General features: G+C 43.4%; 7 protein-coding genes and 1 long non-coding RNA gene across 11 annotated transcripts; 4 read left to right on the top strand and 4 right to left on the bottom strand.

The window, feature by feature from the left end:
- The first annotated feature begins 10,301 nt into the window (after nt 1–10,301).
- Nucleotides 10,302–20,921, top strand: LOC139564357 (serine-rich adhesin for platelets-like). The gene is made up of 6 exons (XM_071383828.1): nt 10,302–10,436; nt 10,616–10,698; nt 11,188–11,425; nt 12,456–12,637; nt 16,673–16,939; nt 17,237–20,921. Exons 2-6 carry the CDS (start codon nt 10,642–10,644, stop codon nt 20,288–20,290), a joined length of 3,798 nt encoding a protein of 1,265 aa, XP_071239929.1. The 5' UTR covers nt 10,302–10,436; nt 10,616–10,641; the 3' UTR covers nt 20,291–20,921.
- On the bottom strand, nt 20,730–22,975 carry LOC139564358 (ras-related and estrogen-regulated growth inhibitor-like protein). Its single transcript, XM_071383829.1, has 4 exons — nt 22,798–22,975; nt 22,464–22,517; nt 22,291–22,367; nt 20,730–22,175 (listed from the first exon to the last, which is right to left on the bottom strand). The coding sequence occupies exons 1-4, from the start codon at nt 22,910–22,912 to the stop codon at nt 21,759–21,761; spliced, it is 663 nt and encodes a 220-aa protein (XP_071239930.1). The 5' UTR covers nt 22,913–22,975; the 3' UTR covers nt 20,730–21,758.
- Nucleotides 22,976–24,840: 1,865 nt separating this feature from the next.
- Nucleotides 24,841–40,631, bottom strand: LOC139564052 (E3 ubiquitin-protein ligase TRIM33-like). 3 transcript variants are annotated; one of them, XM_071383265.1, is made up of 15 exons: nt 40,343–40,631; nt 40,040–40,229; nt 39,066–39,181; nt 38,798–38,933; nt 38,316–38,436; nt 37,956–38,072; nt 31,613–31,727; nt 31,353–31,499; nt 29,316–29,427; nt 26,807–28,416; nt 26,470–26,669; nt 26,235–26,337; nt 25,666–25,734; nt 25,361–25,495; nt 24,841–25,216 (listed from the first exon to the last, which is right to left on the bottom strand). In XM_071383265.1, exons 2-15 carry the CDS (start codon nt 40,227–40,229, stop codon nt 24,938–24,940), a joined length of 3,450 nt encoding a protein of 1,149 aa, XP_071239366.1. In that variant the 5' UTR covers nt 40,343–40,631; the 3' UTR covers nt 24,841–24,937. The 3 variants fall into 3 exon arrangements, with proteins under 3 accessions (XP_071239366.1, XP_071239367.1, XP_071239368.1); XM_071383266.1 differs by lacking the exon at nt 39,066–39,181 and having other exon boundaries at nt 40,343–40,628; XM_071383267.1 differs by lacking the exons at nt 40,040–40,229; nt 40,343–40,631 and having other exon boundaries at nt 39,050–39,183.
- A 649-nt stretch (nt 40,632–41,280) lies between these two features.
- s100v1 (S100 calcium binding protein V1) lies at nt 41,281–45,702 on the bottom strand. Of its 2 annotated transcripts, none has more exons than XM_071383269.1 (3): nt 45,490–45,702; nt 42,804–42,935; nt 41,281–41,872 (listed from the first exon to the last, which is right to left on the bottom strand). In XM_071383269.1, the coding sequence occupies exons 1-3, from the start codon at nt 45,697–45,699 to the stop codon at nt 41,702–41,704; spliced, it is 513 nt and encodes a 170-aa protein (XP_071239370.1). In that variant the 5' UTR covers nt 45,700–45,702; the 3' UTR covers nt 41,281–41,701. The 2 variants fall into 2 exon arrangements, with proteins under 2 accessions (XP_071239370.1, XP_071239371.1); XM_071383270.1 differs by having other exon boundaries at nt 45,473–45,594.
- A 528-nt stretch (nt 45,703–46,230) lies between these two features.
- Nucleotides 46,231–64,326, bottom strand: dcst2 (DC-STAMP domain containing 2). Its single transcript, XM_071383268.1, has 15 exons — nt 64,061–64,326; nt 62,159–62,329; nt 61,820–61,921; nt 61,490–61,684; nt 58,466–58,531; nt 58,071–58,284; nt 57,702–57,859; nt 57,287–57,451; nt 56,582–56,749; nt 51,670–51,770; nt 48,273–48,403; nt 47,927–48,054; nt 47,301–47,394; nt 46,787–47,017; nt 46,231–46,670 (listed from the first exon to the last, which is right to left on the bottom strand). Exons 1-15 carry the CDS (start codon nt 64,203–64,205, stop codon nt 46,355–46,357), a joined length of 2,385 nt encoding a protein of 794 aa, XP_071239369.1. The 5' UTR covers nt 64,206–64,326; the 3' UTR covers nt 46,231–46,354.
- A 765-nt stretch (nt 64,327–65,091) lies between these two features.
- On the top strand, nt 65,092–74,251 carry dcst1 (DC-STAMP domain containing 1). Its single transcript, XM_071383264.1, has 14 exons — nt 65,092–65,162; nt 65,263–65,391; nt 65,519–65,658; nt 66,060–66,231; nt 66,350–66,493; nt 66,592–66,713; nt 67,084–67,238; nt 67,606–67,705; nt 68,757–68,852; nt 69,059–69,185; nt 69,271–69,387; nt 69,780–69,922; nt 73,273–73,383; nt 73,901–74,251. Exons 1-14 carry the CDS (start codon nt 65,120–65,122, stop codon nt 74,138–74,140), a joined length of 1,839 nt encoding a protein of 612 aa, XP_071239365.1. The 5' UTR covers nt 65,092–65,119; the 3' UTR covers nt 74,141–74,251.
- Nucleotides 74,252–74,692: 441 nt separating this feature from the next.
- LOC139564281 (disintegrin and metalloproteinase domain-containing protein 15-like) lies at nt 74,693–105,060 on the top strand. Its single transcript, XM_071383674.1, has 22 exons — nt 74,693–75,458; nt 76,908–77,011; nt 82,624–82,700; nt 82,950–83,028; nt 83,160–83,236; nt 84,173–84,389; nt 84,531–84,596; nt 84,748–84,819; nt 86,010–86,179; nt 86,336–86,420; nt 86,542–86,690; nt 86,916–87,093; nt 87,706–87,798; nt 88,166–88,361; nt 88,780–88,888; nt 89,046–89,241; nt 89,400–89,477; nt 89,605–89,716; nt 89,909–90,068; nt 91,135–91,249; nt 100,857–101,014; nt 101,173–105,060. Exons 1-22 carry the CDS (start codon nt 75,182–75,184, stop codon nt 101,237–101,239), a joined length of 2,835 nt encoding a protein of 944 aa, XP_071239775.1. The 5' UTR covers nt 74,693–75,181; the 3' UTR covers nt 101,240–105,060.
- Nucleotides 105,061–109,858: 4,798 nt separating this feature from the next.
- Nucleotides 109,859–121,017, top strand: LOC139564421 (uncharacterized). The gene is made up of 2 exons (XR_011672737.1): nt 109,859–110,055; nt 116,052–121,017. It is a non-coding gene; the product is annotated as an uncharacterized lncRNA (long non-coding RNA).
- The last annotated feature ends 2,197 nt before the right edge of the window (nt 121,018–123,214 follow it).

Here is a 123,214-nt window from a genome sequence, read left to right as displayed (position 1 = left end):
GGCAGATACTTACACCCATCCACCATCCCCGTCGACAACACGCTAGCAAAACGGAAACCTACTTGAAGGTAACAGCGCTCACTGTTGCCCCTAGTGGCAGGTTTCCACGTCATCTCCTGATGCCCTCAGACATGGATGGACGTCGAACACTGACTTGTATCACGGGTGACCTGGCTGGAAATATAGCACGTATGTCAATAACTCTTCTGTCTGTGTGTGTGTGTGTGTGTGCGTGCGTGCGTGCATGCATGCATGAATGGGAGTGTGAGGGATGGTGAATATGAATATGTGTAGGAGGGTGGGCGGGAGAGAATGGGTGTGTGGATGCATAGAGTGAGTATATGTTGTGTGAGAATGGATTACTTTGTAGATGGATAGATGGGTGTGAGTGTCTCTGAGAGGAAGGGAGTGTGTGAAAGATGGGAGGTTGGGACAAGCTTGGCTTGGTTGAGTAAGGATGGGAGGTAGGGACAAGCTTAGCTTGGGTGGGCAAGAGTGGGCAAAGATGGAAGGTTGGGACAAGCTTGGCTTGGGTGGGGTAAAGGTGGAAACTGGGAGGGAGAGGGATACATTTGCATTGGGAGAGAGGGAAGGAAGGAAGGATTTATCTACACTGCAATATATTTGTATTTATTTTTGTGACTTGAAAACCTGCTGTAAAATGAATACGAGTTTTGGACAGATTGAAGAGGATGTCAAGTCATTTTTTTTTTTTTAATGTTTTTATTTAATATTTATTTAACTAGGCAAGTCAGTTCAAGACAAATTCTTATTTACAATGACGGCCTACCCCGGCCAAACCTGGACGACGCTAGGCCAATTATTTGTATTCCTTGTTTGCCTTTATAGCTTAGATTCAATGGTGGTTATTGGTTATTTGGTGGAGATTGGGACGGGGAGGCTAGGAGGGCATCAGATACTTCTTTGAAGTATGTGTGGTGCCGCCCTCCACTCATCTCACTTCGGTCTCTTGGTGGACCCACTCTCCCCAAGTAGAGCCCACCAGCCACTATACATTAATTGAATTCACAAGGTATTACAAACTGAACTAAGGACTTAAGTGGCAGTCTTTCTCCAATGTATTTACAATGACATACAGTTGAAGTCGGAAGTTTACATACACTTAAGTTGGAGTCATTAAAACTAGTTTTTCAACCACTCCACAAATGTCTTGTTAACAAACTATAGTTTTGGCAAGTCGGTTAGGACATCTACTTTGTGCATGACACAAGTAATTTTTCCAACAATTGCTTACAGACAGATTATTTCACTTATTATTTCACTTATAATTTACTGTATCACAAATCCAGTGGGTCAGAAGTTTACATACACTATGTTGACTGTGCCTTTAAACAGCTTGGGAAATTCCAGAAAATTATGTCATGGCTTTAGGAGCTTCTGATAGGCTAATTGACATCATTTGAGTCAATTGGAGGTGTACCTGTGGATGTATTTCAAGGCCTACCTTCAGACTCAGACTCTTTGCTTGACATCATGGGAAAATCAAAAGAAATCAGCCAAGACCGCAGAAAAAGAATTGTAGACCTCCACAAGTCTGGTTGATCCTTGGGAGCAATTTCCAAATGCCTGAAGGTATCACGTTCATCTGGACAAACAATAGTACGCAAGTATAAACACCATGGGACCACACAGCCGTCATACCGCTCAGAAAGGAGACGTGTTCTGGACCTTGTGAAGATGCTGGAGGAAACAGGTACAAAAGTATCTATTCCACAGTCAAACGAGTCCTATATCGACATAACCTGAAAGGCTGCTCAGCAAGGAAGAAACCACTGCTCCAAAAGCACCATAAAAAGCCAGACTACGGTTTGCAACTGCACATGGGGACAAAGATCGTACTTTTTGGAGAAATGTCCTCTGGTCTGATGAAACAAAAATAGAACTGTTTGGCCATAATGACCATCGTTATTGTTTGGAGGAAAAAGGGGAAGGCTTGCAAGCCAAATAACACCATCCCTCCCAACCGTGAAGCACGGAGATGGCAGCATCATGTTGTGGCGGTGCTTTGCTACAGGAGGGACTGGTGCACTTCACAAAATAGATGCCAACATGAGGAATGAAAATGATGTGGATTTATTGAAGCAACATCTCAAGACATCAGTCAGGAAGTTAAAGCTTGGTCGCAAATGGGTCTTCAAAATGGACAACGACCCCAAGCATACTTCCAAAGTTGTGGCAAAATGGCTTAAGGACAACAAAGTCAAGGTATTGGAGTGGCCATCACAAAGCCCTGACCTCAATCCTATAGAACATTTGTTGGCAGAACTGAAAAAGAATGTGCGAGCAAGGAGGCCTACAAACTGACTCAGCTGTCAGAAGGAATGGGCCAAAATTCACCCAACTTATTGTGGGAAGCTTGTGGAAGGCTACCCAAAATGTTTGACCCAAGTTAAACAATTTAAAGGTAATGCTACCAAATACTAATTGACTGTATGTGAACTTCTGACCCACTGGGAATGTGATGAAAGAAATAAAAAGCTGAAATAAGTCATTCTCTCTACTATTATTCTGACATTTCACATTCTTAAAATAAAGTGGTGATCCTAACTGACCTAAGACAAGGAATTTTTACTAGGATTAAATGTCAGGAATTGTGAAACTGAGTTAAAATGTATTTGGCTAAGGTGTATGTAAACTTCTGACTTCAACTGTACATTTGAGATGAGTAATGCAAAATATGTAAACATTAAGTGACTAAGATACGGTAGAATAGTATAGAGTACAGTATATACATATGAGAGGAGTAATGCAAGATATATAAACATTATTAAGTGACTAATAAACCATAGAATAGTATAAAATACAGTATATCAAATCAAATCAAATGTATTTATATAGCTCTTCTTACATCAGCTGATATCTCAAAGTGCTGTACAGAAACCCAGCCTAAAACCCCAAACAGCAAGCAATGCAGGTGTAGAAGCACGGTGGCTAGGAAAAACTCCCTAGAAAGGCCAAAACCTAGGAAGAAACCTGGGTGGCCAGTCCTCTTCTGGCTGTGCTGGGTGGAGATTATAACAGAACATGGCCAAGATGTTCAAATGTTCATAAATGACCAGCATGGTCAAATAATAATAATCACAGTAGTTGTCGAGGGTGCAATAAGTCAGCACCTCAGGAGTAAATGTCAGTTGTTTTTTCATAGCCGATCATTAAGAGTATCTCTGCCGCTCTTGCTGTCTCTAGAGAGTTGAAAACAGCAGGTCTGGGACAGGTAGCACGTCCGGTGAACAGGTCAGGGTTCCATAGCCGCAGGCAGAACAGTTGAAACTGGAGTAGCAGCACGGCCAGGTGGACTGGGGACAGCAAGGAGTCATCATGCCAGGTAGTCCTGAGGCATGGTCCTAGGCCTTAGGTCCTCCGAGAGAGAGAAAGAAAGAAAGAGAGAATTAGAGAGAGCATACTTAAATTCACACAGGACACCGGATAAGACAGGAGAAATACTCCAGATAACAGACTGACCCTAGTATATACATATGAGATGAGTAATGCCAGATATGTAACCATTATTAAAGTGACTAGTGTTCCATTCCTTAATTTATGGCTCCCGATATCGGGACCAATATGACAACAGCCAGTCCAAGTGCAGGGCGCCAAATTCAAAAACCAGAAATCTCATAATTAAAATTCCTCAAACATACATGTGTCTTATAAGTCGCTCTGGATAAGAGCATCTGCTAAATGACTTAAATGTAAATGTAAATGTAAATATCATTTTAAAGGTAATCTTGTTGTTAATCCCACCAAAGTGTCCGATTTCAAATAGGCTTTTCAGCGAAGCACTACAAACGATTATGTTAGGTCACCACAAAACTAAAAATAATCACAGCCATTTTTCCCAGCTAATGATAGCTTCACAAAAACCATAATAGAGATAAAATGAATCACTAACCTTCGATTATTTTCATCAGATGACACTCATAGGACTTCATGTTACACAATACATGCGTGTTTTGTTTGATTCAATTCATATTTATATCAAAAAATCTGAGTTTACATTGAGGCTACAAGATTCACTAAATGCAAAAACATCAAGTGACTTTGCATAGCCCATCGTTTCAACATGAATACTCATCATAAATATAGACGATAATACAAGTTATACACATTGAATTATAGATATACCTCTCCTTAATGCAACCGCTATGTTAGATTTTAAAAAAACTTTAAGGAAAAATAATTGCACGCTATAATCTGTGTCGGCGCTCAAATTAGCATATCACAGCAGCAAAGATAGCGTCACTATAAACAATAAAATACATTATAAATATTTCATTACCTTTGTTGGTCTCGATCAGAAAGCACAGCAGGAATCCCAGGTCCACAATAAATGTTTGTTTTGTTTGAAAAAATCCGTTATTTATGTCCAATTGTTAGCGCGTTTGATAAACATGTCCAAACGCTAATTCTGGTCAGCTTCATATCGGACAAAAACTTCAAAATGTGATATTACCGGTCGAAGAAACATTTCAAACTAAGTACTGAATCAATCATTAGGATGTTTTTAACATATAGCTTCAATAAAGTTCCAACCGGAGTATTCCTTCTTGTCTGCGTGAGCCATGGAACTCAGTGACTTGCATGAGGAAGTAGGATGATAAGCGCATGGCTGCTTGATGGACACCTGACTGATTCTGCTCTCATTCTCTCCCACAACACCATAGAAGTCTCATTGGAATTTCTATTGATTGCTGACATCTAGTGGAACCCTTAGGCAGTGCAACCTCAGTCATACGTCAATTGGACTTCTTTAGGGACTCTGGTGAATACAGACAATCTCAGATTTCTGATTTCCTGTTTTGATTTCAACTCAGGATTTTGCCTGCCAATATGAGTTCTGTTAATCTCAGAGAAATAATTCAAACAGTTTTAGAAACTTTGGAGTGTTTTTTATCCAATATTAATAATAATATGCAAATATTAGTAACTATGACTAAGGAGCAGGCTGTTTGAAATGGGCACCTTTCATCCAAGCTACTCAATACTGCCCCTGCAGCCATAAGGACACCGGATAAGACACTATATCTCATAGTATATACATATGAGATGAGTAATGCCGGATATGTAACCATTATTAAAGTGACTAGTGTTCCATTCCTTAAAGTGGCCAGTGATTTCTAATCTATGCCCATAGGCAGCAGCCTCTAATGTGCCAGTGATGGCTGTTTAACAGTCTGATGGCCTTGAGATAGAAGCTGTTTTTCAGTCTCTCGGTCCCAGCTTTGATGCACCTGTACTGAGCTTGCCTTCTGGATGTTAGCGGGGTGAACAGGCAGTGGCTCGGGTGATGGATGTCCTTGATGATCTTTTTGGTCTTCCTGTGACGTCGGGTGTTATAGGTGTCCTGGAGGGCGGGTAGTTTGCCCCCAGTAATGCGTTGTGCAGACTGCACCACCCTCTGGAGAGCCTTGCGGTTGCGGGCGGTGCAGTTGCCGTACCAGGCGGTGATACAGCCCGACAGGATGCTTTCAGTTGTGCTTTCAATTGTTTTCATCTGTAAAGGTTTGTGAGGGTTTTAGGTGACAAGCCAAATTTATTTAGCCTCCTGAGGTTGAAGAGGCTCTGTTGTGCCTTCTTCACCACACTGTCTGTGTGGTCCATTTCAGTTTGTCCGTGATGTGTACGCCAAGGAACTTGAAGCTTTCCACCTTCTCCACTGCGGTCCCGTCGATGTAGATAGGGGGTTGCATCCTCTGCTTTTTGCTGAAGTCCACGATCATCTCCTTTGTTTTGTTGACTTTGAGTGAGAGGTTGTTTTCCAGGCACCACACTCCCAGAGCCCTCACCTCCTCCCTGTAGGCTGTCCCGTCATCGTTGGTAATCAAGCCTACTACTGTTGTGTCGTCTGCAAACTTGATGATTAAGTTGGAGGTGTGCTTGGCCACGCAGTCATTGGTGAACAGGGAGTACAGGAGGGGGCTGAGCACGCACCCTTGTGGGGCCCCAGTGTTGAGGATCAGCGGAGTGGAGGTGATGTTTCCTACCTTCACCACATGGGGGCGGCCCGTCAGGAAGTCCAGGACCCAGTTTCACAGGGCGGGGTTCAGACCCAGGGCCTCAAGCTTAATGATGAGCTTGGAGGGTACTAAGGTGTTGAATGCTGAGCGATTGCATCGTCTGGGGATCTATTGGGGTGGTAAGCAAATTGAAGTGGGTCTAGGGTGGCAGGTAAGGTAGAGGTGATATGATCCTTGACTAGTCTCTCAAAGAACGTCATGATGACAGTGGTGAGTGCTATGGGAAGATAGTCTGGGCCGGCAGCTTTGCGAGGGTTAACACGTTTAAATGTTTTACTCACGTTGGCTATGGAGAAGGAGAGCCCACAGTCCTTGGTAGTGGGCCGCGTCGGGCGGGCACAGTCTTACCCTCAAAGCGTGCGAAGAATAAACTTAATGATGGTGTTGGAGTCGTGCCTGGCCGTGCAGTCATGAGTGAACAGGGAGTACAAAAGTGGACTGTGCAGGCATCCCTGAGGGATCAACGTGGCGGATGTGTTGTTACCTACCCTTACCACCTATGTTTAGTCCCAGGGTCCTTAGCTTAGTGATGAGCTTTGAAGGCACTATGGTGTTGAACGCTGAGTTGTAGTCAATGAATAGCATTCTCACATAGGTGTTCCTTTAGTCCAGGTGTGAAAGGGCAGTGTGGACTGCAATAGAGATGGCATCATCTCTGAATCTGTTGGGGCGGTATGCAAATTGGAGTGGGTCTAGGGTTTCTGGGATTATGGTGTTGATGTGAGCCATGACCAGCCTTTCAAAGCACTTCATGGCTGCAGACGTGAGTGTTACGGGTCGGTAGTAATTTAGGCAGGTTACCTTAGTGTTCTTAGGCATAGGGACTATGGTGGTCTGCTTGAAACATGTTGGTATTACAGACTCAGATAGGGAGAGGTTGAAAATGTCAGTGAAGACACTTGCCAGTTGGTCAGCGCATGCTCGGAGTACACGTCCTGGTAATCCGTCTGGCCCTGCGGCCTTGTGAATGTTGACCTGTTTAAAGGTCTTACTCACATCGGCTGCGGAGAACGATATCACACAGTTGTCGGGAACAGCTGATGTTCTCATGCATGTTTCAGTGTTACTTGCCTCGAAGCGAGCATATAAGTAATTTAGCTTGTCTGGTAGACTCGTGTCAATGAGCAGCTCTCGGCTGTGCTTCCCTTTGTAGTCTGTAATAGTTTGCAAGCCCTGCCACATCTGACGAGTGTCGGAGCCGGTGTAGTACAATACAATTCAAGTTTGTATTGGAAATTTGACTGTTTGATGGTTTGTTGGAGGGCATAACGGGATTTATTATAAGCTTCCGGGTTAGAGTACCGCTCCTTGAAAGCGGCAGCTCTACCCTTTAGCTCAGTGTGGATGTTGCCTGTAATCCATGGTTCTGGTATGTACGTACAGTCACTGTGGGGACGATGTCATCTATGCACTTATTGATGAAACCAGTGACTGATGTGGTGTACTCCTCAATGCCATCAGAATAATCCCGGAACAAATTCCAGTCTGTGCTAGCAAAACAGTCCTGTAGCTTAGCATCTGCTTCATCTAACCACTTTGTTATTGACAGAGCGCTGCTGCTTCCTGCTTTAATTTTTGCTTGTAATCAGGAATCATGAGGATAGAATTATGGTCAAGATTTGCCATGGAGTCATCTGACAAATTCAGCAGGGTTTCTGGGAACTTCCACTATACAGATATCCATTCATGTCAAGTGTATTCAACTCCTTGGAAAATGAAATGATCCAAATTTCAGATTTGGCTTGAAATAAGAGAAAGTGTATTATGTGAATAACTTTTGCCTTAAGCTAGCATCTTGCCCTCTAAACTAAGAATCAACCTTCAACTGTGATAGGATTCTTTTATTAGAAAGAAAACATGAAAATGTTCTTGAATGTGGGAATGAAGTTCAATAAAGATGCCTCCTTTGCTCTATAATAGATGAGACTGGGGAAAATTGCAGTAACAGTGTTGAAAATAAAACAAGTTTTACCACAGTAGGCCTTCTTTGTTCAGGTCAAGTAGTTAGGCCTAATCAAATCAAATCCATTTTTTTTTGTCACATGCGCCGAATACAACAGGTACCTTACCCATAAAATGCTTACTTACGAGCCCTTAACCAACAATGCAGAGTATTTCAAAAGTAAGTAAGAAAAACTTGTTAAATAAACTAAAGGAAAAATAGTAACACAATAAAAATAACAATAACAAGGCTATGTACAAGAGGTACTGGTACCGAGTAAATGTGCAGGGTTACGGTGTAATTGAGGTAATTAAGGTAATATGTACATGTAGGTAGGGGTGAAGTTACTATGCATAGATAATAAACAGAGAGTAGCAGCAGCGTGAGTGAAGAGTGTGAAGGAATGTGTGTGTGTGTGTGTGTGTGTGTGTGTGTGTGTGTGTGTGTGTGTGTGTGTGTGCGTGCGTGCGTGCGTGCGTGCGTGCGTGCGTGCGTGCGTGCGTGCGTGCGTGTGTGTGTGTGTTGCGTCATTATGCATGTGTGTGTGTGTGTGTCTTGTGTTGTGTGTATTTGTTGGAGTGTCAGTGTAGAATGTGTGGGTGTGTGGTTATGTGTGGGTGTGTGGTTAGAGTCCAGTGAGTGTACATCAATCCTGTGCAAGAGGACAAAATCCTGTATCATTGCAACAAATAATAATAGATAAGGATAAAACAAGGGGGTCAATGCACATAGTCAGGGTAGCCATTTGATGAATAATATCCCCTACTTCAACATTACGTTTCTAGTACAGTTTTTGAAGGGCTAAGTAGTAGACCTAGGCTTTAATTTAGACTTAGCGCTCAGGCTTTAGAATCCTGTTCAGCCATCTTGGAATACCTGATGTTCAAAAGCTGACCCTTCTACCTCCAGAGGGAGTTTTCAGCTGTTATCGTGACTGTTGTAGACATTCCACCACAGAACAAGAAGAATAACAAGATGGCACTTAACAAACTGTACAAGGCTATAAACAAGCAACAACAAAAAAATACATCCAGAGGCTGCTTTTGTGGTGGAGTAAAGCCTAATGCATGAAATATCAATGCAGAAGCAACGTATCTGTCAATTTGCTATGCTCCTCTAATTGCTGAGAGCAAAACTGTGATTCGCAGTTCGATCACATGCGCATCCTTTCCAAATTGCAAAGATGTCATAACCTGCGCACTTCAGCAGTGATACTTATTTGGTGCTAAACGGCTCTGAAAGCTCGGGAGTTGATAGGCCGAATTGAAAGTTGTGCAAGCCAGACCTGCAATAAAACTTGGAGAAGAGTTTGTTAAATTTCATTTTATACTTCAAATCTTTAAAACTACACTTTTCTGAGGTAAGAATGTTATTCCATCATTTTTATCAGCCTTCAAGAAATGTTTCCTTATTTGCCTAGGCGAGGCTACCTAGTTGGTCAATCTTGAGGCAGATGGAGTCATTAGCCTGGGCTACAACAAGGTGTTAGTGGTAGCCTATGTTGGCATATAGTTTTTATATATATCATTGACAGTAATTCTATCCAAAGCTCTGCTTACTTGATCTTATTCCAAGCATATAATTGTCTTGTCTTTCAATATTTTCCTTTAAATTTGATAGTCTGAGCGGAACTGCTTTCTGTGTTTATGTTTCTGGTCAATGCCACTAGGCTGTGGCTTAATATTGGATCATACTTAAACCTTGATGTAAGGATGGATGACCTCTGGTTTATGTAAATATTTATTGAGTTCCTTATTGTTGCTTAAATTAATTACAGAATGGTTTGAAATTGTTTCTTCATTACAGCACTTCTGAACAGTTCATTCCCTTGCATGACTCCCATTGTTCACTGTCATCCTCCTTGGGTATGGTCAGCGCCCACTGAAGGGATAACTAGATTTCCATGCTAGGAGCATAGAACAGCTGTTATCATTGTGGCACCCTAGCAGCTGACATTACCATGTAAGCAGGATGTTAGATTCAAGATAAGGAAGTCATTATGAAACAGATGTGGGAAAGAGCGCTTGGGGTATTCTGCTTTGCCCCCTGTGTCCCTATGAGGTGTTTGCCTGACAATCACTAAGGTAATTCACTCTTTCTGCATATTCTGTTTTACAGGATTGGTGAAAAAGACATGTCGTACACAAATAATCATCACCTTGAGGTGAGCTGGAAAATATATAAAAACAATAACCAGGAGTTAAACGTTTGATTCCAAGGGAGTAAATTGTTCTCTTGGCTCTCCTCCTTTCTCCAGGCCAACGTCGTGCAACGGGTGGCTAGTCTGCCTCTCTTCGACTCCGCCCTGAAATCTGTTGTTTCAGTTTACACGGCCGTAAAGGGCCGTTACCCGCTCCTGGGTGTGGTGGGGGGCGTGGCTGAGATTGGGGTGCGTAATGTGTCCCAGGTTGCCATTCTCCGTGCCACCCCTCTCCTACTTAGTCTGGAGCCCCAGAGTGAGTCCACTGAATACTGAAAACTCTACTGATTTATTCTACCCTATTGCCTTATAACTCTCATCTGCCATCAAATATAACATGTCAAATGTAAATAACTTTAACATGGATGCCATCGCTGCCACCAAATAGCTTTTGGTTCTCATCCCTCACCATTGCTTCCCTCCTCCATATTGCAGTTGAGGTCGTCAATAACTATGCTTGTATGGGCTTGGACCAGCTGGAAAATAACTTTCCCGTCCTGCACCAGTCTACAGAGGAGGTGGGTGTCTCCTCTCTCTGTGTCTGTTCTGCCTGGCCCCATGGGTGATGATGCAGTGTGTGAGCCTGACTGACTGGTCTGTTATAGTAGACACATTCTGATTGTTCGAGCATTAATGGACCTTTCACACCACTTTATAGTCTATTAGATGCATTACCAGAGTTTCAATAGTTGACATTGACATTAAGTTCGCATGGTGTTAGACTATGTGGAAGGATACTGCTACTGACCATTAATCATGTTGGATGGATTCCATTTATAATATCCTACTATTGCTCTGACTGATTATTTCTCCCTTTTTCTAAATTCCAAACTGCCTCTCTCCCTTTCTTTCTGCCTTATCATCTACAACTATTCTACCACTCCCACCTCCCCCTTTTTCTTCACTCGCTATCTTTCATTTCTTTCCTTATCTTAACACCATGCTACTTCTTATCACCCTATTCCCTACAACCCTCCTCTCCTCCACCCCCCCCATCCCCCCCACAGGTATTGGGTAGCCTGAAGGATGCCTTTTTCCTGACCCTGGATGATGTGCAGCTGCGTGTGAATGATGAGCTGGACGGGATGCAGGGGCGCTGGGACAAGCTGACCGATGCCACCTGGTACTATCTCCTGGCTCTGCAGGAGTCACAGCTGGGTCAGATGGCCACCTCGGGCCTGGACGACATCCTCACACGCTCAGAGGAGGCCATGGCCAAGTACATGCCCCTGACGGGTACACTGCGTGAGTTTGGGTGGAGGGTAGTGGAGGGGCTAGTGCACTTTACACAGTCTTTGCCGAATGGTGGATTGGGAGGCTATCTTTCCGCTGAAGTGTATTCATGAATGCTTTATGAGGTCTTTGGTCTAAAGTCAGGTTACAGTATACAGTGTACACCACAATCTGCATGGTCATCCTATTGCTGCTTTCTGAACTTTACCACAGGGGGGCGGTAATACTCTTCAAGTGTTTGATAATGTCCCTACTAATTTGCTTTGAGGCTGTTCTAATACACAATGATATCCATAATAACAGATTTGAGAATAAAATGTATTTTCAAATATTTATATTATTTTGTTTTGTAAATATTTTAATCATAGGAAAAATATAATAAATAACTCATTAAAATAGAGTAGAATTGATATCCTGCTGTCTGTAAAGGAGATCAAATCAACATGAAAACCAGATTGATGTGATGCACTGTTGTCTTGGTAACATTGCAGTACATTATCAAATCATACTGACTCATATCCTCACTTGAAATATAAAGTGTGCTTGGAAATTCAATTTTCTTTCATCATTCATTAACTTGTAAACAATCAAGCATGTTTTTAGATGATGGTGTGTAATTGTAGAGTGCGTAGACTGTGTTGATCAGACAGTGTGTCACGCTGATGACGCTCTGTGTGTGTGGGAAGAGGTGTTTGGAAGGGGTGATAGGAGTTGTGATGTCTGTGTGAAAGAAATGACACATAGCCTACCGTGCAAATACAACCAACTACTAGTAACCCACTGGGCACAGACGTCAATTCAACATCTACTCCACATTCGTCATTTCATTGAAATGACGTGTAAACAACGTTGATTCAACCAGTGTGTGCCCGGTGGGAAGTACTAACACCTCGCTCTGTCTATATGGCTATGTCCAGTCAGCTTCGAATATTGGACACTACAGTTACGAGGGCAAGTTTTGGCAACAAAGACACATCTACATCTTGCTGTTGAGTTGACCACGCCATATTTGTCTTTTGACTTGCCTCTGTGTGTTCCCCAGGCCTAGAGTGGGAGAGGAGGACACAGCAGTATGAGGATGAAGATGGGGAGGATGAGCCTGGGTTGTGGACGCGGTTCCGAGGCCTCCTGCTCTGTCTGAGCCTGCAGCTGTACCACCGCCTGCTGAAGCTCAGAAACAGGCTGGAGCAGGCCATGGGGATGCTACAGGACGCTACCGACAGGGTGAGAATCACCTAGAACCCTCTCTATGGCTGTGTCCCTAAAACAAACCTTTGTCTGCTTTCGTCCCCTGTCGTCTCAACTACAGGCCTCTTGCTTTACACTTATCATGTCCTAGTCCAGGTCAATCTGCTTTCTCCTCTTCGTCCTTTCTCACACTCTCCACTCTCATTCATCTGAACCACCCATCCTTAGCCACCCTCCGTGTGTCTCACTCTCCTGTGTTCTTTTACATCTTTCTTTTCCTTCTCGTTTTTCTCCACACACCCATCTGTTCCTCATATCTGTCAGACCTCTCATCCATCATGATAAACTACACCGCCTCCTCCTTACTCAATCAGGGTACAGCACAAAATAAACAAGGTATTAAAGACATTTAGATGTACCGTTAAAATAGTCTAACATTCAGACAATATAATCATTTATACTAAAAGTGTAATAATGATAATAACAAGGTAATAATAAAATAACAAAACAACAGAATAACTTTAAATGGATGAATTAAACAGAACATTTTCAGGCAGCAGCTCAGCTGCTCTTTGTTGACCTCTGTAATCACTTGATGCTAGGTCCCTCGGGAGGCTGTCTAGCCATCACAACATCCTCTGCTGTCTCTGTCTGCCTTTTTTGGGTTCGGGGGAAATAGAAGCAGGCTACGTGCCGAGAGACATGGTCAGTGCTCTCTGTGAAGGCTCTAGGGCACTCCCTGCATTTCCTGTCTACATGGGCAGAGGGCTGGGGCTCAGTATTACCCTTACCCAGGCACAGAGTTCTGAGCACATAGAACCATCATTAAGATGTACCAGACTCAAATCTCCTGGGGCTATAGCAGACTCTATGGCTTAGGACAGAAGGAAGGGACAGAGAGATTATGAGACAAGTGACAAGGCAAGTCAGTTAAGAAAAAATTCCTATGTACAATGACAGCCTACAAGGGAACAGTGGGTTATCTGCCTTGTTCATTGGGAGAAAGACAGATTTTTACCTTGTCAGCTCAGGGATTCGATCCAGAAACCTTTCGGTTACTGGCCCAACGCTCTAACCACTAAGCTACCTCCTGTCCCAAGAATGGTCCCTGTGGGATTTGGCCTACGTGAGGTTTTGAGCCTACCACTGCCCCTGCAGCACACGCTCAGACAGACAAACGCTCAGACAGACAAACACACAGAGCGATGAGGAGATCCGAGGGCTGGGGGCAAGACTTTGATGGACCGATAAGACACAGACTGTAAACATACACAGCTCTCTGAAAGCAAGAGTTGTGGAAACTAACAAAAAACAGTATGGTGGCATGTTTAGAAATGAATTCATTGTGAGGCTTGTTGGTTTATGAAGCTCAAACTGGGTTTAGGTCAGTTGAAATTGGGGGATATTTTCAATAACAGGGTCACTATATGGGTCACCTCAAGGCTTTTAGGAAAGAGGATGAACATTGAGAAGAATAACTACTAGAATTTCAATGGATTGTTTTATAATACATTCATTTTTAGGTTTACGGTTCTCTGAACTCAAATTGGGTTTATAGTGAAGCTGCCAAAGTAGTTACTGAATAGAAAAATATAATAACAGTAACACTAGGAACTGTTGAATGAACTTTCATAGAGAGATTATATTTTTGTTCCTTTCTTTCTCTTTTTTACAGCACATTGTAATAAACCACATCAAATTTGTAAGGATTAGAATTTTACAGTTTAGTAAAGTGTCAAAGCAATTTGAAATAACAAAAACAACCTTACAACTATAGGGTTTCCAGCAGTTTCTTTGCTTGAACCTCTTGTAATGTGCTGTGAAGGAACAACCTGAGTCCCCATTTTCCCCAGAATTTGGTTCAGGGGTAATTGGTGCTAAATGACCCTAACTGCTGCTGCAGGCTGCTGGCTGGGGAGAGAGGAGAATAGGCTGGTGCTGAAAGCCCACCAATGAGGGTCGGCCTCATCAGACAAACACCCTCATTAATGCTCCTGCACACTCTCCCATAGAGACTGAGGCACTGGGACAGAAACATGTGTGTGTGGTGTCCTCAGATGTCCTACATCGATGAAACTTGGCAGCGGGTACCATGCTGCATTGTTACATTTGCCCTGAGTCTGTCCCCAGGCTACTTTGGGCCAGTTTCCTGCCCCATCACCAGAATCCTTGGTTTGGTTTCACACAGCAGGAACAGAAGGGGATAGCGTGTCACTTAGCTGACCCAAATACCTCTTCCACCTCTTTTTGTCTCCCCCACCAAAACTGTGGGACTTTTGGCCTAGTTCTAGAGACTTGGTAAAACGTGTTTGCCTATCTGGAGCTGTTGAGCCACACTACAAGCTCACATGTAAAAGCCTGGAGGATGGTGTGATTTGATCTGCTTCTAAACTCAGCTAAAAAAGAAACGTCCTCTCACTGTCAACTTATTTTCAGCAAACTTAACATGTGTATGAACATAACAAGATTCAACAACTGAGACATAAACTGAACAAGTTCCACAGACATGTGACTAACAGAAATGGAATAATGTGTCTCTGAACAAAGGGGGGTCAAAATCAAAATTAACAGCATTAAGTACTGCAGTGCATCTCCTCCTCATGGACTGCACCAGATTTGCCAGTTCTTGCTGTGAGATGTTACCCCACTCTTCCACCAAGGCACCTGCAAGTCCTCAGGCAAGTTCCCGGATCTTGAGATCCGGGCTCTTCGCTGGCCGTGGCAGAACACTGACATTCCTGTCTTGCAGGAAATCACACAGAACAAGCAGTATGGCTGGTGGCATTGTCATGCTGGAGGGCCATGTCAGGATGGGCCTGCAGGAAGGGTACCACATGAGGAGGATGTCTTCCCTGTAATGCACAGCGTTGAGATTGCTTGCAATGACAACAAGCTCAGTCCGATGATGCTGTGAAACACCGCCCCAGACCATGACGGACCCTCAACCTCCAAATCAATCCCGCTCCAGAGTACAGGCCTCGGTGTAACACTCATTCCTTCGGCGATAAACGCGAATCCGACCATGTGTTTGTGCCCATAGGCGCGGTTGTTGCCGGTGATGTCTGGTGAGGACCTACCTTACAACAGGCCTACAAGCCCTCGGTCCAGCCTCTCTCAGCCTAATGCGGACAGTCTGAGCACTGATGGAGGGATTGTACATTCCTGGTGTAACTCGGAAAGTTGTTGTTGCCATCCTGTACCTGTCCCGCAGGTGTGATGTTCGGATGTACCAATCCTGTGCAGGTGTTGTCACACGTGGTCTGCCACTGCGAGGATGATCAGCTGCCCGTCCTGTCTTCCTGTAGCGCTGTCTTGGGTGTCTCACAGTACGGACATTGCAATTTATTGCCCTGGCCACATCTGCAGTCCTCATGCCTCCTTGCAGCATGCCTAAGCCACGTTCATGCAGATGAGCAGGGACTCTGGGCATCTTTCTTTTGGTGTTTTTCAGAATCAGTAGAAAGGCCTCTTTAGTGTCCTAAGTTTTCATAACTGTGACCTTAAATGCCTACCGTCTGTAAGCTGTTAGTGTCTTAACGACCGTTCCACAGGTGCATGTTCATTAATGGTTATGGTTCATTGAACAAGCATGGGAAACAGTGTTTAAACCCTTTACAATGAAGATCTGTGAAGATATTTGGATTTTTACGAATTATCTTTGAAAGACAGGGTCCAGAAAAAGGGACGTTTTGCTGAGTTTAGTTCCATATTACTGCTGCGGGTAAACAAGATACGCTGCCAGGCATTTTTCCGCGCCCACATCGAGCAAAGTGATGGGATATGTCGGATCTTATAATACAGAAGAGAACAGACGTATAAAGAATGAGGCATTTGTGGTCATATTCAAGTGTCCTCCAGGTCAGATGACATCCTCTTTGCAGTGGATGGACATTGGTTGTTTTTTATGGGTTAATGAATAGTTCTTCAGTAGCTGTCAGTTTGTCATGTTTGTTTTTTCAACTTCACAAATAGTGGCGAGAAATTGCTTTAAAGGGTCCTTCAACAATTTCCCCAAAGACTGATTCAATTCATGTAAGTCTTCAGCTAAGTGCCTTATCGTTGTATCATCAGATGGGCCTGAGCAGGCTGCTGGAGGTGGTGGGGTCTGTGCTCCAGATGCTGCAGCTGTTCTACGTGTCCCAGGTGTTGCGTCTGGAGGCCATGAGGAGGCTGGTCCTGGACCAGCTGAAGGCCCAGGTCCGGGTCCTGGCTGAACTGGGACCCATCAATCAGCTGCTGGGACTGCCTGCTCAGGTGCAGCTTGTGGTGGCCGACCTGCAGGAGCTGGGCAAGATCCTACTGCAGCTGCTGGTCAACAGCACCCCTCTCTACAACATGGTGAGCATTCTAGATTTTAGTTGCACCCTTCCTTACTAGGTTATTTAACCTTCCTCATTGTATCATCTCCCCTCGTCTAATCTCTCTTTTATTTGCCCTTACATGTCTCTCTGTATGTATATTCCCCACAGTCTTAATCCCCTGTGTACCCCCACCTTTTATCTCGGTCGCTTTCTCTCTCTCTCTCTCTCTTTCTCTGTCTCTCTGTCTCTCTTTCTTTCTCTGTCTCTCTTTCTCTCTCTGTTTCTCTTTCTTTCTCTGTCTCTCTTTCTCTCTCTATCTCTGTCTCTGTCTCAGCTCCAGCAGCCAAGTGATCAGGATGTGGAGGACTTCCTCAACCAGCAGGAATCCATGTCCTCTGACACCACTCACCGCAGTTCTGCCAGTAGCCTCTTTCTCAAGGCCATGGACGGCCGCCCACACAAACGCAAGAGCTCGTATACCCTCTCCCAAACGGGCTCAACCAGTGCCCCCAGTCCAGCCTCAGCCAAATCGCCCAACGGCAGCTGTGGCAGCCAGAAGCAGGATGACCAGACTCTCTCTCTGGAGCTCAAGAACCTGGATCTCCCTTCCACCATCGCTGTGTGTTGTCGCTCTTCAGTACGCAGGGGCTCATCCAGCGGCATCAATCCCCCAGACCCCAGCCCAGACCCCAGCCCAGTCCCCAGCCCAGCCCCGGCCAACCCAGCCAACGACGATGACCAGTCTCTCTCTCGCCAGGGCAGCCAGAAGCCTGATGACCAGCCTCTTTCTCGCCAGGGCAGCCAGAAGCCTGACGACCAGCCTCTCTCTCGCCGGGGCAGCCAAAAGCAGGAAGACCAGCCTCTCTTTGTGGAGCTGGACAGCACTGTGTGTCGCCGCTCCTCAGCCATCGAGTTCCTCTTAGCCCCCATCATTCAGTACCTGAGCCCTGGGCAACTGTCAGATGAGACTGTTATACCTGAGGTGGAGACCACCAAGTTCCATCCAGACACAAGAGACGAGAGCCTACCCAGACACAAGAGCCTGTCTGCCCGCTCCCAAAGAAGCTCATCAAGTGCTGGCATCCCGGATGACCAGTCTCTCTCTCGCCGGGGCAGCCAGAAGCAGGACGACCAACCTCTCTCTCTGGAGCTGGACCCCCTAGAGCTTCCTTCTACCAGCATCGTGTGTCGCCCCTCCTCGGCTGCCGAGGTCCTCGTAGGTTCTGTCCTCCAGTACATTAACTCTGAGCCATCCTCAGACGAGCCCGTTGTACCCGAGGTGGAGACCACCGAGAACCACATTAAAGCCAGAGACGAGAGCCTACCCAGACGCAAGAGCCTGTCTTCCAGCTCCCACTGGAGCTTGTCCAGTGCCGTTGCACCTGTGGTGGAGACCACTGAGGACCTGAGCCCTGAGCAAGGCTCAGATGAGGCCATTACACTTGAGGTGGGCATTGAGTACTACTCAGACACAAGAGACATGAGCCCACCCAGACGCAAGAGCCTGTCTGCCCGGTCCCGTCGGAGCTCGTACAGGGCTGTTGCACCCGAGGTGGAGACATCTGAGGGCCTGAGACCTGAGGAAGTCTCAGATGAGGTCATTGCACTTGAGGTGGAGAGCACTGAGTACTACTCAGATGCAAGAGACGTGAGCCCTTCCAGACACAAGAGCCTGTCTGCTGGCTCCAACAGAAGCTCATCAAGTGCTGGTAACCCGGGATACCAGTCTCTCTCTCGCCGGGGCAGCCAGAAGCAGGACGACCAACCTCTCTCTCTGGAGCTGGACCCCCTGGAGCTCCCTTCTACAAGCACCGTGCGTCGCCCCTCCTCGGCTGCCGAGGTCCTCCTAGGTTCCATCCTCCAGTACCTGAGCTCTGAGCCACCCTCAGACGAGTCCATTATACCCGAGGTGGAGACCACCGAGAACCACACAGAAACCAGAGACGAGAGCCCACCCAGACACAAGAGCCTATCTGCCCACTCCCGCAAAACCTCATCAAGTGCTGGCAACTCGGATGACCAGCCTCTTTCTCGCCGGGGCAACCAGAAGCCAGATGACCAGCCTCTCTCTCTGGAGCTGGACCCCCTAGAGCTTCTTTCTACCAGCACCGTGCGTCGCTCCTCCTCTGCTGCTGAGGTCCTTCTAGGTTCCATCCTCCAGTACATTAGCTCTGAGCCACCCTTAGAGGAGCCTGTTGTACCCGAGGTGGACAACACCGAGAACACAGAAGTCAGAGACGAGAGCCCACCCAGATGCAAGAGCCTGTCTGTCCAATCCCGCAGAAGCTCATCAAGGGCTGGCAACCCATCCAACGTCCGCCAGGACAGCCAGATGAGGAATGACCAGCCTCTCTCTGTGGAGTTCGACATCCTGGACATCTCTTCTACCAGTGCTTTGCGCTGCCGATCCTTAGCTGCCGAGGTCCTCCTTGGCCCCATCCTCCAGTACCTGAGCTCTGAGCCAACCTCAGACGAGACCATTATACCCAAGGTGGAGACCACCGAGAACCAAACAGAAGCCAGAGACAGGAGCCCACCAAGACGCAAGAGCCTATCTGCTCGCTCCCGCTGGAGCTCGTACAGTGCCGTTGCACCCGAGGTGGAGACCACTGAGGACCAGAGTCCTGAGAAAGTCTCAGATGAGGCCATTGCACTCGAGGGGGAGAGCACTGAGTACTACTCAGATGCAAGAGACGTGAGCCCATTCAGACGCAACAGCCTGTCTGCTGGCTCCCACAGAAGCTCATCAAGTGCTGGTAACCCGGGATACCAGTCTCTCTCTCGCCGGGGCAGCCAGAAGCAGGACGACCAACCTCTCTCTCTGGAGCTGGACCCCCTGGAGCTCCCTTCTACAAGCACCGTGCGTCGCCCCTCCTCGGCTGCCGAGGTCCTCCTAGGTTCCATCCTCCAGTACCTGAGCTCTGAACCATCCTCAGACGAGACCGTAATACCCGAGGTGGAGACCACAGAGAAGAATGCACAGTTAAGAGATGAGAGCACACCCAGACGCCAGAGCTTGTCTCCCCGCTTCCGCAGGAGCTCGTCCAATGCTGTTGTGCCTGAGGTGGAGACCACTGAGTATTATTCTGACGAAGGAGACGGCAGCCCATTCAGATGCAAAAGCCTGTCAATCCGCTCCCACAGGAGCTCATCCAGTGGAGGCAACGCCCCAGCCCCCCGGCTAACCCCGGACAACACACACAATGGCCTCCAGGGCAGCCAGATGCAGGACAACCTGGAGGAGTTGGACACCAGCGCCGTGCGTCGCCGCTCCTGGGCTGTCGAGGTCCTCCTAGACCCCATTCTGCAGTACCTGAACCCTGGGCACTCAGAAAAGGCCGATATAGAAGAGGCCGAAATACCCGCGGTGGAGGCCACAGAGCACTAAGAAGTCACCAGTGTCCTAGAAATGGGCCCCCTTTGAAGGCCCAGGTGTAAGACTTATTAGTTGATTTTAGTTTGTGGGTACACATAAGAGGACCATAGTTCAGCAGACATAATCTGTGATAAATCCATTGTAATACAAAATGTGTCAATGTATGTGACTGAAAGATTCAGGCGCTCTACTTCATGTACAGACGCCAACCCAAATTTGTTTTGGTTTCCTAACTGAGCATCATGTGACATTATACACCTTGTACCCCATTATATATTAGACTTAACTATTCTTATATGACGTGCTAACTTGATGTCATATTCTGTTTTCTGTTTCCCAAAGTAGCCGTGAGAAACAAAGCTTGTCATGATTAAAGGTAAAGTCTGGATTGATTGGCCTAAATATGGATGATGAAAGGAAGTTGAATGTGTTGAGGAATGAGCATCGAATAGACAGTAGAAAATGTGTCTTTATTACAATGTCATAACATTTAATATTTCAGAACATATAATACATGACACGTTTAGATTGTCCGACAGTATACATCAACATAACATTGGTTGTATTCAAGAAATAAATAACATTTGTATTGCTGATGTGAAATGTATTGAGGTTATGAAGAGTGAAATAAAGTGTAATTTCCCCATCTACAGTACAGTATTCAGCTCATACATGTACTTTCCCAGATTAACCCATTCCGGTTTCATGCATTGTATAAACATTAAAATTACAACATATAACTTTTCCCCAAGATTTATTACACAGAAATGAAATACTTTTATCCACATTTTAATATATTCATTTATTTATTTACAATTCTCAAACAAACGTGTGCACAGCACATATAAGCATCAAGTCTGCTAGAACTTGTAACATAGAATTACTAAGTTTAACGTTCGTTTTCAGATAAAGTATAATACTGAAATGTAATTGTTTGCTGTTTTGCATTGCTGATTATACACACATCAAGCCTTCAACATTTTACAAACTTCGAGTGTACATTGTCACTGAAAATAAATTCCCTAACAATTGGCAATGGGTAGGACTTCCAACAGATCAACAGTATTGTCAGATGTCAGCTACTCCAGATTCCTGCTCATGCTTCACATTGAATACCTATTGAGTGAAGGATGGAAGCGCACATGATTTCTCATACAGTTTATCTACAGTACTGTATACCTACTTTTCAACTTCAAAAAGTAGAATAGATTATTGATTGATTGCTTCCATCTGCAATTCAAACTTTTGTGTAACTCTACAAGATAACCAATTTCTCCTTTCTGAAAACCGTCCCAATGAAGTTCCCTATCAAAACCTGTTGAAGTTGTTAGAACGAACCTGCTGTTGGACTACAACCTGCCATAGACCATTTTTCCCAATTGCGCCTCCAAGTCTGCATTGGCCAACCGCGTAGCATACCTACGACATGTTCTGACTATCCAAATCCCATTGCGCATAATGTAGACTATCCTGTGGTAGATTACTCTGCACGTTTCTTCCCGAATACAGCTGACATGCTTCTCACTATACTTTTAATACCCGCGGCACCTTTCCGCAGAGCTCTCGACTCTTTGATAAGATCTATCAGTCCATGGAACACCAGCAAAACACCGTGGTATGTTTCAGCTGCGGATATCTCGAAAAATACGCAGTCTTCCGAGAGAGCAAGGAGTCGGCCCTCCTCACTTGAGACTGTCCGTCGGTGCTGCAAATCGCGTTTGTTTCCAACAATGATGATGGGCGCTGTTGCAGACATCTTCCTACTGGCATGGCGGATGCGCTGCACTTGTTGACGCACTACCTCGAAGCTGGAGCGGTCGCATATGCTGTATACCAGTATCACGCCGTCTGCCCATTGAAGCTGTTTCTCACTTATCGACTCAGTTATTGCACTGTCCTAAAAACATAAAAACATGACATATGAGTGGTCACTATGGCTAGATGACAAACATTTGCCAATGGCAAATGCGTAATGATGAATGGCGACATTTGGGTAGTCCAAGAGTGTTTACCTGTGGGTAGAGCGAGTCCCATATGTTGAAGGATATTTCCCTCCCGTCAACTGTGTCAATGTGACTGTAAATTGATTCTGACGGAGAAATATATGAATTAAATCAAAAACATCATAATGTATTAAATAGTCAGCATTACGCACAATATGTATGTACTCATTTGGCAGGCTTACCTATATCACCGTACTCGCCAATAAATCTTCTGGTAATAAATCGGACGGTGAGCGCTGGAAAATACAAAAAGTTGTGTACAGTTTAATCAAAATATATTTTAATGGCTTGTACAAACTTTGAGTGTAGATTGTCACTGAAAATAAATTCCCTAATACGCAATTGGTAGGTAGGCCTTCCGTCAGATCAGATACTACAGATTCCTGCTCATGCTTCACATTGAATGCCCGTTGAGTGAAGGATGGCAAAGCACATGATAACTCGTTAACTGTTGAAAATACCTGTGTGAACATTGCAAGGTGCATATTAAAAACAAAGACAAAAACACATTCTTACCTGATTTCCCTACATTTTCAGCCCCAAGTAATAAGATATTAGCTTCCACTTTTTGCTGAGTTCCCTCAATTGTCTTGCTGCAGTGATGCGAGTTAGGTTTGACCTGGACAACCATTTGGAATGGATTATGCTTCAAAAAGCTCTTTTAATTACCCTGTTTTGATGTAGGGTACTGTACAGTGACAAGTATATATATACAGTTTGCAAGAGCTGGAGAATAGGTGGAGCCATTTATGAACCAATGAGAAGATAGCCTGTTTAAGTGGGCTGGGTCACAACTCAGCCCACTTAATTTGATAGGGCTGTTATGTGATCATGATGGCTAGTTTTCTTGTGATAATTGAAATAAATGTTTCAGGTTGGTTTAAATCTTACATTCAATATTTTTCATTACTTTGATCTATTGGTAAATCCCCTCTACACAAACCTACTGAAAATATGAACATGTCAGAGAAATGTAAATCACTAACCAAATCATTTTATAAACATTTTGATAATTTTAGACTGCTTTAACTCTGGGAGGGCAAATGTGTGCACTGCACACACCATTGACAGTTAGTACAAACCCTGGGGAATCAGTGATTTTAATTGATCAGTTAAGGGAAAATCAAAAACCATCAAGAATGCAGCCCTCGAGGACAGCCAGAAGTTGTTCACCCCTGATCAGTGTGCTTTTACTCTGGCGCCATCTGGTGGCGTTGTATCAGCATCGCCAAGACCACTGGTTTAATCTTTGGCTGCCTTATGCTCATGCAGTGCACCTTTCATCTAGGCCAATTTAAGTACGTTCGAAACACAGGCATACATAGAATATTTTATATGAACTCAGCAAAAAAAGAAACGTCCCTTTTTCAGGACCCTGCCTTTCAAAGATAATTTGTAAAAATCCAAATAACTTCACAGATCTTCATTGTAAAGGGTTTAAACAGTTTCCCATGCTTGTTCAATGAACCATAAACAATTAATGAACATGCACCTGTGGAACGGTCGTTAAGACACTAACAGCTTACAGACGGTAGGCAATTAAGGTCACAGTTATGAAAACTTAGGACACTAAAGAGGCCTTTCTACTGACTGAAAAACACAAAAATAAAGATTCCCAGGGTCCCTGCTCATCTGCGTGAACGTGCCTTAGGCATGCTGCAAGGAGGCATGAGGACTGCAGATGTGGCCTGGGCAATAAATCGCAATGTCCGTACTGCGAGACGCCTAAGACAGCGCGGATAGCTGATCGTCCTCGCAGTGGCAGACCACGTGTAACACCTGCACAGGATTGGTACATCCGAACATCACACTGGCGGAACAGGTACAGGCTGCCAACAAAATCTGCCCGAGTTACACCAGGAACGCACAATCCCTCCATCAGTGCTCAGACTGTCCGCAATAGGCTGAGAGAGGCTGGACAGAGGGCTTGTAGGCCTGTTGTAAGGTAGGTCCTCACCAGACATCACCGGCAACAACGTCGCCTATGGGCACAAACCCACCGTCGCTGGATCAGACAGGACTGGCAAAAAGTGCTCTTCACTGACGAGTCTCGGTTTTGTCCCACCAGGGGTGATGGTCAGATTTACGTTTATCGTCGAAGGAATGAGCGTTACACCGAGGCCTGTACTCTGGAGCGGGACCAATTTGGAGGTGGAGGGTCCGTCATGGTCTGGGGCGGTGTGTCACAGCATCATCGGACTGAGCTTGTTGTCATTGCAGGCAATCACAACGCTGTGCATTACAGGGAAGACATCCTCCTCCCCACACCAGATACTGACTGTTACTTTTGATTTTGACCACCCTCTTTGTTCAGGGACTCATTATTCAATTTGTTAGTCACATGTCTGTGGAACTGGTTCAGTTTATGTCTCAGTTGTTGAATCTTGTTATGTTCATGCAAATATTTACACATGTTAAGTTTGCTGAAAATAAACGCAGTTGATAGTGAGAGGACGTTTCTTTTTCTGCTGAGTTTACTAGCGTACAGTACAAAGGCTACAGTAATGCATAGTATATTGCATAGTTTTTACAAATGTGAAAAAACAAAGTCAAACACAATCCCTTTTGTATTTAATTTAATGAAACAAAGTACAATATCAGTTGTATATAATTGACTAACATAGCATTTCTGAGTCTCCACTTCAATGGCCATTATTCAGTCTGCATCCTTTTTCATTTTTTTCACATTAGTTTCATTTTCATCTGTTTCAACTCTGACCTGGGAGTGATGTTTCTTAGCTTTTGGCACTTTGGTCATATTCAGCATCTCCCTCATCCTCTTCAGAGACTCTGCAGCTGTTGGTTCCTCAGGTTCCCCCGTCTCAGTCCAGCTGCTGTTAGGGTGGCTGAGGAGGGAGGGGTGGAGAGCTGTCCCAAACACTTCCCCTAACTTCCTCTGAAAGCTGCCCCGTAGCTTGACAACCAACTCCTGGTCCTTTGAGATAATAAAAAATACACATTCAATGTAATTTGCCTGGTATTTTTGTCTGTAAATTCTCAGGTAATTTGGTAGTTTAGCAAATGCTTTCAGTAGTGATTTTTTTACTATATAATGATAACTTTTAGAAGATGTGACAACCTTTGAGTTCATCAACATGGCTTCGAAAAGGACCCAGACGTCAGAGACAAATTCGGAGGGGGTACGGTAAGGGGGTGATCGATGTTGTAGCAGCCTTCCATGTATGGAGTCAAGACATATTGAATCTGAGGGGGGCTGAAGAGACAAAAGTATGAGAGCTCTCATTATAAATGTGCTAAATAATAGCAACAGATAAGATTATTTACAAATATCACTAATGCCATTGAGTTACAATAAGCCATTTTGGTCAGGACAGAGTAATCATAAATAAATAACATGTTTTTAATATATATTTTCATACACACCTCAGCCGTGCTGTAAAGGATGTTTCTGTCATTCTCACACCTTAGAAAAAGTAGGAGATGCTCACATTTCTGTTAGCAAAGAAAATAACAAGATCTGGTTAATGCCAGCATTGAATCTAAGACGTTACAGGTCCAAAAGGTCAATTTAAATGCTATCCGTGTCACGATCGTCGATAGGAACGGACCAAGGCGCAGCGTGAGTTGAGTTCCACATACTTTATTACACCGTAAAACTACAAAAAACAATAAACATAACACCAACGTGAAAGCCGTAGTGCTCAAAACACTAACACAAACAATATCCCACAACGCAGGTGGGAACAAAGGACAACTTAAGTATGATCCCCAATCAGAGACAAAGATAATCAGCTGCCTCTAATTGGGAACCATACAAAATACACCAACATAGAAATAACAATACTAGAACACCCCCTAGTCACGCCCTGACCTAAAACACCATAGAGAACCCCGAGGGCTCTCTATGGTCCTCGGGGTTCTCTATGGTCAGGGCGTGACAATCCGACTCAGCAGGAGGATCCGAATTCAAATACACAATGGGTGAATCTTACCCGCTGGTCTGCTAGGCTGAGGCACATAGTCCTGTGCCTGTCATCACTGTAGGGGTCTGTGGTGTCAGCCAGGTCCTGACAAAGTGAACACTTCCACTCCTCCCTACCAGAGGGGGAAACAGACAGCACACAGCTTTAACACAAGGAACTCAGACTAGAGTATTCCATCAATATCAACTCCACCAAACTGGAACTTTACACAGAAACTACTACTTTAAATCTTTAGGGAGATTACCAGAAGGAAGGACCAATGGGTGGGATATGACAATCTTGGTGGTAGCCCCTCCCACACTCTACACAGAATAGCGAACCGCCAACAGTATGACAGGCCGCACAGGTCACATACTGGAGCAGTGGGGGACTCTCTGGGGAGGACAGGGCCTTAGTCCAGAGGAGGCTGTCTGACTCTGGTGGTGTGATGTCATCGCCATGGGACTGCAACAACAGCAGAGGGGATAGATCATCATCACTATCTTACTAAGCTAAAAAGGACAATGTAAAGTGCTTTATCACTAACCTTAACCCAGACTTTAAATCAGGAAAAAAAACATGTAGCGCAGCAACGTGCTTACCTGGTGGTCTTCTGCAATCTCGTGCAGAATAATCTCATCTTTGCTGGCCCCTTGGACAAGCAGGAACTGAGGAAGAGCGCATCCAGGAGTGGGGGTGGAGATGGGTAGCCGAAAAATCAAGACCCTGGGCTGCCAGGACCTTGAGTTGTTAACATTGTTGCCATTGGTCAAGCTCGGTGGCTGGGTGGTGTTGGGTTGCCTGGTTGGCATTTCAGTGGCCACCACCGAACCTGTCCTGGTGGGGAGTGGAGAGGGACCCTCCACCGAACCTGTCCTGGTGGGGAGTGGAGAGGGACCCTCCACCGAACCTGTCCTGGTGGGGAGTGGAGAGGGACCCTCCAGTAGCACTCTAATGCGTGTTGGCAGCTCAGTTCTCCAGTTATTCACACGTCGATGAAGTGACCTGATAGCCTTAGCATCCTCATGTTGTTGGTCATAAGCTATCTTTTTATTGTTGTGGGGGGCAGAATGGGTCCTACCCACAGAATAGGGTTTACTGTTAGGGTCCGTGTCAGTTTCTTCTTTGCGGTGGTGGGTGTGGGTTAAGACACTGTAAGAGAGATGATTAGAGGTCCTCTCAGTAGACAAAGTCCCTGTGAACTGCAGATCTGAAGAAGTACTGTCCGAGCAGGCAGCTGCCTTTCTATCATCCCAGGCTGACGGGACCTCCAACTCCATAGCACTGTCTGCCTCTGGGTCAGTCTCCAACTCAGTGACAGTAGAGGTGGGCTCGTTCTCCCTGGCCTGAGAGTTTGGGTCAGGGTCTGCCAGACCAGTAGGAGGCAGGCTTCTATCACAGGGGGAGTCTGCTAGGGCTTTCACCGGGAGGACAGGGATGGGGTTTACAGAGGGAGGCTGATGGAGGATCCACAGTAGCTGCGATTTTGGAAAGTTCATTTTCTGATGCTGAGCTACGGCTGCAGGAGAGGAGGAGCCAGAAGGTGGGTGGCAGATCTCTCCGGGTGAGTATGAGTGGAACGTCCAGGACTTTCCATCCTTACCTCTCCGAGATCGTCCAGGTCCAGGTGGAGGAGTTGCTTTGAACATACCATAAAGTCTAGGTGTGGCCTCAATCAGTGGTTGGAGAGATGGGGAGGTTGGAGGCTGAACAGGGGATAGCTGGGCATGGTTTGTGGGGACCAACGGTGACTGGACATGAAGTGAAGGGACAAGTGATGGCTGGGCAGGGTTTGTGGGGACCAACGGTGACTGGACATGAAGTGCAGGGACAAGTGATGGCTGGGCAGGATTTGATGGAAGACAGAATGGTGGATTATGTATATTCAGGGAGGGGTGAGATGGGGCTAGTGTAGATGGGCAGGGCTGGGGTGTCACAGGATGGCTTGAAGGGGTGTGGACAGGCAGGGAGCGATAAGGAGGAGGCTCACGGGAGGTGGAGGGCTGACTGTGGGGGTTGGATGAGGCAGTGTAAGAGGGGCGTGGGGGCTGGAAGACAGGGTTATGTGGAGGGGGAACAGAATGGATGGACATGTTAGGAGCACAGGAAGAGGTCTGGTCAGAGGGAGCATTGGGTCTTTCTTGGTTTTCCAGGGGTTTGTCTTGACTAACATGTGATTGGGCAAAGGGAACAATATCGCCCAAAAGTTTACCTGGAAAAAAGGAAGAAAAAAAATAATACTATTCTAGGAGCAATGATATAAATGAGATGGTCAAGACCAGGCGGTCTCAAGCTTGTGTCCTGGGGTCCACATTCCCAATGACAAAATTCCGTGGGTTGATTTTGGCATGTTATTTTAACAACACTAAATGGGCAATACTGGACCACCACATCGTTATGTGGCAATCAATGCTAAAACCTTTTTTTCTTGATTTAATCTAAGAATTTTGTTAAGATCCAAGCCAGCACAGTGTAGGGGAAGGGTACCAAAGACCCTCCCCATTATTGATTAAGGGGACCTTAAGACTCATATGCTTGCTACAGGCCTTATAATAGCAGGTCTCACTATTATACTGTTGCTATGTGTCTGAACTCTGCCACTATACTTTGCATAAGCTATCTATATTAGTCATTGTGGTTAAGACCTAGCTGTTGCAAGAACGTGCCTGCAGGCTAGGCGAGAGACCGGAACTAGGTAAAGAGTTGAGAAGTAAACACTGTCTAGGTTGGCCACTTTGATCTCGTGCGACAGTGGAAAATGCTGATGATACTTATAATTTAGAGAAGCTACTGTTCTAGGTATTTGCATTAAGGTAACCTCAACTCATTGGACATATACATTGACGAAGGTGATCACACCACCAGGGAGTGATAACAGGTATATAATCAGTTGCGCCCTTTGCTTGGTCGCAGAACTTACTCTCAGACATACATGCTGTGTTTCCATTGTTAACTTCTGTCTGCTATTGCATTAATAAAGGTTTGATTGATTTACTTAAAGAAGATATTGTCTGACTGCTGATTTCACCAATAAGCCAATGATTGACAAGGAACAAGGAACCTACCCTGACAACAGCCTACATGAATAGGAGATTGAGTATCTTGACTTACCAAAGCAAGCTATTTGTTTCTTGAAGTCATCAGTAATCACCAGCTGTAACTTAAGCATGGTCCCCGGGGGCTCAGTACTCTGAGTCAAGAGATGCTGTAACTGGGATCCAATCTGTGGAGTGAGAGGAGCATGTGTGGATAGGGTTGCGCATGTGTGTTGATGTGGTAATGTTTGTGACGCAGGATTGGGGACGATTTGTAATTTCTGAATTGAATTCAATTTCGAACAATAAATTTGAATTGAATTTGAATTGGCCACACTCCACAGAAAGCAACATTTGAATTGAATTTGAATTGAAGGAAGTAACATTTAATTCAAACTATAGGTCGGCGATTATGATTTTTCAACGCCAATACAGATAATTGGAGGACCAAAAAATGCAGATACTGGTTAAATCGGCCGATTTTTAAATAATTATTTGTAAAAATGACAATTACAACAATACTGAATGAACACTTTTATTTTAACTTAATATAATACATAAATAAAATCAATTTAGTCTCAAATAAATAATGAAACATGTTCAATTTGGTTTAAATAATGCAAAAACACAGTGTTGGAGAAGAAAGTAAAAGTGCAATATGTGCCATGTAAAAAAGCTAACATTTAAGTTCCTTGCTCAGAACATGAGAACATACGAAAGCTGCTGGTTCCTTTTAAAATTTTAGGTTGTAGTTATTATAGAAATTCCAGGACTGTTTCTCTCTATACCATTTGTATTTCATATACCTTTGACTATTGGATGTTCTTATAGGCACTATAGTATTGCCAGCCTAATCTCGGGAGTTGATAGGCTTGAAGTGATAAACAGCGCTGTGTTTCAAGCATTGTGAAAAACTGCTGGCAAACGCAGTAAAGTGCTGTTTGAATGAATGCTTACGAGCCTGCTGCTGCCTACCACCGCTTAGTCAGACTGCTCTATCAAATATCAAATCATAGACTTAATTATAATATAATAAACACACAGAAATACGAGACTTAGGTCATTAATATGGTCAAATCCGGAAACTATCATTTCGAAAACAAAACGTTTATTCTTTCAGTGAAATATTCCGTATTTTATCAAACGGGTGGTAACCCTAAGTCTAAATATTGCTGTTACATTGCACAGCCTTCAATGTTATATCATAATTATGTAAAATTCTGGCAAATTAATTATGGTCTTTGTTAGGAGGAAATGGTCTTCACACAGTTGCGCTTTTGTTAAATCACCCATTTGGCGAAGTAGGCTGTGATTCAAATGATAAATTAATAGGCAGCGCATTGACTATATGCAATGCAGGACAAGCTAGTTAAACTAGTAATATCATCAACCATGTTGAAATCGGTCCTAATTAAAATCGGCCATGCCGGTTAATCGGTCGACCTCTAATTCAAACCAATTGAACTAAGACATGAAAGTATCATTCATTTGACAAATATTTTATCAAAAATGATATGCCACTTATTAATGCAAAGAATACACACATACCATTTCAAATATTAGTTTGATTATAACTCAAAGATGTAATTTTCTTTGTCATGAGATGTTAGATTATTCCCTTACATACTGGAGTTTTTGACCTAATGCATTCTGGGAAATGTATTCTGATATCTAAAAACATTAAGGGAATGATGAATTATTATAGAAAACCCACAACAGGATCTTAAAATATTTCCAGACCACTGTAATTATTTTAAATGGTTTTAGGAGAATGACTTTTAAAAATGAAAATGTTCAACCTTATGCTACATGGTATTGGTAACCATAAACATTTCTATGGTGATTGGTAAAAAAAAAAAAAGCCATTTGAATTTCATTGAATTCAATTCTACTTCCTTTCATTCAAATTCAATTCAAATTCTGCCTCATGTGGGGTGTGGCCAATTCAAGTTAAATTCCAATTCAATAATTTAAATTAAAGAGAAATTCGCAACTCAATTCACAATGACGTTTCTTTGGGGAAGATGGGGGATAAGGCACTCTCATATAAGCCAAAAGAAAAACAAAGAAATGTGTGAGTAGCTTTGTACAGGCAGAACAAGTGGGTTCGTACCTGCCCTTTGCAGGAGAGCAGGGCAAAGAAGTCCTCCACATTCAGGGCTTTCTCAGCAAAGTCAGCAACATAGTCCTGTCTCTGCCCCAGTTTGTTTAGTGCACTCCGTCTCGTCTCGATCCCTGCCACCTCGGCATTACACATAGTCTGGGTGGACATGAGCAAGTATTTTATCGACTCAAACTGAGAGCAAAATTACATGAACACACACACTTTCTTTAGCTTTCATGGATTGTGTTAGTCTTGGATAGCTGAAATACCTCTATGTTGCTGTAGAGCGACGTGGCTCTCGATTTCAAGAGTTGAACAGTGGCAAAAAGCATTCTCTTCAGACTCTCCCTCAGCTTTGACTTTAGTTGTGTTATGTCTAGCAATCTGCGAGTGGGAGAGAACATATGGGTATTTCCACAAAATGAATGCCTTTTGTGTTCCTTTTATATACAGTACCAGTCAAAAGTTTGGACACACCTACTCATTCAAGGGTTTTTCTTTACTTGTACTATTTTCTACATTGTAGAATAATAGTGAAGACATCAAAACTATGAAATAACACATATGGAATTACATAGTAACCAAAAATGTGTTAAACAAGTCAAAATATATTTTATATTTGAGATTCTTCAAAGTAGCCACCCTTTGCCTTGATGACAGCTTTGCACACTCTTGGCATTCTCTCAACCAGCTTCATGAGGTAGTCACCTGGAATGCATTTCAATTAAAAGGTGTGCCTTTTTAAAAGTTAATTTGTGGAATTTCTTTCCTTATTAATGCGTTTGAGCCAATCAGTTGTGTTGTCACAAGGTAGGGGTGGTATACAGAAGATTGCCCTATTTGATGAAAGACCAAGTCAAAATTATGTCAAGAAGAGCTCAAATAAGTCAAGAGAAACAACAGTCAACCATTATATTAAGACATGAAGGTCAGTCAACCCAGAAAATGTCAAGAACTTTTAAAGTATCTTCAAGTGCAGTTGCAAAAACCATCAAGCACTATGATGAAACTGGCTCTCATGAGGACCACCACAGGAAAGGAAGACCCAGAGTTACCTCTGCTGCAGAAGATAAGTTCCTTAGAGTTACCAGCCTCAGAAATGTTAGCCCAAATAAATGCTTCACAGAGTTCAAGTAAGAGACACATCTCAACATACAACTGTTCAGAGGAGACTGCGTGAATCAGGCCTTCAAGGTCGAATTGCTGCAAAGAAACCACTACTAAAGGACACCAATAATAAGAAGACACTTGCTTGGGCCAAGAAACACAACCAATGGGCATTAGACCGGTGGAAATTTGTCCTTTGGTCTGATGAGTCCAAATTTGAGATTTTTGGTTCCAACCGCCGTGTCTTTGTGAAACGCAGAGTAGGTAAACGGATGATCTCTGCATGTGTGGTTCCCAACGGGGAGCATGGAGGAGGAGTGATAGTGTGGTGGTGACACTGTCAGTGATTTATTTAGAATAAAAGGTACACTTAACCAGCATGGCTACCACAGCATATACGCCATCCCATCTGGTTTGTGCTTAGTGGGACTATCATTTGTTTTTCAACAGGACAATGACCCAACACACCTCCAGGTTGTGTAAAGGCGATTTGACCAAGGAGAATAATGGAGTGCTGCCTCAGATGACCTGGCCTCCACAATCACCCGACCTCAATCCAATTGAGATGGTTTGGGATGAGTTGGCCCGCAGAGTGAAGGAAAAGCAGCCAACAAGTGCTCAGCATATGTGGGAACTCCTTCAAGACTGTTGGAAAAGCATTTCAGGTGAAACTGGTTGAGAGAATGCCAAGAGTTTGCAAAGCTGTCATCAGGGCAAAGGGTGGCTACTTTGAGGAATCTAAATATAAAATATATTTTGATTTGTTTAACACTTTTTTGGTTACTACATGATTCCATATGTGTTATTTCATAGTTTTGATTTTGTCACGCCCTGGCCTTAGTATTCTTTGTTTTCTTAAGTATTTTGGTTAGGTCAGGGTGTGACATGGGGAATGTATGTGGTTTTTGTTGTGTCTAGGGTGGATGTAAGGTTTAGGGGGTTTATTAGAGTAGTTGGGTTTATGTTTAGTATAGTTGTCTAGCTGTGTCTATGGTTGTGTGTATGTTTCTAGGTATGTCTATGGTTGAGTGTATGTTTCTAGGGTTGTCTATGGTTGCCTGAGTGGTTCTCAATCAGAGACAGATGTCGTTCATTTGTCTCTGATTGGGAGCCATATTTTAGGCAGCCATAGGCATCAGGTTTTTGTTGGGTCATTGTCTAGTTCTGTTCTATGTCTAGGTCTGTGTCAAGGTTGCATGTTTGCATTTTGTCGGTTAGAGCTTCACGGTTATCTATTTGTTGTTTTTGCTTCGTTGGTTATCTTCTAAATAAAGAGAAGAGGTATTTTTACACGCTGCGCCTTGGTCCTCTCTCTCTCCCATGGACAATCGTGACAGAATGACCCAACCAAGAAGGACCAAGCAGCGTGAAAGGAGGGAACCAGAGCCAAGTGTGCTAATACTGGAGGTGAGCAATGGAAATAATACAGAGACTGTTAAGGACTTATTGAGGAGTTTGGAGGAGAGTGAAAGGAGGAAGCTGCTGTGTTGGTGCGTGAGGCACGACATCCACCCGACAGAGCGTGTGCGGGAGGTGATGTTACCTGAGTCAGTTCTCCATGCTCGTCCTGAGTTGCGTGCTAACCGTCTGGGAATGACAGTCCCACGAACCAGGTCTCCTGTGTGCCTCCCTAGTCCTGCACCTCCTGTAGTACCTTTCCGCTCCAGCCCGGTACCACCAGTTCCAGCACCACGCACTAGGCCTAAGGTGCTTATCCAGGGTCCAGTATGCCCTGTTCCTTCTCCCCGCACTAGCCTTGAGATGCGTGTCTCCAGCCCGGTACCACCAGTGCCGGCACCACGCACTAGGCCTAATGTGCTTATCCAGGGTCCAGTATGCCCTGTTTCATCTCCCCGCACTAGCCTTCAGGTGCGTGTCCCCAGCCCGGTACCTCCGGTTCCGGCACCACGCACCAGGCCTATAGTGCGTCTCAGCCGGCCAGAGCTGCCAGTCTGCCCCGAGCTGCCAGTCTGCCCCGAGCCGTCAGAGCTGCCAGTCTGCCCCGAGCCGTCAGAGCTGCCAGTCTGCCCCGAGCCGTCAGAGCTGCCAGTCTGCCCCGAGCCGTCAGAGCTGCCAGTCTGCCCCGAGCCGTCAGAGCTGCCAGTCTGCCCCGAGCCGTCAGAGCTGCCAGTCTGCCCCGAGCCGTCAGAGCTGCCAGTCTGCCCAGTGCCGTCAGAGCTGCCAGTCTGCCCCGAGCCGTCAGAGCTGCCAGTCTGCCCCGAGCCGTCAGAGCTGCCAGTCTGCCCCGAGCCGTCAGAGCTGCCAGTCTGCCCAGTGCCGTCAGAGCTGCCCGTCTGCCCAGTGCCGTCTGAGCTGCCCGTCTGCCCAGTGCCGTCTGAGTCATCCGTCTGCCCAGTGCCGTCTGAGTCATCCGTCTGCCCAGTGCCGTCTGAGTCATCCGTCTGCCCAGTGCCGTCTGAGTCATCCGTCTGCCCAGTGCCGTCTGAGTCATCCGTCTGCCCAGTGCCGTCTGAGTCATCCGTCTGCCCAGTGCCGTCTGAGTCATCCGTCTGCCCAGCGCCGTCAGAGCGGCCCGTCTGCCCAGCGCCGTCAGAGCGGCCCGTCTGCCAAGCGCCGTCAGAGCGGCCCGTCTGCCAAGCGCCGTCAGAGCGGCCCGTCTGCCAAGCGCCGTCAGAGCGGCCCGTCTGCCAAGCGCCGTCAGAGCGGCCCGTCTGCCAAGCGCCGTCAGAGCGGCCCGTCTGCCAAGCGCCGTCAGAGCGGCCCGTCTGCCAAGCGCCGTCAGAGCGGCCCGTCTGCCAAGCGCCGTCAGAGCGGCCCGTCTGCCAAGCGCCGTCAGAGCGGCCCGTCTGCCAAGCACCGTCAGAGCGGTCCGTCTGCCAAGCACCGTCAGAGCGGCCCGTCTGCCAAGCACCGTCAGAGCGGCCCGTCTGCCAAGCACCGTCAGAGCGGTCTGTCTGCCAAGCACCGCATCAGCCAGAGCCTTCCGCCAGACCGCATCAGCCAGAGCCTTCCGCCAGACCGCATCAGCCAGAGCCTTCCGCCAGACCGCATCAGCCAGAGCCTTCCGCCAGACCGCATCAGCCAGAGCCTTCCGCCAGACCGCATCAGCCAGAGCCTTCCGCCAGACCGGATCAGCCAGAGCCTTCCGCCAGACCGGATCAGCCAGAGCCTTCCGCCAGACCAGATCAGCCAGAGCCTTCCGCCAGACCGGATCAGCCAGAGCCTTCCGCCAGACCGGATCAGCCAGAGCCTTCCGCCAGACCGGATCAGCCAGATCCGTCATCCAGCCAGGATCCGTCATCCAGCCAGGATCCGCCAGCCAGCCAGGATCCGCCATCCAGTCCGGAGCTGCCCCTTATCCTGGTGCTGCCCCTTATCCTGGTGCTGCCCCTTAGTCCGGTGCTGCCCCTTAGTCCGGTGCTGCCCCTTATCCTGGTGCTGCCCCTTAGTCCGGTGGGGTTAATTTGGAGGGTGGCCATTTGGAGGAGGCTACGAAGGCGGGTAGAGACTATGGTGGGGTGGGGACCACGACCAGCGCCGGAGCCGCCGCCGTGGACGGAAGCCCACCCAGACCCTCCCCTAGACTTTGTGCTGGTGCGCCCGGAGTTCGCACCTTAAGGGGGGGGTTATGTCACGCCCTGGCCTTAGTATTCTTTGTTTTCTTAAGTATTTTGGTTAGGTCAGGGTGTGACATGGGGAATGTATGTGGTTTTTGTTGTGTCTAGGGTGGATGTAAGGTTTAGGGGGTTTATTAGAGTAGTTGGGTTTATGTTTAGTATAGTTGTCTAGCTGTGTCTATGGTTGTGTGTATGTTTCTAGGTATGTCTATGGTTGAGTGTATGTTTCTAGGGTTGTCTATGGTTGCCTGAGTGGTTCTCAATCAGAGACAGATGTCGTTCATTTGTCTCTGATTGGGAGCCATATTTTAGGCAGCCATAGGCATCAGGTTTTTGTTGGGTCATTGTCTAGTTCTGTTCTATGTCTAGGTCTGTGTCAAGGTTGCATGTTTGCATTTTGTCGGTTAGAGCTTCACGGTTATCTATTTGTTGTTTTTGCTTCGTTGGTTATCTTCTAAATAAAGAGAAGAGGTATTTTTACACGCTGCGCCTTGGTCCTCTCTCTCTCCCATGGACAATCGTGACAGATTTCTTCACTATTATTCTACAATGTATAAAAGTGTAAAAATAAAGAAAAACCTTGAATGAGTAGGTGTGTCCAAACGTTTGACTGGTACTGTAAGTAGAACTTGTGCACCAAAAACCTGTTATATTAAATGAAGTGCCCTTTAATATAGACCACAAGTAGAATTAAATAAATCATATTTTCATTATGAATAAAGACTTGCTAAAGTACCAAAATTCTGCATTTTGACATGCCCCTCCGTGAACCCTCTGTGAATTCTAGGAAGAGTTTAACCTATTTAACTCCAACATTTCTCAACGTTCTCACCATCATTGTAAAGACCTAGTTATTTTGTTGCCTTGACAAAGTCATTTCTGAAGATTATTATTTATTTCATGTCATTAGAGATTAATTTACGTCTGTCCCTCCTTTTAAGGTCATCCATGTTACTGTACTCTCATTTTAATATGGAGAAACAATTCCTTTTGAAATCTTTTTTTAAAAGAAACATTGAACATTTAATTGTCAAATTATAGTGTAAACGCAGGTGAGCTGGTTCTACTATTTTTGGCCATTTTCTGGTGTTTTGTGATAGAAAACTGAGTGGGACGAGCATAACACGTCAACCTGTTACCCATGGATAGACAGGCCAGAAATGTTTTAATTTCAACAACAAAAAATTAAGCTTGCATTCAATCGCCCCTCCCTGTTGCACACAACAGGCTTCCATTCCCCCGTCACAATTGGATTTATGATGAAATCGTCAACCCTGTTACAGTCAACCGTTATTTATTTGAAACTTAATAGGCACTTACTATAGTCATATTCCTTTATTTAATCTCTTGAGTTGGGAAAACTTGTTTTTTATGAAGTTGAACATAAACTGTTTATGACTGAACAGTAAAATTAGGTGAAATCAAACTTTTTTTGATCAAGTTACACTTCTCAAAAGGCACCGAATTGGTGGAACGTCCCATGTAATAAAATGTCTAGTGGATCATCCACATCAAAGTTTGTCTAATTCAAGCTACATTTCATTACATCTATTGTCTAGATTCCGCTAAAAACATTGCCTCAATACAAAATATGTGGGTAGGATATAGCACTTTTATCTAGGTATTGAAGGTAAACCCTAACCCTAAACAACCATATAATTGAATAGACCTGCACAGATACTCTATCTTAGCTGTATTTGCTTACACTGACAGCTTCAATATGCAGCTGCAGTCTTTAGAAACGAACCAAAAACATCCTACTATATTCAGCTAAAAGTTTCTGTTCCAACTAAGATGCAGAGGACGCAGTTGTAAAGAATACAGCAGATAGAAGATTTACTCCTGTGACATGAAGTTCATGCCCTGTGACAAGAAACTCCTGTTCCAATACTGTACTTTCATTCCAGTGTAATTGACTAGTTATTACCTGCCGTCCATGTCCAGGAGGCTCTGCTTCACTGCAACTCTCTGCTGCCTCACTCTCTGCACCAGGGACTGAAGCTGATCTTTCTGGCTGGCCATCGCCTCATGGAGGAACTGGAAACTGCATGGGAATGGAAGAGGAGACTCAGGAGAACAGGAGAAGAGACTTCGGCCCTGTTCAAATGCTTAAAGAATCCATCTTGTCCTCCTCTCTTCCTTGAAGTAATCACGTGACTTTACCTTATTTTTTACCTATCGAATTGTGTTTTAGCGATTACTCCAAGGTAGGTAAGGATGCTTCTTCTACAGTATTTGAACTTTCCATGATATTGTGACTGTATTTACAATATGCAAGGAAACTTACCTGTGGTTCCTGTGATCCATTAGCTGGCAGTCTCGACAGGTCAGCTGATCGCAGGTCAAACAGAAGAGCTTGATTGGCTCATGTTTGTGTGTGGGACAAAACACTGTGGGAGCGGAGACTCCTGCAGGGGAATAGAAAAATATGATACATTCTAGTATATGAACATGCTATTTCAGTGTCCTGGTATTATCAAAAAGTGTTTGATGGCTGTGTCTGGCTCAGTCGATCTCTAAGTCAATGTTTGGGAGGCCCATGCTTTTTTGGTGTGTGTGTGTGTGCGTATGTGCGTGTGTAGTGACCAGATAATAAAATATAACTTGAATATTACAAGGTGTTTGCATAAGATGGTATGATGTTTGAAAAAATATTTGAGCAGAAAAGATGTCTGTGGATAATTTAATCAAATTCTACATGAGTAGAAGTCTCTGAAAAGAATAGCCATAGTGCTCAATAACATGGTATTGAGGGTATGTAGGGCAGACCTGTTGGGGGTTGGAGCCGGATAGTGTGGTCCTTCGTGACCTTCACTCTTCTGTGTGCAGATACACACTCCGAACACAGCGCCTCTCCACACTCCACACACCAGCCACTCGCCACGAACCCCTCACAACAGGTACACTGCAGTCACAGACGTGATGATGGAATACACAGAATTTATAAAGGCATCCACAGGCTATGGGAACAGCACTATCTTTGACTGAGTTAATATTATTGATGGAGTTATTCATATTAACCTCCAAAGTGTCTCACCTGGACATTACCAGTCCAGAGATCGTTGGAAGAGTTCTTAATAAAGAGATTATCTTTGACTTCCAGAATAGTAAATGGCATGTCACAGGACGGACATGCTGGAGAGATAGAGAGATCTGGAGAGAGAGAGAAATAGACTATTGTTGTAATGTTGTAACGTTTCCCTTCTCAATGTTTTGTGTCTAAAACACTGATTGTCTTGTGGGAGTCTCTGAAGTCTTTGGCCTCTCCCCTAGATAATGATACTGTGACTTTGGAATTATAAGGTTCTATCTGCCAAAAGTCTAGTTATGAGATATTGAGCATTCTCATATGTGGATCTGGGTTGCGTAAAAAGTTTCTGATACAGAATCATAAGATTCATTTAATTTCAAAAGAAAAGTAAAGCCATTTAATCGTTAAATAAAGAGTATCCCCTCCATCCTCCAAACCACAAAATGACAAATACACCATGGAGAACTAGCAGCATGGCTAAAGCTTAGCTCTGGATGAGTAAACTGATATATTTGTCTGGTCTTCGATGCCCAGAGCAAGCAAACTACTTACTAGTTATCCATGGAATCTGGTAAGTTTGTATTATCAGTGAAATTCTCCTTCAATATCTATATAGAACAAGATAAAAACAGGGATGCCTCTCCAATGGGCCTTTAACATGCTCCAAGGTACCTGTATTTAATTATTTTTGCCATAAAGAGCAGAAGTGGTGGCCAGGCATTATTCAACAAAAGTGCTGAAAAAAATCGAAATAAATGCAAAAAAGCGTCAGAACCCATGATATGAATAATCAAGGACATGGAACTATTGGTTTAATCAAAATGTATAGTTTTGAGATTGGGAGAGTCCCAGAGCAACTCTAACTAGCTATGTGAATAACTCATTTTTGACCAAAATGTCAGATAGAACAGTCCTTATTCCAAAAGCTCGATACAGTAAATTCACCAAACCCAGTTGTGTTCAACAAAAGTGCTTCGTACCTTTCTGCAACCCTGGATTGACTGGGGGCAGGCATGCTTGACAAATAGAGTGCAAACAGGGAAGAAGTTGGGGATATCGCTCATGGTTTAAAGTCAACCCACAGAGGACACAATTTCCATAGGTTCCCGATTCATTTACTACGTTCGGCCCAAACGGAAAGCCACCGCCGTTTTGCCCGCCATGGTACATCTGTGGGGAAGAGTCATTCCGGGATAAATATTTTTTTATGAGAAAAACGAGCCTTGCATTACTATTAATAATCTTAATAATCATCATGTATGCATATTTAAGGCGAAACGTACCTCTATTGATGATCGTTCGCACGCAAATGAGAATAAAAACCGTTTAACTGTTTTTGCATTTACCTTGCGCAGGTTCTAAACCAGCGAAAGGCTACTCCGGATATTCTTTCAGACTGAAAAAAAATATGGAACGGAAGACGTTTGAGCATAGTCAAAGATAGTCCAGCTAGCCAGAAACTGCTTCTCCCGATCACGACGGTTGCAGTAGGCGAGGTCCATGGCGACGTTGGCTAGCTAACCTCATGCGCAGAAACACGTAATCTGGTCTAACCGTGGTCTTTCGCCAAACTGCGCATGTGCAGGCACTGGTTCCACATACATTTGTTTTTGACGAAAATGTGACAGTTGGACACTTTCACGAGGTTGGAGTTATAACATTTTCAACTACTTAAGACATTAGCTCGAATTTAGGTGTGCCTTTAGATTTCGAGAAAATTAACAGCTAAGGAAGAATGTTTTACTTCTCTCATTGGACTTCGAAGTTGCATCAGACAGTGCAAGCGACTGCCGACTGACAGATTTACAAATCACCTTCCATCATAAATAACTACTCTTTATTATTTGTAGATCAGTCAATTTACCCATGATACGTTACAGTTTTGATCCTATTGAGCAAGGCCATTGCCTTCTCGAACCCAAAGTCCAGGCCTAGTCTGCTTGGTCTGTTTAGCAAGCGTTCCTTGAAGTCTCGCAATGTTGCACCTCTGTGTTTAGAAACTCTCTGGTTCAATGTTGTTTTGAGCGAGACATTGCCGCATAACCACAGATCTAGGATCAGATTACTCTACCTCGAATTCTCACATTATCTCTAGGAATGACATATTATCAGATCCAGAGTCAGTAGGTGGAGTCAAGCTAGTGTTGGTAGCTTCCATGATATAAACCTAGCCTACAGCCTATACTTATGATAGGAAAAAAAGCATGAATAACACAAAACATGTAACAAAATTAAAAGTGTTATTCAACAAGTAATACAATTATCATGAACATAACATGCATACTATGTTTCATTTCTAGTCATTTTAGCATTTGACATGTTGGTTTTATGTAAATAATGACAACATAAATAGCATGCTATTATCCATAAGAACTGACATAACAATGCAGTTGAAATAATAATGTTGGGTAATTGCAGATGGAATAGAAGACTATAAAATAAACCTTTCATTTAACCATCCAATAGGCCTACAACTTTATTAACCCCCTCTACGGCAGACACATAACAACCAGGTGTGAACAGCCAGGGAGGAGTTAGCGAGTTAGAATACTAGGATGGGGTGGTTGGGAGGGGCCCAGGTTAAAGTGTGATTTTCTGGGTGGTGTAAACTGTTCCCTTAAGTGGTAGGTTTCCCAAGCTCCTCACTGTAGAATGCAGTTACACTTGATTGTCTTCTCCTGGCTCCTCTGTCCGTATTGAATGGTGGCCAGTGTCTGGACTAAGTTCCAAAAGTTCTCAAAGGAGACCCCCCTTCCATCCTTCACTCCAATCTGCTGCAGCAGCTGGCTCAAGCCTTGTTCATCTCCTGCTGTCTATTAGAAAGATAAGAGTTATAAAGTACAAAAGTTATGGGTGGAGTTAGAAAGTTGGCTGTCAGAAGTATTACAATATAAATGTACTTTTAATCCGTCTGGCTGCATATTTCAAGACACGATACTTTTCTCGTCAATCATCTTGAAAAAATGTACACTTAAACTGTAAATCAACCAATCCTTTGTCGTTAACACAATGTTGAAAGTTTGTGGGTGACAGAGAAACAAAATGGTACAGTTTGAGGCCATGTGGCAGAGAGTGATGCGGGCGCTGGAGATCGGGGTGTGAGCATGTGGGTCTGAGCAGGTGTGATGTAGTTGATGTTTGTGTGATGTTGTCATTTGTATGTGTATGTTATGTTTTTAAAAATTATATATTGGAGAAAAAAAAGTGTTGAAAAATATAACATCAACATAATTTATGGTCCATATTTAAAGAGAGCCATCAAAACAGCTCTTATTGAACCCTACCCCACCCCATCAATTCACCCTCCATGAATCAGTAATGGCTAGATAGATGTTAGCGTGTTGAACTACAGTTGAACTACAGTAGGTGGAGCCACAACCTAATTCCAATCCTCTCAGATCCACAAGGGGGAGGCAACACACAGCCAGATGGGAGAGATTAGACTGTTTAGGGATCATTTTGGGATTGCACTTCTATTTGTTCACAGAGGTTGCCATGGAAGGGAAGAATCTATCATGCAAAATGAGGGACCTCTCCCTGGCCCAATACTTCAAATGCATTCTTCCTTCATCCTTTCCTTGGGATAGAAATGTATATAACATGGCTGGACAGGTTTAAGCCAGGTTTAAACTACACAGATTTCCTGAATTTACTGATGTCAGATCAGTGATTACCGCAAGGAAGGAAGGAACAAATTGGAAATATTGGAACAGAGTCATACTTTACTGTGTGGGTTCATATTACCTTGTCAAGGGTGGGTAGCTGTGTGGAGACCAGGGTCTGGAACTCCTCTGTGGTTAGTGTGGGGGCATTGTTGGCTGCAGCACCATGGAACTGACTTACCAGGGCGTTCAACGCCAACTCCAGATCTGAGTACTTGTGGTGTGTGAGAGAGAATAACACATAAAGATTAAGAGCAGATTTGAAGGGAGTATCCACTTTTTTAATAGTGTATGACAAATAAATTGTACTATGCATAACACAACATAATCATGAGTGTAAGTTACTCATTTGCAATCACATTATGATCCGTATCCTGCATAGTGCACACCTGGTAGTAAAAAATATATGCGTCACGCACACTACTGTTAGGCTAATGTTTACCCAAGAACAATACCACAATGTGTTAAGCCTCAGGGCTAGTCATGAACATTGTTTAAGGCTTGTCGCTTGACACACCCTTATGATAAACTGACATGTACTTTTGAAGCATTTGAATGGAATTCCCCAGTTGTAATTAATGAAACCGCTATTACACAGCAGACAGATTGTGACATTTCCTAATTTATTTGACATTTCAGCAAATGTTGATTTACCTGCCACAATATCTGCATCATCATGGGAAAAAAATAATTGCAGAATCTCAGATTCAGAACGAATTGCTACAATTCCAAAATTAAATTGAGGGTGGATTGTATAGGATTCTGAAGTGTTTAACTTGTTAACATATACACTGAGTGTACAAAACATTAGGAACACGTGCACTTTCCATGAGACTGGCCAGGTGACAGCTATGGTCCGTTATTGATGTCACCTGTTAAAACATCTTAAGGATCGGACCCATTTTTCAATTTTCGCCTAAAATGACATACCCAAATCTAACTCCCTGTAGCGCAGGACCTGAAGCAAGGATATGCATATTCTTGATACCATTTGAAAGAAAACATTTTGACGTTTGTGGAAATGTGAAATTAATTTCGGAGAATATAACACATTAGATCTGGTCAAAGATAATACAAAAAAATATGTTATTTTTAAATTACATTTTATTGTCTTTGAAATGCAAGAGAAAAGCCACAATGTATAATTCCAGTTTAGGCGCAATTTAGATTTTGGCCACTAGATGGCAGCAGTGTATTTGCAAAGTTTTTGACTGATCCAATGAACCATTTAATTGATGTAAAAAATGTTGTATCAAGTATGCCCAAATGTGCCTAATTGGTTTATTAATACATAGGTGTGCACCCTCCTCAAACAATAGCATGGTATTATTTCACTGTAATAGCTAATGTAAATTGGACAGCGCAGTTAGATTAACAAGAATTTAACCTTTCTGCCCATATCTGATATGTCTATGTCCTGGGAAATGTTCTTGTTACCTACAACCTCATGCTAATCACATTAGCACACGTTAGCTCAACCGTCCGGGGGGGGGGGGGGGGGGGGAGACACACACCTATCCTGTAGAGGTTTTAAATCTACTTTAATTAGTGTATATGAAGGGGAGGAGACAGGTTAAACAAGGATTTTAAAGCCTTGAGACATTGATTGTGTATGTGTGCCATTTAGAGGGTGAACAGGCAATTAAAAATATTTAAGTGCCTTTGAACAGGGTATGTAGTAGGTGCCAGGCGTACAGGTTTGAGTGTGCCAAGAACTACAATGCTGCTGGGTTTTTCACACTCAACAGTTTCCCGTGTGCATCAAGAATGATCCACCAAACAAAAGGACATCCAGCGAACTTGACATAACTGTGACACAACTGTGGGAAGAATTGGAGTCAGCATCCCTGTGGAACGCTTTCGACAGTGTATAGCCCATGCCCCGATGAATTGAGGCTGTTCTGAGGGCAAAAGGGATGCTCCTAATGTTTTGTACACTTAGTGTGTATTTCAGCAGCATTTTATTAAACTAATGATTGACTGACTGATTCATTCATTCTCTAATTTAACCCCGTCAGTCTGCAATGGCAGCTCTCACAGATTTACCTTCTGGGTGTTGGCCAAAGCTGCAGAACGTTACTCCTTTTCATCTCGGGTAGCCTTTTGCCATACATTGCATATCCATGCGCTGAATTTTGGGCTCATTAAATCCCACTGTACTGCACCTATTCTATGTGTGAGGCTTCTACTTTTACTATCAATGGTGGCTGGAAACCAATTTTCAATGCAAGAAATTCAGATATTATTCAAATAGCCAAGCAAAATGATAGACGTTCCTCCTTAACAAAAAAGCGTATCGAAACTGTGCATGCAATGGATTCCATTCCAACGTTTCCGTGGGAAGGGATGCGTGAACCTGATTGATTCCCCGTGCTTTCTATTACTCTGCGCGGACAGTCGAGGCACAGGGCATTCAACTGCTCCAAAATAACGGGCACCCAGATTGCGCATTCCGTGTACAAATGAAATCCACAAGGCCAGTGAGCATAATGTAGGCTAATGATATACTCTGGTTAAATCCCAAAATTGGTTTCGATTTGTTGCGCTCTAACATGTTAGTACTTTATCGTACATCATGCGCTGATGTCAGGAGAATATAACACAATAAAGTCCTATAGGTGAGAGCCGGCGCCCTAGTTTATAACTTGATGACAGTCTCCTGTGCGTTTGAATCACAAATTATGGATATCAAAATAATAAACAGATAATTAATTACTTAAATATTATTAATGGCAAGAAAATAACTCTTACAAGGTGATATATCATACCTTCGTCGCCATTGAGTCCGTTTTGGTCTGTCCAGTCAAGAGGAAACGGACTAAACTTTTCTTGTCAGCGTTCCATTGCCATCCTGGCTGGAATCTCGTATCCTCCCACAAAAAAAAACTGGATTCCACCCCCGCATCAGACAAGGAATGGGGAGGAGAAACACCGAAATTTAACACTGGGCCTGTATAACGAACTGAGGGTGGAAACATGAGACGTGTGTGTGTGTGTTGTTATTCAGTTTACTTATTTGTTGTACTTTTTAATTCCAACTTTGTGGGCGTTTACAACTCCATTTACAAAGTCATAGTGTCCTTATCTGTTTCCAACTTTCCACAGAGACATACAAATATGAATATCACAAAACAGTCTTTGACTAACATTATAAAATGTAAATCTTAAATAATGTATCTATTCTCTTAAAATGGTCCTAAAATGGTCAATCCACAATCCATGACATCAGCTTGTACTATTCATCCTTCAAAAAAACTATTTACGGTCATTGACCCTATAGCATCTAAGGTTATCATCAGTTTGATTATAAATGAAGCACTGGAGTGCAGGTGATTCATGCAGTGCATTCCACTGGCACTAAAGCATAAATGGTGGGAATTTAACCAAAACCAAAGCTCATTTACATTCTAGATTTGGAGAACACTTCAAATGCATCTACTAGTTCACTATGAAGTTCCCCTATTTTTAATCGCACTTACATATGGAAAATAAATGGGCTAATGCTTTGATAACATGGACATTTTTTATTTTAATACTAAATGAAATTGAAATCATTTAGAAAGTAATTTGCTCATCCCTATTAGCATCTGTAGCCTCTTTGTCACAGACTGCAGTGTTCTGAGCTGAGCCCAATTAGTTCCTTCTGAATGTCAGTGGAGCTGGTTGGTTAAGGTGGTCATCCCTGAGAAAGTTGCGGTTGTGGTCAAGGCTGTGGACTGTGACCGTTCTCAGGGATCCATACGGAGAGTGGTCAATCCGGCCAGAGGTGACAGAGTGAAACGAGGCGTCACTGTCTGAAGTGTCACTCTCGCACCCTTGGGTCTCCAGCCCCCCGCTCACACAGATGGCCGAGAGGGACAATGTTGGGTTGGGGTTGTGGTTATAGTCATCGTCACTAGGCTCAGGGTGGTCCTGTTCTGAGTAGTCTTGGTAAGTCATATCTGGCTCACTGGGGATGACAGGCAGAGATAATGAATGCTCAATTAAATGTCAGATCATGTTAATTCTGATGGTAATGACAGTAGTGATCATAATCATAAATATGAAGCGTCACATCTCCATTACCTGTGTTCAGAGTCACTGGGTGGACTGATATGACCACTACTGTCCCCACTGTCTCCTTCCACCAGCCCTATACTGCTGTAGGCTCCACGCTGCACCCTGCTCTCTGAGGGCCGCCGCCGGGTTGCCATGGAGATCCTTCTCTTCATCAGTCTCCTGGTGCCCCTGTGGGTGATGTGGGGGGAAGTTAGGGCGGCGGTCCACAGGCCCAGCTGCTCATCATCACTGGAGTCTCTGGAACATACAGGTTATACCACACAACTGCTATTCTGTATGACTAGGGGGCACATTCTAGTTCATTAATTCATTTTTATTCCACATTAGTTATATGTTTAGTTACTATGTGACAAATGGTTTCTAGTGACAAAATGCAATTGGGGCAAGTGAGTAATTTACTGTATCTTAAGTGTAGCCAAACAAAGTGTAACATGATAGTTAGGTGGTCAGCTAGAGTCTAACAGGTTTAACAGTCTAACAGGTGGTCATCATGAGTAATGTGCCCCTGTGGAAGACTCACAGCTCTTCCTCACAGTCCTCCTGAAAGGTCAGGGGTCCCATGCAAACTGCACACACCTGGCCCATACTCTGGAAGCACTGCTTACAGTATACCCCTGTGTAATGTTAAAACAGCAGATGGGTTAGAGTGCAACAAACCACAGTGGAGCAGTTGAATGGAACACAAAAGTCAGATTGCCAAGGGGAACATAAAACTCATCAAGACCAAGGGCAATGTCACAAAATAATATCAAAGATATGGCTCGCAAATCTGGGTTAACATTCTGAAACAACAAGTAATCCCTAAGCGGTTTCAAAGAGTTTTGAAAGGGGTTTTGAGAAACACTCCTCGTGGTGCTTCACCAAAGGTGTTAGCTGATTTCTTATCCTTCTAGGGTGAGTCAACAGTTTAACAGGGTCAACTCCCTCACTGTACACACAGTAAGGTCAAACTCCATTTCATTTTACAAGGAAAAAGGAAAGATTTTATGACACTCAAAGAAAAGCGGTACATGAAAGGCAGGTAACATTTATGAGTTTGTAGAGTTTTTAAAGGAAACAGATCTACTTTTCAGGGGGGTCCTATAAACAAAAACAAAAATCCCCAAACAAAGACAACCTTAAAAGTTCTGAGTTCGGCTGCTGTACCTTTACACTGAGGGGTGATGCATGTGACCATGCTGGGGTCGCTCTGTCCCTCTCCTCCCCTTCCACAGGCCATGCAAGAGACAGAGGACACCCCCAGAATTTCAGCCAGGTAGGACCCACCTGGGAGGCTAGATTAAAGAACACATCATTAGCTGTAATAACATTAGTGATGTGTCAAAGTTATCTGTACACACATCCACTATAAATATGTGTAATGTGTTACAGTCCTGGACTACTCTTGATTTGCATGGGCAAAGAAAATGCACTAGTTAAAATACTAATATGGTGAAAAATGCAAAATGGCTTCAAGAATGGGAGATTTAGGTGAAATTGACATTCATTTTACCAGGTTGTGAGTGTCTGGAGGAATCTGGTCCCCTCTCTGTCTGCCCTGCTCCTGGCTACAGACCTCAGCAGGGCTTTACCTAGAGACGTACGCTGGCTCTGGATCCTCCTGTGGAGGAGCTGCACCCGCTCCTGCCCCACAGAGGAACGAGAAACACCATTACCTGCTCTATGTTATGTTAAAAGTGTCTGGATCTGGAAAAGGTGCTGGACAAATAGAATTCATCTGCAGCCTGGCCCAGTTGATAATCTATATAATTTCCTGATCATGCTTGTCAATCTCAGAGAGGAAATTAGACTGTCACCAGGGCAAGACAATAAATACCCATCGGCTGACAATAGACACAAATACAGGTAATTGCCAAAATAAAGGAAACACTTGAGTAAATGAGGGATACAAAGTATTTTGAAAGCAGGTGCTTCCACACAGGTGTGGTTCCTGAATTAATTAAGCAATTAATGTCCCATCATGCTTAGGGTCATGTATAAAAATGCCCAGTTGCCCATTATTTTGGCTACCATGGCTAGAAGAAGAGTTCTCAGTGACTTTGAAAGAGAGGTCTCAAAGCAGTATAGGGTGTTTAAAGGGTGTGTGTGTCTCAGTCACCAGATCTCAATTCTCAATCCAATTGAACACTTATCAGAGATTCTGTAGTAGCGCATGTTTACGGCGCCCTGTTTACAACGTGACGTATTTCATTACACCGTGCGTCATCTTCACGGAGTCTTGCCTCGCTACGGAACCGACAAGTGTATTGTTTGCAATGCAAGATGGAGGAGAGCCTGTCTCTCGTCAGAGATTGCATTTATTTAGTGAGATTACAAAATGTGACCTTTTCATTCAAGACAGGATAAATATATTGTTACAGCTGATAATAAAACATGTTTTGTTACTTTTTCCTCAACTTGTTTCTATAACTTTATAGCAAGTCAAGCTAGATTGCACTGCAGAACAGCTAGCTAAAAGCTAGTGCTAGGTTGACGATACCATTGTAGCTAGCGACCTCCACCTAATAATTATCAAAAACAAACGTTCTTACCATCACAATGAACTTAAAAAAGGGAGGCAACAGTTAACAGCCTATGTGTATTATTTAACATTACTATTAAATTAGTATTCACTTATAGGAAGTTGCTAGCTATCCCATAAAACCATTACCGAAAACAACATTATCTTCTGTGGTCTGGCAACTTCCTGTTCTTCGACGGACTCTGGCTGGACTGAAGATGACGCAAAATTTGAAAATTGTCAAAGTATGCAAACATTTCAAAGTGTGCGTTGTCCGTCCTGCAATGGAGCCTTCAACCGCAAGGGGGCATTGCATTTGCACTCCGTTGTGGACGTCTCCATTGAAATGCATGACATCCGGCGCAACGTAACGGAGTGCTTATGGGTAATGTGAACGAGGCTTAAAGACAGCGTTTCCCACCACCATTAATCTTAGGGATAGGCATTCCGCTAGTGGTACACCAGTCGACAACATCTGGAGAAATTGGAGGGCGTTTAATTCAAATAAATAATCGTAATATTAAACATTCATGAACTTACAAGTATCTAATATCATTTAAAAGCGTAAATTCTTGTTAATCTAATTCTTGTTAATCTAACTAAATCGTTGTCCGATTTACAATAGGCTTTACAGCGAAAGCATACCATGCGATTGTCTGAGGATGGCACCACACAACATATTTTTCAACCAGCACAGGCTTCATAAAATCACAAATAGCGATGAAATAAATCACTTACTTTTGAAGATCTTTCTCTGTTTGCAATCCCAAGGGTCCCAGCTACAACATGAATGGTCGTTTCGTTAGATAAAATCCTTCTTTATATCCCAAAAAGTCTGTTTAGTTGGCGCCTTCAATTTCAGTAATCCACTCGTTCAACATGCAGACAAAGGAGTCCAAAAAGCTATCGCTAAACTTCGTCTAAACAAGTCAAACGACATTTCTATTTAATCCTCAGGTGCTCTAAAATGTAAATAAACTATAATATTTCCTACGGAAAGTAGCATGTTCAATAGGAAAGTAAAATTAGTAAGCGCTCGCCCTCTTCCTCACGCGCCGAAAAGACTGATATTGTTCTGGTGCGCTCTTCACCAAAACTCCAAATTCTTGCTAGTTTTTCAAAAAACAAGCCTGAAACCTTGAATAATGACTGTTGACATCTACTGGAAGCCATAAGAATTGCAATCTGGGAGCCGGAATTACATAGGATCCATAGCTTCCATTGTAAGAGCCTGGGACCTAAAAAAAAATCTGGTTGGTTTTTCTTCGGATTTTTGCTTGCCATATCAATTCTGTTATAGTCTCGGATATTATTTTAACAGTTTTTGAAACTTCAAAGTGTTTTCTATCCAATGCTACCAATTATATGCATATCCTGGCTTCTGGACCTGAGTAACAGGCAGTTTACTTTGGGCACGCCCGTCAGGCGGAAATTCAGGAAACTAGACCCTATCGCTAAGAAGTTTTAACAAAACCCCAAATTATGGAATTTCTCATGGAAGAATGTTGTCGCATCCCTCCAAAAGATAGAGTTCCAGACACTTGTAGAATCTATGCCAAGGTGCATTGAAGCTGTTCTGGTGGCCTCGCGCTCTATTAAGACACTTTATGTTGGTGTTTCCTTTATTTTGGCAGTTACCTGTAGATCGAGTTGTGTGCACACAGACTAAGTTACGTTACGCAGACCCGGTGTCGATGCTCAACATTCTGTACATGGTTTCAATTCCATCTGATCCAACAGTCTAGTATAAAATGTAGTGACACTAAACCTGAAGCTGCTGGCAAAGTGTATGAACACTGGCATTAGAATGATGCAACACCTTCCCTGTCACACCAGTTTGTAATAGATCATGGCTGAGTGTGATGCTAACCGTGCCACTACTAGTATACAAACAATGACAAAGACCGCCACTATATAAGACCAGCATTCAATTTCTGTCTGTTCTTTTGTCCTGAAATCAAGATAAGCACATCTGTATTGCAGTGCAGTGCTGACCTGCCTGTTCCCCTGAAGTCTTGGCATTGTTTCAATTCTATGCATGGTTCACATTCCTCTTAGACTCCCAGACCAGCAGACTACTGCAGAACAAGTTCTATTGTGCCTGCCCAAAAACCACAACCTGAAGTGGCTATTGTGAACAAATCTATCTGTGGATCTTTTTATTTCAGTGTAGTTTTTATGTAACTGACAGCCCCTAACTCGCCAGTGTTTGCAGATCTAAAGAAAATGGATAGATGGAAGAAACAGCTAAGTCCACTGGAAAGGTATCCATCTATTACTACACCTACCTGGTTCCCTCAGATCAGCAAACACAAAAGTGGTAAGGACTAGAGGAGGGGGTTTGGGACTGGACAGATAAGGAGAGAGGTGTGACTGAGTAATAACGTACCCGTTCTCGTTTCGGGTGGTACCTGGCACACACGAGCCTCCTTAACCGCTTGACGTAGCTTCCAGCGAACACAATGAACAAGGAGAGTCCATAGAGGAATCCTGTGATAAGAGAGGAAGCAAAGCGAACAGGTTATTTTGGCCACTGGGTGTCAGTGTCTTAGCAAAAATATATATTTCCTTTCACAACAATTGTCCATTACAGAGACCCTGTAGAATTTACTCCATATCCCTAGGCCAAGAGCTAGATATAGATAACTGCCAAAATAAAGGAAACACCAACATAAAGCCTCTTAATAGGGAGTTGGGCCACCACGAGCCAGAACAGCTTCAATGCACCTTGGCATAGATTGTTGTGTCTGGAGCTCTATCGGAGGGATGAGACACCATTCTTCCACGAGAAATTCCATCATTTGGTGTTTTATTGATAATAGAAAACGCGTTCTCAGGCACCGCTCCAGAATCACTTCCATGAGGGTTCAATTGGGTTGAGATCTTGTGACCACTATCGCCCTGTGGATGGGAGCATTGTCATCCTATGGGATCATAGCCATGGTAGCAAAAATAATGGCCAAAATAATTTTATACATGACCCTAAGCATGATGGGATGTTAATTACTTAACATTAATTGCTTAAGCATCTGCTTTCAATATACTTTGTATCCCCCATTTACTCAAGCGTTTCCATTATTTTGGCAGTTAATGTTAGGGGCAAGTTCTACCAGATATTTTAAGGTTAAAAGTCCCCCCAAAATATATTTACTGAACAAAAATATAAACGCAACATGTAAAGTGTTTGTGCCGTGTTTCATGAGCTGAAATAAAAGATCCCAGATATTTTCCATATGCACCAAAAAATTATTTCTCTCACATTTTATGCACACATTTGTTTAAATCCCTGTTAGTGAGCATTTCTCCTTTGCCAAGATAATCCATCCACCTGACAGGTGTGGCATGTCAAGAAGCTGATTAAACAGCATGATCATTACACAGGTGCATCTTGTGCTGGGCACAATAAAAGGCCACTCTAAGATGTGCAGTTTTGTCACACAACACAATGCCATAGATGTCTCAAGTTTTGAGGGAGCATACAATTGAAATGCTGACTGCTGGAATGTTTCCCAGAGCTGTTGCCAGATAATTGAATGTTAATTTCTCTACCATAAGCCGCCTCCAACGTCGTTTTAGAGAATTTGGCAGTACATCCAACCGGCCTCACAACCGCAAACCACGTGTAACAACGCCAGTCCACGACCTCCACATCCGGCTTCTTCACCTGCGGGATTTTCTGAGATCAGTCACCCGGAGAGCTGATGATACTGAGGAGTATTTTTGCCTATAATATAGCCCTTTTGTGGGGAAAAACTCATTTTGATTGGCTGGGCCTGGATCCCCATTGGGTGGGCCTGGCTCCGAAGTAGGTGGGCCTATGCCCTCCCAGGCCCACCCATGGCTGCACCCCTGCCCAGTCATGTGAAATCCATAGATTAGGGCCTAATACATTTATTTCAATTGACTGATTTACTTATATGAACTGTAACTCAGTAAAATGGTAGTTGACTATATTGCCACTCCTACTTGCCATCTCTTCAATCTAAGCCTACGGGAAAGTGTGCCCTCAGGCCTGGAGGGAAGCAAAATTCATTCCACTACCTAAGAATAGCAAAGCACCTTTTACTGATTCAAACAGCCAACCAATCCTGCTACTGACCCTTAGTAAACCTTTGGAAAAAAATAGTGTTTGACCAGATACAATGCTTTTTCACAGTAAACAAATTAACAACTGACTTTCAGCACGCTTATAGGGAAGGGCACTCAACATGTACGGCACTGACACAAATGGCTGATGATTGGCTGAAAGAAATTGATAATAAGAAGATTGTGGGAGCTGTTTTGTTAGACTTCAGTGCAGCTTTAGACATTATCGATCATAGTCTGCTGCAAAAACACATGTTTTATGAGTTTACATCCTCTGCCATATTGTGGATTGAGAGTTACATACCTAACAGAACGCAGAGGGTGTTCTTTAATGGATGCTTCTCTAACTTAAACCAATCAATCAATAAAATGCATTTATAAAGCCCTTCTTACATCAGCTGATGTCACAAAGTGCTGTACAGAAACCCAGCCTAAAACCCCAAACAACAAGCAATGCAGGTGTAGAAGCACGGTGGCTAGGAAAACCTCCTTAGAAAGGCCAGAACCTAGGAAGAAACCAAGAGAGGAACCAGGCTATGAGGGGTGGCCAGTCCTCTTCTGACTGTGCCGGATGGAGATTATAACAGAACAAGGCCAAGATGTTCAAATGTTCATAGATGACCAGCAGGGTCAAATAATAATAATCACAGTGGTTGTCGAGGGTGCAACAGGTCAGCACCTCGGTAGTAAATGTCAGTTGGCTTTTCATAGCCGATGATTCAGAGTATCTCTAACTCTCCTGCTGTCTCTAGAGAGTTGAAAACAGCAGGCCTGGTTGAATACCAAGTAGATTTAGGCATACACCAAGGTAGCTGTGTTGGCCCCTTACTTTTTATATTTTTACTAATGACCTACCACTAGCCCTAATAAAGTCAGTGCATCCATGTACGCTGTTGACTCAACATTATACACGTCAACTACCACAGCAAGTGAAATCACTGCAACTTATAAAGATCTGAAGTCAGTTTTAGAATTGGTGGCTAGTAATAAGCTAATCCTAAATATATCAAAACCTAAAAGCATTGTACTTGGAACAAATAATTTGCCAAAACAGTGGTTCCCAAACTAGAGGTCGCCTGATATGAAAATGGGGTTGCGGGAGAATTTCCAAAATCCCCTCAAAATCTAAATATATACCTTTATATATAAATTATTCAAATCTAAAATCTAAAATGAAACCAGAGAGCGCTCTTAGATCATGGGAAAAGGCCGCACTTGACCGGTGCACTTGAATCATTCCCATGGTGAATGGCTAGGAGAGACTTTGATATTACCGGCTGCAATTGATATGGTGAAAACAATGTGTTGGGAGGCAGAGGCACAGAAACTCACTTCAATACCTTTGTCAGATAACACTGTTAAACAAAGAATGTATGCTATTGCTAGCAATCAAGAGGAAACTGACTGAATGACTCAAACTTCCAAGCTTATCCTCTCCAAATGGACGTCAGCTGTTAGGGCCGAGATGCCTATGCATTAACTTTTGTTTGCTATACATGTAGGGGGATGCTATTTACAAGGACATATTGTTCTGTCTCACGATTCCCAAGTATGAAACGACATATGGGATGTTGAGTGTGCTGCGTGGCTATATTGACGACGAACAGATTCCATATGGGATCGAATGGTGGACTTTTACACAGATATAGCTCCATCTATCACGGGACAGCGGGCAGGCCTCTGCACTCTAGTTATGAATGTGTCTCCCTTTGCAATATGGACGCATTGTATGATACACCGAGAGCAACTGGTGGCAAAAGAGCTGAGCATAGAACTCGAGATATACTGCAGCAGGTAACATAAATGGTTAACTACATCAAACCACATCCACTGAGCCCACGCCTGTTCGCAAAACTATGTGGAGATATGTGATCAGAGCATGGCAATGTTTCACATCGAGGCTTGGTGGTTATAAAGGGGGAGTGTTGGGGGAAAAAATGTGCATTGAGAGAGGAACTGTTGTCATTCACAATGGATATAAAAACAAAAAAAACAGACTTGATTGACTTTCTGTGTAATGAAAAGAAAATAACAGAAAACAGCATCATCAGTAAGTGTCCCACACAAGTGATAACTGCTCACCTCCAATGCTTGGATGAGCACTTTGGGACGGACCTACATCCCAATGCATTTGAATGTGATCCTGGCTCAGTTCACATGCCGGTAAGTGAAATTGAACAGCTGACATAGCTGTCATGTGACCAAATACTGCAGACAATGCATTCACGGGTCACTACGGAGAAGTTTTGGTTCTTGACTCAAAGGCAATACCCTGCTGTCTCCCTCTGAGCATTAATGCCACGTTCAAAACAACTGGGAACTCAGAAATCTCTGACTTCCGTGCGCTCAAGGCAACTGGGAACTCGGAAAGAAATTAGCTCAGACTGGGAAAAATAGTTTTGAACGGTCATCCAACTCAGAATTCCAACTAAGGAACTCAGGCCTCTTTCTAGACCTCTGACTTTCTGTCCTGAAGATCACTGTCGTCATGATTTTAACTTGTATTTTTCAGAGTTCCCAGTTGTCTTGAAAGCACCATAAAACTCATGGTAGGCTACCCTTCGCCAGTTTATATCTGTGTGAAGCTGGATTCAGTGCTCTCTTCTGCATTAAAACCAAATATCGATCCAGGTCGACCACGCCCCCTGACTTTGAGAAGCTCCGATGCAACATGAATCAAGCACACCCATCTCATTAGTGGTGGTGAGATAAGGGACATTATGTCAGACTAATTTGCAACTGACTGCTCTACATTAAAAGTATGTGATGGTGAGTTGAGAAGACAATCAGAAAAACTGTTAGAATGTTTTTAATTTCACTGCCTTAGCCCCCCCCCACAAAAAGTAAACATTGGCTGTAAATTGTATACATTTTTTCACATGGCTTGGGGTCACCAGAATTGTCAGGTTTGGGAACCCCTGCGCTAAACCCTAAACCTAATCTAAATCTTTTAATGAACAATTGAGCAAGTTGAGGAGACTAAACTGCTTGGTCTAACCCTAGATTGTAAACTGAAATGGTCAAAACATATTGATGCAACGATGGGGAGATGTCTGATAAAGCTCTGCTCTGATTTCGGACATCATTATCAACAAAACAAGTCCTACAGGCCCTAGTTTTATCACACCTGGACTACTGCCCAGTCATATGGTCAAGTGCCTTGGTAGCAGCTGGGGATCCTAGTAAATACTAAATAATACTAGTCTAGGTGTTACCTATGAGCATATATCCTGAGTGGTCTGGCTCTGAAGGCTCCATCAGACACTTCTTGCTGAGAACAGTGATGTTGCCCTTCTGTAGAATGGCGAAGGCAGCCACTATGTCCTTGAAGATGTCCGAGGCATAGCCTGTGCCATTTACTTCCACCGCCACTACGATGGGTGCTAGAGAGAGCAGAAAGAGAGAACAATGTCTTGGATGATGTTGTTCGTTCCAAATATGGTTTGATATACAATTTCATTAGAATAATCTGTACTATAGTATTTCATTGGAAACTGATGTCCAGTTTAATTCCTTGATTGTACTAAATAGAATGGAGTAAAGTGATGTTCAGGACAAGTCTCAGGTTTCAGGCAAGGTTACTCATCACACCAAACAACCACTTTCTCTCATAAAATAAACTGTTCATTATGTCTAAAAAAACTAAGTCCAAAATATCAGCCCAAACAAAATGTGTACAAATAAAATAGCTTAAGACTTGGTTTGTTTGCAGTGTTTCTGGTTTCATTCAGGTAAACATCATTTTTGGAAGCAATAACGAATGCAGACATTATACCTCTCGTCTATTTCTGTTTTTAACCATGCACCTGTGAGTACACTGATGGGTGGGGTGGCTAGTAAGATTTCCAATGTATTTATTACAGTAAATAACGTTGAACTGAACATCATCTATTTATTTCCCTGGAGCCAGACTGTCTCACCTCTGGCTACGATGTCCCCCTGGGCTTGGTGGTGCACCAGGTCAAACATCCAGAAGACCACCAGGTCCAGCGCCACCACCAGGCATCCCATGGCTATGTGCCTGAGAATGGACACTGCGCTGAGGGCAGCCGTCTGCCGCTCCCTGGCCGTCAGGTACACTGAGACTAGAGGACAGAAATGGGAAAGGGGAGGTTAGGTGGGTGTTTTCACTGCCATGACATCAATGTTACACTGACTTTCTCTTTCACCTTTCTAGACATTTATGTTGTTGTTGTTCTCTCTCATTTTCTAACTTCTCTATATCCTTTCGCTTCATACCTTTTCTCTCAACACCCACACTGCTTCCTCCCTACAATCCATTTATCTTATCTTCTCCTCTTTCCTGTGCATTCCCTCTCTTCCTGCTCCACTCACATGGTCTGATGTAGGTGCGGGCCTCTCTCTGGCTGAGCGGTAGGACAGGGTTTTTTCCCTCACTAGCCAATCTCTGGTCGAGCTCCTCAAACTGCTCTGTGATGTAAGTGTTGTCAAAGTCATCCTGGTGCAGGTACTTGTGTTTGTACAGGACAGCCCTTTAAAACACACACACACACACACACACAAACACAGTATAGAGCAGGGTTTCCCAAAATCGGTCCTGGGGTCCCCCCGGATGCAAGTTTTGTTTATTGGACTATACAGCTGAGGGGGCCCCAGGACCAGAGGGGGGAAACCCTGGTATAGAGTATACCGCTCCTTGTCAAACTTTGTTTGCATGACCCATATGAATGAATATAGACTCACTGTAGGTACATTAGCAGCAGAAGGAAGAGGCCTATGTAGGCTACTAGCCCCATCACTTCCTGGAAACGTCCCAGCTCCACCGACACTTCCTCCATCATATCCTGTGACACCTGCTGCAGCGACTGACTGCTGTTCACATTCATGTCAAAGTGCATAGAGGCCGATATGTTGAACTCAAACTCCTTCTTCATCTTCTCGAAAGCTGCTATGGTTGCTAGAAGAGAGCAAAGAGACATGCACCAGAATGTGCCACTGTGCATTTGTGACTGTTTAGAATGGCCATCAAAAAGGAGTTACAGTAGAATGATGGTATTAAAGAATGTTCTACCTTTGAATAGAGAAGTAGTTGAAACTATTATGAGGGCAATGTTTTTGTACCTCTGCACTTTACTTACGGGCAGCAATCTTTGTCTTCATGTGGCCAACAATGTAAGAAGGGATGATGCAAAACAGCTGACCAACTGAAATGAGAGGAATGTATTGAGAATTACTGTCCTCATACCTACAATGACATAACCTCTAGCTAATTTACGTGACAAATGCATCTCTGCATCACAGGCTCTATTCATTGTCTCATAAAACCATTGTGAACGGTCATTAAAAGTAAACCCAAGTGTCATGTCAGGTTTATAAGACAGCACTATATAGGATTTATGACCCATAGTTTAGAAAGTGAAATGCCACCATTCACTTTATGCTGAGAGCAGCATTCTAGATCTCCCAAGGGCCAGGAAGTGTGTTTTATCTTTTCTTTCTCTTCCTCCTATCTCTGGCCCTCGGGTCATGTTTGGATTAAAAAGTCACCAGTGCCCCGGCTGGCTCCTGGCTGGCCCGAGAGCAGCGGTGGATATGAAACAATAATTCATGTGAAAAGAAAACATGGGAGGCAGATGGATAGAGGGGGGAGGCAGAAGGACGGAGGGGGGAGGCAGATGGATGGAGGGGGAGGCAGAGGGACGAAGGGTGACTCACGGCTGCGCTCCTCCTGGGAAATGTGAGAGGAAACCTGAGAGCGGCGTGGGGCTGGAGGGTTTTGACAAGGCCTTGGCCCCTAAGTTACCCTGCCCTCCTAGGCTAAAGAATAACACAGCGCACCGCAGAGCTGCTAGAGAGGAGGGCTGTGCTGTACCTCTACACTGATGTCAACCTCACAACAATGGGTGATGTAACGGGCTTCCTCCTTCTCCTCATCCGAAGAGGAGTAGCAGGGATTTGACCAAAATGCAGCGGGTTGTGAATACATATTGATTTAATAGACAAAACGGAAAAACACGACAAACACTTGAATAATTACAAAACAAATAAACGAATGTAGACAGACCTGGACACGAACTTACATACAACGTGAAGAACGCATGAACCAGGAAAACAGACTACATAAAACGAACGAACTAACTAACAAAAACCGGAACAGTCCCGTGTGGCGTAACATACTGACACAGGAGACAACCACCCACGACAAACAATGTGAAACAACCTCCCTATGTATGTCTCTCAATCAGAGGAAAACGAAAACACCTGCCTCTGATTGAGAGCCATACAAGGTCAATTAAACCTGACACTTAACATAGAACAAACACAGACTGCCCACCCAGCTCACGTCCTGACCCACTAAACACAACAATACAAAAGGAAAACAAGGTCAGGAACGTGACAGGTGATCTATTTTTCCATGAGCTAACATATTTATAGTCAGCACTTTTTCACCGAAATCAAAAAAAAAAAAACAGGCTTGGGTGCGAAAAAAGGGAACATTTTAACTGAGTTTCAAAAGATTTTAAACCACTGACAACCCAGCTAGCACATAATGTTCTGAGAACCTTAATATATTGCTTAGAGCTTGGTGAGAGCGTGGTTATCCTATGGTTATTTTGCATACAACCTTCCCATAACATTTCCTATAGGTTTCTTCATGGTTCTACTTAAAGTAATGTTCTCAAATTGTTCAGAGAACGTTAAGAAACAATGTTCTTCTGTGGTAATTTTAGCATATGGTTTTCTACAGGTTTCCTCATGGTTCTATTTAAAGTCATGTTCTCCAAATGTTCAGAGAACATTAAGAAACAACGTTCCTCTATGTGAATTCAAGAACTTCAGCATAATGTTTTCTGCAGGTTTCCTCATGGTTCTATTTAAAATAATTTTCTCAGAATGTTCAGAGAATGTTAGGAAACAAAGTTCTTCTGTGGCAATTCCAGAACTTCAGCATAATGTTTTTTGCAGGTTTCCTCATGGTTCTATTTAAACATTAAGAACATTCTCAGGACATTAAGAAAACTTTCCATAAAAACTACAAGAAAACATTAACGTTTAAAGAACATAAACATTCCATTCTCAGCAACAACAAAACTCTCTCTATCCTCTATCTTGTTCAGTGTTTTCAGGTGTGTTGGCCACACCTGATCTTAATGAGTGCTCGTTTCCTTTAAAATAGGGTCTGTTTGAATTGACAGAAATTAACAGCTTTGCATTAGTTAAAAAACCTGGCATGCTAGTTCCATCCTCGTGACGCAGTGGACTAATTCCATGAATAGAGAGCAGAAGATCATAGGTTTGAATCTCACTGACACCATGCCACAATAAAAATCAAATGTGCTTGCATGATTAATGCCTAAGCAAATTAATTTCCATGTGTCCTATCTATGCATGGAGTTCAAAACAGTAAACCTAAGCTAGCAGTGTTATTAAAAGTCTTATTGAAACATTCTCCGAATGTTATTTAATTACCTTAAAATAACCTATCATTTCCATTCGTTAATAAAACCTCCCAGGAAAACTTTCAGGAAACAATAGGAAAACTTTCTCAGAACCTCCCTGCAACCTGAAAATGTATGTTCCCAGAACAGGTGAAGTTTTTTGAAAACTTTTAGAAAACATTTAGGAAAAGCCTTAACGCTAAGGAAACTTATGGCTATGTTCCCACAACCAATGGGAAACCAAAAACGTACTTTCTCAAAACTGCTAAGGAACCAAATTTGCTAGCTGGGAATGACTTAAAAACAGAGAACAAACATCTCAGATAAAATATGTAATGGTTAGGAGGCAAGGCCCTAACAAAGTTGTTCATCAAAATGGCTCTTTAAGAGAAACATTGAGCTAAGACTGAGACAATGACAAGACATATATGACAACCTAATTATAACACTACCATAGATTTTCATATTTTTAAACAACAGACACCTTCCACAGTGATTGATGTCATTTTCACATTTCCTTTGCTCTATTGATACAGCTGTATATGTGCTAAAGCCTCTCAGGTTCCTACTCTTGCGATTTGATCCTGCTTCTTTGTGGACAATAATTTATCCCTCTGACACTATGACAAACAGCTACCCTTCCTCTACTACTGACAGCTGACGGAAGTAAGGGTGAGTGAGGATAGTGATTCTACTGTATGATGGAACAACATGTCAACCAACCTCGAGCGAGACCACAGAGGGGGCGAAACCCATCCACAATGTGACAAAGGAAGTTGAACACAGACAGGAGCTCCATGCAGTCATCACGGGCATCATCAAACAGCTTGTTACACTTCTTATAGGGGGTGCCCAGTTTGTCATTACACACCTCGTCAATGCCAACCAGGAAGTGTAACACGTTTCTCAGGGAACGAGCTGTAACAGGAGGTAGAGGGCACAGAAATCAATGGAAGGCTTCATTTGGAGAGTTAAATTGTTAGATACAGTAACTGTCCTAACAATGTCTTCAAGTAATGACAGTGCTCGTATAAGCATGGCCCACAGACATACCTACATGGCGGACAGACTCAGTCAGGGCCTTGATTAAGTTCTGTACCCTCCCAGCCACGGAGTGGACATTTTTGGTGATCACTTTTATCTTGCCCAGCACAGCTGCAACAAGTGGACATTAGGAGCTTATAAGGGTGTGTGACATTGCAGAGCACTCAGATAGATTGTGTAGAAATTGTATTGTAAAAGGAGTCATCCACCATATTGTCTTCACCTGCAATGTCCTTCCAGTTCAGTGACCATGGAGAAAACAAAGCTAGTGTGAACTATTTGAGACACCATGTATAATGGGTGTAATTACAGCTGTGTGGTGTGATTTTATGGAACAGCTGGACTCACAGAGAAGAGGTGTAGCCGCTCGCTCCATCAGCTGCTGGGTCTGGTTCATGGCAAGTTCGGCCCCACACACCACGCTGTCCGCTGCACGGTCAAAGTTTTCCAGGGTGTTGGTCATGGGGCCCTGGACCAACATGGAGAAGATGAGGAACAGGAGGAAGTTCTTGCCCTTCACTGTGAGGAAATTCATTAAAAGGTGCGTTAGTGGTACCCAGAACAAGTTGGTCTACTGAGTAATGCATTGTAGGTCATTCCTTCCACCCAGGGGCGTTTCTCAGATTTTTTTCTGGGGTGGCCAAGGGGGGGCCAAGAACCAATTATGATGGCTGACCATGGGAAATCAGCAAACTGGATCACAAATAGCATAGAAAATTGGCTTAACTACTATGCAATGCATTGAATAACTGTTTCAACTGTTAATTTGTATCTGCCCTAATTTATTCAAATACATTCATTTGAAATGATCCATATGAATCCATATTCAAGTTATTGAGGATCTACACTGATCTCAAAAATGACCTTAGAATCCATATGATGGAAATCCGTCACACTAATGGAAAACTTTAACCCCTGAATGAACGTATAGTCGGGTTCTTTGGCTAAGCAAAAACAAGCAAAAATGACTCCAGCCATTATCACCTTGGCTGATTTAGCTTTATTCACCCATCGATAAGGGACATACATAACATTCTAGAACAAACACATGACATAGCCTACAGCAATTAGCTGCTACACACTAGCTCAGCACCGGGATTAAAAACTTGAGTTTATTTTCCTGTCAAGTTAAACAGCAGTTACCTACACATCTTCTACCTCTGCACTGCTTTTGTCAACTCAGGGGCAGAAATCGGTGCTGGCATTTCTAACACACTAGCCCATTTGTTTCCCTCAAGGCTCCCACAACGGCCCATTTTTTCAGTTGAGACTCTCATTATAAGCCAGATCATGATAATTTTGCACAAAAAAAGTTAGACAGGCCAATTAGAAAGAATATGGACCAGCCCTTCTGGCATCTCCGAACTGACTGTCCTAAAGAGATTGTGCTAGTGGGTGAGCTACTAGGAAACGTCGCCAGCTGCTCACGACTCCTCTCTGAAAGATAGCCTACATAATGCTATATTTTTAGTAAATGTTTCTTTTCAAAGTGGGAAAAATGTAAACAGGTTGGAGGTGCCTGTGCCTCTATTATGTTCTTCTTCTGTGGGGTATTCTGGTGGACCATTCCATGTGTGGTAATACTGATGATTTGTCGCCACATATGGTTTACATAGTAGGTTATGATAACTAACGTGGCAGGTTAGGTGAATTAATGTAACAGGTTAGGAAAATGGTAAGGGTTAGGCTTAGCTACAATGCTAGTTGTCAACAATTGTTGTCCCCGACACTACCCCCCCATCAAGCCAGAATGGAAGAAATGTAAACAAACAATCTGTGGAAGACGAGTCATCAGTATCATAACACCACGGTAACCATGTGATTTTGAAACTGTGAGCTTATTGGTCCGTTTGAATTAATCATTTGTTTGCAGGTAGGCTATGACGAGGACGCACCTCCACCTGTTTCGTAGAAAATGGCGGTCTTTCCCTTCTACTGTAAGTGCCTACACCAGCCTGGGAAACATTATATCCAGTTTGCAGCAATCCCGTTTCAGTCTCTCTGTTTGAAAGGATGCACAATTCTGATATTTTTTCACACTAATTGGTGTTTACATAAATCACAGCAGATCTTTTTCAGAGCTAATCTGATTGTTAAAAATACCAATTAGTGGGGGGAAAAAATATCATAATTGGGCTACCTGTCTAAATATTGCCAGTGTTGATTTGACTGGGTACATTTCAACGCACAGCACATATACCATTTGTTTTGTGGTATGGTTAAAACAATCTTCATATGTAGGCTACTCACTTGAACACAGCATTGGCATCATTAGCATAACATTCGCTCGCACACGGATGGAGAGGCCCATACCAAATGCTGAGAGGAAAGCTATGGCGATCGTGGTATACACGCAATACCACAGTCCTTGGTTCTGTATGAACAGTGCAGTCATTCCGTACACAGAGGCAAGGAATAGGCCAAACAAAAACCCGCCCAAACTACGCACAAGCCCACCGAGCCGAGGATCACGGAAAGGTTTGGTCTTGCTTCGTGGGCTTCGCCTTGGGAATCTGGGAGCCCTGTCAAAAAGGTTAGATATTTAGGCTAAACTTACCAATGACAACATTATGTAGTAAGCCTATGCATCTCAATAATATCAATTTGACAATTTATTTCCTTACCGCTTGAGGACCCCCCTCAAACACTCCATCGCGGCTTGGCCACTTTGCACGAACCTTTGAAAAAGACCATGTATGCTATGCTTCCCCATAGACATAAGATTTGTTTTCTTATTTCTAAGTCTGTCACTAGAGAATCATTATTGTTGCAGGCCTCCACAGAACTAAGTTGCATTATGAGGTCACCAAGATGGAGTTCTTCCCTCTTCTGGAATTATTCCCTCTTTCAGCATGTTCTAAACGAGTGGATGCAAAATTATAAAACCAGCTAATTATTTAATGGCAGTGATGATGGTTAAATTGAGTGAACTCCGAAGACTGAAAAAAGCACCACATTCCAGTTAGTAGATTCCAGATAATGAGTTGGTGTTTGTGCCACTGATGATCAATTTGATAGACATAGACAACTTCAATGTACCATACTTACAGTGTTTGTGTGTGTTTTGTCACAGCCTTGGAGAGGATCAGTAGGTGGGTTCTGCCAGATTTTGCCCACCGGTTCCTCTTTAGTCAGTCACAGGACTTCCCAGTTGCTCGTTTCTTCCTAGGAGCATTATTTGGTGCTCTCAGTGGTGCAGGTAGGGTCGACTGATTCCACAATGCTACAAAGTTTCGGTTTATAATTTGGCCAACTCATTGTGAATTCTCCCCTCCAGGTTTATTTCTGGGTCTCTTCCACAATGTCTCAATGACCAGTGTAAACAGGCTCTTAGCAGGATATGCTTTTGTAGGTGAGTAGATTGTGGTACTGCAATTGAACACTGTTTGGAGTCAATCAGTAAAGTAAACAAATTGGAAACATATTAGTCTTGCTCTGTGTGTGTTTTTCAGCTGTATGTATTCTGGGTGGGGCGTTTTCCTCCTACTTTCGCTGCTCGGTCCTCCTGATCTTTCCCAGCATGCTCGGCTCTCGTGGCAGGGCGTACCTCATGCTGTTTGTCCTCTACGGCCTGTATAGAGGTAAACTGAAAATAGCTCTGGAAAAAATGTATTGCCTTGATACTTGCCAAATAGATTGCTAGCAGTATGGCTTCGCTGTGGTGTAAACCGGCAATCCTCTGATCATCCTGTTCTCTCATCCTGTCAGGCCCAATCGCTAACATCCACCGTAATGTCCAGGATGTGGCCTTCTCTATGGGGTGCAACATCGAGCTCCAGATCAAACACAGCAAGGTCATGTGGAGGGTGGTGATGGAGCCCTTCATGCAGGTGGTGCAGGGTATTGTGGTAAGTTACACATTATCATGGTCAGTGGACCACTATTGGCAGAATAGCATTAGTGGAAACCAAAACTGTTCTCAGGGCAGGCCTGGTTCTAGCTAGATATATTTGCGACGAGAATTTTGGCTAACCATTTTCCTAAACCTAATTATCCTAACCTGCCACGTTAATTATCCTAACCTGCCACGTTAATTATCCTAACCTGCCACGTTAATTATCCTAACCTGCTACGAAAAGTCACTTCTGCTAGTCAAAACCGGCAGACCTGCCCTAAGAGCAGTCTGAGTATCCACTAATGCGACACAGTTCACTATTGTATTAGTTCAGTAGGTTTGTTTCACATTATCAACTGATATTTCATGGATATGCCCTCAACGTTTCCTTCATTCCTTTGTTTACTGGGTCAGGAGGATAATGGGGAGTTCCAGGACGAGGCTAAGAGTGTGAGCAGGAAGTTTCAGAGCATCAGGGATGAGGTCATGGGGCAGTATGGCTATGACTCCATGGAACAGGGCCCTGTTGCTGCTGGCAACAGCACCCAGGATTTGTATGCAGCAAAGACGATGATGCGATGTGACAGTGAGTGTTGGTTTGCATTTAAAAACCTATTGAGCAGATTGAAGTTGGTTGTTATTGGTCGATAATTAGTTGTGAATGTATTATCATTACTCACCTATTTTTCTGCATTGTGGGACAGATGTGGTGGAGCAGGGGATAGAGCGCTGTCGGGAGTGGTTTGAGGTCAAGTGGCAGGACTGCATGGATGCCATCAAAGCCCCAGTTATCAACCACATCCTGTGTGTGTCTATGAGATTCCACTTCCTCTGTGACATCATGAGAGGTAGGGGTTCAACTTCATTGGTAGCCCAGGTGTTTAGTCAAGTGGGATGATATACTTTCTGATTACAATGATGTTTGCTTGGTTGCTTTTCCTGTCAGTCATGAAGCCCTGGTGCAGGGAGGATATCCCAGTGGAAGGGAACTTTGGGCAAACATTCGACAAGCTCAACTTCTCCATTGACGCACTGTCCAGAGAATTCAGCACTAACGTGGTGCTGCAGGTACAGCCCAACTCCTCTGTCTGCTCTCACTGAAACCAAGACAGTTAAGTAATGAAAGAAATACAAGACTGTAGTTTACACATAATTAGGTCATTTGGAGGTTTTCTCTACTCGAAATACATGTATTATGCCTAACTCTGTTGAAGGTGCACTTTGCACAATACTTTAATTGGATGTTATTTACAGTTCCTGAGCTTCCACCTTTCCCTCGTGTGTGTGTGTGTGTGTGTGTGTGTGTGTGTGTGTGTGTGTGTGTGTGTGTGTGTGTGTGTGTGTGTGTGTGTGTGTGTGTGTGTGTGTGTGTGTGTGTGTGTGTGTGTGTGTGTGTGTGTGTGTGTGTGTGTGTGTGTGCGTGCGAGAGAGTGTGTAGGAGGAGGAGCAGCAGTCTGTGTTTGGTGTGTCAGCCCTACAGGATTTCACAGAGGGTCTGAGTAAAGCCTTCGAGGAGACCAAGGTCATTCTGGACCAGTTTCTGGGCCTCATCCAGCTCCTCCTCTCCTGCACCTTCATCACCATCTTCACCTCGTGAGCCTACTCAACCACACAGCAACTCAGTTAGATATGATGGAATGACATGTGTATTTATGCTATCTAATGTAGGGGTGTGTTAGATGTTCTGCTTTTTGATAAGCTGGCTATTTTAGTTTTCCAAAGTGGCAGTGTCCTTTTATTTTGTCAGTGATTGGCCATAGTCCATAAATCCAGTTTCCCAGGTCTGAATCAGTCAAGGTTGAAAGCCAACCTACTGCAGGCCTCGAGGACTAAAGGCATGCACCCCTGCATTGGACTCACTGCAGTACCATGATGTCGTTTATTTCTATAAAGTGTTTATACAGTTTCTAATGTAATCAGTGCATGTGTGCCTCTCTTCGCTCTCTGCCTTCCTGTGAAGGGCGTTTGGATATGCGAGGCAGTATACACAAGACATTCGCTTTGACAACATCTACATCACCACCTACTTCAGACAGATTGATGCCAGGAGAAAGAGAGCAGTAAGCAAACAAAAGATAACGTATATATTTGGTCAGTGAAGCTAAAATGTTTAATTTGGCTCTATTCTCCAGCATTTTTTATTTGAGATCAAATGTCACCTTTTATTTGAGGATATTTTAATACATATCTGTTTTACTGTTTAGAAATGAATGCACTTTATGCATCTAGTCCCCCCATTTAAAGGTGTCACAGGTCCCATATTCCTAGCATGCAATGACTACATAAAGCTTCTGACTCTCTACAAACTTGTTGGATGCATTTGCAGTTTGTTTTGTTATGTCCAATAGAAAGTAATGGTAAATAATGTTTCATTTTTGGAGTCACTTTTACGTATAGTTTCTGAACAATTTTACATTAATGTGGATGCTACCATGATTATGGGTAATCATGAATGAATTGTGCGTAAGTTGCACAAAGATCATGCTCCCCAAAACATGCTAACCTCTTACCATTACTGATAACAGGGAGGCGAGCGTTTGTGTGGGGTGGGTGATATTTGTGTGTCTAACTTTCTCACTCATCATTATTCACGATTCCTTCATGATTATCCATAATCATGGTGGCATAATGTAGAAGTGTTCAGGAACATTCTTATTTACAATAAAAGTGACTCCAAAATGAATACATTATTTACCATTAATTTCTATTGGGCACTACATAATCTGAATCAACCAAAACAAACCAAATGCATCCAACAAGTTTGCAGTCACAAGCTTGATGTATTCTTTGCATGGAATATGGGACCAAATAGTACATTTTTGACAAAATTGAATACACTATAAGTGAATTTTTCAAAATACTTATATCTTCAAATGGGGAGACTAAATACTGTACATAAAATGCTTTAATTTCTAAACAGCAAACGAGTGTATGAAAATACCCTCAAATCAATGGTGACATTCTGTACTGTCGCCTCATGTAAAACATTTGATCTCAAATCCAAAATGCTGGAGTATAGAGCCAAATTAATTGTTTTAGCTTCACTGTCCAAATAAATACGTAGGGGAGTGTATAACGTTTGGAAGCTGATATGTACATTTGACATTTCAGGACAAACGTTATCTGTTACCTTTGAAGAAAGCTGAGCGAGGCCTTTTCATCAACCCTTGCAGCCTGTCCATACATCCCAGTGAGCTTAAATTAGTGGTGCGTTGCTTATCTCTCCTGGGTGTATTTCAATCCAATCATTTTCTCCAATGACTTGTTCATTACTATCTTTCCACTCCTTGCTGACTTTAGGGTTGTATAGACTGAAGAACAATCTTGTGATTGATCAAAATACTTGTCCAAGTCTTTTTACAATCACAAAAGGGAGTCAAGTCTAATCCCAGATCTGTGTCATTGGGCCACAGATGGCGGGCCTGCTGCAGGTAGTCTCTCTGGCTGTGTTTGTCTGTGTGCTACTGGCTGTCGACATGGTCCTCCACCACATCTTTGACATCATCCGCAGACACACTTTCACAGAGTTCTCCCTCACCAGTGAGTCTCACACACACACACTTTCTCCTGTACCATATCATTGTCACAGTGTGATTGTGTTAACTCATGCCACTGTGTTCCACAGGTAGCCACCACATAGACATCAACGTGGGAGGACAGTCCATGATGGCCAAGCTCCTGAGGAAGACCATCGGGGCCTTCAACACCTCCTCTAACCTGGATATGCAGTCTAGTAACCAGCGTAGGTGGCCTCTCTGCTGTTCTCTCACTGCTCAATGTGCCAAAGACTGATGTGCCAGACGTGTGTGTTGTGGCTAGCTAATGTTGACCAGTTGACCTGTCCCTGTCTGACTGGCTACAACACTAATCTGCTCTGGTCTAGTGGTGTACAGCCTTGTCTTGGCTAGATAGTTTAGACAGTGTTGTCAAGAGGCATAGAACACACATATACTCTAGCATCACATGTCTGTCCATATGCAGGATGACAACTAGGAGTTATCCATGCACAATAAAATGGCCATTCTCATAGTATTTGCTAATAATCAGGATTAAGTGAGACCACAGATTAGTCAAATCGTGGCAACATTCACAAGATCAACAACAATCCCCCTTTCTCTTTTTATTCTCTCTCAGACTGTCTGCCCCAGCCGAGGGCCCTCACCATAGAGGACTACCTGTGGAGTTTCGTGCCCCTCTTGATGATGGCGCTGATGTGCTGCCTGCAGGTGTACAGCAACCGCCTGCGCAGGGTCATCGCTGCCTTCTACTTCCCCAAGGTGAGGCCACACACACCCACTCTCAACCACACCTACCATCCTCTTGGTTGAACGAAACCTCTGCATACTGTAACTCGGATGTATGACACAATGTATAACGTATTCACGGCACGTTAGGCTTGCCTGTATGTAATCTGTAGTATTTGTGTTAATTATAGTTCTCACATTAACACCTTGTCCCAGTCATACATGTTGATCTTAAATCCTCTAAAGGTGATCTCTGCTCTTAAATCATCTGAAGGTAATCTCTGCTCTTAAATCCTCTAAAGGTAATCTCTGCTCTTAAATCTGATAATTGAACGTTCTCTTGTTAAGAGCCTACACCACAGTGTATGTGCATCAAGGTGCTGATTGATTGCTCTGATTGATATACCCACTTGGATGGTTTCTCTGAAGTTTCAACTGTCTTTCAATGGGTCGAAAGAAAGGTGTGTGTGTGTGTGTGTGTGTATATATACGTAACAATTTCAAAGATTTTACTGAGTTACAGTTCATATAAGGAAATCCGTCAATTGAAATAAATAAATTACACCCTAATCTATGGATTTCACATGACTGGAAAAGGGCGCAGACGTGGGTGGGCCTGGGAGGGCATAGCCGGGCATAGCCAATCAGAATGAGTTTTTCTCCACAAAAGGGCTTTAGTCAGCACCCCCTCAGACAATCCTGCAGGTGAAAAAGCTGGATGTGGATGTCCTGGGCTGGCGTGGTTACATGTGGTCTGAGGTTGTGAGGCCGGTTGGACGTACTGCCAAATCTTTAAAACGACATTGGAGACGGCTTATGGTAGAGAAATAAACATTCAATTTTCTGGCAACAGCTCTGGGGGACATTCCTGCAGTCACCATTTCAATGGTACACTCCCTCAAAACCTGAGACATCTGAGGCATTGTGTTATGACAAAACTGCACATTTTTAAAGCAGCCTTTTATTGTCCCCAGCACAAGGTGCACCTGTGTAATGATCATGCTGTTTAATCAGCTTCTTGATATGCCACACCTTTCAGGTGGATGGCTTATCTTGGCAAAGGAGAAATGCTCACTAACAGGGATGTAAACAAATTTGTGCTCAATTGAAGAGAATTTGCCTTCTTGTGCATATGGAAAATTTCAGGGATCTTTTATTTCAGCTCATGAAACATGGGATCAACACTTTACATGTTGCATTTATATTTTTGCTCAGTATAGTAATTAAAAAGAAGAGGGGGGAAAAAATAGATTTATAAGGTCATAATATAATGTATGCAATGTATCAAGACAGGTGACGACACCCACTGTGATGAAAACATCAGTAGTAGCTACATTTAAACTCTGGGAGCCTCTACACAACATGCACTTAGACATGTTGGCATTGGGTCCAGCCTATGTAACGTTTTAAATAGGCAGACTAACATTTATTATTCCCCCCCTTTTTTTATCCCTGGTGGAATTGGCACAGGGAAGGTTTGAACAAACAGTAGGGTCCTGTCGGTCGACCTACAAATAAACAAAGAATACAATGTCGCACAAAGTAGAAGCGCTCGTTATACTGTTAGTATTTACAGTCGATCTGGATATCATAAAGGGTGGATTTCCCCGGAGTTCTTATAGATGGTTTACAGATATCTCCCCGGAAATTGGAGCAGCTACTGGGTCGACTGCTGAGTATAAATGGAAATAAAACAAATCATTGTTCAGGAGAAAGCTTGGCCTTCATTTACATAATTCACTATTTGTGTGAAATTCAACATATAAGCTGAGCTACCTCGTTAAGGCCAGTTGTGCACACTGTTTTTTTTCTCTCAAATTTCCCTTAATTGTTCCAAATGAAGCAATGGGTTTAATGAAATGAACACAAAGGAAGTCCAGGAACCTCTAGGCTTATAAGATGCACGTTCTCCATAAACATGCACATATGCATATAGGAACGTGACTTAAAGAAGAAACCTAGCCTAATCCAGACGTAAAAGATATAACTGTTCATGCAAACTTGTGCAACATTGCTGGTTGAGGTATATTTAAACAATAAGGCACAAGGGGGTGCGGTATATGGCCAATATACCACGGCTAAGGGCTGTTCTTAGGCAAGACGCATCGCGGAGTGCCTGGACACAACCCTTAGCCATGGTATATTGGCAATATATCACAAACCCCAGAGGTGCCTTATTGCTATTATAAACTGGTTACCAACGTAATCGGAGCAGTACAAATAAATGTTTTGTCATACCCGTGGTATACGGGTTTGTCAGCCAATCAGCATTCAGGGCTCGAGCCTCCCAGTTTATAATTCAATAGGCTTTAGTACAATGTGTACACAGAGTGAATGTGGCCCTTTTCCCCCAATCCTGTAAGAAATGCACTGGCTCGTGTGTGTCGAGTAAAGCAGTGCTTACCTGAGAGCAGCTTATTGTAATAGCATTAGACACTACGTATTCTGCTCATACTGAAGCCCTACCTACAGTACTGCACAGAGAGGGGCAAAGGGGCGAAGGAGTATATACTGTATGCAGAGAAACTAAGAATTAGCGGGAGTAAGAGATTAACGGAGGGAAAGTGGGATACAGACATTTTTCATGCTGGCATTTCCACAACAGGGAGAGCGTTTCAAAGGCATTTTGAGCATTTAAAATTCTGGCCCGGGTTGAAAATGCATGTGTGAAATCTGGCCCTTGAGGTCCAATACACTTCTGGTTTTCATTCTTCTCTAATCAGGGACTGGTTTAGACCTGGGACACCAGATGAGGTGAGTGCAATGATAGATCAAGTAGGAACAAAAACCAGAAGTGGTTCGCCATTCCAGGATCATAATTTAATAGCTGCCTGGGTTGACTAAGGGTTGAAAATGCCAGTATGAAAGCACCTATAGAGAAACTACAGCGAGGGGAGAGACTGGCGTAGTAGATAGAGTGAGGGATTGCCCTCTGTGTGTTTCACTTAGCACTAAATCAGCTGAAGTGTCATTACTGTTATTAGTCCTCCCCTTATGCTCTCTGAAGGGGATTAGTTTCACAAATCAAGCAAAATTAAGCTGCTGCACATTCAGCATGTGGGAGAGAAGTGCAACATGGTGAAAGTGTGCAGCCCACAGACTAATCCAACTGGCTTCAGGTGTTCAGCGCTCCAGAAGCCTCCTCATGGTGGACAGTATTGAGTGTTCATACAGCAGTGGTGAAGTCTAGTACCCATGTTCAGGGTGATTTCAAGTATCTAATTCAACAGAAAAAAAAACATTATCTTTTCTTGTCTCGACTTTTCTATATCTTGCCCGTCTGTGGCCCTACTGTTCTACACACTATATTAGCTCATTGTCATTTATCTGACTGCCCCATTTCTCTGTCTCTCCACCCTCTGCTGTGGCTGCCTGTCTGTTAGCGGGAGAAGAGGCGCGCTCTGTTCCTTTATAACCTGCAGATCCAGAGGCGCATCTCATACACCAAAAGGCAACGGACACGACTCATGCAGCTAGGAACAGGAGAGAAAACAGTGCGTACTGTGTGTATTTAACTACTCTCTCATTAAACAGAGTTTAAACATCTTTATTTTCCTAAAGGTCTTTGAACCCTTCTATTTCCTGATTTAGTTGATGGGATGGTTCTTGGATGACCTCTGAGAACTCATGACAGAATGACAGTGCCTTTAATTTTGAAGTCAAATGGGCTCACTCTTTTCCAGGAATGATGTCCAAGACAAATCTAAACAAACACAGATAAACTCTTTGGGATGCAGCCTCCCTCCCAGTCTCCTTCCTGGGCCCTTCTCTCTCCATCCGGTCTTACATGCTGTTGTATTATCCTCTGTTCTGTCTTCTTCACTAATGCTTTTCATTCCATGCCCTGTGATCCCCAATAATCTAATTAGGGAAAATATGTTACTTTCATTGAATTGTACTGTTATTTAACACTGGCCCTTCTACCTCCTGTACTCTCCACATCCCACTTTCTCTGTTCCTCCCACTTTTCTGCTGTCTCTCTCCCCTTCACCTCCACTCTCTCCCGCTCAGGTGTTGTTTGGTGTGTTGTCTAGACTGGAGAGGCTGGGCTGCAGGCTGCGGTGGTGCTGTGTGTGTGGGGAGAGGCAGAGGGGTGACCGGGCCATGGAGTGCACAGTCCCAGGCTGCCAGGCGGCCTACTGTCCCCAGTGCTGGAGGGACCTGGGCAGGATCTGTTACGCCTGTGTCCCCACTAGTAACTGGGATCCAGTAGAAAGCTGTTCAGACACAGACATGTACTATGTCCATTAGGGCGACCACCTAAATCACATGCAGACACAGTAAAGATATTTAGCATATTAGCCCATTACAGGTTTTGGTCCTCAATCTTCTTCAATAGCAATAAAAGCAAACTTGCTTTTGAAATTGTTTCATTCCTTGAATCCCTGTCCAAAGTTCTATTTCCTGTGACTAAGTAATAGTTAAATCGACCAGACAAGTATAACAATAGCATCTGTTTCTCCAGAGGTTTTATTTATTTAGCAATGCTGACAAATGACAAAACTGGAGATCCAGCGAATTATTTGGGATGTTCAGACAATAGGATGACATATTATCAGATTAAATAGCCTATGTCCGTGTAAGGTAAACATTTGCATAATTTAGTCACACTTAATTATATTAAATGCAGGATTTTATAAATCGATTTTTGTATTTTTGGGGGGGAATTTGCTATATAGAAATGTTGTGTAAGGTTTGTTAGAATAAGCGGCGGTCTATAATGTGACCGCACAGAAAGATTCAGGCAGTAAAGAGTTAAAGCACAAGAGAAAATCCCGCCCTGTACGGGGGTTGAAATGCGATTACACCATCGCTGTAAACACGCACTCAGTTTTTGGCCCGAATGTCTTGCATGTGAGAAACTGTCTGCCTTTCAGGAATTAAGATATTCTGGATAGCACTTTGGGAGTTTAACAAGATCACAGTGGGTTCATCTCCGCTACGGAAGGGACATATATTGTAGTAGCTCTGTGTGTGAAGGTAACGGTACTGGAAATATGACCCTGCGATAACTGCAGCCAGAGGCTACGGACAGCGGGCCGGTCTTGTTTAGAGGCTTGTTACAGTACTTTATGGTGTGGGCTAATCGCGCAGGTGAATGCAGCCTCTTGAAATAAAGTTACACGTTCGATTGACTGGCCCATGCAACACTTCTGCTCTGCGCGTGCCTTTGTGGATGCCTATCATGGACTTTCGCTTGACATTTGCCCTTGTAGGCAAATTGAGGTAGCCATATAGTTGCCTCCGACAGAACCTGTTGCCTTGTTTTACACCCTTTAGGTGGATTAATTGATGGACACGAGCCAATGTCACTGCGCAACAATGTTTCTGTCTGGAGCTCTGGTAACATTGGTGCTACTCGAGACTGTTACATTTCGCGGTACTCAATCAAATACGTTAATTAGTAGCCGTTTAGGATTACTGGACGATAACGATTTGCAGGAATATCTGCCGGCGGAAAGTCATTTGAACTCGAATAAAACAGAGATGGAGAAGCCACAAGAGAAGCTACAAGAGAAGCTGTCTCCTTTGAACGCAACAACAGTATCGTCTAACTCCTCACTTACAAGTAGGTATTTGTAGTAACCCTAGTTTAGCCCAGGCAACTTCAAAGGAACTAATTAAAATGTGATTTCAGTCCTTGCCTGGGCACTCTCAAATTCATCCAAAATTACCTTACATTTTAGGCCTATCCTACAGTCAGTTAAACCTCTCTCTATACTGGAGCCTAGCATGTAACACTATGCCAATTACAATTAATATTTATCTGATACCTTTACTTTCTAAACACTTATAATAACATGTTTCTAGTGAATTCGGGTGTAGGCCCGACCAGGACTTGGACCCTGGCTCAGTGACTGTCAAACCCAACACCTAGTGAAGAGGTTCAGACCTTTTCGCTTAACTTTAAAGTTGTTGGCTTGACAGTCGCAGGACACATGTTCAAGTCCCGTTGGGGAAGATTCTGTAAAATGATGTTGGAGGTGGCTTATGGTAGAGAAATAAACATTAAATTCTCTGGCAACGGCTCTGGTGGACCTGGGGACAGGGAGCTCTGGCAACGGTCAGCATGCAGTCAGCATGCCAATTGCACGCTCCCTCAACTTGAGACATCTGTGGCGTTGTGTGACACAACTGCACATTTTAGAGGGACAGTTTATTGCCCCCAGCACAAAGTTTCTTGATATCATGGGAAAGGAGAAATGCTCACTACAAGGATGTTAACAAACTTGTGCACAACATTTGAGAGATGTTTTTTGTGTGTATGGAAAATGTCTGCAATCTTTTATTTCATCTCATGAAAACATGTTGCATTTATATTTTTGTTAAGTGTACATAGGTAGGCTATTGTAAAATGAGCACTGGGGGGTGGTCTGCTACTTTTTAGTCCTCGAGACACCTGCCAGCCAGCCAGTCATCTATAACAAGCCTAATACAGGCTCTGGACAACAGCTGTACTAGGAACGGACAGGGGACACAGAGCCTCTTGTACTGAAGTTAATGCAGCTGTGTCTGTTTTATGTGTGTGTGAAGAAAGGAGTCAGAAGATATGCCGGCTGAGAAAGAGAGAGCATGAGCTATTATAAGCACATCCGGCATCACTGATTGGTTTGTGCAATTATCTTGAATTGTACATGTTTAGATTGTGATGCTGAGTTTTTTTCCTGGCATATTGAAACCATTTAATGAAAATTGTAGATTTCCTGCATCCTACCCCAAGCCTGTATACCACATTAGTTTGTCCTTACTACTAAGGGATATCCATCTGAGATGTGGCTGACTTGATCTTAGAATTAGCATTGCCCCATGGGGAAGGGGGTTCACTGACTACTAGGGCTGGATAATAGGTTGCCATTAGCTGAGAATTTAGATTTTAGGGTCAATACTAGCACTAACAAAAGAGTTTCTCCATCCCCTGATGTTAGAGTATCAAACGGATATTTATTCATCAGAATATAGCGCCTCAAGGGACATAAGACAATATTTTCCTATGGATCCCATCTCTCCCTGTCCCCAGGTCCAGAGCACCACCATGGTAGTAGGCACGGCAAGCCACTGGAGAGGACCAGGCCCTTTGTGGTAGTGGACGGACACAAGAGAAGTCTGAGTGAGGCCTTGCAGGTGAGACTACAGACATCAAGAGAATGTGTGTGTGAGAGTATCGTTCTACACAGAGCCATACACATACACACTATTACTCTGGTCCTACTTCTACTACCTGCTTTCTATTTCCATGCGTACATGTTACCATTCTTCATTCAGTGATCCCAGAGCACTTTTATAAAGTGGCCTTTATTTTTGTTTAGATAGTGTCAGAGGTTAATAACCATTCTATTTTTACAGGTCCCATAGGAACTCCTCATTTTAAACTGCAGTTTTATATCTCAAACTAACATCAAACCCACACCTGGTTATTCCAATTGTGTGGCTCACGTTTTTTTTCCATTCGAAGGTCGTCAGTGTTATGATGTTCTCCTCTCTGGGTGGAGTGTGTGATATGGGGGAATTCTTCAGGATATGATTTCGGACCTCCTGTCAGCTGCACAGGAAGTGTCCGTCCTCTTAAAGTGCACCAGTCCCCCCCACCTTCTTCAGATCATAGTTTTTATTCAGGAAGCTCCCTGTAAAATATGTCAAGGCGCCTACTTCCTTCCTCTGTTATATTAGCACAAAAAAGGAAGCCAGACAGCAGACCCCCCCACCCTCCTCCTTTCCACACACACACACACACACACACACACACACACACACACACACACACACACACACACACACACACACACACACATAGAGGAAAGTAGAGAATAAGAGCATGACAGGGCTACATTTTTGCACATCACTTTTTAAGCTAGCTACTGGATCGGAATGTTAACTTTCAAAAGGTTGAATCCCATTGGCAAAGCAGTCTCCATCAGGCACCCAGACGTTTGTTTACTGGTTTCAAAACCAACCAGGGCACTGCAATGTCATACAAATAACAGTTGAGTGGGCCTCATTGGCTAAGACTCAGTGGAGAGTCACTCCTAATTCCTACATTATTGTGTGGTTTATCCTCTGAATCACTGCAGTCATTGATGAATGAGTAGCCGTTTTTCACTTGTCATGAGGTTACTGCACCCACAGCCTACTGCTCATACTGACGAACATAACACCAGTGATTCACATACTCACTCAAAATACATGCAACGTGTAACCATGGTAACCGGGACCTGTTTTTAGATTGTTTGTCAGAAATGAGAAGAAAGGTGGGGAATGAAGCCATATGGGAGGGGTGTGTCTGTGATTCAAACTTTGTCCGTCCACCCTCATCAACACCCACCCATCCCCTGAACAATGTAATTCCTGTAACGCTCCATTTCCCAGTCCAGGGTATTCAAGTGATAAAGATCACTCCAACCTGAGCCAAGTGTGACCTTAGAAGTTAGAGCCACCACTTGTGCTCTAAATAGCACTAATTAAAGTATTTCAATTCACCACTCAAACTGAGTGCACTTACTTGAATGTAATCACCATGATAGTGTGCAACTTCATCACGTTAAATGTAGATCTTTATTTGTCTAACAAAGCATGATTAGCTATAGATAAGACGCTCGTAAATGTTCTCTCGAGGTAAAAAGATCTGAGTGTATATTCTTTGCATATCACTACCATGCTAGAAATCCAGATTATTATTTTAGTTAGTTCAAAGGAACTACGAGTTTGTTTTGATGAAATGCGTGTAGCTCCCAGCCCCATTAGGATCTCAGATTGATTATACGTGAGTGAGATATTAAAGAAGAAAACATGCCAGACACCACAGTGTTAGTTTCATTTCTTATGGTGGAGCAGGTGACTTGTGTCCTCTTGGGAGAGGACTTGACATGACCTGAATAGCTTCTGTCAACGTTGAACCATGAATAGATCTACTTTGTCAGACAAACTTTCAGACAGTTGCCACATTGATGTTGAAAGGAATGTTTTAAGAAGAAAATACAGACATGTATGACATGTTATCAGTTTGCAGGTAACGCTTTGTAATTGAGTTGTTCTGCTGCTCAGTGCTCACCTCTCTGGTGCCTGCTATTATTAGCCTCCACACCAACTTGGTTATGAATGGATTTGTGACACCACACACACAGGGAGCTCTGGTGTGTAAGGCGTGCAGCAGGGAGCTTCACCTTAATACAGCTTAAGAAGGGGATCTCAGCTAATTCAGAGCCCGATCGCTCTGTGTTGACAGTAAGCATTTCTGCCACCCCAACCCTTTACCCTACCATTAAGACGGCCGTGTGTGTGAGGGGGGGCATTATTGTCTTACACCCAAGCATGGTAAGACTGATTCTTTACGTGAGGGGGGGCCTTCTTATCTACTTAAGAAAGTGTCTGTAGGGAAAGTGTTTCACTAGGGTGTGTGGTGTATTGAGCCGGGTAAAGAATGGTCTTGAGTTAATCCCCAACCGGGGCCGTGTTTATATAACCAGATCATTCATTATACCCCAAAAGTAATTCAAATCACTGAGTACTTCTCTGAGCCCAAGTGAAGGTAATGCCAGTAGGCAGGCTGGCTACTAGTTAAATGGGAATGAATCTCTTTTCCTATTGGTGAGGTTAGTTCTAGATATCCATGCACAGCAGTAAAGAAACAGTCAGAGGCAGACATGAGTTCCAGTGAAATGGTTTTCACTCTTGCCTTCATACCACAATCTGTTGAACATCTATAAACAGGAAGGGTTCACTCTCTGGTCCATCAATATGTATCAGTCAAGTGCTAGGGAAGAGGAGCAGAGCCAGCAACCACCACATTCCCTTTGGGACTGGAGTTGAATGTGACACTCCTCTATCTCATGTTGCCCATTGTACATGAATTCACTTGGCTGTTATTGTTATGCAAAGGGATACACAAGTCATGAACTAACCCAGAGATTTCCCCCAGATAGTGGACAGGCACACTCCGTTGACATGTCCAGACTTGATCCAAAAACAGGATCCAGGGCTGCTCTGGGTCAGACTAAATAACAGAGAAGCACTACAGGGACTGAGGAAGACAGACATCCCAGGAGCTGACTGATTGTATTTCCCTCCCTTGCACTCTCCCGTTGAGCTGAAAGAGCTGGAGAGGAATCACTACTTGCCCTGTCCCTCCCTCTCTCCCTTCCTCCGTTACACCCCCTCTGCCCATGTTCCCCTCTCCTCCTCCCTGGTTTATTTATTCTGCTGTGGGTCACAAGCAGCTCTGGGTCTGAATGGACCCCACCCAGCATTCATGTGGCGGTGAGCTCATCTTGTTACTAGCAGGAGATCGGCCTGGGACATTTACCTCACTGAGGGAGAGAAGGAGAGGGGGGAAATAAGAGGAGGAGAGGGTGAAGGTAGAGAGAGTGGGGGAATGAGAGGTAATGGCAGCAGAGATGGAGTGGACATGGTTGTCGATAAGATGAAGAGTGAGAGGTGTAAGAAGCCAGTGAGAGTGAAACGAGAGACCTGTTGCGAGTGTGATGTAAGGGTTCAGCAGGGGGAGAGAAGAGAAGGTAGAGACAAGGAGAGAAATGTAAGAGAATTTGTAATGCTCAAAGAAGAGGGAGCGGGAGAGGGTGAGAAAGGGAGAAGTGAGGCAATGACAAACAAAGTGTGGAGAGGGTGGGTGTTTCTTGGCTGAGCTCCAGATATTTGGGTGTGATCCTCCACTAGAGCCCTGAACAGATGTAGCTCTGCTGTGCTCTGGAAGGAGCCCTGTTTCTACTCTGACCTCTCACCCCAAAACCACAATCCAAGGCAGTTTGCCAAAAGCTGCAGATGTTTGAGTGTGTACATGTACTGTATGTCTTCCCATCTCTTTCTCTCCCTTATTCTTTCTTCTCTTTGGTTGCATAACTGACATTACTCTAGTTTGTTTTTTGCCTTGTAGTTTGTAGCCAGATCTCCACCATTGTGCCTGGAGTCTTTGTTGGTTACTCATTGGACTCTTGCCCTGGCAGAACAAAAACACAGACCCACCCAACATAAGTCAGTCACACTCTCCTTACATACTGTGGTGAATGACCTCACCAAAGCCCTCTGATTATAATAAAGACTATAGAAACTGTAAACAGACCAGAGTTATGTTTTCATTCAAATGTATTGGAAATCCACCTCAATTATTAGCATCTACTTCTGGGATTCTTCTTGGATTATGATATTCTTGGATGTGGAACCAGTTATATTTTGTACATATCCAATGACTGGGTTCCAGTGTGAAATGTTATGTTATTACTAATAGCCTCTTAGAGCCTATGGTAAAGGGACACAGTTGTTTCATATGAACCATGATGATGTTACAATATTTCTGGGACTGTGGACAGTAGAATACTTCTGAGTGAATTGGGTGTAAGTTGTTGTTGGATTTGGGTACCCGGCAATGACATTATCCAGCATGATTTCGCCGGTCCACAGAGAAGGTAGACTTTTTGGTTCCTCATAGTCACTCACCGTTCATTGGAACTGAACAGACCTCTCTGTCATATTGTCACCACCCATTACCTTACTGTCAGTACTCCTAGTTCTAGTCCCATTTCCAAGCCTGCCAATTCCTGTCAGTTAGCTGGAGAGGAGAAAGCGAGGAAGCAGCACTCTGCGGTGGGGAAGGAGGGAAGCACCAACAGGAAGGGTTTCACTTACTCACTGTCTTCAAAGGTGGAGCCGCTAAACGCGCTAGAAAGCGACTGATTGGCAGGAAGAGAGACAGTGTTGAGGGGAGACAGGTTAGTTCCCGCTGGGGGGAATGACTGTAATGAGATGGAAGCGCAGGGGAAACGGACATGAAAAGAGGGATAGGACGTAATTTATCCACCGCTGCGCTGCCTTTGCGTTTGGTGAGAGAAATGTGCAGCAGGTAAAGGAAGTCCTTTTATAGCCTGGTCCTTAGTGCCTATGAGGGGTAACCCTGGCTGACAGTCTGATTCAGCCCATTTGGGCTCTAGTATTGTGCTTAGGTGCCAGTGCCAATCAAGGACTGGGTGCTGCACACGTTTAGAGACTGGGTCTATTTTAGAGAGCATGTAGGTGTACGAGTTGACAGATAGTGCTCAGGGGCGGCTGCAGCCATAGACAAAGTATAACGTTAATCGCACCATCTCATTTCATGTCCGCTGACTGGTTTGATGGGATGAGTATTGATTGGCTGAAGTGATTCAAAGTATATAGTATTATCCAATCTGAGCATTGTGTAATAATGGAACTTTAGTGCGGAGAAAGGATGAGCGCTCCATAGCTGTCTACTACATCTGAAATGTTGTCCATCAGCCTCTAAAGGATATAGGTCATTGTGTACATAACCTGTTCTTTATGAACTATACAGGACTTCCTAAGCCTCAATCCTTTAACCTTCGCAGGGTTAATAGGAAAGACCACATGGTGGTACTTGCTATTACTGTTCTTTCACTAAGAAGATTGTCCCTTTGCCCCGTTTGCCACTTCAAGCTGCTCTTGGCTGCATTCGCTCATTAAGACACCCATCACATGCTAATCATGAATACACCATGTTGGAACATTGAGCGATTACAATAACAACAATAGCAAACAAAGTCATTTTTGTTGGACGATGAGTTCATTTGGCCACACAAAGTCCTTGTTCACCTTTAGCACAACAGTTGTTAGGGGGAAGTGTCCAACCGGGTTTTTGCATTACAGTTAGTTAAATTGTTAGTTAAATCCAATGACTTATGAGGATAAAAATCACAGTACATATTACCAGGTGTATGTTTCTTTTCCTTTCACAGAACGGTCACCCAGACAAGCTACAGTGTGGTCTTCAATTTGGAGGCAGCATCTATCTTTTGGACCTGGAGAAAAACCAGTAAGCTCACTAACATAATATACTCCCTTTTGAAATATCAGAAAATGACATATATTTCAATATTAGGCCTTAGCTATTTGAATGGGGAGATGTGATGCTGAAATGCCCCAACCTTTGCCATTGTTGAGTTAAGACTTCATAGTTTCATAAAGGGGTTTATCATTAGCAATTAAAAAATTCGGACTTCAGACAAATCTTCAGAGGAAGTAGTCTGAATGAATGTACAGTAACCCTGTCCTCTCCCTGCAGTGATCTCCTGCCCAAGCCCCCCAATATCTTCTACTACCTCCCTAATGGCACTGGGGTTTCTTTAGAGGAGAGCACAGTGGTAAGTAATGTGTTGTAAATGTTCTGATTTGTTATAGGGATAGTTAACGGTAAGTTAGTTCATATGAGCTTGGATAATAATGTTGTCATTATATTATGTTGACTACTATCTCCCTGGTTGTTATCTCCTAGACTCACTGCTACTACCACGGCTCAGTGAGGGGCTTCCCACAGTCCAGGGTGGCTCTCAGTACCTGCTCTGGACTCAGGTAATAATATCAACTTTAACTCTCTGTCAAAACTACAGGATGGTATGCGGCCTGTCAAAATTAGGATACTTTCCCCTCTGTCACTACCCAAAGGAATGTACAATTTCACGGAACTTCACAAGCAAGGCAACAGCATGCGAACAATGTTCCCTGTAGATGTACCCAGTCAACATTCTTGATTTGAGAATGGTGTCCATGGAAGTGAGATCATACAAATTCATACTGTGTAATCATGCCTTTTAGGTTTTCCATTAAGAAATAGAGCCTAACAGCTCAATAAGTTTACCCGCATGACCTTATGACCTTAAGCATATGCATTTCATTCTCTGTTATGTAATGGTTAATGCATTTAAAACCAGTAAAGTGATCTAAACAGGGGTCAGCCTTATCCCACTTTATCACCCACCTCAGTTAAACCCTTTGTGGTGCACTATATGGTAAACCTATTATTATAAAGGGGAAGTCTTTACTAAGGGCACTTCACCTTTGCCTGCAGTACGGACAACGTCATGGTTATGTGAGTGGGGCAGAATGATCGACCGTGAGGTGGCTTTAATCCAATCCAGATTAATCTGAAAGAACTCTGACCTCCTCAAGCATACTAATCACCCGATTTGAGAGAGCGCCATTTTTAATCTGGGGTCCCTTCCGCTGGCTTGGATACTTAAGGGATATCCAAATGAACTTGGCGGAAATCCATGGAAAATCCTCTTGACCTTTATTTAGAGTTGGAGTTATTTAGAGCTCTTTACTGCGTGGGCAGACCATGTGGCCATATACTCGGTTTAGGGTCATGTTTATGTAGCGAACGTAATATGGTTGCTAGCAGAGCCTTGAACAATGTCCTCACCTGAAGTAACTGTATTTACTTTGAACTTGGACGCCATTTTTTGTCCCTGTTGAGTGAGTCCCTGTTTATTCCCCTCTCTCTCTCAGGGGTGTGGTGGCCATCAACTCCACCCTGAGCTTTGAGCTGCAGCCTGAGGAAGAACATGAGGACGAGGAGGGGGCAGAGGAGAGTGGAGGGGAGGAGGAGGAGGGGATGCACCTGCTCTACTCTACCAGACCTCTGGAGAGGGGTAGTGTTGGGGGCTGTGGGGTGTCCCATACACCTGTACCCCCAATCCACATCCCACCACAAGTCCCACACAGGGTGAGAGGGGCTGGAAGCACAATCACATGTTTGTTTATCCTGGGATTGGAACTACTGACGTTTTTGCCACTGCTGGAAATTGTCGACATCGTAGTGTACATTGGCCCGAATATCTTTTGTTTACACTTTGCTTTTTTGCAGAGTAAGAGGGACATTCTCTCAGAGACCAAGTACATAGAGCTTGTGCTTGTAGCTGATCACAAAGAGGTAATGTACCATAAAGCTAATGTACGACAATGCCGCCTAGTGTAAGCGAGGCACTGACATAGCTGCACTTTGAAGAGACCCCAGTACATTTAGACCAATCCCATCATGTTCTGCCTCTATTGTCCTAACCAATAACTGTTATTGTTTACAGTACCGTAACTACCAGAAAATCAACAAGACTATCATCTATCGAATGCTGGATGTGGCCAACCAAGTAGACTGGGTATGTAACCTAATATTAAAGTTGTCTCATTTTCACCTCATTTAACACCTGATTTACTTGACAAAAGCCACATCTCAGTAAGTGGTCCAGGTAAGTCTTCCTCTTCTATCGTCTACTGCTTCTCTATTGTTCCTCAAGCAAGCAGGAGGCCGACGATATCGTGTATTCCCAACAGACCAAGTCTTTGAATGCCCTACTCCTTGAAGTTTGCAGGTGTCTAAAAAACATTATCTTGCGAAAAACAAATGTTTTCACCCTTTAGTGTGTGTACTTTACTGTATTTATACTTGGGATATCGCTTTTCAAAAGTTAAATTAAATTGCTTGAGGATGTCTTACACCCAGTTTATTAGGTACAGCATCCCGTTCATGAAAATGGTTCGCTCCTACAGACAGTGTGTCACGTGGCTGTGGCTTGCTGTATAAAGCAGGCAGACTGGCATCAAGGCATTCAGTTACTGTTCGGTTGAACGTTAGAAGGGGCAAAAAGAGCGAACTTAGCGACCTTGAGCGTGGTGTGATTGTCAGTGCCAGGCGCGTTGGATCCAGTATCTCATAAATGGCTGGCCTCCTGGGTTTTTCACACACGACAGTGTGTAGGATTTAAAGAGAATGGTGCCACAGACAAAAAACATCCAGTCAGCAGCAGTCCTGTGGGTGAAAACAGCTCGATGAGCGGTTAAAGGAGAATGACAAGAATCGTGCAGGCAAACAGGCAGGCCACAAACAGGCATATAATGGCGCAGGACGCCATCTCACACACAACTCGTCAATCCTTGTCACGGATGGGCTATTGCAGCAGACTACAACAACTCCTATCAGCTAAAAACAAGAAGAAGCGGCTCCAGTGGGCACGCTATCACCAACACTGGACAATTGAGGAGTGGAAAAACATTGCCGGGTCCAACTTAACCTGGTTCCTGTTGCGTCATGCTGACGGCAGAGTCTGTATTTGGCGTAGGCAGCATGAATCCATGGCACCGTCCTGCCTGGTGTCAACGGTACAGGCTGGTGGCAGTGGTGTAATGGTGTGGGAATGTTTTCCTGGCACACATTAGGTCCCTTGATACAAATTGAGCAACGTTTCCATGCCCCAAATAATTCAAGCTTTTCTGGAGCCAAAGGGAATCCTAAACTGGCCACTGTATATTTGTATTGGTTTGTCATGGTGGTCCTCATCTACCCCTCTAGTTCTACCGGCCGCTGAGTGTGCGTGTGGCTCTAACTGGGGTGGAGATCTGGAGTGACCAGGATAAGATCCAGGTTGACAAGAGTCCCTCAGACACTCTCAACCGCTTCCTGGAGTGGCGCACCAGAGAGCTGCTGCCCCGCCTGCGCCACGACAATGCTCAGCTCATTATGTGAGTAGTCAAATGGACTTGGTTGAAGTAATCGGTGCCTTTCTCACACCTGTACATTATGGAAGCAGATTCATCCCAAATACATGTGTATATACCAGTGGATGGCCTCTTTGTGAAAATAGACTAACTATAACTGTATGTGTTGATCTGTTCCAGGGGGGGCTCATTTGATGGAACTACAGTGGGAATGGCTTCTCAGTCTTCCATGTGCTCCAAGGACCGGTCAGGAGGGGTCAATGTGGTGAGTTAGTTAGCTTCAGTTAGGTTTATCAGTGGAGTAGAGGGGTAACTGCCCCACGGTGACAGTATGAGTCTGGTAGTTGACTGACTCTGTGTGTCTCCCTCTCCCTCTCTGTGTGCAGGATCACCTGGTCAGTGTACTGGGGGTGGCGTCCACCATTGCCCACGAGCTCGGGCACAATCTGGGCATGAATCACGACACGGCCGACCGGCGCTGCCAGTGTCAGAATGAACCACGCCTGGGAGGCTGCATCATGGAGCCATCTACTGGGTGAGGGGCTAGGGGGCTATGGTGGGCGAGGTTTGACGTGCATTACAGAAGCACCAGGCCATGCAAAGTCAATGATACAAAACAAAGGGTCAGTTATGTGCAGCTGTGATCCTCACTTGCCTTGTATTATGTTAATTATTAGGCACTTAATTTTAATGCACTTGTAAGAAGCTCTGGATAAGAGCATCCACTAAATGTCTTGTTCTCTTTGCACCTCTGTTCCAGGTTCATGCCAGGCCAGCTGTTCAGCAGCTGCAGTGCCAGAGACCTGTCCCTCAGCCTGCTCCATGGTGGTGGGATGTGCCTCTTCAACGTGCCCCAGCCTGAGAAACTGCTGGGGGGGCCACGCTGTGGAAACCTCTACGTGGAGAATGGAGAGGAGTGTGACTGCGGTCTGCTGGATGTATGTTGGACAGTAAATTTGATATTTTTAGGGAGGACAGCATAGCACACCATAGATGCAGGTTGAAGTTTATTTGGATGAATCTTGCCCTGGAAGCAGCACTGAGCGGTTTTCTCTAGATGGGCCAGCTGTTAAGTCAAAATTGTCTATATCATACAAAATTAATGAAAACAAAAATGTGCTTTTTGGTCTTAATTTAAGGTTAGGCATAAGGTTAGCAGTGTGGTTAGGGTTAAGGTTCGGGTTAGGTTTAAAATCTGATTTTATGACTTTGTGGATGTGCCAGCTACTGACCACTGTGCAGAGCTGCCTCCTGGACAAGATTCATCCCAATGACAAGATTCATCACCAACCTGCCACCATAGACGATAATTCAATTAACAGACTTTATGATTTAAGTCAGGGGTATTCAACCAGGGGGCCCGTGAAAATATATATATCAAATTTCACATTTTATTTTGTTATTTCAATGTTTATATTACTAACGTATGATGGGGGTCCCAGGGTCGCCAGTTTGCCTGGAAGGGGATCTCTGCGAAAGAAAAGGTTGAAGACCCCTAACTTAGGGTTTAGGATGAATTATTAAGTGTCTCTGTCTCTCTGGATGTCCAGGAGTGTAACGATCCCTGCTGCAACGCCACCACCTGTAAACTGGTTCCTGGGGCCCAGTGTTCCTCCGATGGCATCTGTTGTGACAACTGCAGGGTGGGCAAGCCTCTCTCCCTCTGTCTCCTTCACTGGACTCTTACTGACAGTCACTCATTCAACCCCATCACTGAACACGCTACTGAACACCTACATTTTAAATCAGCTTAGATCATTAGTCTCATATTTATTATAACTATAATTATATATGTTATAACTCTGATTGTTATGTTCTTGTCTATTACGGTTCTATATTTTGTCACGTATGTTTTATGTGGACACCAGGAAGAGTAGTTTCTGCATGTGCAATAGCTAATAGTGATCCTAATGAACTAAACTATTACATGATCTATCACAAGAAGCTGAACAAAGGTCCAAATCATAAACCCCTTTACTGATCTACTGTCTATTTTCTCTGTCTGACCAGCTGCGTACAGGTGGATGGATGTGTCGGCAGCCCCTGGGGGATTGTGACCTCCCAGAGCACTGCACCGGTACCTCTCCCTACTGCCCCCCCAACGTGTTCCTGCAGAACGGCGAGCCCTGCGAGGAAGGCTCCTCCTACTGCTACAGCGGTGTCTGCGCCAGCCTCAACACACAGTGCCAGATGTTGTGGGGACCTAGTGAGTTACACTATTGGTCAGATGTTCTGGACCCAATAACATTGGGATTGATACCACTGTGGGGAGCTAGTGGTTAGTTATTTTGACTTGTTTCAGTACTTTTACCAAGTACTGTAGAACCTCAAGAGATCTGAACTCAAGAGTTCTGGACTGACTGGTCAGCGGAACTGGAACTTCTAAAAGCAACAGAGAATACTTCCCTGGACAAAGGATTCCTATATATAATGTCACCACTAGTGTTTGATTGAAGAAACTGTTTTGGGGAGTTATTACATCATATCAAATCTTCATATGCCATATGTTGCAGAGATGGAGAATTAAGAATGGCTCATAAACTCAGGAGGCAGTGTTGTTCAGACACTTTTACTGTAGAATCTTTGAGACAATTAGGATTGTTTAAACTCCCTTTTCTTTTCAGATTCCACCAGCGCTCCGCCTGTCTGCTTTTCCTCCGTCAACAAACAGGGCAACAAATACGGAAACTGTGGCCAGATGGCGAACGGAACCTACATCCCCTGCCCTAGCAAGTAGGTACCACGTTCATTAAGGAACATCGTAGCAAAATGTTTTGCAACAGATTACAAATTAGCATATTTTATTGGTAAGTTCTTGTAGTCCCGCCCTGATTCAGTCCTTTTTCTTCCATATGTCTGACTGTTGCTCTGACTGTGTCTGACTTTTCAGAGATGTGCATTGTGGGAGGCTCCAGTGCCAGGGAGGCAACGACCGTCCGTTGCTAGGCACCAGCGCTGAGATCCTGACCACCAAAGTAAAATTTAACTACAGCGATTTTGTCTGCCGGGGAACCTACTTCCACCTTGGCGACGACGTCTCCGACCCTGCCATGGTGGCACAGGGCACCGCGTGTGGTCTTGGCAAGGTGGGCATCTCCTCAACTATAGAAATACAATGCAAAATACTTCTGTTTTTGTGGAACGGGTCATTTGACCCTTTGGAATAGGGAGGTTTGCTGTGTTATCTAAGCTTACATGCATATCTAAAATGACGATTGGTATTACTAACCATGTTGTGGTTCAGGCCTGTTGGAACCAGCGGTGTCAGGATGTGTCTTTGTTCGGCGTCGACGAGTGTCAGAGCAAATGCAACGGACACGGGGTGAGCAAGCCAGCTGCCTGTCTCCCCTTATATAAGTTATATTGTACAGCTCACAATGGACTGGCCCATACTGTTGTTGATGTTAAATTAATAATATGGCTCAATATCCTCTCTCTGACATTGCCAGGTGTGCAACAGCAATAAGAACTGCCACTGTGACGTGGGCTGGGCTCCTCCAGACTGTAGGTACACGGGCCATGGAGGCAGTGTGGACAGTGGCCCTGCAAGAGCACCTAGAGGTACCTCACCGTTCCTCTGTTAATGCACAACTTGACTGCACTCATAGATATACACTCCTTATCTTAATCAAATCCTTGAGAAATTGGGACACCGTATCAACAAAACTAGGATGAAATAAGTAACATGCACCCAGCTTTAATTCTATGTCTGCCATGTGATAACCAAGACCTCAATTTTTTCTGTATCTCCAGGATCTGACCCGGCACGTGTGGCCTTGCTGGTCATCTTCCTCTTCGTCCTGCCAGTGGTTCTCCTCTTCTTCGCCCTGCGTTTCCCCCGCTGTCACCGCAACCTGCCCTGCCTGGGCACTACCAGCCCCTTCCACAAGGGCACCGGACGCCAACAGAGCCGGTGAGAGCCCTGACCCAGGGGACACCAGCTGTGTTCACATATTAGTTACAATGTTTATATAGTATGTATATGTTTGCGCAGTGCAGAAAACCGCTATCAGTATGGACAGAATTTCGGCCATAGTGTTTTTTTAATAGCTATAATGGAATGAAAGGGGCTATAGCCAACTAGAGTATGTGCAAGTTTGAAACCTTGTGCATGTCCAATTATCTTGCACTTCATCAATCAATGGAGGTCTGAGTTAACTGTGTTTTTCACCACTCATAATTCAGTGGGGTCAGTGAGTCCCATAGTGAGAGTTGGGGCTTGGTGTTTGCCGTGGAACAGGCTAAAAGGTACTAAATGTTAAGGGTAGAGTAAAGCCATGGAATTAGTTTCTAGCTGCTCAGTTCTGGGGTGTCTCTTTACGACGAATCGTTACTGAAGTGCAACGTTAATGCTTAGTGTTCCATATAACACCCAAGAGTGTCTCTAGTTTGCAACAATATCTGTGAATGTTGGTCCATATTAAAATAACTCACTATAATCTAAAGAGAGAGAGAATTTGATTGATCAGTTTTAGTTCAACATATGTTTTTTGAGTAAACAGCTCAGATACTAGCGATGCACTTTAAGTAGGATGTAACGACCAACTAAATGCTACGAAGGCTTTGGGAAACTCACCCCAGTTTAGTTCCCCATTTCTTCAATGTTTTAGATAAGACTCCTTTAGAGCCGGTTTCGTGGATAGTGATGGTGACCATTCTGTAGAGTCTCAGTTCTATAAGCTTATTTTGAGTGTTACTTCTGTCAACCTCATTTCTACTTATACTGTACCACTGCAATCACCTCTGACTCTTCAGAACTGATTATTCCCCAAGGTTGTAATATCATGTATATTAACCAGTGTATTGTAATCAAACACCCATTCTTTGAGGGCTGGACCAGTGTTATAGAGAAACATAATTCTTAACTCTTATGACAGTGCTCAGCTTACTATTTGTAACGCTTCAGCACCCCCATTATTGAAATTGTGGTATGACCTTTATGGTAATGTGTTAGTGTGTTAATATGTGCTGTCTCCCAGGACCCCGGCCACCGAGCGAGTGGATGCTCGTAACGGGGAACAGGTCCAACCTCTGAGGTACCACTGGAGCCGCCAGAGTGACATCCAAATGACCCCGTCGCTGCCTTCTGAAAAGGTACCACGATGACCCAGCCTGGCCTTCCCTGACTGTCACTCAAATAGTTTTTCCACCTACACTGTTCCTATGTGCCCTTATTACAGGTACATGGAATCGATAACACTGACTTTGTTGTAATAATATTAGCCATTTAGCAGACGTCAATCTCTCTGAGTTGACCCACATGAAAAAATACTACAGTTTACTATAGAATACTATAGTACATACTATAGAATTCTGTAGTAAACTGTATAATAGGGATTAACATGGGTAATCGAGATCCCTTGACTGACCCATGAATACACATTTCCCGAAAAGATTAAATGACAACACCTGGAAAATTACAAAAATGCTCCCCAATGTTGGCACTAATGCAATTCCACAAAATACACAACATGCGCAGCATCAGATTAGCAAAATATTTAATAGCGCATTATCCAAACAGGTTGTCGCATGGTAGCCTTTAGTGTAGCGTATTTACTTCACACAAAGTTGCCATAAATTCAAAGTACACTCGTAATTGCCACTGCTGGAATGCACACGCGACCCGAATGCAGTTAATGAACCCTACAGGAAAACCCTACAGTATAGCCTATAAAACATGTGCCTCTTTGAGCTGTCATTGACTCTTCAGTGACTCATCAGACAGTCACAAATTTAATAGGCCTATGCACAATTTATTACATAGTCATCTCTGTCACAGGCATGAAGTCTATGGGTAGGGATGAGGGGAAATTATATATTCTCCTGTCCTAAAGCCTAGGCTATTTTCTAATCCAAAACCCTGACTCCTGTCTTGCATGAACATTCCTAACTTTATTCTGTAATCCATAGGTTGTATTATCAAAGCACGTCTCTCGCCTATGCATGTCAAAATACCGCTATAACATCTTCTCTGCGCTGTCTCTTTGATATTTAAACTATTTCCACTCTTCATCTCCCTGTTATTCTTGAGCTGATCTGCTATCCGTATGATCATTAACTCGATTTTTGCCAAAAAGAGGAGACATTCTGTCATTCGTTGAAGGTTATCTAGCAAGCTTAGCAACTTTGGTCATTTGACTTTTTTGTTTGACTGTCGTTACAAAGTTTGAATGATTCAAGAACTCTATACTCTGGGCGCGCTCTGTGTCTAGATGGCTTTCCGCTGAAATTTGCTGAATTAATTGAGGAACGTAAGGCTCAGAATTTATGAACGGCCTGTTTCGCAATTCACAACAATGTCATTGGCGATCAAAGACAGTTACTCTATCATTACTAAATATCAGTTTAATTTTCTCTGAAATCTTTACTCTCTTATTTGTGGAGAACCCTGGCATAGTGACCATATCTTGGTTTTAAACTCTTTAAATGGGCACATCTGATTTTTTTGCTATTTACCAGAACGTTCAGTATAAATATGAATTATTCCCAGTATTGAAACTTGTATGGAAAATATGAATCCCTACTGTTGAATACTATGCTACACACTGTAGTATCCCTCGATCGTGTAGTGTTTACTATATAATTTTGTAGTATGCTGTAGAATACTGTACTACACACTGGTATTCCCCTCTATTGTGTAGTGCTTACTATATAATTCTGTAGTGTACTATAGAATACTATACTACACACTGTAGTATACCTTAATCATGTGTAGTAGTTACTATAGAATTTCTACCTACAGGTTATGGAAATGTTTTAGTATTTGTCCAGTAAGATTCCTCAAGGACAAAGCCACCAATTCTATGTCAAAGATAATAAAACTAAAACACTATAGTAAATACTATAGTATTTTAGGCTTGGGCAGTATACCGTATACTGGGGTATTTAGAAATAGCCACAGGATGGTTTTTCAATACTGTCAATATCTTTGAAACTATTTATTTGAATTTTTTTATACATTTGAATATTTGTAGCTAATTTTGTAAGTAAGGTACCTGCAGTCAACTTGTGTAATACGTTAGGAGATAAAGAAGATTGCGTTCTTCATTTCACCTGTCACATTATTTTTCATTATGAAGTTTACTGGTAGTCACTAATCACATTGTGTTTGTTTACAAGCACACAATGACTAGAGACTGGAACCTTGTGAGTCACACACTGTTGCGCGGCACACGCCAGGTGATCTAGTTACAGTATGGAATTCATAACTAAATGTTTGACAGCTAGATATCTTATAACTATTAAGTTAACTGTCTAAAATATGCTCAAAACTCTGTAGTTGGGCATTTGGTTTGCTAATTTAGTAGCTAGTTATCTATTAGCCAGCAGATCCAAGCCGCTTGCTTATAGCTGCACTAGGGTCAAACAGCATTCCTGTGTAGATTAAAATGTACCTCAATCCAGGGATGAGAAATGTATTGTACTCCTAATTGTCCCATTGTCTTCACGGTGTAACAGTTGGGATAATGGGACAATTCGGAGTACAACGCATTTCTCATCCCTGGATTGAGGTACGTTTTCTGAGCCATATCTTGCACTGACTCCGTGGTGTCTTAATATACACAGGAATGCTGTCTGAACCTAGTGCAGCTGTAAGTCGGCGGGTAGAATTATCTGGCTGGCTGATTATCTAGCTAAGTGGTTAGCTTCTTGCAAAATCAGTATTGCTAACCTTTGGATTACAGAGGCTCAATGGAGTTTGAAAATAGCACCCCTTCTGTTCAGTGCCGGTATTACAGAATATCCCAGGATGGCACAAGGTCGGTATGACAATCTGGATACCGCCGAAGTGGAAGTTCTAACTATAGAAATACTACTGCATTTATACTATAGTAAATTGTAAATACTACAGTCATGTCCACAAAAACACTACAGTGAATACAATAGTATATAAATATAGTAATACTACAGTATTTACAGTGCCTTCAGAAAGTATTCAGACTCCTTGACTTTTTCCACATTTTGTTAGGTTACAGCCTTATTCTAAAATGTATGAAATTGTTTCTTTCCCTCATCAATCTACACACATACACACACACCCCATAATGACATTTTTGCTCATTTATAAAATAAACTGAAACATCATATTTACTTAAGTATTCAGACCCTTTACTCAGTACTTTGTTGAAGCACCTTTGGCACGATTACAGCCTCAAGACTTTTTGGGAATTGTTTAAGCTACAAGCTTGGCACACCTGCATTTGGGGAGTTTCTCCTATTCTTCTCTGCAGATCCTCACAAGCTCTGTCAGGTTGGATGAGGAGCGTTGCTGCACAGCTTTTTTCTGGTCTCTCCAGAGATGTTCGATCGGGTTCAAGTCCAGGCTCTGGCTTGGCCACTCTTTGGTTGGGTCGTGTTTCAGAGACTTGTCCCAAAGCCACTCCTGTATTGTCTTGGCTGTGTGCTTAGGGTCGTTGTCCTGTTGGAAGGTGAACCTTCGCCCCCGGTCTGAGAACCTGCTTCAGAGCGCTCAGGACTTCATCAAGGGATCTCTGTACTTTTATCTCACCAATTTTGTGGTATCCAATTGGTAGTTAGTCTTGTCTCATTGTCTACAACTCCCATACGGACTCTGGAGAGGCAAAGGTCGAGAGCCATGCATCCTCGGGAACACGACCCAACCAAGCCGCACTGCTTCTTGACACATTGCCAGCTTAACCTGGAAGACAGCCACACCAATGTGTTGGAGAAAACACTGTACACCTTGAAACCGTGTCAGCGTCCATACGCCCGGCCCGCCACAGGCGTCACTAAAGGGACAAGGATATCCCTGCCGGCCAAACCCTCCCCTAACCCGGACTTGAACCAGGATCTCTAGTGGCACAGCTAGCAACTGCGATGCAGTGCCTTAGACCATTGCACCACTCGGGTGGCCCTCTGTACTTTGCTCCCTTCATCTTAGCCTCGATCCTGACTAGTCTCCCAGTCTCTGCCACTGAAAAACATCCCCACAGCATGATGCTGCCACCACCATGCTTCACCGTAGGGATGATGCCAGGTTTCCTCCAGACGTGACACTTTGCATTCAGGCCAAAGAGTTCAATCTTGGTTTCATCAGACCAATTTGTTTCTCATGATCTCAGAATCCTTTAGGTGCCTTTTGGCGAACTCCAAGCTGGCTGTCATGTGCCTTTTTACTGAGGAGTGACTTCCGTCTGGCCACTCTACCATAAAGGCCTGATTTGGTGGAGGGCTGTATAAATGGTTGTCCTTCTAGAAGGTTCTTCCATATCGACAGAGGAACTCTGGAGCGCTGTCAGAGTGACCATCGGGTTTTTGGTCACCTCCCTGACCAAGACCCTTCTCCCCCGATTGCTCAGTTTGGCCGGGCGGCCAGCTCAAGGAAGAGTCTTGGTGGTTCCAAACTTCTTCCATTTAAGGATGATGGAGGCCACTGTGTTCTTGGGGACCTTCAATGCTGCAGAATGTTTTGGTACCCTTCCACAGATCTGTGCCTCGACACAATCCTGTCTCGGAGCTCTACGGACAATTCCTTCGACCTCATGGCTTGGTTTTTGCACTGACATGCCCGGTCAACTGTGGGACCTTATATAGAGAGGTGTGTGCCTTTCCAAATCATGTCCAATCAATTGAATTTACCACAGGTGGACTCCAATCAAGTTGTAGAAACATCTCAAGGATGATCAATGGAAACAGGATGCACTCGAGCTCAATTTCGAGTCTCATGGCAATGGGTCTGAATAATTATGTAAATTAGGTATTTCTGTTTTGCATTTTTGTTGGCTCCAATGCTTCCCATAGTTGTCAAGTTGGCTTGATATCCTTTGGATGATGGACCATTCTTGATGCTTTGTCACTGTGGGCTATTGTGTGTAGATTGCTGAGGATTTATTTAAATTTAATCCACTGTAGAATAAGGCTGTAACGTAACAAAATGTGGAAAAAGTCAATGGGTCTGAATACTTTCCGAAGGCACTGTATACTATTGTATTTGTTTCATGTGGGGAGCTATGTAAGATTTGCCTGAATAAGGGGAGCATAAAGAAAATTTTAAAAAGCATCTAACACATTAACAAGGTCTACGTGTAACTACACTGAACAAAAATATAAACACAACATGCAACAGTTTCAAAGATTTTACTGAGTTACAGTTCATATAAGGAAATCATTTTAACATTTTAGAGAAATAAGCTTTTTGTGTGTATGGGATATTTCTGGGATCTTTTATTTCGGCTCATGAAACATGGGACCAACACTTTACGTGTTGTGTTTATATTTTTGTTCAGCATATGTTCAAGAAACCAATTCATATTTTCTCAATCTGAGTTGTATATGTTCTGCTTAAGTCTAATAACTAATTTACCCCCCAATGCATGTTTCCATTGGCTGTCAAAACCCTTTGCCTCCTGTTTTCTCCTATCAGGTTCAGGACAGACCTGCTCCGCCTACTAAGCCACTTCCTCCTGACCCTGTCTTAAAACAAGCCCAGGTAACCTGGCCTAGGCCTGTGAGGTGATGGGTAGCTTGAAAAATGCTTGTGTGTGCAATGCAATGAGATGAAATCTCTAACTTATCATTATTTATCTATAAGAATTCTCATGTTTTCTAGAACTAACATTCTGTCTTTATAATAGTTGCAGTATTATAGCGAAGTCGTGTTTGTTCCTCTACTTTTTCCAAATATTCATCATTAGATAAGAAGGAAACGGCCAGCCCCCACCAAGCCCCTGCCCCCCGACCCCAGCCCCCCTAACAACCAGGTACAGTCAGAGGTTGCCATTAATGACGAGGTCTTCGTCCATATGTAGTAATAGTTGTAGTTGTTTTTGTTCAGAGCTGTGGTTCCAAAATTGATTCTCAAGCAATCACCCTTTTTGTATCTGTTTAGAGGGCCATGCCATCACACTGTTTCTTTAAAATGATTCTATGAGGGGGCCTCCTGAGTGGCGCAGCGGTCTAAGGCACTGCAACGCAGTGCTTGAGGCGTCACTACAGACCCGGGTTTGATCCCAGGCTGTGTCGCAGCCGGTCGCGACCGGGAGACCCATGAGTTGGAAAACAATTGGCCCAGCATCGTTAGGGGAGGGTTTAGCCAGCCAGGATCTATTTGTCCCATCATGCTCTTGTGGCACGCTGACTTCAGTCGTCAGTACTGTGTTTTTTCCAACAAATTTGGTGTGGCTGGCTTCCGAGTTAAGGGAGCAGTGTGTCAAGAAGCAGTGCGGCTTGGCAGGGTAGTGTTTCGGAGGACGCATGGCTCTCGACCTTCGCCTCTCCCGAGTCCGTACGGGAGTTGCAGCAATGGGACAAGACTGTAACTACCAATTGGATATCACGAAATTGGGGTAAAAAAAACAACATTAAAAAATATATATTCTATGAGGATATGACATGTCAGTCTGAATGGAAACCTGCATGTACAGGGTGACTTAAAAATTGATGTTGAAAACCAACCACAGCATTACTTTGATTACTTAGCATTACTTACTGGCATGGGGGGGAGCATGTTCCTCCTAGTAAGCGCCAACAGTAGCCGCAGTGTCTAATGCTTAACAGGGGTTTAATTTGGACAAGATTAACTCTCCTGTTTAGATGTGTAAATCTGTCACTTAGCAAAAGAACCCTCCACATGAGCGAACTCTATCCCCAGCTTAGATCTGGAAGAGTAGCCTATGTGCTGAGACACAATGATTGAACTAGTTGACAAAAACCGTGGCTCCACACACCAGAGTTGTTAATCTCTTTATTTACAATCACTTTTGTAAATTGTGTGTCGAATCTTCTGTGATGATGCCTACAAAACACGGTAGGCATTATTACATAACATTCAAATCTTGAGCTACATAGTTAATTAGCTGACGCTCTAGAATCAATGTACACTGAGTGTACAAAACATTAGGAACAACTTCCTAATTTTGAGTTGCAACCCTTTTTGCCCTCAGAACAGCCTTGAATCGTCGGGGCATAGACTCTCCAAGGTGTTGAAAGTGTTCCACAGGGATGCTGACCAATGTTGACTCCAATGCTTCCCGCAGTTGTGTCAAGTTGGCTTGAGTGGGTGGTGGACCATTCTTCATACTCTCAGGAAACTGTTGAGCGTGAAAAACTCAGCAGTGTTGCAGTTATCGACCCACTCAAACTGGTGTGCCTGGCACCTACTACCCTGTTCAAAGGCACTTAAATATTTTGTCTTTCCCATTCACCCTCTGAATGACACACATACACAGTTCATGTCCCAAGGCTTAAAAATCCTTCTTTAACCTGTCGCCTCCCCTTCATCTACTGTATGTGGATTTAACAGGTGACATCAATAAGGGATCATAGTTTTCACCTAGATGCACCTGGTCAATCTGTCATGGAAAGAGCAGGTGTTCCTAATGTTTTGTACACTCAGTGTATATTCCCTACCACTCTTCCTCAAAAAGTATCTTATAGTCATTGGTCAAGTTGCTGATTTCTAACGTTTGGTCAGTGTGGGTAAATTCATCTCATCTGTATGGCATTGAGTAGCACTGGTGTCGATCATCTTTCCCTCTTATCATCTACTTCCATGATTGGAATCTGTCTTGTCAATAGTAACGTAATGGATACTATTCCATTACTTTAGAGTGCATTTGTTACCTGCATGGAACTGAGCATGATGGCGAATGAATAGAGGTAGCTGTCTCATCTCTGTGGTTTGCTAATAGAAATTATTTGGGTCTTTGACATCTCATTGCATGAGAATTCATCTGACGTTTGTTGTTTTTATCATACAAAAAGCGAATGTTTGAGTATTGTGACTACTCTGGAGTCTCATTCAGTTAGAATAGCTGAATAGTCCCTTTCCTTTGGTTGGTCTCTTCACCCCTCTCTCTCATTCTCTCCATCTATTCCTTCTGTTTTCCTTCCGTTATTCTAGCCATCGTTGAGTCGGCCGGCTCCTCCCACCAAGCCTCTACCCCCTGACCCTGTGCTAACAGGCAGCCAGGTACCAGAGTAGCATGTAGACATGGCTGCATGTGGGCATTGGGTCTGATTGGTTGATTTATGTGATAAGTGGGGTGGGTTGGTTAATTGATTGTGGAGGGATTTAATGGTTGATTGTGTGGTTAATTGATGAGTCTGTAGTTGATTGGTTGATTCGATGGATTTAATTATTTGAGACAATGAATCTAATCACACTAATCAAGCTTAGTTCAGAATTGTATTTTATTGCTGAATTTACAGTTATGTGCAAATGCAGATAAAAAAGTACTTCATATTCACTCCCTTAGACAGAAGTGGAAGTGGCTCTAAAAAGTTGGTTACAAAAGAATGCATAGCTAATCTATGGCTATAGCTAATGGCAATGTTAGTAACTATTTGAAAAGAAAAAAATATTTAGGTGAAATTTGCATTTTTAACTGCATTTTATTGGTGTTGATACTTAATTTGCATATTAAACCATGCTTAATATATTGGTGTAGTGTAAATACACTCACTGGTACAGCACCCCGTTCACGAAAAGGGATCGCTTCTACAGACAGCGTGGCCGTGGCTTTCCATATAAAACAGGCATCGAGACATTCAGTTACTGTTTGATTGAAGGTTAGAATGGACAAAATAAGTGGCCTAAGCAACTTTGAGCGTGGTATGATCGTCGGTGCCAGGCGCACCGGATCCAGTATCTTAGAAACGGACGCCTTCCTGGGCTTTTCACACGAGTGTCTAGGGTTTACTGAAAATGTTGTGACAAACAAAACATCCAGTCTGCGGCAGTCATGTGGGCAAAAAAAGCTTGTTGATGAGAGAGGTCGAAGGAGAGTGGCAAGAATCGTGTAAGCTAACAGGTGGGCCACAAACAGACAAATGGCACAGTACAACAGTGGTGTGTAGAATAGCATCTCGGAATGCAAAACTCGTCGGTCCTTGTCACGGATGGGCTAATGCAGCAGACGACCACACTGGGTTCTACTCCTATCAGCTAAAAATAGCAAGAAGCGGCTCCAGTGGGCACGCTATCACCAACACTGAACAATCAAGGAGTGAAAAAACATTGCCTGGCGTGACCTACGCAGTCCCAGACCTTAACCCAATAGTGCATTTTCGGGATGAGATGGAACAGGCTGTTCGCAGCATGAATATACCACCGTCCAATAAGCAGCAACTGCATGATGCCATCGCGTCAGCATGGACCAACCTCCTTGTGGAACATTTCTGACACCTTGTGGAATGCCCAGAATAATTCAGGTTCTTCTGGAGGCAAAGGGGGGTCCAACCCTCTACTAGATGTGTGTACCTAATAAACTGGCCGGTGAGTGTAGTTTGCATCGTCCATGTACAATCAGGCAACCTTCAACACATCAATATCAGCAAGTCTCATAAATTATTTCTAGTACTATTGGCAGAACAGTTAACTAAACCAAAAGTTAATCAATTAAATCTACTTTTGGTCTAGAGCAGGGATGGGCAACTCCAGTCCTCGGCGGCCATAGTGGTCACACTAGTTCCTCATCCCTAGCAAACACCGCTGATTTAAACTAATTGCGTTTTTAAACTGAAGATCATTAGTTGATCATTGGAGTCGTATGTTAGCTGTGGCTGGGGCAAAAGTGACAGTAATCAGGCCCCCAAGGAATGAAGTTGGTCTAGAGCCCTCAATCTTCAATTGTCTTGTCTCTGTTACCTAAACTCTATGTGACGAGACGGCTATAATCAACAAAAATCATCCTGTGTCACACCTGGATTGTATTATATGTTTCTATTGTATTTTCTTCAGGCCCTTGTACCACCCAAAAAACCACCAGCCTCCAGGAAGTCCTTGCCTTCGGACCCCCCGTCACATCCCACCCATCCTGGGTACACTGCATCTGGTGCCCCCGTGCAACATGGAGGGAGTATAACTTCAGTTCCTCCTGTTGCAGCCATCCCTTCCAGGTACTTCAGTGGCTGTATTGTTCGGCTAAGTTGATGAATGTATAGATGTCAGATGAATGGGCAGATAGAGACATACAGTTGGTGTTGTACAGTATTGTAACAAAAGCTGGAGGTGACCTTCTTTTCTATCTTTCTATATCCCTCTCTCTCTCACATAGACGTGCCCCTTTACCTCCAGTACGGACGTCACAACCCAGAAAACCTAACTCGACACCTCTGATTTAACCACCAAAGACCCACAAAACCACTAGGATTCTCTTAAACCGGACAGCACAAATTGCACTGATTCAGCCAGGAGTTTTATTATGGAGACCCTTATAGGACGGCTCAGAACCCAGAAGTCTCCAAACGAAGGCTGCGTTTCACTCTCCCTGCCCCCCTTAACTATTTCCTGTTGTCTTCCTACTGAGAGACTGACAGGTTCCTTGGTTGGTTACCTGCCATGTTGGGACAGACTGGGACTCCGAGCAAAGCAGAGAAAGTCTGGAATGTTCAGTCGGGTTGATCCGTTGGCCATTGAGAAACTGAATGGATGTAGTTAAGTATCCGTCAAAGATGTAACACTTCCTGAAAACTGTCTGGCTTTTGACATTAACTGACAATTACAAAAACGGATGTCTACACAGAGGATAAGCTCAATGAAGATTAAAGGTAGGCCCAGTACTGGTTTTATGGCACTAGCACATTTGAATATGCTCTGTGATGCTTCAGAATAGCTTATTACTCTTCAAATTATAGGTTGAAGCCCAAGTCATCCTCCCAATCTGACTGTGGCCACCATTTTTCAGTATTTTATTTTAAGTGACTTGGCTAATGCAGGCCTCAGGAAACAAGTCCTGACCACCTCTTGGTCTCTTTCTGGAATAAAGAAGCATATCAACACTTTCATTCACCGCAATGATTTCTTTGATCTCCATCACAATGGTGTCATTGAGGGGGAGGACCTTGCATGCAACCCTCTGACTAACCCTTGAGATGAAATGAGAATAGTGTCACAGAAACTTTAGTTCTTGATTGCAGAGCTGTACAACTGTAAATACCATAGAATTGGAACTTGCCTACTAGTTTTAATTCTACAATAACGACTATTTAAAAGCCGAAGAGATGGATCTCTGGAGAAGTGAGGGGGGAAGTAGATTGAACTTTGTGAAACGCGAGGCCACTTCTCGAAGACTGACCTACGTTCTGACAGATCGGTTGCCTTTTTTGTACCTTTGGTGATCAGTTGTGCCGCACCAGTTTTGGCCGAAATGAGTTAAGTACACTCCTAGAATGTCTTTACATATTCAGGTGAATTAAAACCAAGCCATGGCATTCACTTCTTAAACTGGGGAAACGCACAGACTGAATGTACGAAAAAAACTATAGGCTCACACTTTACATTAAGTCACAGCAATGCCATGTAGTTACACCAAATATCATTTTCTCTGTCTTATTTCATGTAACTAGATTGGTAATTAATGTCAAACATTTTTTGTCACTTATCCTTTTAGTGCAATTCAAGCATTGTTATGTTCCTTCTCTGCAGTTTGAGTAACTACATGGTATAAGGGCAACTTAATATAAAGTGTTATGATGGTCTGAAATAAACCACAATATAAGTATTACTACTCCTGAAGTGGTGGGCCACCTGTACAGGGGCTGTACGTCGACAGGCAACAGTATTGCTTTTGCCTGCATGTCATGAAAGTATATTTCATTTCTAGTGAATGATTGTTGTTTTCTATGTCAAAACGTATATGTTTGTCTTCTATTTAATATTGGTCAAAGTGATGAATTCCAAGCCTTATGAGTTTTAAGTTAATAACATACTCTTATGAAGACCAAGTGGTTGAATTTGAAAGCACCCCAACGGCAACATGGCTAACTGTGTTTATACAGCAAATAGATGTTTTTGTGTATCAATGATGGCTTATTTAGTCAAAGAGAACGGCTAGCAGGTATGATAATTGAAATTGGTAACTGATACTCTTCATCCTGATTTGAAATCTTCCAATACTTCTTGGTCATTTGGATAAATGAGTACTGGTATGCAATATACACTGCTCAAAAAAATAAAGGGAACACTAAAATAACACATCCTAGATCTGAATGAATGAACTATTCTTATTAAATACTTTTTTCTTTACATAGTTGAATGTGCTGACAACAAAATCACACAAAAATTATCAATGGAAATCAAATTTATCAACCCATGGAGGTCTGGATTTGGAGTCACACTCAAAATTAAAGTGGAAAACCACACTACAGGCTGATCCAACTTTGATGTAATGTCCTTAAAACAAGTCAAAATGAGGCTCAGTAGTGTGTGTGGCCTCCACGTGCCTGTATGACCTCCCTACAACGCCTGGGCATGCTCCTGATGAGGTGGCGGATGGTCTCCTGAGGGATCTCCTCCCAGACCTGGACTAAAGCATCCGCCAACTCCTGGACAGTCTGTGGTGCAACGTGGCGTTGGTGGATGGAGCGAGACATGATGTCCCAGATGTGCTCAATTGGATTCAGGTCTGGGGAACGGGCGGGCCAGTCCATAGCATCAATGCCTTACTCTTGCAGGAACTGCTGACACACTCCAGCCACATGAGGTCTAGCATTGTCTTGCATTAGGAGGAACCCAGGGCCAACCGCACCAGCATATGGTCTCACAAGTGGTCTGAGGATCTCATCTCGGTACCTAATGGCAGTCAGGCTACTTCTGGCGAGCCCATTGAGGGCTGTGCGGCCCCCCAAAGAAATGCCACCCCACACCATGACTGACCCACCGCCAAACCGGTCATGCTGGAGGATGTTGCAGGCAGCAGAACGTTCTCCACGGCGTCTCCAGACTGTCACGCTTGTCACATGTGCTCAGTGTGAACCTGCTTTCATCTGTGAAGAGCACAGGGCGCCAGTGGCGAATTTGCCAACCTTGGTGTTCTCTGGCAAATGCCAAACGTCCTGCACGGTGTTGGGCTGTAAGCACAACCCCCACCTGTGGACGTCGGGCCCTCCTACCACCCTCATGGAGTCTGTTTCTGACCGTTTGAGCAGACACATGCACATTTGTGGCCTGCTGGAGGTCATTTTGCAGGGCTCTGGCAGTGCTCCTCCTGCTCCTCCTTGCACAAAGGCGGAGGTAGCGGTCCTGCTGCTGGGTTGTTGCCCTCCTACGGCCTCCTCCACGTCTCCTGATGTACTGGCCTGTCCTGGTAGCGCCTCCATGCTCTGGACACTACGCGGACAGACACAGCAAACCTTCTTGCCACAGCTCGCATTGATGTGCCATCCTGGATGAGCTGCACTACCTGAGCCACTTGTGTCGGTTGTAGACTCCGTCTCATGCTACCACTAGAGTGAAAGCACCGCCAGCATTCAAAAGTGACCAAAACATCAGCCAGGAAGCTTAGGAACTGAGAAGTGGTCTGTGGTCACCACCTGCAGAACCACTCCTTTATTGGGGGTGTCTTGCTAATTGCCTATAATTTCCACCTGTTGTCTATTCCATTTGCACAACAGCATGTGAAATTTATTGTCAATCAGTGTTGCTTCCTAAGTGGACAGTTTGATTTCACAGAAGTGTGATTGACTTGGAGTTACATTGTGTTGTTTAAGTGTTCCCTTTATTTTTTTGAGCAGTGTACATTACAAGTATTTCAGATCATTTGACTGTTAATTATTTTTGATGAATTACTAAAGTTGTCAAGGTTGATTATGAAAACCTCTAAATTGCGCAGGCATGCACATGTGATTATGCCTTCCGTCGGTCCATTTGATTTAGAATTTGTAAATGTCCTTTTTTGACCTTCTACTGACAATGATCTGTTCCAATGTTCTGAACACACTCTCCTTTTGGTTCTATTCATATGTCTTACATGTCTAATACGTCTGATTATCAGTATGAGAACACTCAGATGTAACATGAATTGTTACGAATTTTGCTCAATGCAATTATGGGATTGTCTTTTCAGGAGACTGTTCTACTTTGACCTCTGTCTGCAGTTTTCCTACTATCTCAATTGAGACGTTCACTGCTGCTGAGGGAAATAAAACAGACTGTGGAAAAGTGACTGGGTTTGTTGGCTGCTTAATGTTCCTCTTTTGTATTAACCTTTTGTGCTGACTTACCCTTCCACACAGGGATATCACAGCACTGGGTGTGCAACTAAGTTGAAACAAGACAGGGTGCTTGGGAAGGAGGAAGGGGTTCACTGGATGATGATGAGGATAATAGCTTGCATGCCAATTTGATCTAATACATTGAAATGCTTGCCTACAGTATTCTTCATCTCTGTTGTTGCTCGTGTCAACCCTTTTGGATCCATAAGTGTAGGTTTAGATGAAATGTCAAGACTGCACTACGCACCATTCACCCTTCCTTGCACACAGTTGTAGAAAGTGTGTTGTTCAAAACCTATGCTTGTGTCCTTAACACTAGAAAAACCAGGCCTCGAGGGACCCCACTTTGAGCCAATGAGCGGTCATTTTGACTGCAGTGTAATAAATATATGCTATCGGAAAAATTCGAATTTGTGTTTATGAAGGCCTTGGGTAACGTTAGAATACGGAAATTAGTTTTTCCTCTTTAAACTGCTTATAACACATTCTGTTCATGATATCGAAATGCTAACAACGTGTGAACTACTTATTTAGGAATAGTCAAAGACAGAGGGGGGGACTTACCTTAAAAATGGCAGAGATATTTACATTTTAAATGAATAAACAGTTAAAATGACTGCCTCTGTGCTTCTAGTGTTAATGCAGGAATATTTTGACAATCTTATTTAGAAAATATAGGTCTGCCAACCTCTGCCCAATGCATTTCCTCCCACAGAGGTGAGGTGATTGGTTGTCTTGGTCCACATTTCAGCCTACTCCATCCGTCCCCTGTACCCCGTCCTACTTCCCAATGACATTGACAGTAACCACAAGTGGGTTATTAGTGTAATTTTGTCAAAAAATGATTTCACCTAATTTTACATTGTGTCATAAAGAGCACATGTTAAGATGGTGCCGAAGAGGATGACATGCTCCTAACCAATTGACCCGCTCCGTTTTCGTTTACGTCATTTACCAGAGCGACTTACAGGAGCAATTAGGGTTATGTGCCTTGCTCAAGGACACCATTACCGATTGTTCACCTAGTTGGCTCGGGGATTCAAACCAGCAGCCTTTTGGTTACTGGCCCAAGGCTCTTAGCAAGTAGCCTGGCGGTTGACTTTTGTTTTTCCACCCACCACAAAACACCAGAAATGTCCAAAAAGAGTAGAACCAGCTCACATTTTTATGCTATGATTTGACTATTAAAGCCCTCTACAGACTAAGCCCTGTCTAAGCCAGGAGGGGGGGGGTCTACTAAGCTAATATATGACATTTGTTTTAAGAAGGTCATACCAAGGATCCTTTAGATATTTGATTTTGAATTTTAAGACTCCTTGAAGTATCACAAAAAAGAATGAACAACTTATTTGATGTATTCAGACCCTTTACTCAGTACTGAGGTCCTGAGCACTCTAGAGCATGTTTTCATTAAGGATCTCTCGAGACTCTCTGAGACTAGTCACCTTTACCTCAATTTTGACTAGTCTCCCAGTCCCTGCTGCTGAAAAACATCCACACAGCATGATGCTGCCACCACCATGCTTCACCGTAGGGATGGTGGCAGGTTTCCTCCAGACGTGACACTTGGCATTCAGGCCAAAGAGTTCAATCTTGGTTTCATCAGACCAATTTGTTTCTCATGGTCTGAGAATCTTTTAGGTGCCTTTTGGCAAACTCCAAGCTGGCTGTCATGTGCCTTTTTACTGAGGAGTGGCCTCCGTCTGGCCACTCTACCATAAAGGCCTGATTGATGGAGGGCTGTAGAGATGGTTGTCCTTCTAGAAGGTTCTCCCATTTCGACAGAGGAACTCTGGAGCGCTGTAAGAGTGACCATCTGGTTTTTGGTCACCTCCCTGACCAAGGCCCTTCTCCCCCGATTGCTCAGTTTGGCCGGGAGGCCAGCTCTATGAAGAGTCTTGGTGGTTCCAAACTTAAGAATGATGGAGGCTACTGTGTTCTTGGGGACCTTCAATGCTGCAGAAATTTTTGGTACCCCTCCACAGATCTGTGCCTCGACACAATCCTGTCTCTGAGCTCTACGGACAATTCCTTCGACCTCATGGCTTGGTTTTTGCTCTGACATGCACGGTCAACTGTGGGACCTTATATAGACAGGTGTGTGCCTTTTCCAAATCATGTCCAATCAATAGCTTTTTACCACAGGTGGACTCTAATCAAGTTGTAGAAACATCTCAAGGATGATCAATGGAAACAGGATGCACCTGAGTTAAATTTAAGTCTTATTTAAATAAGGTATCTGTTTTTTGTTTTTAATAAATTAGCTACAATTTCTAAAAACCTGGTTTTACTTTGTCATTATGGGGTATTGTGTGTAGATTGATGAGGAAAAACCTTTATTTAATCCATTTTAGAAAAAGGCTGTAACATAACAAAATGTGGAAAAAGTCAAGGGGTCTGAATACTTTCCAAATGCACTGTATATACTGTACTTCCATTCCTTTTTCAACTTGTACTGGGGAACTTTCAGATGAGTCTTGTGAGGCATGTGGGCATCCTGGAGCAAAAGTGTTTGAGACTCTCACCGTTCCACAGAGGGGTTATATTAGTGTGTAGCCCAAACTGTTCAGATGCTACAGAAAGATGTTGGCAGATTGGCTGTACCAACTTCCGACGAGTCCCAAGATGTTTGTGGGGGTTGTAGTGCAAAGCGGAGAACACCATTGTGAGAATCTCATCTTTCCATAGAGCGATCATAGTAGGCCAAACCGTTCAGACACTACAGACGATTTTGTGTGAAGACCGATTTTTGGGATGTTTCATGGCCTGACAAACACCGCTCTAGCTCTGTCACCTTTCGCCGCAGATGCGGAAGTGCCAACGGCAGTTGCGATAGATTGAGACGCATCCAATGCAACAGAAAAAACAGCTCTCTAGCTTAAATTGACAGATTTTAGGAGAGGGGTCCAGCTGCAACATCATCTCTGAGCAGTCATCCGTCAGGGTCTTTACAGTATGCTTCCACCTACTGTGATATGTCATCTCTCAGTGCAATGCATCTCTCAGGAAAATTTGAGTTTTCGAAAGAAGTGGACGTTTCGACAGGAACCATATAAGGAGAAGTGGGGTTTCGAAAGGTGCCACTGAAGATGTCGTTTGGGTTATCAGACGTTAGTCAAGGTCTGCAGAGATGACAGTAAGGAATTTCAGTTATGCAAAAAAAAAAAAGTCTTCACTCACTGAGAGCTGTGTCTTTGAACATTACCTATCAATAGCCATGTACGTAACGTTAACTTTTTTTCATAAATGTAAATGCTAAAAACTGCATTCATTTTACAGTGTGTTATTTGTTATTTATTACTGAATATTTGAAATAATAATTGAAATATCAAGTCATGGCGGTTCTAGTAGTTATGGAATTCCATCACTTCTAGTGTTAACATGCTGACTAGACCGGGCAATCGCACGAATGTTGATTTTGTCCATCCACACCTGACGCGATCAGGACACGCAGGTTGAAATATCAAAAGAACTCTGAACCAACTATTCATTTGTGGACAGGTCGAAACACATGAAACATTGCCAGCTAATGTGTCCTGGGATATAAACATTGGGTTGTTATTTTACTTGAAATACACAAGGTCCTTTTTTCTGGATCTTTGTAAAATGTTGACCCCTTTGAGTCACACAAATTGTGTGTTCTCTACTCCGACAATTAATCCACAGATAAAAGGGGAAACCTAGTTAGTTTCTAGTAATCTCTCCTCCTTCAGGCTTCTTCTTCTTCTGTGTTATATGTCATCTGGCAACCAACTTTAAGGTGCATTACCACCACCAACTGAACTGGAGTGTGGACCTCAGTTCATCTTTCATTCACCCACGTGGGTATGTGCTCCTAAAAACCAATGAGGAGATGGGAGAGGCGGGACTTGCAGCGCGTCAAAAGTAGAACCAAGCGCGCAAGTAGTTTGGATGAAATTATTTATTTATTTTGCAAAGCTCCTTCCTGCACATAATGCGGGCGGTGTGGTCAGCATGTAAGACTCTTTTCAAAAGCCCCACTTCTCCTTATATGGTTCATTTCGAAACGCCCACTCCTTTCGACACCCCTACTTTTCTTGAGAGGTGCACTGCACTGAGAGATGACATATCAGTAGGTGGCAGCATAGACCCTGAGAGATGACTGCTCTGAGAGATGAAGTCGCAGTTGGACCATAAGGGATATTATGCTAATTTGATTTCCACGGGGCTGCGGAAATTGACTAGGTTAAATGTTCAAAGTTTCTTTTGAAAAAAATATTTAAAACAGTAGTGTTACCATATTACATCGAGAGTTAGTTTCATGTAACAGGGTTGACCTTAAAATGAGGGACAGAGGTAAATTAATCACTAATCGCATTAAATGAATAATAATATTCAGAAATAACTTTGTCAAAGCAACAAAATAACTATGGCTTTACAATGACGGTGAAAACTTGGAGAAATGTTGGAGTTAAGTGGGTTAAAATCTTCCTAGAAGTCCGAGGTTGCAAGTCGTTATTCATATAAAAAGATCAGATTTATTGAATTCTCCATATTGTCTATATTAACGGGGCACTTTATTTATTATAACAGTCTTTTAAAATTCAATATTGGTGCACAATTTCTACTTAAAATATCAAAGAGGCGCAAAAGGCACTCTTTTTGTGGATCGACCCAAGTAAGGGTGATGACGAGAGGAAGAAATACGATGCAGGCCACAGCATTGCAACACCTTTTTCACAAGTGTGTAACAAAGCTCTCAGCACAGTCAGACTCACACACATTTAATACGCACACTGTGCTCTTATGAGGAAGTCCTCTTCAACAACAGATCCTTCCACATCCTCCGCCTCAATCTCCATCTGTTGAGAGGAGCACCCCCGTCATGGCACATGGGAGCCTGGCCTGGTATCTCTCTACTCTACTGGGGCTTCTCCTGACCCCTTCACTAGGGTTGGAACCTCCACGGATCTCCTTCCCCCTCGGTTAGTAGAACATCTGATTCTTTATTGTTTTGTCATTTCCATTTTGATGTATTTGCATGTGTGTGTTAATCTTGCAAAGATGCAGCATTCAGGCAAGTCAGATATTATTTCAGGTTTATTTCATGTAAATATATAATTTGTCAGGATATAATATGACCAAAACACTTTCTCATGTTGAACTGCTGAGACATTTTCCAACTAGGCATAGCTTGTGGCTGTATGCACGTCACTTGAGTTTCAGTTTGTGCCTCTTCCTCTAAATCTTAAGGAAACACGATGGCACGATAGACATCAAGGCACATAACCTAGGCCAGGGGTTCCCAAACCTTTTCACTCAGGCCCCCCTTCCAGCATTGGGGAACATCCCGCTCTGCACGCGCTCCCACCACGTCTATTTCTATGGGCACAAACACTGTTCATGACACACACCTCTTTGGTTGGTGGAGAGAACATTTAGCAGGTTTAAAGCTTATTTCCTGCAATGTTAACCCATTTGTCATGGGGTGAAGAGAAAATGTAGCATTTTTAAAGCAAATTTTCTTGCAATTCTATAGATTTTGCCATGTCTAATGTGTATTCATGTGACATTTGAGTGACGCAAACATTCCAACAGAATCTCTGGGCTAAGAAACCTAGCTAAAACACTTTAGCTGACATGAGCTAGTTGATCTGGACATTTCTGACAAGTTATAAATAGCAATGACAGACATGACGTGGAAAATTGATTTTGCACTACCCAATTTCGAGATGTTACCTTGTGCATTCTACTATTACAACTTTCAAGAATAAGTTGAAAGCTGGACCCCCACGCCACCCCACCCCCCCCTGCACCCTACAGATTGGGAACCACTGACCTAGGCCACAGACAGACTGTATGGACAGACACACTCACATACAGTACAAGCACAGACTGCCTGATAATACATGTTTAGGTCAGGTGACAGTTGTGGTTGGTTTATGCTACTTGGGGCATCCAAGATTCTTACATTTACTTTTCCCCTCAAGCTTTAACCCAATCAATACAATGGTCCATTATATCCTCTCTTTCTCCTTTAGCTACAGTACAATATTTGTACACTTTTTTTTGCTCTTTGTGGTGTACTCATTTTCCTGCATACAGTTTTACAAGAAAGTCAATGACCACAATCAGAGATGTCGCTAGATTCAAAGGGCAAACAACTCAATCTAAAATTAAACTGTGCACAGCGCTACATGTTCAAAAGTGAGAACAAATAGAGTCTGAGTTTTTGTTTGGATACATACAGTTGAAGTTGAAAGTTTACATACACTTAGGTCAGAGTCATTAAAACTCGTTTTTCAACCACTCCACAAACTTTAGTTTTGGCAAGTCGGTTTGGACATCTACTTTGTGCATGACACAAGTCATTTTTCCAACAATTGTTTACAGACAGATTATTTCACTTATTATTCACTTTATCTCAATTCCAGTGGGTCAGAAGTTTACAATACACTAAGTTGACTGTATCTTAAAACAGCCTGGAAAATTCCAGAAAATTATGTCATGGCTTTAGAAGCTTCTGATAGGCTAATTGACATCATTTGAGTCAATTGGAGGTGTACCTGTGGATGTAATTCAAGGCCTACCTTCAAACTCAGTGCCTCTTTGTTTGACATCATGGGAAAATCAAAAGAAAATCAGCCAAGACCTCAGAAAAAAATTGTAGACCTCCACAAATCTGGTTCATTCTTGGGAGCAATTTCCAAACGCCTGAAGGTACCACGTTCATCTGTACAAACAAATCAAATCAAAGTTTATTTGTGACGTGCGCCGAATACAACAGGTGTAGACCTTACAGTGAAATGCTTACTTACAGGCTCTAACCAATAGTGCAAAAAAGGTATTAGGTGAACAATAGGTAAGTAAAGAAATAAAACAACAGTAAAAAATTAAAAAATAAATAAAAATAAAAATAAATGTTATAAAATGTCTGCACTCTACTGTAAGTCGCTCTGGATAAGAGCGTCTGCTCTTGGCCGGTAGGGATATCCTTGTCTCAGTATGTAAAAAATGTAATAAAATGTATGCACTCTACTGTAAGTCACTCTGGATAAGAGCGTCTGCTAAATGACTAAAATGTATTTTTTTTTTTTTTAAGACAGGCTATATACAGTAGCGAGGCTATAAAAGTAGCGAGGCTACATACAGACACCGGTTAGTCAGGCTGATTGATGTAGTATGTACATGTAGATATGGTTAAAGTGACTATACATATATGATGAACAGAGAGTAGCAGTAGCGTAAAAGAGGGGTTGGCGGGTGGTGGGTGGCGGGACACAATGCAGATAGCCCGGTTAGCCAATGTGCGGGAGCACTGGTTGGTCGGCCAAATTGAGGTAGTATGTACATGAATGTATAGTTAAAGTGACTATGCATATATGATAAACAGAGCAGCAGCAGCGTAAAAAGAGGGGTTGGGGGGGGCACACAATGCAAATAGTCCGGGTAGTCATTTGATTATCTGTTAGTCTTATTTGGGGGTAAAAACTGTTGAGAAGCCTTTTTGTCCAAGACTTGGCACTCCGGTACCGCTTGCCATGCGGTAGTAGAGAGAACAGTCTATGACTGGGGTGGCTGGGGTCTTTGACAATTTTTAGGGCCTTTCTCTGACACCGCCTGGTGTAGAGGTCCTGGATGGCATGCAGCTTAGTCCCAGTGATGTACTGGGCTGTACGCACTACCCTCTGTAGTGCCTTGCGGTCAGAGGCCGAGCAATTGCCGTACCAGGCAGTGATGTGTCCTGAGATCCTCAAAAGGTTCTACAGCTGCAACATCGAGAGCATCCTGACAGGTTGCCATGCCAAATCTTTTTAGTTTCCTGAGGGGGAATAGGCTTTGTCGTGCCCTCTTCACGACTGTCTTGGTGTGTTTGGACCATTCTAGTTTGTTGTTGATGTGGACACCAATGAACTTGAAGCTCTCAACCTGCTCCACTACAGCCCTGTCGATGAGAATGGGGGTGTGCTCGGTCCTCCTTTTCCTGTAGTCCACAATCATCTCCTTAGTCTTGGTTACGTTGAGGGATAGGTTGTTATTCTGGCACCACCCGGCCAGGTCTTTGACCTCCTCCCTATAGGCGGTCTCTTCATTGCCGGTGATCAGGCCTACCACTGTTGTGTCGTCTGCAAACTTAATGATGGTGTTGGAGTCGTGCTTGGCCATGCAGTCATGGGTGAACAGGGAGTACAGGAGGGGAATGAGCATGCACCCCTGGGGAGCTCCAGTGTTGAGGATCAGCGTGGCAGATGTGCTGCTACCTACCCTCACCACCTGGGGGTGGCCCGTCAGGAAGTCCAGGATCCAGTTGCAGAGGGAGGTGTTAAGTCCCAGGATCCTTAGCTTAGTGATGAGCTTTGAGGGTACTATGGTGTTGAACACTGAGCTGTAGTCAATGAATAGCATTCTCACACAAGTGTTCCTTTTGTCCAGGTGGGAAAGGTCAGTGTGGCGTGCAATAGAGATTGCATCATCTGTGGATCTGTTTGGGCGGTATGCAAATTGGAGTGGGTCTAGGGTTTCTGGGATAATGGGATAATGGTGTTGATGTGAGCCATTACCAACCTTTCAAAGCACTTCATGGCTACGGACGTGAGTGCTACAGGTCTGTAGTCATTTAGGTAGGTTGCATTTGTTCTTAGGCACAGGGACTATGGTGGTCTGCTTGAAACATGTTGGTATTACAGACTCAATTAGGGACATGTTGAAAATGTCAGTGAAGTCACCTGCCAGTTGATCAGCACATGCCTGGAGCACATGTCCTTGTAATCCGTCTGGCCCCACAGCCTTGTGTATGTTGACCTGTTTAAAGGTCTTACTCACGTCGGCTACGGTAGAGATAATTAGACAACACTTTGTAAAATACGGAATAACTAACTATTTATTTTAAATTGTTCACGTTGTGTTATATGCGCACAAAGTAATCACCAAGGCAAAGTGAGGGCACCACAGGGTGAATACCCCTCGGCTAGGTACCCATTCCAACAGTTGGAAATTGACTTTATTGAATTAACTAAAAGCGAAGGCAAGAAGTGGTTTTTGACAATCATTGATAAATATACGAAATGGATAGAGGTGTTCCCTACATCCTCCGCAGATGCAGAAACAGTGGCGAGGGCATTATGTCAGGAGATCGTTCCACGATTTGGACTGCCTGAGACTATTTATAGCGACAATGGTTCCCATTTTTCCAATCAGGTAATAGATAATATAGGTCAGAGATTAAACATAAAAATGAAGAAACACTGCTCCTATCATCCGCAGAGTGCGGGTGTGATTGAACGCATGAATGCCACGATAAAAAATGGATTAAGGAAAACACATCTAAGTACCGGAATGAATTGGGTAAAATGCTTGCTCATAGTGTTAACTTCTCTGGGATATGTGGGACGGTAGCGTCCCACTTGGCCAAAAGCCAGAAAAAATGTAGCGCGCCAAATTCAAATATATTACTATAAAAATCAATCTTTCATGAAATCACACATGAAAGACACCAAATTAAAGCTACACATGTTGTGAATCCAGCCAACATGTCTGATTTCAAAAAGGATTTACAGCGAAAGCACACCAAACGATTATGTTAGGTCAGTACATAGCCACAGAAAAACACAGCCATTTTCCCAGCAAAAGATAGTAGTCACAAAAAGCAGAAATAGAGATAAAATGAATCACTAACCTTTGATGATCTTCATCAGATGACACTCATAGGACATCATGTTACACAATACATTTATGTTTTGTTCGATAATGTGCATATTTATATCCACAAATCTCGGTTTACATTGGCGCCATGTTCAGAAATGCCTCCAAAATATCCGAAGAAATTGCAGAGAGCCACGTCAAATAACAGAAATACTCATCATAAACTTTGATGAAAGATACATGTTTTACATAGAATTAAAGATACACTTGTTCTTAATGCAACCGCTGTGTCAGATTTCAAAAAAACTTTACATAAAAAGCACACCATGCAATAATCTGAGACGGCGCTCAAAAATAACAACATTTCTCCGCCATGTTGGAGTCAACAGAAATACGAAATTACATCATAAATATTCCCTTACCTTTGATCATCTTCATCAGAATGCACTCCCAGGAATCCTAGTTCCACAATAAATTGTTGTTTTGTTCGATAATGTCCATTACTTATGTCTAAGTAGCTACTTTTGCTAGCATGTTTAGTGCACATGTCCAAACGCTCGCGCAGATGCAGGCGAACTCGGACGAAAACTTAAAAAAGTTATATAACAGGTCGAATAAACTGGTCAAACTAAGTAGAGAATCAATCTTCAGGATGTTGTTATCATATATATCCAATAACGTTCCAACCGGAGCATTCCTTCGTGTCTGTATAAGTTATGGAACGCAAGGCGATATCATAAGGAAAGCGCATGACCAGGAACTGGCAATCTGCCAGACCACTTACTCATTCCCATCTCATCCGGCCCCACAACACAGCATAAGCTTCATTCCACATTCTACAGACTGTTGACGTCTAGTGGAAGGTGTAGGAAGTGCAAACAGATCCATATCTTACAGGGAATTGAATAGGCGATGAGTTGAACGTTGACCAGTCTCAGAATTCTCACTTCCTGTTTGGATTTTTTCTCAGGTTTTTGCCTGCCATATGAGTTCTGTTATACTCACAGACATCATTCAAACAGTTTTAGAAACTTCAGAGTGTTTTATATCCAATAGTAATAATAATATGCATATATTAGCATCTGGGACAGAGTAGGAGGCAGTTCACTATGGGCACGCAATTCATCCAAAAGTGAAAATGCTGCCCCCTATGTCAAAGAAGTTAATGACTATTAGAATAACCCCTGATAAGGAGGGACTGTCTCCGTTTGAGAAGGTCTTTGGTAGACCCTACACGATGCCCAAATTAGGACGATTGGAACAAGCAGATATGGAAGTAGAGAATAGTATGGTTGAAAACATGAGGAGGTTGTTCATTAACCAAACCTGTATGTCAAAGATTTTATGCCCAACAGGAGAACTACAGAAGGAGGTTACACACAAGATTTAGCCAGGAGACTGGGTCTGGGTCCAATCACTAAAGAAAAAGGACTGGAAGCAGCCACGGTGGGAGGGGCCATACCAAGTGCTTCTGGTGACAGCCTTTGCGGTGAGAATAGCTGAAAGAGCTACCTGGGTTCATATCACACATTGCAAGAGGGTAAGACACACTGACACTGTCGAACAATCACAGAGTTAGGAGAAGAACCAAATATCAATAAGGTTCGGGGATTACCTCTCTAACGAAGATTCCCTAACCCGTACTGTCCTCCCTGTGTGCGTTCATAGAAGTGAAAGTATGGGCTGGCCTCTAGCTGATGATATGTTCTCCGGGAAAGGGTGGGGCTTTACAGGAGTGCTGATTGGTCTGAGCTGTCTTATTGTGGGAGCCATATTCCTAATACACCATGACCCACCCGAGAAGGCAGAAGGTGGTAACTTGACCCATAGTGTAGAAGATGAGGATTTTGTATTAACAAAGTACAAAAGGTCACTTAATCTGGGTAAACAGGAAGTGAGAGTAGAGCTAGGGAAGGATGTCTCAGTTGAGTTCTATGTAGACCAAATGGGGTCTTTGACCCCTTGGCAGTCTAGAACTATGGGCCTTTATGGAAGATATCTGTGCAGGTCCCCGTGTAGTTCATGGAATCAGGTCATAGCTCACACAGAGAGAGAGAGCTATGCTATGTATATCCACACACCCAATATGGAAACAGATGGAGTATAGTAAAGGTGAGGGTTTTTGACTGTAATCCGGAACAAGGAAAGTATTGCATAAAGGTACGAATTACCATTAAAAACGTAAAGAAAGAGGATCTAGGGTTATGGTGTGTTGGTTTTGACCAGGTTTCGGTCGACACTACGGTACCATTCCGGGTAGCAGAGGTTAGAGCCGGTGATAGTTCTACTGCCAGCCAGAATACAAGCAGTACCCCTGACAAAACGGACATTACCCGTGGAGTCGTTCAGAACCAAGGACCGGTGCGGATAGTTCAGACGAAAGATCTTAAGGAAGTGATTGAGGTGGAAACTGGGTTTGGGGATTCCAACCTATGGTTGGAATGGATTCAGTATACAGCTAGATCATTAGCTAAAGAAGAATGTTATGTCTGCACCACAGCCAAACCTCAGTTGACAACCATCCCCTTTCCACTCGATGGAATTGATTCACCCAGGGGAATGGCCTGTATGGAAAGCGTTTCTTGAAGGCAGGGAAGCCAGACAATGACAGTTGCACTGATCTGCATTATCTGTATCCCCATGTGCCCATTACATCCAGACTTCCCCCTTTCACAGTTACAGGAGCAAACTATTATTGTATGGCTCGATACAATACACACGGACGGGATGTAGGGGAAGTAAGAACATGCAATAGGACAGAGAACGTTACAACCGACGAGACAATGAGGGACCTGACTGGGTGGTTGAGTTCCAAGGACTTTAGTAAGATAAAAAGGCCTAGAGCGGATGTCTGGTGGTTGTGTGGAGGTATGTTGCTGTGGCCTAACCTGCAAATTGGACCGGTATTTGTGCACTAGTACAGTTAAGCATGCCCTTCACCCTTATCCAACACAAAGACCTAGTGCCAGGTAGAAGAGAAAGAAGGAGTGCTCCGTCAGGGTCCTTTGACAATAGAGTTTACATCGATAGCATTGGGGTTCCAAGGGGGGTGCCTGATGAGTTCAAAACTAGGAATCAGATATGGGCTGGATTGGAATCAAGCATCTTCTGGTGGTCAACTCTCAATAAAAATGTAGATTGGATAAATTATATCTACTATAACCAACAGCGTTTCATCAACTATACTAGAGATGCGATCAAAGGGTTAGCAGAACAAACAGCTGCAACTAGTTTGATGGTATGGCAGAATAGAATAGCATTGGATATGCTTCTGGCTGAGAAGGGGGAAGTATGTGTGATATTTGGAGCGGAATGTTGTACCTTCATCCCCGATAACACAGCTCCAGACGGATCAGTGACCAAGGCCCTGGCTGGTTTAACCACATTAGCTCACGAATTAGCAGAGAACTCTGGGGTGGATAATTCTCTGACAAATTGGTTTGACAGTATGTTTGGGAAATTGAAAAATGTCATAATCACTGTGTTATGGGCAACCTTCACCTGTATGAGTGTGTTAGTGTTGTGTGGATGTTGTTTGATTCCGTGTATGAGAGGTTTGATCACCAGGACTCTGGAGAGGTCAATGACGCAACAGATGGTGAGATACGGACCGATTCCGAGCGCCGACCAGTGGGATAATGAATACAGAGCTCCAGGCCTAGGAGATGGCTCAGTTTCTTTTAACTACGAGGAGCCAATGTTAGATCAGACTATGTTCAATGTTTAGACAAAACTGTTCTTTCGTGAAGATTATAATGAAAATCCTAAACCGAAAGAGTTATGATTGGATATAGGCCTAAAACAGTCATTGATGAGTAATCGAATGTCATCACATGTATTGGTTTGGTTTATTCTTGTATAACATTTATGTTTCCATATAGTGGTTGATATATCAGTGTGTATTATTTAGTCATTAAGGGTGGATTGATAAAATAATGTATATGTGAAAGATAATGATGAAATAATTCCACTCTGAAACCTTATAACTGTATGAAATTGATTAGAATCATAAAATTATAATCTGATAATGTGTGTAGTTTTAGTCGGAATTTGGTTAAGCTGTTATGGCTGCAATCCCGTTAACGGGATAAGTGTCATCAACAACCGCTGAATAGCATAGCGCTACATTCAATAAATATTACTAAAAATATTTATATTCATGAAATCACAAGTGCAATATAGGAAAACACAGCTTAGCCTTTTGTTAATCCACCTGTCATGTCAGATTTTGAAATTATGCTTTACAGCGAAAGCAATCCAAGCGTTTGTGTAAGTTTATCGATCGCTCGACAAAACATTAAGTACACTTAGCATCAAGTAGCTCGGTCACGAAAATCAGAAAAGCAATCAAATTAATCGTTTACCTTTGATGATCTTCGGATGTTTTCACTCACGAGACTCCCAGTTAGACAACAAATGTTCCTTTTGTTCCATAAAGATTATTGTTATATCCAAAATACCTCCGTTTGTTTGGCGCGTTATGTTCAGAAATCCACAGGAAAGAGCGGTCACGACAACGCAGACAAAAATTCAAAATAGTTTCCATAATGTCCACAGAAACATGTCAAACATTTTTTATAATCAATCCTCAAATTGTTTTTAAAATATATAATCGATAATATATCAACCGCAAATGTCTTTCACAGTAGGAGAGGGAAAAACAATGGCTGTCCAAACTCTGTTGCGCAAGCAAAACTCATGTGACCACTTGACGAGATGTTATCGTTCTGGCTAATTTTTTCAAAATAAAAGCCTGAAACTATGTCTGAAGACTGTTGACCCCTTGAGGAAGCGATAGGAAAAGGAATCTGGTTCATATCCCTTTAAATCCAGCAAAGGGAGGCTATGGAACATGGAGTTTTCAAAATAGAAGCCACTTCCTGTTTGGATTTTCCTCAGGGTTTCGCCTGCAATATCAGTTCTGTTATACTCACAGACAATATTTTGACAGTTTTGGAAACTGTAGAGTGTTTTCTAAGCAATACTAATAATAATATGCATATATTAGCAACTGAGACTGAGGAGCTGGCCGTTTACAATGGGCACCTTTTCATCCAAGCTACTCAATACTGCCCCTGCAGCCATGAAAAGTCAACGCATACAATTTGATGCATTCATTCGATAAATCCAACGTATGCACCACACAGAACGCACTGCAACTGCCTCTGCAACGCAATGCTGCAAGGCACACGCAGCGTTCCATTGGAAATGAATGTACTTCTGTAACAAAACGCAATAACAGAGTCGGTGTGTTCGAAGCGTTATTGCTATTATAAACTGGTTACCAACGTAATTAGAGCAGTAAAAATAAATGTTTAACATACCCGTGGTATACAGTCTGATATACCATAGCTGTCAGTCAATCAGCATTCAGGGCTCGAACCACCCAGTTTATAATAATAATTATATAGTTGATATAAGTAGACATGCAACCGCATATAAAGCACCCACAAGCTACCGGTAGCTGAAAACTTTTTTTTAACTTAAAATAAATAAATAAATTATTAACAACAAATCAATACAGAGAGTACATGAGGGAACACAAGTATATATAGATTATATACAATGGACAATTGAGCTAGGGGGTACAGTATTACATTACACAAAGACCTTAAGGGACATACATACACTTATAATTCTAACAGCTTTTTGGTTAGTAGAGTATTTAATGGTCTTAAAATACAGTTCAATTTCTTTTTGTAGGGTAAGAAAATTTGTTTTTTTGTTTGTAAATTTACATTTGTGTATATGAAATTTGCCCAAAAGAATAATGAAATTAATTACATAAAAATGTTTCAGCTTATTTCTATCGTATGTAAAGAATCCAAGCAGTACATCTCTCCACAATAGTGTAAAATCTTCATAAATGTGTTCAATTATAAACCTACTGATGTCTTGCCACAGTTTTCTTACATGAATACAATGCCGAAAAAGATGCAACACTGTTTCTGGGTGGTCATTACAAAAGGAGCAATTTGAGTTGATATTTTCCGTAAACTTATTCATATAGTGGTTGGCAGGCTAATATTTATGAATAATTTTAAAGGAAACTTCCTTAATTTTGTTAACAAGTAGGTATGTGTGTGGCAACATCCAAACTTTTTTCCAACAGATATTATCAATAAATCCATTCCAATAAGGCATGACTTAAGGTATAGATACAACATCCTGCTGAAACAGGGTTCGTATCGTTCTGTTGTTGAATGGACCAAAAGGGAAACAAAGCTTTCCTACTGATGAGTGTCGTGGTAATTTCCTGTATTACTAAATGAGGAGAGTTTACAAACCACACTGTCACGTTTTGACCTTAGTTCCTTTATTATGTCTTTATTTTAGTTTGGTCAGGGCGTGAATTGGGGTGGGCATTCTATGTTGTTTTTTCTATGTTTTGTTCTATTGTCCTTTTCTATGTGTTTGGCCTAGTATGGTTCTCAATCAGAGGCAGGTGTCAGTCGTTGTCTCTGATTGGGAGCCATATTTAGGTATCCTGTTTTGCATTGTGTTTTGTGGGTGATTATATTTTCTGTTCTGTGTTTTTGTTTCACCGTACAGGAGTGTTCGTTTGTCGTTATATTGTTTTTGTTCAGTATTCAGTATTTCGTATTAAAACAATATGGACACTTACCACGCTGCGCTTTGGTCCACACCTCATTCCAACGACGAGCGTTACAGAATCACCCACCAACCAAGGACCAAGCAGTGTGGTATCGGGCAGCAGCGAGTTCTGGACTCCTGGACATGGGAGGAGATTTTGGACGGTAAAGGACCCTGGGCACAGGTTGGGAATATCGCCGCCCCAAGCCAGAGCTGGAGGAAGCGAAAGCTGAGTGGCGGCGATATGAGGAGGCAGCACGGCAGCGCGACAGGTACGAGAGGCAGCCCCCCCCAAAACAATTGGGAGGGGGCACACGGGGAGTGTGGCAGAGTCAGGTTGGAGACCTGAGCCCACTCCTCGTACTTATTGTAAGCAGCGCGTTACTGGTCAGGCACCGTGTTATGTGGTTAAGCGCACAGTGTCGCCAGTACGCGTCCATAGCCCAGTGCGCTATAGGACAGCCCTCCGAAAGTGTCATGCGAGTGTGGGCATCCAGCCAGGGTGTATTGTGCCTGCTCAGCATGTTTGGTCTCCTGTACGCCGTTTCGGTCCAGGGTATCCTGCGCCGGCTCTGCGTGCTGTGTCTCCGGGGCGCTGGGAGGGTGCAGTGTGTCCTATGCCTGCGCTCCGCTCGTGCTGGGCGAATGTGGGAGTAGAGCCTAAGGGGGAGGTGCACGTAGTATGCACCAGATCTCCAGTGCTCACCCACAGCCCGGTTCAACCTGTGCCTGCACTCTGGAGGGTCCGGGCTAGAGTAGTCATCCAGCCTGGGGGAGTGGTGCCAAGGCTGCGCACCAGAGCTCCAGTGCTCCCCCACAGCCCGGTCCTTCCGGTGCCTCCTCCAAGCACCGGGCCTCCTGTAGGTCTCCCCAGCCTGGTGGGTCCTGTGGCAGCCCCACGCACCAGGCTGTCTCTCCGTCTCCTCCCTACAGGTGTTCCCGTCTGTCCTGGGCCGCCTGAGCCGCCCGTCTGTCCTGAGCCGCCCGTCTGTCCTCAGCCACCTGAGCCGCCCGTCTGTCCTGAGCCGCCCGTCTGTCCTGAGCCGCCCGTCTGTCCTGAGCCGCCCGTCACGTTCTGACCTTAGTTCCTTTGTTATGTCTTTATTTTAGTTTGGTCAGGGCGTGAATTGGGGTGGGCATTCTATGTTGTTTTTTCTATGTGTTTGGCCTAGTATGGTTCTCAATCAGAGGCAGGTGTCAGTCGTTGTCTCTGATTGGGAGCCATATTTAGGTATCCTGTTTTGCATTGTGTTTTGTGGGTGATTATATTTTCTGTTCTGTGTTTTTGTTTCACCGTACAGGAGTGTTCGTTTGTCGTTATATTGTTTTTGTTCAGTGTTCAGTATTTCATATTAAAACAATATGGACACTTACCACGCTGCGCTTTGGTCCTCACATCATTCCAACGACGAGCGTTACACACACACAAGTCAGTTATATTTTAAACTTTATCTTTAATTATATGAGCTTCACCATAGCCCTTTGACTCTCAGATCAATTCAGTGTCTATAAATGAATTCTGAGAGTGCTTACAAAAGAATTCTAGTATCTTTTATAGCCAAGATACAACCCTCTCAACTCACATGACGAACCACAGATCTCAGAAACTTCACAAAGCCAAGATAGCATTAGCTATAAATTATCGTTCCGTTTGGTCTCTAAGACGAGGTTCTGATCTCGTTCTTGGTACTCCATAGTACCAAAACATTACCTCATGCAATGGCATATATCAATTGTCAACTTTAGATACTCCCATCTCAAATACACCCCACCCCTGGACAAGCTCACAGAGGGGAGTGACTCGTGCACAGACATTGTGGAGCCAAGAGATAATTGGTTCCCCCTTAATCATCCCTTCACATTGTTTAACAGATACATTCACATATGAAGAAAGTGTTCCATTCTGTT

Source organism: Salvelinus alpinus, chromosome 35, assembly GCF_045679555.1.
Source record: "Salvelinus alpinus chromosome 35, SLU_Salpinus.1, whole genome shotgun sequence".
Classification (NCBI taxonomy): domain Eukaryota; kingdom Metazoa; phylum Chordata; class Actinopteri; order Salmoniformes; family Salmonidae; genus Salvelinus; species Salvelinus alpinus.
Note: the sequence above shows the minus strand (reverse complement) of the source record. Positions and strands in the feature narration are given on the sequence as shown.

What these genes read in the sequence shown, in the direction of transcription:
- dcst1 (XM_071383264.1), top strand. Translation starts at nt 65,120, where the DNA reads ATGACCAGTGTAAACAGGCTCTTAGCAGGATATGCTTTTGTAG. An exon ending in AGGTGGTGCAGGGTATTGTG is followed by an intron (nt 65,659 to 66,059) that starts GTAAGTTACACA and finishes TTACTGGGTCAG; the next exon opens with GAGGATAATGGGGAGTTCCA. An exon ending in ATGCCAGGAGAAAGAGAGCA is followed by an intron (nt 67,706 to 68,756) that starts GTAAGCAAACAA and finishes TTGACATTTCAG; the next exon opens with GACAAACGTTATCTGTTACC.
- LOC139564052 (XM_071383265.1), bottom strand. Translation starts at nt 40,229, where the DNA reads ATGTACCATGGCGGGCAAAACGGCGGTGGCTTTCCGTTTGGGCCGAAC. An exon ending in CAATCCAGGGTTGCAGAAAG is followed by an intron (nt 39,182 to 40,039) that starts GTACGAAGCACT and finishes CTCTCTCTCCAG; the next exon opens with ATCTCTCTATCTCTCCAGCA. An exon ending in GAAACAAATAGCTTGCTTTG is followed by an intron (nt 28,417 to 29,315) that starts GTAAGTCAAGAT and finishes CCTTTTTTCCAG; the next exon opens with GTAAACTTTTGGGCGATATT.
- LOC139564358 (XM_071383829.1), bottom strand. Translation starts at nt 22,912, where the DNA reads ATGGTTGTCCAGGTCAAACCTAACTCGCATCACTGCAGCAAGACAATT. An exon ending in TGAAAATGTAGGGAAATCAG is followed by an intron (nt 22,518 to 22,797) that starts GTAAGAATGTGT and finishes TGTATTTTCCAG; the next exon opens with CGCTCACCGTCCGATTTATT. An exon ending in TGGCGAGTACGGTGATATAG is followed by an intron (nt 22,368 to 22,463) that starts GTAAGCCTGCCA and finishes TTTCTCCGTCAG; the next exon opens with AATCAATTTACAGTCACATT.
- LOC139564357 (XM_071383828.1), top strand. Translation starts at nt 10,642, where the DNA reads ATGGGCTTGGACCAGCTGGAAAATAACTTTCCCGTCCTGCACCAGTCT. An exon ending in TGCACCAGTCTACAGAGGAG is followed by an intron (nt 10,699 to 11,187) that starts GTGGGTGTCTCC and finishes TCCCCCCCACAG; the next exon opens with GTATTGGGTAGCCTGAAGGA. An exon ending in GCACCCCTCTCTACAACATG is followed by an intron (nt 16,940 to 17,236) that starts GTGAGCATTCTA and finishes TCTCTGTCTCAG; the next exon opens with CTCCAGCAGCCAAGTGATCA.
- s100v1 (XM_071383269.1), bottom strand. Translation starts at nt 45,699, where the DNA reads ATGTTTCCACCCTCAGTTCGTTATACAGGCCCAGTGTTAAATTTCGGT. An exon ending in CGGACTCAATGGCGACGAAG is followed by an intron (nt 42,936 to 45,489) that starts GTATGATATATC and finishes ACACACCACAAG; the next exon opens with TACTCAGATCTGGAGTTGGC. An exon ending in AGCTACCCACCCTTGACAAG is followed by an intron (nt 41,873 to 42,803) that starts GTAATATGAACC and finishes TCTTTCTAATAG; the next exon opens with ACAGCAGGAGATGAACAAGG.
- LOC139564281 (XM_071383674.1), top strand. Translation starts at nt 75,182, where the DNA reads ATGGACACGAGCCAATGTCACTGCGCAACAATGTTTCTGTCTGGAGCT. An exon ending in ATCATGGAGCCATCTACTGG is followed by an intron (nt 86,691 to 86,915) that starts GTGAGGGGCTAG and finishes CCTCTGTTCCAG; the next exon opens with GTTCATGCCAGGCCAGCTGT. An exon ending in ACCGGACGCCAACAGAGCCG is followed by an intron (nt 90,069 to 91,134) that starts GTGAGAGCCCTG and finishes GCTGTCTCCCAG; the next exon opens with GACCCCGGCCACCGAGCGAG.
- dcst2 (XM_071383268.1), bottom strand. Translation starts at nt 64,205, where the DNA reads ATGACTGCACTGTTCATACAGAACCAAGGACTGTGGTATTGCGTGTAT. An exon ending in GATGCCAATGCTGTGTTCAA is followed by an intron (nt 62,330 to 64,060) that starts GTGAGTAGCCTA and finishes ATTTCCTCACAG; the next exon opens with TGAAGGGCAAGAACTTCCTC. An exon ending in ACCACCCGAAACGAGAACGG is followed by an intron (nt 48,404 to 51,669) that starts GTACGTTATTAC and finishes TCTGTGGGGCAG; the next exon opens with GAGCGGGTGCAGCTCCTCCA.